At 39.3% G+C, this 122292-nt stretch overlaps 1 protein-coding gene across 1 annotated transcript; it reads left to right on the forward strand.

Annotated features, from left to right (window-relative positions):
• The first annotated feature begins 48220 nt into the window (after window positions 1-48220).
• LOC139723359 (uncharacterized) lies at window positions 48221-121354 on the forward strand. The gene is made up of 64 exons (XM_071634617.1): window positions 48221-48329; window positions 52349-52563; window positions 53754-53877; window positions 54321-54689; window positions 56813-56878; window positions 57632-57749; window positions 58566-58753; window positions 59264-59425; window positions 60751-60948; window positions 62287-62513; window positions 62757-62877; window positions 63536-63748; window positions 64199-64399; window positions 65367-65482; window positions 65951-66134; window positions 66622-66819; window positions 67966-68163; window positions 68827-69126; window positions 70535-70717; window positions 71486-71668; window positions 72884-73029; window positions 73692-73833; window positions 74695-74880; window positions 75401-75609; window positions 76206-76497; window positions 77240-77428; window positions 78113-78316; window positions 79018-79311; window positions 79786-79974; window positions 80288-80491; window positions 81374-81682; window positions 82152-82366; window positions 83625-83751; window positions 84096-84503; window positions 85494-85704; window positions 86738-86922; window positions 87316-87468; window positions 88018-88206; window positions 89563-89774; window positions 90337-90457; window positions 91665-91859; window positions 92629-92838; window positions 93592-93743; window positions 94977-95130; window positions 95716-95916; window positions 96604-96807; window positions 97626-97928; window positions 98602-98793; window positions 99401-99604; window positions 100232-100346; window positions 100951-101138; window positions 101817-102005; window positions 102859-103062; window positions 103553-103858; window positions 104417-104605; window positions 105804-106007; window positions 106798-107103; window positions 107468-107633; window positions 112970-113151; window positions 114183-114247; window positions 115162-115274; window positions 115796-116101; window positions 117183-117229; window positions 121107-121354. Exons 1-64 carry the CDS (start codon window positions 48221-48223, stop codon window positions 121352-121354), a joined length of 12501 nt encoding a protein of 4166 aa, XP_071490718.1.
• The last annotated feature ends 938 nt before the right edge of the window (window positions 121355-122292 follow it).

A 122292-nucleotide genomic window follows, 5' to 3' on the forward strand; every position in this document is an offset into this window, starting at 1 on the left:
ATCTTGGTTCAACCAAAAGGACAGTTTTTGAAACCCTATTTTGAATAATTTGCAACTTTTCAAAATCCTCTTTTTTTCGCAGAGTACCCCAGTCAACGCTGCAATAATCGAATTTACTTTGAATAATGGAATTGCAAAATACAATACCTATTGGTTTTATTTCCATATCATAATTATAGAAACACAGACATTTGTGTATCTACGTATGTGTGTAGTAAAAGTGTGTGTGCGTGTGTGTGTGTACACTGTACACAATACATTATATGCATGAACACCGTTCATATTAATATTTCTCTTTTTTTGTCAACGGTGTGTCAATTAGAGACTATTGGTCAACAGTCAATTCAAGATTATTAGGCGAAATGACAGATAATGTGAAGGATGTGGCAATGTTGAATTGCTGTACAAACACTAATAAATCATAATCACTGTGAGGACTGTTAACAATTCTAAGTTTAGTTTCTGACCCGGAAATGCAATCTAGAGATGACACATCCTCTCACACTCCTTCCTCTCACACACTCTCACACACACACGCAAACATTCACAAACGCTCACGCACATGCACACCAAGCCTTAATGGTAAAACATACTTCTGGTACGCCTGCAGAATTGTCGAATTTCGCTCCAGAATGGACACGTATGCCTAAGGTATTATGAGTGGAATAACGCTGGGATAACAAGATATTCGTCTGGTAACGATAAAAATGCGAAATATTAACCAAAAAAGGTTTGCCAGAGCTGCGGTCTCAGAACGGGAACAGGCTAACTCGAACTCGGGGACAATTCGGCCTCGCTTTGACGGCAGGGCCGAGTTGTTCCTCTGGATTGTACAGTGTTGTACTATGGGAGCGCTTTGCGTTCTGGCTGGTCGCAGTTATGGGCCGAGTTGATACAACGCGCGCATCAAAGAACCTCTGGCGCGCATACCAAATGAACGTGCGCCTATGTATAACATACAGCAATCACGAACTGCGTGTAAATTGTCTGAAATAGGGCCGAGTTGTTACTGAGACCGAGTTAGCATGGATCCTTCTCAAATAAAAGTCGGTATACCGACTTTTGTTTTTGATCTCAGAATACTCTAAAAACAACTCATCATCCCGGCGTCAGCCAGGTAAGTTTCTTGGTAGACTCTTTCGATCTATTGCAAGCAAAATATGAAATGGTGCAAGACGGGTTCTCAAGCCCTTCCCAAAACTATGTTTTCACTTTAAGACATTATCAGCTTTCTCTCTACTTCTCTATGTCTCTCTGTTCCTTGCTCTAGTTTACAAAATAATTATATAATTACCCGAGGTGTTTTTTTTACACAACAATGCAATTATCATTAATAGGAACTGTAACTTTACAGCATTCCTAACATAAATGTTTACATCCATTCACGCGTACATCCATTCACTGTCGTTTACATGATCACTACCTGCTGAAAATAAAATAAAAACTAACTGTAAAATCAAATGTAGATAATATACATTTGCGGATAAATATCAAGAGAGAAAAGAGAACGAGGTACAATACGGAAGCTACAATTTGATGAACATCACCCTCTTTCCGTTTCCATGGAGCAAAGATTGTAGAGCGAGCAGTCAACATCGTCAAATGCAGAGCAGCGTAATTATCGTCTCAGAAAAGCTGAGTAAACATCCATAATGACAGCAACATAATCCGAGAATGAGAAGTTTTATTAGTAGTAGGTGTGTGTGTGTGAGTGTGTGTGTGTGTGTGTATGTGTGTGTGTGTGTTAGTAGTAGGTGTGTGTGTGTGTGAGTGTGTGTGTGTGTATGTGTGTGTGTGTGTGTGTGCGTGTGTTTGTGTGTGTGTGTGCGTGTGTGTGTGTGTGTGTGTGTGTGTGTCGGTGAATAGGGTGAGGTTGTAGTAGTGTAACTTACTGTATGAACCCTATGGGTGCTTTGAGTGCCGTTTGGCACAGAAAACCCCACAGCGCTGTACATAATTGCCTCGAGTCCCTGGCACAGATAGGGTTAGACCCCTGTCAAACATATTAAAGACTTCTCATCCGACCATTTTTGGTCGGTGGTCAGTTGCCGACCGTTTTGAAAACCTGTTGGAAACTATATTATGACAAGTTCAAGTTCAAGTTCAAAGTTTATTTCATTTTTCAACAAAAAACATATGTTTCACTTCATTTTGTAACAGAAAATAAGGTAAGTAGAACATAGTGAAATAAAAAGAGTATAACAATTGAGGACCTAAAGTAATCATACATTGTATTGCAAGAAAGAAACATAAGTGATCAAAGCGAAATACATGTATACCGTTGTTTTAAATGCGAAAAATGGAGGGACCCACTAAAAAGACAGAGCTTGTAGTATGTGGGTCCCTCTGGAGAAGAACATCAACGAATAGATCCTAAATTGAACCGTCGTATATACAAACAGATAACAAAGTGGAAGAAGTCTGGAAGCCCACTAGAAATTAGATTAACAAATAAATACATTTACATAGACGCGAACTAACATAAAACAGGACTAGACAGCAAGACAACTACTAAAGAAAAGGTTGTAAAGGACAAAACGGGATGGACAAGACTGACGAACTGAAGACAAAATAGCAGACAAGAACGCAAACAAGAGACAGAAACAGTAACAGAACAACAGAAACAACATAAACATAAACAGCGATCTTCGGCAGAAGCATGCCGAGAGAAACAGAAGATAGTTGCTGGGGAAAGCGAAATTTTGACGCTTTGAAGAAAGACAAGAAAATAGAAAATAGAGGGATATATGAACCGAGGTAGCACACGGAGAGTCATCTACTAGACTCTATGGGTAAAAAAATGGCATAGATGACAACATTGCAAACCTCTTCGAGTAGGGGACAAAGTAAACAGGTTAGTATAAAAAAAAAGCCAAAAGGTTAATTCAGTATTGTAGAGTCATACGATTGCAATAAAAAAGACTTCAGTCTCCTCTTGAAAGAGTATATGGATGGAGCATCTTTTAAGTCATGATTCAAAGAATTCCAATAATTTGGGCCTACATAAATAAGTGAGTTTTTAGCAAAAATCGTTCTTAAAAGAGGTAAATGAAATTCACCAGATCGCCTAGTGGGATATTTGTGAAATGATTGATTTTTGAGGAACATAGAATCAAAAATAGATGGAAGCAAGTTATTACAATACTTGTACATAAATTGTCCTAAATTAAACAAAAACAAATCTGTCATTTTTAAGAGCTTGTTGGAGGCAAACAACATATTTGTATGAGAACATACAGAGGAATTACAGATAACACGAAGAGCTTTCTTTTGTAAAAGAAACACTTTGTCTAATAAATTCTGATGAGTGTTGCCCCAAACTAATACTCCATAATCATAATTAAGATGAGGCAATATTAACGACGAATATAACATAAGTAATGATTTTTGTGAAATATAAAATTTCAATCTATTTATTATACCTATATTACGTGATACTATATTACAAACATTATCAACATGTGATTTCCAGGAAAGTTTGTCATCCACAATGACACCCAAAAATTTGGTATGTGAGACTCTTTGTAGATGAGAGTCATCTAATACTATATTCATACTTAAACTGTCAACAGTGTTACTAAAAAGCATATATTTCGTTTTTTGAGCATTGAGTGATAGCCTATTGGCCCTGACCCAATTTGTCACTTTCTTCAACTCAATGTTGATTTTATGAACAAGAAAATTAATATCATTATGGGCAAAAAATACATTTGTGTCATCTGCAAAATGAATAAAAGAGAGGCTGTCGGATACGCGACAAAAATCATTGATATAAATAATGAACAATAACGGCCCTAAAAGACTTCCCTGTGGGACGCCGCATTTGACTTCTCTGACATCTGAATCATAGTTTTTAATTGTTACAAATTGTTTTCTATCAACTAAATAACTCCTGAACCACTCCAAGGTCTTCCCACGTATTCCATAATGCGATAACTTATAAAGTAAAATATCATGATTTATAGTGTCGAAGGCCTTGGAGAAGTCCAAGAAAATACTAACTAAATGAGAATGGTTATCAATTGCATGAACAACTCTATCAACAAAATGCAAAAGAGCATGCGTAGTACTATGTTTCTCGCGAAAACCAAACTGATAATTCGTAATAACCTCATGTGCCTTCAAAAAATTAATCATTCTCTTATAAATGAGTTTTTCTAAGACCTTGGACAATGACGATAATAATGAAATTGGGCGATAATTGCTGATTTCAAACTTATCACCTGCCTTAAATATTGGGATTACTTTAGCTAATTTCATTTTATCGGGAAACACACCGTTAAGAATTGACAAATTGAATATATGAGCAAGTGGATCAGCAACCGAGGAAAAAACACCCTTAAGTACAAAATTATCTATCTCATCATAACCAGAACTACGTTTATTTTCAAAAGAAGAAACTATATCAATAATTTCAAATCTGTTAGTTGGTGTGAAAAATATGGAATCAGAGTTACGATGACCTAAAAATTCAGGAAAATGAGTCTCTGTTGCAGGAATATTATGAGCATAATTTTCGCCTATTTTTGAAAAATAAGTATTAAAAGTATTTGCAATATAAAGGGGATCATTAATCAATTCATCATTTACTTTAACTCTATCAATGTCAGAGTTTTTACTCGGATCATTCATGGCCTGTTTTAAAACTTTCCAGGTATTTTTCATATCAAACTTATATCTCGATAATTGCTTAGAATAATATCTTTTCTTTTCAGAACGTAAAATCATTGTCAAAGTATTTTTGTATGATGTATATCTATTCTTCGATCGCTCAGTTTTTTCAATTTTGTACTTATAATACAAACGATTTTTCCTATTAATTGAACGAAGAATTGATCTTGAAATCCAAGGTAACCTGGGTGTTTTTTTATACTCGGTTCTATTTCTTTGTTTTGGAATTACATCATCTAAATGATGATTGAAAATTTCCATAAAATTATGAAAAGATATATTAACGTCATCGCTGCCAAATACTCCTGACCAGTCAGCATTCTCGAGAGCCGCATCAAAACTTGCTAACTTTTCAGGTGAAACTCTACGTCTGAACAAAAAAGATGAAACAGGTTTAGTATTAGCTGGTGTTTTAGGTGTAAAACAAGTCATTATTGGAAAATGATCGGTCATATCTGAAAGAATTATAAAAGAATCGGGGAGGGGTAAAATATTACAAAACAAGTTGTCAATGAGGGTGGCAGAGCGATCTGTAACACGTGTGGGTTTAGAAATAAGCGGAAGAAAAGACGAGGACAGAAGTGTATGGAGAAACTCACTAGAGATATTATCATGCTCAGACTTCAGCAAATCAATATTAAAATCGCCGAGTAAAAAGCAATCCTTATTTTTAAAAACGTGTGAATTAGCCAGATCTGAAAAATAATCTAAAAAATCATTAGAATTTGAATTAGGGGGTCTGTATATAACGCCTACCATAAGATTTCTACATCCTGGGATGAAAATTTCTATAAACAAAGATTCAACAATATTGTCCATTCTAGAGATATCTTCATGAATAATAGTATCATAGGAACGTGCTACATACAATGCAACCCCCCCCCCTCCATTCTTATCAGACCTATTGTTAACAAATAAATTATAACCCTCGATTGCGAAATAATTTTCTGCATTGGAAGCTAACCATGTCTCACTTAATCCGATAACGGATAGCGACTGACTTGCATCAGATTCTAATAAAAATTTTAAATCATCAAAATGTTTATATGACGACCAGTTCCCGGGCGCAACGCAGATGCGAACAACAATAACAACAACAACAACAACAATAACAACAGAAATAACTGATGATGAATAGCCAACTAGTCACGAAAATGTTGGCAACTGGTCGGCAACTTAATAATAAAGACCACTAGCAATCGGTTTCCATTTGGTTGTTGATATTTGTTTGGATTACATTCATACAATCATACAGGTTTGCAATGGTTTTCAATGACTTGTGTCCCTTGGCATTTTTTTTTTTTTTGGTAGACAAACAGTTGCAACTTGTTGTTGTCGCGTTGTTGTGTTTTTGTTGTTGTCGTTGTTGATGTTATTGTTGTTTTTGCAGGATGTTGGGGATCAGTCTTCCTATATTTGTGACCATGCCCTTTAGTTGTTGTTACAGTCTGGTCCACTACCACCTGATAAATGGTTGACTATCAGTCTTGCATTGGTTGGCATTGGGTTGGTACAAGTATGCCGACCAAAAATATCCATGCCAAGGAGTAGAAAGCATTAGAGTTCAGTATCAGTCTTGACACGGTTGTCTACCAGTCGGCGACCTATTGCCGAACTTCTCACTGAAATACGGGGGAAAAAAATCTTATGGGGACTAGTTTGGTAGGCAAAAACTTTTTCGACACAGCATCGAAAACCAAAAACCGGTCGCCGCCCGCTCACAACTATTTGCCGATTTCCAAAAATAAAGTAAGAATAAAGAAAGAAAGAAAGAAAGCAAAAACTTTTTTCGACACAGCATCGAAAACCAAAAACCGGTCGCCGCCCGCTCACAACTATTTGCCGATTTCCAAAAAATAAAGTAAGAATAAAGAAAGAAAGAAAGAAAGAAAGAAAGAAAGAAAGAAAGAAAGAATAAAAATCTGTTTACGACCACTGACAGCTGCCAACGGCAGACCAGTGATTTCACAGGTAGTCACTGGTTGTAGAATGGTTGGCGACCGGTCTTTGCTTATGTGTAATTGGAAGTTATTAAAACCACGTCTTCATTCTTATTTGACTGTGCACTATGAAAACACAGTGTTTATGACATATCTTGAAACTCGCTTGACGGGCATGACAGGAGTGCAGTCTGTCATGGAAACTGACTTTGCGCTAATATTGAAATTTGCCGACATTCGGGTAGTTGTCACTCTGCCATATTTCAAAAATGAGATCATTTCAAACTGCTTCGAAAGCACACACGCAACTGTCTGATTAATCTGTTAAAAGCTTGTCAAATCTTAAACAGTCGTCATCATATCCTGCAAGGAGACTTGAAAAATACCAGCTCAGCCCTTTTCTCCAAAATTTATCGAACTGAATAAAACTACAGTGAACTGTTGTTTGAGAGTATCAGTTGCAATTGTAAAAAGTCTAATACGAATATAGTATTCATTCAAATTAATTAAATTCTTGCATAAAGTTGTTTTAGTTGCAACTGATTCACAAATTGCCGTCCATGTAGTGTATTTGTTCAATCAGTTGAAAGTTTGTATTCGTTTTCAGACATCATTCGACTTCCTAATACTGATATCCCCAAAATGGCGTTTTAGAACTTAACTCCCTCAACAGGTTGCTCAATACAACTACGAGCAGGTACACTGTAATATGACGCGTCTTTGTAGGCACATACGCTAACAAACAAGTAAAGCGAGGGGAGAAGAGGTTGCTATGAATTTGATATGCAAAAAAAAAAAAAAAAAAAATGTTCCCGGCTACCGAACGACTCAGCTTGTTTCCTAGTCACAAGATGGCGCTATCTGATAAACGAAACATTCATTGTTATTCAATTCAATTCAATTCATGCTTTATTTCATTTTTCGAAAAGAACATAAACATTTCACTTTCTTTGGTAACAGAGAATAAGGTTGCATAGTCAAAACAAAGTAAATTGAGAAAAATATAATCGAGGAACCTTGGAATAAGAAATACGTTGTAATGAAAATTGACTGAAGGGATAAAGACGATATAATACGTAAGACATCGAAAAATGGAGGGACACACTAAAAAGACAATGCTTGTAGAATGTGGGCCCCTCAAGTACAGAACGTCAATAGAAATTGAACTGATGCAAAAAGGGGAAGAAAGACTGGGAATAAAGTAAAAAAGAAAAAAGTCTGGAAGCCCACTAGGAAGATAGAGTATCAAACAGACATACACACTCAGGCGAGTAAACATAAAACGAAACTGGGACGACGAAACTAATAAAGGGGGACTCATAGACAAGACAGAACGAGACAAGACTAATATAACAGGAAGACAATACAACGGACAGAAAGACAGAACACATCCAGTGATCCTCGACAGAATTCATTGAAAAAAATGATGGGATGCGTGAAAAGGATACCATTATATAGGAAAGTATAGAGAAATAGATGCAGAAATTATATAAATGAAATCAAACCTACTCTGTAGATGTCTCAGGACAAGAGAGACGAGAAAATACGGTATATCACTTGTAAGCCAAGTTCTTCGAAAAGGAATTGAAATAAGCCAACAGGCTAATTCAATTCTGTGGGATCATAAAACTGCAATAAAGAAAACTTTAATTTTCTTTTAAATGAATATATAGAGGGGGCATTTTTTATATCATTATTCAGGGAATTCCAGTAAGTTGGGCCAGTGTAAATAAGTGTGTTCTTAGCAAACATCGTTCGTAAAAGAGGTAAATGAAATTCATTGGAGCGTCGAGTGGGATACTCATGGAATGATTGATTTCTTTGAAACATAGAAGCAAAAATGGACGGGAGTGAGTCGTTGCTGTACATGTACATAAATTGCCCCAAATTATATAAAAACAAATCTTTAATTTTTAATAGCTTATTGGAGGAAAATAACAAATTTGAGTGGGAGGGTATGGAAGGATAACAGATGACACGGAGAGCTTTCTTTTGTAGAAGGAACACTCTATCCAGTAGATTCTGATGAGTGTTACCCCATACTGAAACACCATAATCAAGATAAGGCAATATCAATGAAGAATATAACATAAGTAATGATTTTTGTGGAATATACGAATTCATTCTATTTATAACGCCTATATTACGCGAGATTGTGTTGGATATATATTCAATATGTAACTTCCAGGAAAGTTTGTCGTCAACAATCATTCCAAGAAATTTAAAATGTGAAACTCTTTCTAACTGAATATCATTCAAAACTATAGCTGTACTCAGAGTATCAACAGTATTCACGTTCGTATGGTGCTGAGATTCAAATTAAACAACTGACAAAATGACAGTGTGTTAATTATGTTGTGTGATTATGTATAAAACTTTTTTTTCAAGCTGTTGGCAACCCTCAGAACTAAGAAGATCTGTCAGAAATGTAAACATAATATCATAAAGCTAGGCTATATTGTTAGTAAGCAGTCCTATAGTATACAAAATGAGTCCACAAAAAATTATAATCATTATTCTTTTTTCTTCTTATGAAATCGTTTGGTAAAGCAATATTGGGTGATTCTACGTACCATAGGAAATTAATTACCCATTAAACAGATAAAAACGATATCACCAGATGTTTAACTTTACTGATCAATTCATATTAAGTGAAAACGTTTTTGTTCTACGCGGCAGAAAAAGAAGCAATAAATGTTTGTTAACAATCATTCATCGTGATCAACAGATTTAAGTACCCTCTCAAGAGGGCTGTTAATGTTTGAGCTTTAAAGCCGGTCTGTACTAGCCATTATTTTGATGCCAGAACTTTTTTTTTGTAAAGAGCGCCATCTATCAAAACTTCCGGTGGCCGGGTTACATCCACAGAACTCTAGTTCTGTGGTTTCATCGTTATTTTAATGCTGTAGCTGATCGCCGCCTGCCGGTCAGCGCACGATCTCACAGCAGCTGTGCGCAGAGCCGAGAGGACACACACAAGCAGTCAGTGCATAATATGGTGGGGTACCGAGAGCCCAGCCCGGCCCGCCCGGCGCGGCCCGCCCGGCGCGGCCTCGATCTTTCGGCCGATCGCGAGGGAACGGGTTACTTGTCGCGAGAGAGATCCACGACAATCCACTCACTCAGCCCAATGACCTACTCGCTATGCACCAGCGCAGCTCCCATCTCCTCCCACTGGATCCAGCATTTACCAAGTCGTATCCGCGACATAATCGCAGATTGAAGTTCGACACAACGATCAGAATAAACGATCTGAGTGTTGAAGACAGTGTTTGAAAGCACTGAACAGATCGCGAAGTGATAAGTGACAACGTACGGTACGTCATGGTACTGTGGTACGTGGTATACATATACGTACGTATGCACTGGACTGCGCAAGATAGTGCGGGATCGAAGCGAGCCGCTGCGCTGCTAGGCCATCCCCTACGTTTACGGGAACCTGGTGATCTGTGTGTTAAGTCTATGGGGATATCAGAATTCAGTATGGAACGGGTTACTCGTAATTGCTGCACGCCGCTCGGCATTATGGGAGGAATGCTGGGAACCACAGAGAAAAATGAGCCTTATGATGGCGCTAGACATGTTTCTTTCCTGTGCAGACCCATTTTAAAGGTGCACGATCCCGGTGTTTTAGTCAAATGCGTACGCGGGCGCACGGCGCAAGTATCCTATAGAGACCTACGCTATCGACTCCTCTTTAGCGCTTACGCTTTGGCCCACTTCCCCGAGTCCGAAGAAGTCCGAACCACTGTAGTCAGTGGTCCGATCACAGTTCGGCTCATGATTCGGCTGAGGGGGATGACAGCTTTAGCAAACTTCATCTGTGATGTCATATTAACAAGCACATATGCACGCACCCTGGCATTACTACAGACTGCGCGATGCGCAGAGAAGACAACGAAGGCAACACCTACGCACTTTACTCTTGATGACAGCTCAACTTCGGTAATCTTCGTATCAATGCTAACGGTGTCCAGATCGGCAGTATCATCAACAGCGCCCTCTACACTACCGGGACTATGCCCCTTTAATAGACTGTGGCGTTCAGCGTTAAACCTTTATGTGCATTGAGTCCCGATTGGCATAGAAAACCCCGTAGCATTGCACGCACTGTCCTAAATCCCTGACACACAAAGGGATGCTGCATGCCCTGACGAAACCGGCAGCCAACCCACGATTACGCTGTCTGTAGATTTGAAAAAAAAAAAAATCGTCTTCAAAAGAAATGAGTAGAGGTCATGTGCAAGATTCCAAAGTTTGCATTTCATATTAAACGTTTCCTATTTGGTATTTTATACTTCACATTTCTGATTTCAAATCTCGTATTTCTCATTACATACGTCATAAATCAAATTACACATTTAACATTCCACCCTTGGCTTTAATTCTTCAGATTACATTATCATATAATTGCACCGTTAACATTCTATAGGTAAAGCAACAGCTGAGTAACATCGAACATGTGGGTTGGCGGCGTATTAAAAGGGCAATGAGTATAACGCGAACACCAATATTATAAAAATCCATACTAAACACTGAAGGGTGTTATGAGTACCACTCGAAAATAAAGCGTTTGTAATGTGCAATGTAGCGGATGTAGTTTGAATGGTAGACATGACAGTAAAATGGAGAAGAGAATTTTAAGGAGCCTGACGTTTTTATCCAGACTTTCCAAGATAATCTCAGTAAGACCCTACTTTAATTTGAAAGCGGGCCTTTCCTCATTTTGAAAGTTTTACTTCAAAATATACTGGAGTTTGTTGTTTAGGTTTTGATGTAAACCGTAGAAAGTTCGTCATTTCTATTTTTTTTTTCCAATTCGGTATTATTTCATTTGGGAAGGAGCTTTGATAACTGTTTTGTCTCCCACTGCGCATGTCTGTGTATGTCCGTCGATGTGTGTGTGCGTGCCACTGATGTGTGTGTAAAAGTGTGTCGGCAATATTGGGTCATTTATGCTTATGGATCCGTTGAATGGATAGGAATGAATGAGTACGTCATTGCGGACATAGTTTATCATTTTATATACTTCATTGTCAAGTCCTTGACGGCATGAATGATGTTGACCAGGAAACAGCGAAGACAACCACCTTTGAGCCTTTCCACTCTAAGAACTGTAAATCAAAATTCGCCTATCGCCGCTGAAGCCTACTCTGCCATAAACAATATCCCCATCCTCGGCAAATTCATTAATCATAATCTATTATATTTTATTTTGTGGGGACAAGGCTTAATGAGCGAAAGCAAAGGCCTGTGGAAGTTAAGCACACTCGACTTTTCGACTTCCGCAAATACGAGGTGCCCTCTCCGGGCGTCGCCAAAAGAGAGTAAATAGTGTTAAAAGAGCACCGCGCTGCCTAGGGCGGCCAGTCTACACGTTGGTTGCTTTTAGGTACTTAAAGGTCGCGAAGGCTGATTCGTCAAAGTAAAGACCAGCGCACTGTGATCCCCGCAAGAAGAAGAAAAGAAGATGAGGCAGAAGGGGGAAAATGCAGTCAAAGTCGTCTTACCGGTAGATTTGGATTTCATTTCGGACATAATACTGCAAACGTGACAATTCTGACTTCATGAGCTTTGAAATTGATACTTTCTGGTCTTTCTGGATGCCAAGCTTGGGATGAACGTCTTGCAGAGGGGGGACGCAATTGCACTTTTAGAACAATCGTTTGGGCCCAATGCCTAAACATCGAGTATTCACGACACTGTGAGGATCGGAAACATTTCGGCGATGAAGGCTTCCAATGTTCCAATGTGATCAGCTAAAACGACCTCGTCACCGACTGGGAAACAAAACTTTTGCGTATCGACGAAAAAACACTGTCATACAGATTTCAGTGAGGGGTTGTCGATTTTCTGAAGATTGGGAAACCTCTCGAAAGAGTGCATTTTCTATTCTTCCTCTGGTGAAGTGCAAACAGTTTCTCCTTCTTGCATTCCTACCGTTTCTCAAATGGAGCTTCACGGTCCATTTTAAAGTAAAAAATTAGACTTCTTGGTTATATGATTCTTGTGTGGAGTTGCTGATATCTAGGACTCAGCATGGCAAGTCCTACAATTAATTCGATCTTTGTGACACTACACACTAAAACAACCTCTTTTCAAGTCTTGAATGAGACTTCATTAACAGAAATAGTGGAAAGCAATAATACAATACCAGACTGGGCAGTGAAGACCATACAAGCCTTACTATGGGTAATGACTGGATTAAACTTCTTGGGCTACGCGCTGATCATGCTTGGCACGATGAAATACCGCTCGAACCTCAACCCAACCCAGATCATCATCCTGTCCCTCATCATGAGCCAGCTGGCGATCGACGTCGTCATCTCGATGACGATACCGTACGTCCTGAACGTTTGCGACTTCGAGACGGCGATGCAGATTAGGGGAAGAATTGCCGCCCTCACCGGCTGCAGTGCAAACGTTCTACTTCACATTGTTCTTCACTCCCTGGACATGTGCGTCAAGATTCGCTACCCGTTCGCTTACATAAGGAAAATGTCCGAACGTAGGGCTGTGGGTGTTGTACTGCTAACCTGGACTCTCAGTGCGGTCACCAGCGGCATTGCCATTTTAATGGTTTACGTCGAAGACGACATCAGTGATGCCCGGTGCGTCATTCAAGGAATTGTGGTTGTCTACGTAGTTCCCTTTGTTGTCTTTGTGACTTTCTTTGTTTCAGTCATCCTCATTGTAACTATGGTCGCCGCAGTGTTGATCGTTTGCACAGCACGGAAGCACGCCCTCCAGATCCACCAACAAGAAGTCTGCGTGTGGCACGAGCAAAGTCACGCGGACTCTCCATCCGCGTCCAGCGGCCAGGCCAGCGCCAGTCGCGGCAGCCACGCTAACCACAATCACCGTATGAGGCGCTTTATCGGTATTAGAACCATGTCCTCGAAGGCCATACTCGACTTCTTCATTTTCATCTGCACCTGCGTCATTGCCTGGATCCCACTAATCGTCATTCTTGATCTCGTGGTTCTAAGTGAGACGCACAATTTGAAGCATTTGAACGCTCTGACTATCGTCATTCTGATGGCATTCAATGCGTCCGCTATCGGTATATTGCTCTACACGATGCGTCAACCAGATTTTCTCAAGGCGAGAGCATTTGTTTGGAATCACTTCTCCGACTGCCTGAGCAGGTTTAAGAAAACTTGGAAACGAACATCCAATGAGGTCCAAACTGCAGTTCCCTAGATGCACTTGCTTCACGGGTCTTCAACAGAATAAGATATTCCCATCATTACAGAAGCCAATGAACGTGCTTCAAACTTCGGAGTATCAACATTCATGTTAGACAGAGACTGTAGAAAGATAGAAAAAAGGAAGAAGAAAGAGAGTGTGTATATGTGTGTGTGTGTGTGTGTGTCTGTCTGTCTGTCTGTCTGTCTATATTCTTTGAATTGTTGACTTCACTATTTAACAAGTTTTTAACCGGAAAAGACCACTGACTGCTACTACAATTTTTTGTCAAAGAAATCTGCGATTTGAATGGGGTATTTGAAATCTCAAGCAGAACAACGCTTACTCTTTCCTCAGGCAAATGCTCGGGCTTTAAAAAAAAAAAGATATCGTCGCGTATGGATCACGCCTTTTTTGGCTTGATGCAAAAACGAATTTTTAAGAAGGGTTCAAAATTCATCTTCCACCAATCGGAATTTGCTTGCAAAACTCCTAAAGGGTCTACCAAGCATGGCTGACGAGATTTGCCAGGATGATGCGTTGTTTCGGAGAATTCTAAGATCAAAAGTGTAGAATAATTTCGATCGAATTACACGACTTTTATTCCAGAAGAACCCCCCGTTTAACACTGTGGGTAGGTTGATTATACAATCATGACCATCGTTTGTGCCCTAACAACCGTTTTTCCAACAAGCTCCATGCTCCATGCTCCAGTCAAGTGCGGACGATCGATGAGCTCTCCTGTTGCCGCATTTGTCAATTCAAGATTCAAGATTCAAATTCATTTTTCATGTCCATCAAATAAACAGAGAAGTTATATACAATATATAAGCAGAAGATATTTGTAATAATTGTAAAAAAAGAACCCACCTGATTTAACAAAGTACATGTAGAAATGAGTAACAGATGAAGAAAACGCAATTGATCTTTTTTAGATATGTATGCATATAATACAAGTTGATTGTTAAAGGATGGGGATGGAAATGGAGGGTCCCACTGAGAAGGAAAGCTTGTACATTATGGGACCCTCAGAAAATACACAAAACAGCGAGTAATGGGTTAAGCTACAAACCGATATAAAACAAAATAAAACGGACCAATTTTTGATAATCGGTCTTTATAAAATACATAATAAGCACGATCGGGTATGCTCTGAGACTGTAGTATAGTATAGTATACCTCCGGCGATCCTTTTAACTATATATTTAACATTTTCGTCATTACCCAGATGATATTGTTATATTATGTCATTACAGCGTTATTTCACTCATTTCTTTACTATGCACATGGATTGTGTACATTCTAGAGCAAAATCGACAGTTTGCTGACGCTATGAAAACTATGTTTTCACAAGCTTTAACTAACGTAAAGTAGCACAAGAGGTAATTTGAATCAGTTTACAAAAGAGATATATTGTACTTCTATCGAGCTTTTATAAATATGATGATTTGACGTAACCAGTATTGCATTAAACAGTCGGTTTGTGAATTTTGTGTGATCATGGTTTCTGCTGTACATCCGTATCAAGGTTACAGTCTACCACCGGGGAGGCGCCAGTAATAAAGAACTCTGATTTGGAAGAAGGAGAAGGCGAGAGACGAAGAAAGTCGGTCCTATGGTTGGTAACAGCGAGAGAAATTGCGAGAGTATAGAGGAGAAATTCGTTAAGAACATTAAACGGAGTGGTAAGGAATAATATCTCGAGTATACTCAGTAGAGGTAAATCGAATTCATTGGCAGCTTATCGTCTAGATTGGTCCACAGTTTGAACCCCGCAAACTCGCAATATCCTCTACGGCACGATACCTTCTTAGCGAAGCGGATTTTTGACATACAGTACAGGTATTTCGAGCAATCTGGCTTATACAGTGTAGTATTATATGAGACTACTCTCTGTATTCGAGGCCACCATGATGTATGGTTATGTTAAATTCTGGTGTTGTGTAGGGCTATATTTAATGAGGTAGGATACCTTGGTACCTCTTCCAGTCACTCAATGTCATCCATTGTTCATTCGAAATGACAAAATACATCAATGTATTGAGGAATGCATAATTATGCTGTAAATTGACGATGTGGTATTAAGTGTAAATGACACTGTATACCTACGTGGATGATATACAAGTCATAAATGAAATTGGTATCTAAAACGGAGATTACGTCGCCAAACAGATTATAACGTCATTATAAAACAACATAGTCTTCGAAAATCTTTGCTTGTTTGCTTGTTTCTGTGTTTGTTTGTTTGTTTGTTTGTTTATCTGCTTGCTTGCCTGTGTGTGCGTGTATGTGTGTGAACAATACGAAAACAATTTAATTCATGTTGATTGCGCAGGCGAAAGATGAAAGAAAACCCGAGAGGGAGGAAAAAGACAAAGAAGAAAAATGAAACATGAAGACAGCAAAGAGGAAGAGAAAAGGATAAACCGTAACCCTCATCGTGGGGGATAGAATAAGATTATAAGGCACATCGATATACAACTGCATACAGTAACAATTGAGTTTCTCGATGGCTGTAGAAAGAAAAAGAGGGGATAAACACTGGCCGTATCGTTGCATATGTTTCAATCTTGCAACCCAATTGCAAAAAGAAGAAGAAGTACGGCCACTTTCATCAGTATTAAAGGACTGAGGACAGCCATGTTAGTAGACAGGTTTGGAGGTGCAACTTCGTTTATGGAATCCGATTTAGCATAGGCTGAAGCTATATGCCCTCGAATAAGTAGTAGTTGTAGTAGTAGTAGAAGTATGGTAGGTGTTCAACACACAGACCGGGTCCATATCAACCGACCGCGCACTATAATGGCATTGCGCGTACAGAAAGAAAATGTACGCATGGGGACTACGCGCAACGGTGTTCGATTCTTCACTGGGCTACGCTACCGAGTAAAATGAGGCGAAAACAAGTAAGTATTCCCTCTAAATTAACGAAATTTAGCAAAATCGAATAAGATTTATCGTGTAAATACATATAACTATGCCGGCAGTGGCCTACCTTTGCTGACTCGTTGTTAGATGTAGAGTATCCTTCCGTAATAAATTTGACGATTTTGACCGCAAAATTGTCACCGCCGCTTGTATGATCGTGCACACACGTTACACATACACATGACAGAATTATTTTGTCGCCCGCTACGACCGTACGAGTTGAAGCAGAAACGAGAAATGAATGTGAAAAAACAAACCGACTCATCTAATTTATTTCAATTATGATGAAAAGTTTCCTAATGAAAATCAATTCAAATTCATCAAACAGTCCTTCAAAAGTAATATCGAAGGATTCAAAATATATTCAAATATTATTGGGGAAAAATGACGGCTGGAAAAAAACAGCGGCCTGTCGAAAAAACGCATTTAAGTGCCCTTTACACGTATTGTCAGGGTGGTCGGTTGAAATGAGCAGGGCAACTGAGTGCGGAAAAAAAGGACACCCCACGCGTTCGAAGCCGCCATCTAGAGCGCGTACCTCAGATTGCATTTTCAGTGCGCGCTTGTGAATCCGGAGTATTTTCTCCACACGTGAGTAAAATTTCAGGCAAATTGTGAGATTTTTCACGTTTCTATTGATAGAAAAACGTTAGGTGGCCGGTATTATGAACACCCAACCATACATAGTAGTAGTAGTAGTAGTAGTAGTATAACATCTTGAAAGCACAATGCAATTTTCCAAATTATCCACACAAAAAATGCAAAAGGTGCGTTATTTCCGAGTGCCCCAAATCATATAACTCTATTCAAATTTGAAGATAAGGATTCCGAGATAGATGCTGTACCAATATTGCAAGATAACGAAATAAGAGAAATTCACAATGGGCGCGCGCATTATATAGGGAACATATACGGGAACACGGGAAATTCATCTTTCCCGTCGTCTGGGGCCCCCAAAAAGCCCGGGAACGGAACGGCCGGAACGGGGAAATTACAGAATACCGGTTTTGCGTCATATAAATTAGCGGGGAAATTACAGAATACCGGTTTTGCGTCATATAAATTAGCATATTGGTGCGTGTAAGAGCCGCCGGAGGCGGGGCCTTCGGCCCCGCCTCCGGCGGCTCTCCCTTAGAGATGAATTTCAGCCCGAAGGGCTGAAATTCATCTTTCCCGTCGTCTGGGGCCCCCAAAAAGCCCGGGAACGGAACGGCCGTCAAAAAGTAGGTTGACCACACAATTTTTATGAAAATTGCGTGGTTTCGGAGGAAAACTGCTCTAAATCAAGATAACTCGAGTAAATCGTCGATAAAGAAAATCGAGCCGATTTTGACGGAACTATTTTAAAGGTGATGACGTCATCACAGCTAGCAGCTCTTCTTCCTTTCACTCTTTTCGACACAAGTCATTCACGATCAATCACACTACACACTACTGTAGTTTGGCAAGGCAGCGCGTATACGCGTATTGTCAAGAGACAAGTGCGCACTCAACTGCTATACGTATTGTACACTGTACTAGTAAACATGCGCGCGTTCTGCAGACTCAATACGCGCTACCACTGCACACGTACGCATCATAAGCTGTTGTGTGTAGGTACGTACTGTTGTACGACTGCATAGAGTCAACATGGTGGGCTGTCAAGAGCACCCACACAGTGCGTAAGCTTTACTGTTAAAGCTAGCACCAGCCAGCAATTAGATAAGTGATTGTTTTCTAGTCTCACCTAAATTGCTATCGATTTCTAGGATACGGACTATCCTCAACTCCTAAAAACGTGAGTATTCATCGTAAATTCGGGTAAATTTTAACGGCTAGTCTAGACTAGCATCGTCAGGATCTAGAACTACATTATTCGGGGGACACCCCCGAAACCCCCGAGAACAACGTAAGATACCACACTTCTCACCGCACAGATCAAGGAAAACACACGTAAACAAATGCAATCGTCGACAGCCGAATCACGGGCCGTATCGCAGATCGGATTAATATTTCAGATGGTTGCTATCGGCAAGCGTGATTACGCTCTTTTCAGAGCGATTTGCGCTCTCCGTGATTGGCTGCCGGTATTCTGTAATTTACCCCGCGCATTATATAGGGAACACAGATATTACGCGTGCGCGTTGACGCTTTGCGTATGTAGTCATGCGCGCATTGTACATTACTTGTACAAAATTGTACAAAACGTGTCAGCATTCAGTTATATTGGTGGTAAAAACATACGAGGGAAGACAAAAAGAGGTCGAATACCGGCACAAGGGTCCTCTTCGTGGACTAATGCAGGTATGTTTGAATAGTGATTTCCTCCTGCTGCTGCTGCTGTGTTTATGTTCACCTGTTTTGTGTTGTTTTACTCGTGACAAGACGAAAGACAGGTTTGACGGTCATATACCATCAAAGAGCTATAGAAAGGTCTATACCGTCAAAGAGTATTATAGAGACCGTTATAATTACGGTCATTTACCGTCAAAGAGTTATCCGGATACCTGTATCCGGATAACTCTTTTGGCATAGGCCCTATAACAATCGGTTTCTATATTCTGTAAACCGTTTAAAACTACTTCTTTAGACTAAAACTTTTCTTGAGCAAATCGCATCAGATTTTGACCACACGGACGTTTTGATTAGTTCACCACGTGTCATTAATAATTATGCTTGTTGGTAGGGACATGGGAAGCTGTTCTAGGGCTATATCAGAGGACTGTCAATCACGAGGTCCTTGGTTCAAGTCCCTCTGCCGTTGCTCTTGTGCCCATAGGCAAGACACTTATTTCTCATTGCCTCGTCCTTCGGAGGGGACTAATACGTCAGTTGTCGGTCCCGTGGTTAGGGCCCTACAACATTGCTTACTATCATATAGCTTCCACGTAAAAGAAATCAACTCAATTCATTTTTATTCAATTCAACCACATACGATAGTGATATCCAAAATTGTATTGGTAGGATTTTGGCAGTGAAGTTTGTAAGGGGTTAATAACAGTACAAGTAGGTGCCTAACAATAACGGCAGTCAGACCGCAACACCCTGAAAAGCCTTCGCATTTATCGTACGCGTATGCATGGACCTCGCGGTCATGAATACGTAATGAGCTGGAAGACCACATTTTTAGAGTCCCTGTAAATCTAAACGACATTACCAATCTACATGATTTATACATCGATAAAAAGCTGAAAAGTTGTACTTTGATGACATCCGACCACTTGAAAGGTTGTGACATATAAAATATACTGAACAAGGAAATTATAAAACATAAAATTTGCATATTTTTCATTTTTCTTATGGGGTACATTAGAACAATGAAATAAACGTGGACCAAACTGGAAGAGGTATGAAATGAAAGAGGAAATATCATACTATGAAAAAATAATGACTTCATGTGGACTGATTCTTGGAACGGGTCAGGTGATCGAATAAATCATTGTAGTCCGGGAGCCAGCGGGGGTCAGCCTAGCTGAAAAGGTTACCAATTTTTATGTATACAGTAATTTAGTACATATGCCCCTAAGTATGGAAATGCACGTCTGGCTGGTCATCGGTGGTGGGTGTGGCCAGGAGGGCCAAAAAAAGGACCCCTCAAAATTAGGCTAGCCTAGCTGGAAAAGTAACCCCATGAAAACAACTGGAACTTGTTCGTTACACTAGCAGGATAAATGAATGACCATTGCCAGACGTTTTAAGTGGTGGGGGGTAGCCGCCAGACGCTCGTAAAGGCCCAACTCCAGCTAGGCTAGCCTAGCTGAAAAAGTAACCTCATGAAAACCACTGGAACTTGTTCGTTACACTTACAGGATAAATGAATGACCATTGCCAGACGTTTTAAGTGGTGGGGGTAGCCGCCAGACGCCCTTAAAGACCCAAATTTTTCCAGCTAGGCTAGCCTAGCTGAAAAAGTAACCTCATGAAACCAACTGGAACTTGTTCGTTACACTTACAGGATAAATGAATGACCATTGCCAGACGTTTTAAGTGGTGGGGGGTAGCCGCCAGACGCCCTTAAAGACCCAACTTTTTCCAGCTAGGCTAGCCTATAACTGAAAATATAACCTAGTGAAACCCACTGGAACTTGTTACACTTACAGGATAAATGCATGGCCGTTGCCAGACGTTTTAAGTGGTGGGGGTAGCCGCCAGATGCCTTCAAAGACCCAGTTTTATCAGCTAGACTAGCCTAGGCTGGAAAAGTAACCTCCTGAAACCCACTGGAACTTGTTCTATGTTTGTATCTCACCTGATAAACACTGTCGACATAGTATTCTGGTGTTCTTTCAATAACTTTCCACACTTTTGAGCTATATGACCACCAAATTCACTCCTCAGATCATCTAATGATTGCTGTCAAGTGTTAATATTGGTGAAGTCCGACTACGACAACAGTCAAAAAGTCAATGAACTAGGCCTATGCCATTTGAAAATCTCTGTAATCACAAAGTCGATACGTGGACGAGACATCACTTCGCTTTTGCCTTGTTAGATGGTGAATATTTGTAAGCTTCCGTTTCTAATTCATACAGCACCAGCATACATGTCTGAGAATAGCGGTAAAGAAGATTAGAGTCTTTGGCAACAAGTGCAAGATTAAATTCTATGCCTTATTTGCTAAACAATTAATGTGGTAGGAGGACAACGACCTGTTAGGCAATATGGCGGACCAATAGCTCTATATTATCAGTGTTATAAAATAAATGACAATGATGTAGTTCTGAAGCATACTTTTCATTAAATGCTTTTGCAATGACTCAATGTATACTTTTAATCGAACTAAGTATATATCCATGACTTGCTCATGAATTACGGCAGAACGATTCGGTGAGGAAAGTTTTCTGTCATGTCATTACGGAAGAAGTAAACGTGTCAATATTTTGCTATTTGTTTCATAATTATTTCTGAAGTGGTTAAATGTATTTTCCTAAAACATTTTTTTTTCTTTTATATAATACCTACGTTGCATCCAAATGCCTATTGAAAAAATGCGGGTCATGTATTCAAAGGTCAAAGATCATAGGTTAATGGAAGTAGGGCATACATTGTACAACATTTCACTAAGTTGTTGTTGTTGTTGTTTTTTTGTTGTTTTTTTTTTTGGGGGGGGGGGCATGATTCAAAGTGTCCTAAAACCTTGTATAATACATGTAGGCCCTATTTAGTTTTGTAGTCACGACTCTTGCTATGTATGATGCCAAACTCTTCCCGCTCATACAAATGCAGCCGTTTCAGGGAAATAATTATGATGATTGGTAATGCTGAAGTGGTTCATAACATTCCATTGATACTATGTATAGAACAGAAAGTGAATTTGACAATGGTATATGATATCCGCAATTTACTCTTTGACAGGTTCTATCATCCGATCAATACATTGTAGTGTATAAATTGAATATACAGTAGTCCCCTATTCAGTAACTACAGGTTAAGTTAGATAAGCTGCATTCATTTTCACGCGACCATGGCGTTATAGCCAAAGATGATTGAATTCTGTAAATCTCTGTGTGCCTGCACAGGATTGGAAAACGAAACAACTTTCTGTGTATAGAACAACGAAACAGAAACTGGTGCATGCATTATTCTCAGTCACTTTGTTATGCATAATGATGGTTTGCTCATTGCAGTTCCGGAATCTCAGCTCGAGGGACTCGAATTGATCCCAAATCAGTCGGCATGCGTGTATCACCCAAAACAATATCTGAACACAATTGTAACTGCAGTCCTCCATAGTCTGTATTGGTTGCCGATAAGGGCTGGTATCAAGTTTGATTTTCATATTATTTACAGTAACTTGTATTTAAATGCCCGTATACGGTATGCGTATCTCAGTTAACTCTTTAAACCATAGTTGTAATCTACGTGCCAAGAATCTCATGTTTTCAATAAGCGTGAACTCCAAGACATGTCGTGATAAGGACTTTAAGACAATTGGCATCGTCATTATAAAACGAATTCCCATTTTACAAGACACGTTTCAGATTTTAGATAGAAATATGGATTCGTTTGAATGCGTACAAACAGCTTCTTAAATCCTCTTACATTTTGTTTTTAAGATATGGTGTATACTTTAGAAGTGTAAGAAGCATGCTCTTGTTTTAGAGGCTTTCAGTACTGGTAAGAAGCATATGTTATTTTTTAAATATATTATGTGAATGAATAATTACGCATTCAAGAACGTTTTGAATAAAACGTATCCAGACAACTGCATATCATATTTTCACCTCTTCCTTCATGCAGATGTATACTCTTGCCGAGAAGGTTAACTGTTTGATAGATATAATGCTCACCTTATTGAAAAGGTAATTGGGTAAAATTTTTGGTTTCAGTATAATATTCAAACACAACTAAGTTAACTTTTACATCAACATTTTCACAACTCACAAATTCCACACGAACACAGTTTCATGATTCACAAGATCCAAGTTACACTAATCCTAGTTACTTTGCAGAGTGCAACAACAAAATAAGTTATATACTGAGCAAATAGGCTTACATCAGTTCGCACTATTCAAGGTTTAGAGTAGTTAAGGAACTAAATCGTACCCGATTATGTGATGCTCAGTGGCACCTTGAGATGATGGGCAATATTGTCCCTATAAAGGAGCAGGCATTGACACTGACTTGCTTCTTTAAAGGAGCAATTTTGCAGCAGTCATAGAGCAAATAAGCACCACATAGGTGCAACATCATACCAATAAGGCACAAGAATGCACCCTCAAGAGAGGGTACATTCTTGCATCCTTCGGGCGAAAAGTTGCACCTAAAGGTACGAGGTTGCGCCTTTTTCAAGGGGGCAAAGTTGCTTCCGAGGGTGTAACTTTCACCCTTTCTTGCGGGTACAAAGTAGCACCCACAGTTCCAAGATTGCACCCTCAAAACAAGGCACAATCTTTGAACTTTGGGTGTTTCCTTGCACCCTCACGAAAGGATGTAAAGTTGCACCAAGATGTAAAGGCTACACGGGGTGTAAAGGTGCGCCGAAAGGTAAAGGGTGCAAGATCGCACCCTCAAGAAAGGTGCAACTTAGCACCACTTAGTGTGGGTGGAAAGATGCACCCTCAAGAAGAGGTGCAATCTAGCACCACTTAGTGTGGGTGGAAAGATGTACCTAAGGGAACATTTTCGCACCCTCAATAAAGGGTTCAACTTTGCACCCTCTCTGCAGTATTATTTTATACACACGTGATTTCCTTGTTCCTGTGAGCTACGTTTAATATGAGCGTGACCCAGCATTAGACACGTGTCAAGCCTTTGCAGACACAGAATTTTTTCTTCATATTGTTTAAAGGTCATTTAAAACAAATCTAAATATATATTTATTTCTTTTAAGTTAAGAGGAGCAAATGTGGAGATCATGACCTGTGATACATGTTACGGGAAGTCTATATTTTTATGTGTACTCGTTTTTTTTTCAACTACAAGGAATTACCTATGAGCTAATTGGATAAAGAAGCTGAGCATTGGCTTTTTTTTCATCAGTTAATGTCAGTGCTGGTGTATTATTCTTGAAAAGTTGGCATCTAAATGTCCTCCAAACCAAGTACTTACTGTATAAAATTATATTCCTGTGAGTTACGTTTCTTATGAGCATGACAGATCTGTAGACACGTGTCATAGTGGTTACAAACACGAAGTTTCCTTTGCTTTCCTCGTTATCAAGAAGCGATTTTGAACAATTTCAGATGTTCTGGTTTTTTCAATTTCGTTACGAGAAGGCAATAATGATTTCATGTAAAACATGTTAAGGAAAGTTGATAGTTTGGTTATTTTATCAATACTCATCTTCGTCTTCTCAACAAGAAGATGATACACATGAGCTCATTTGCTAAAGAAGTTGAAGGATGTTTAATTGCTGGTAGCCACGTAGGGGCTTTTGTCATAACATTTTGCATCTTAATCCCTCGAAACCAAGTACATGCAGTATTAGTTTATAGATAACATAATATTTTTGTTGTTGCTGTGAGCTTATTCATATGAATTTTAGACATGTTTCTCATATGTTTCTGTCATATGCTTTACTGAAGAACAGCAAATGTTGAGTTTATTGGCAAGAGAGGTTGATCATTAGTTTACATTTAAGTTTATTGAAGTGCCGGAGCATAAACTTGTCTTGAAATATTAGCATCCAAAACCCTCCAAACCCAAAACGTGCAATACTAGATACGACAGGAATTCCTTGTTGTTGTGAGTTATGTTTCTTAAAAACACTGATTTTTTTCTGCTTTTGCAATGTACTATGTTCAAAAACACTCTTAAACAATTTTCAGATTTCGTTTCTTTCTTAAGAGAAGAAAACGGTGAGGTCATGTGAAGCATGTTCCTATAAGTTTTATTTCGTTAATAATTTTTCTTTACCCATCTCCTCAACCGTAAGGTGATACGGTACCTAAAAAGTCATAGGCCAAAGGTGTTGAGCTTTACTTCCCCTTTTTAAAGTAAATTTAAGAGCTGGGGCATTATTTTTAAAAAGCTGGCATTTTAAGCTATGTACACCGAGGACGAGTCTTACTGTATGGATTTCTTGTTGCAGTAGAATTGTATTTTTTTATGAGCTTCATGGAGTATTAGACAATTGTATAAAGTGTTTGCAAAAACTGTTAATGTATTCCCTTTTGCTAATGTCCAAAGAGTTCATTTGCCAAGTTTAATTGTCTTTTGTTTTAATCATCAGGGGTTTGTTTTATCATGGTCATAGAGGAAAGAAACTTAATTATAAAAAAAGCCTTCATATAAGAAGAGATACTGACAATTTCATCAAAAGTTGTGATTTTCAACATTTCCAAAATGCAATTGATTAATATTTCTCCCCAGGGCACAGAAAGAAAGTAGTTTTTGGTCTTTTTTTCACGTCAGTATGTTATAATACCCGCGGGTTTACGCCCATCCCACCAATTTCCATCCGGATATAACTGTATCCGGCCCTGTTTTTGTTTTTTTGTTTTTTTGTTGTTTTTTTTTTTTTACACTGCAAAGAAAATGAGAACACTGATGTTTGAGAAAAATCCCGACATGTTTGATTGGGGCAATTTTTTTTATGTCTATTATTTTTTCCAAATAAGTTTTTTGGTTATCACTGAGGACAAATACAGATACCCTATTTCTTCTACCAAAACCACAGCACTGTATATTCTCATATTTCTACAGTATTTCGTCTCAACACTTGCCCTATTGATATTTCAAAGCATGTTTCCCTGTGCGCTCAAGAAACTCCCCCATTAAAGGAGACCTCCGGGTGATTCTCAGATTTTTACATTTGTACAACTATGAATTAGTTATACTGAGGACAGAGTTTCAGAATTTGTGATAATTGGGATGAAGAATAAGAATATTTTCAAAAAATAGAACAAATTGCAATGAAAAAGGATGATGACATGGGAGAGTCACCATAAGAATGCATGAGGTGGGGGTCAAGGAAGCAGAACAAAAGAATAAGGCATGCATAGATTATAGACTGGTGAACTCGCAAGCAAGCGGTATTGTTATGGAATTACACTGCTATCATTTCTGAAATATGTGAACTTTATAGCTGGTAAAATTGGGTCTTTGAGAGCGTCTGGGGGCTACGCCTCACCACTTACAGCGTCTGGCAACGGTCATGCATGTATTCTGTAAGTGTAAGAACAAGTTCCAGTGGGTTTCATGGGGTTACTTTCCTAATTTTCAGCTAGACTAGCCTAGCTGGTAAGAGTTTGGTCTTTGGGGCGTCTGGCGGCTATTGTCTGGCAACAATCATTCAATTATCCTTTGAGTGTATCACAAGAACAAGTTCCAGTGGGTTTCACAAGGTTACTTGTTCAGCTAGGCAAGCCTAGCTGGAAAAAAGTTTGGTCTTTAAGGGCGTCTGGCGGCTACCCCCCACCACTTAAAACGTCTGGCAATGGTCATCCATTTATCCTGTAAGTGTAACGAACAAGTTCCAGTGGGTTACATTAGGTTACTTTTTCAGCTAGGCTAGCCTAGCTGGAAAAATTTGGGTCTTTAAGGGCGTCTGGCGGCTACCCCCCACCACTTAAAACGTCTGGCAATGGTCATTCATTTATCCTGTAAGTGTAACGAACAAGTTCCAGTGGGTTTCATGAGGTTACTTTTTCAGCTAGGCTAGCCTAGCTGGAAAAATTTGGGCCTTTAAGGGCGTCTGGCGGCTACCCCCCACCAGTGCCGTATATTAAGAGAGTCTGGCCAACTCGGTTTTTGGCTTATGTGTTTTGAAGCCTGTGATTGGTCAAAAGCTGGTCCCGTGATCTACAGGCGCCATGTCGTTACCAAAGTCAATAACGCGGGCGCGAGCAAAGCTCATACGCAGTGTCCATTGTTCATTACGCGCAGCTACGCGCTAATTTTGTTTGCCTTTGGGAAATCCCCAATATCAGTCACGGTGCAGTGGGGATAATGAATTGTCATTGCCGTTGTCTACTTTATTGAAGTAGAAGGTATATAATATATCATTTTAAAGTTATTTTGATATGTTTCTGCGAAAAACTGAAGATTTGTCATGCCTAAATTCCTGCCCAGCATGGCGTTGCTTGAACCACCTGACTCATGTGTAATGATGCACCGCTTTCCGACAGATCCAAAACGAAGGAAAAAAAAAAGTGAGAAATCAGTGTGCGACGGGAAAACTGTATGATATGTTTTTTTTTTTTTTTTTTTTGATTCCTCACGGTGTCTTTCAGACTATCCAAGTTTTGATTTACATTTGTATGCCACCGCCATAACGTACGAAGTGTAGCCTGAGGCATCTGTTTTGGTCGTCCGTCCGTCCTTCTGTCTGTCCTTCATTCCGTAATAATTTTTGGACACCGTTTGTAATGAAACTGTTTGACATAAGATGCATATGTGTGAGTGGACGAAGTTTTGCCTTTAGCTTATAAACTTTTGTGTGAAAGTGAAAGGTCAAAATCATGTACATAATGGTTAAATTCTTAAAACAATATTACTATTTCCCACATATCTACATGCAATTTTTGAAGGTGAGTACATGTATTTCCAGACAAAACTTACTGCGGCGACTATGATTCTCTTGTGATTTATTTATTTATTTATTCATTTATTGGGGGGGGGGGGGGTAGGGGTGGGGGTCATGGGACGGGCCAAAGGTCAAGGATCAATGTCAGGTAAAATGTTAAAATTCTAGTATCTATTGTTAGGATATTATTACCCAGTTCCTCCGTACCTTGGAGATTACCCAATGCAAAAACTTAAAACCAAACACGGTATTCGCATGCCATCATTACTACACAGTTACGCGTATATTTATAGGGAAAGATTTTGGCCGTGATGGTCAGAGGTCAAGTGAAAATAGTAAAATGACAAGATTTTCCACATATTTTTTAAAATAACCACTCAAGGTATTGCCATGAAGTATAGATAGGTCAACTGACGAGTAAAAAATGCTCAAATTCCTTAATACTTGCTCTCTTAAACAATAAAAGTCATCCATTCACACTTAGTTCAAGGAAAGTAAACACTCGACGTATATATTATATCTTATGACAAACATGCCATTTTTTCTGTCAATTATATGAAACTGACGTGTAACATTGTCAAGACGTACTCTACCGTATGTACAAAAAAAAATTACAACGGGACTCTCCGCATTGATATCTTTAAAGGACAAGTTCACCTTCATAAACATAAGGATTGAGAAAATGCAACAATATTAGTAGAACACATCAGTGAAAGTTTGTGGAAAATTGGACAATCGATGCAAAAGTTATGAATTTTTTAAATTTTTGTGTTGGAACCGCTGGATGAGGAGACTACTACAGCTTGTGAGTCATATGCGTACAACAGTATAAAGAAAATATAAAAGAAAATTCAACATATTTTCACTTTTTTCGCATAATAAAAGAGCAATTGACTTGCCTCTTTCTAAAGGCAGGGGAATAATATTACCCATAACATTTATCGGTAACGAGTCAAGGGAATGTGTACTTTTTTCAAAAGATGGAATTTTGTGAAATTCTCTTTATATTTTCCTTATATCGTTGTACGCATGTGACATCTAAGTTATTCATACACTGCAGTAGTCTTTTCATCCAGCGGGTACTGCACAAAAACTTCAAAAATTCATAACTTTTGAACGGATTGTCTGATTTTCCTCAAACTTTCACTGATGTGTTCTACTAATATTGCTACATTCTCTCAATCCTTATGTTTATGAAGGTGAACTTGTCCTTTAAAAATAGTCAATCAATCTAAATACAAATTCATGGTATGAAACTATAACTCATTGCCCACATTATTTACAGAAAACCCCATTCGATTTGCTTCAGTGGTCAAAGAAAAATTAGGGGTTTTGTAGAAGATGTCAGAAATCTCTTCCCTCCAAGTTCTGTATATTGTATTCTCACACAAGAGCATCGTAAGAATCAGACTCATGACATGCTTTACAACAATCCACTTTTCTCTGTGACCGCTTTACCAAATTGAGAGCTAAGATATTGTATTTTAAGACTCTGAAGTAGCATTTAAACAGTTTAATCCTATTGGGTGTTATCAATGCGAAAATCTGATTGTAATTTTTTTTTTTTTTTTTTTTTTTTTTGGGGGGGGGGGGGGGACATACTGTACACCTGCTAAGAGAACATGGCTGAGGTATACGCCGGTAGCCATTTGGACAATTTTATTTGTTTTTAAACTATATCTATATCAAATGATCCTGAACGTGTAGTTTATATTTGGTACGGATGTCACTGAGGATATCCCTAATCATCATATGTTATCCAGGTATTTGTGCTTTCGTTCAATTACAGGTCTTTTTAAAAACTATTTCTAAACAATTTGAGATCATTTTACATACCTTTAAGGTATATGAAATGATCTCAAATAATAAGCACTTGCCGATGACGTTTCATGTTGTACATTGTACATAGGCGTTTTCCTTTTGGATTACCTAGAAGGCCTTCATGTCTGTTCCATACATAACTATATGGTACTAAATAGGATGGTAATTGAGGGTTATTTACGTGCTAAACAGTAATAAGTTAATAACTGTGGAATTCGTCTATTGCCTGTGCACTGCTAGGATTGTAGATTTATTTATCATGTTGTACAATATTCTTGTTCCCTGGACAGCTTGCTAATACAATATAGCATACAGTCTAGTGAAAGTGTACGACACGGCATACTGTGAATTCTTCTTTTATTTTTACAGCAAAAAATATATATATTTATATTCAAGAATTATGTCCTTTAGACAGCTTCCCTATACCTGGGTGCTTGTGTCTGCAATGGTCTATTCAAATGTGTAAAATGATTGACGATTGTTGGCTTTGTTCAACATGGATGGAATGAAAGAATGTCCCTCCCCCCAACCTACACCCTTTCTCTCTCTGTGTCTCTCCCTCTCTCTCTCTATAATAAAAAAAAAAGTCAAGCAATACAGTGCCTTGCGCCTTTGGGACGCCTGCGCGTAACGCTAACCCCCAAGCGCACACGCTAAAACCCTTAAGCGCACTGTACGCTGGGTAACGACATGGCGTCCAATTTATGAGTTGGCCAGACTCTCTTAATATACGGCACTGCCCCCCACCACTTAAAACGTCTGGCAATGGTCATTCATTTATCCTGTAAGTGTAACGAACAAGTTCCAGTGGTTTTCATGAGGTTACTTTTTCAGCTAGGCTAGCCTAGCTGGAGTTGGGCCTTTAAGAGCGTCTGGCGGCTACCCCCCACCACTTAAAACGTCTGGCAATGGTCATTCATTTATCCTGTAAGTGTAACGAACAAGTTCCAGTTGTTTTCATGGGGTTACTTTTCCAGCTAGGCTAGCCTAATTTTGGGGGGTCCTTTTTGTGGCCCTCCTGGCCACACCCACCACCAATGACCAGCCAGACGTGCATTTCCATACTCAGGGGCATATGTACTAAATTGCTATACACATAAAAATTGGTAACCTTTTCAGCTAGGCTGACCCCCGCTGGCTCCCGGACTATTGCGTTGTACAATTAATTTTTGACGAGATTTCAGATTGCCGCGAATACGCGGAGTGGAGAGTTGAACGGCGCGGAAGGACAGTAAACGTGTACTGTACATACAGTAATACTCTGTGTGTAGATGAAAGTGTAGGACCCTATGTGTGTGTGTGGGCGCGCACACAATGTATGTATACGCGCTCGGGCTCAGGCAGGCAACTGCAACTAAGATCTCCACGTAAACAACAAGAACAATTCAACACTCCACTCTGATCGACAGCTCAACTTTTGGCTTGGATTTTGTTTACTCAACTAGATACAGTAACTGTTGCATTAATGAATAGCTTTTGATCAATAATGAAAGATGTAACACTTACTTTGCACACATAGTTCTTTGGGGCTCTCTATTGTGTATTACAATAATTATTCCATATCAATCCACTGTATAACTAATGATACCCTGAGAGCGCATGATCATGCATGTATCTCAAATTGCCACACCACGATTTTTACTCGACGAGACTTTCAATTTTTATAGTTTTCTAAGCGAGGGACCAATTCAGTTCTTACTGTGCTATTATAACAAGAATCTCTAGAACGTTGGATATCAGTACTGAGGTGATTCAATCTTGGAACTGGTCGGGTGATCAATAAATAGAAAGCTTGGTCATAATCTGTCTGAGGATCGTTTTAAAAATGTCAGTAGGATGCAGTGATAAGAATGATGGTATCATAAGTTCATTTTATATGATGTAAGCATTAAAAGGTGTGATTTATATCAAATATTCACAAATCATGTCAATCAGGCACGGAGAGTAGATGTTAATGTTGTCCCTTAGTGAATCTCGTCGACCATGCATTTCGTCTCTGAATATCTCGCAGAATCTCGGGAGCCGAGAAGGACATGCGCAAAAACCTGCGCGTACGATAAATTTTTGATTTGAGATCATTAACAGCCGCGTTGCGGTCTGACTGATAAAAGGAATGAAAACCACGAAAACTTTATTGCTTGTATGACCAAGCGTTGTGTGTCCGGACAGGTTGTGGGACCAGACGCGTATTGTAAGTGCGTGTAAGTGCGTCTGGAATGAAAATGACGCAGTGAAAGTCTCACAAGATGTTACGAGTTATAATATACACACATTATGTTTATAGATCGAATGTTCATTTGCGTCGATCGTACGGCGAGAATGTAAACACCGTGCACGCTCGCTCCCCATATATTGCCTGTACAAAATCAACGCATGCACAACTCTCTTTGATACATTCGTACATGGGGTCACTTTGAAGGGGAAAATCCAACGATTTAGCAGGTTAATTCTCACGCCGTTTTTAGAGTATGTTGTCTAGTATGTGAGGAGTCTATTATCAAGTCTTTGAGGTAAGGAAGGGTGCATATTCTATGTAAAATAGGTAAGTTTTCACGCGCGAACTTAAGTGTCCGGAAACCCAACCCCCCATCATATAGGTGGTATCAATGGCGGTGATGTTGCTGTTTGCTTTTAGTTTGTTCATTAACTTTGTCTAAACGAAAACACAGATACCCAAACAAACGAAAGTATTTTCTCACGTAGAATGGCCGAACTCGAAGTCGCCTTGGAAAAAAATTCCAACACTTCAGCAGTCCTCGGTGGCGAGGACGAATCGGTGATCGGTCTCGCCTGGATGCCCTCCGTCCCTCTCCCGCTGCTGATGGCCGGGTCTGTCTCCGCCCTCGTTTGCCTCGTCCTGCTCCTCAGTTTGCTCCAGTTCATACGGTTTGTGAAATTTTCTGTTTTAATTATCTATAAAACATGTATGTCTCTTTCAAGGATCTCCCCCTCTGATAATCTCGCGTTCTCCAGGCTCGTTTCTTTTGCTGTAATTTCCCCTCTTAAAATCATACAGACACACACACTTAAACACGCACACAGGCGCTCAAACAACAAAACAACAGCTGCAAGAGTAACAACAAACCTTATGCACAGAAACGGCCAGGAAGCCGGCAGACAGGCAAACAATATTTATTTAAAAAAGGTAAGAAATGTATGAATAAAATACTTGTGAAGGACAGAGTATGGATTTAGCATGGAGGGTCAATCAACAATTTTTAAAACTCACATAGACATCATAAGACATGTACAACGAATTTTCGTGGCGTGAGAGAAAATACAATGCAATTAAGATATTATTGCTTTTATTTTGTTATTGTCTTTTAAAATGGATAATAGGTATGAAAAGGGAATCTCGTAATCATCATAACAGCTTTATGAAATTATTACAAAATATTTCGGTCTGGTCCCTCTCTGTGTTGTTGTTTTATTTTCTTTGACTCTAAAGAGAAAAACGGTCAGGTATTCAGAAGGCGATGAGCTTCGATGACGTCACCAGTGTCAATCGTGCTTTAGACTCTTACCATCCCCGGGAATCGTATTCATCACAGAGGTACGTACGTACTCCTAGCGATCTTTTGATCTGCGACACGAACGCTGAGAGGACGCAGCCTCTCTGGTGGGATAATAAAGACAGCTGTCTCGCTCATGTGCAGAATACTTCTTTTTTTTCTAATTAGCGTTCTCCTAGCGTTCGCTTAGCAGACCTAAAGCTCGCTATTTAAGTACTAGCAAGCTACACAAAACGTAGATCTGTGACGCGAACACTAAGACGACGCAGCCTCCCGGGTTGCACAAAGCTGCAGCAGCTAGCAGCTGTCTCGCTATGTGCAAACCACGATTTTTTCCCTTTAATAACGTCGTTATAGCGTTCACGTCACAGATCTAAAGCTCGTCATCGACGTTTGTGACGGTGGCAAAAAAGAATAGCTTCTTCTTCTGGTGTCGTTTTCATGAAGTTTGGCAATTGCCTGTTTGTCAAAATTGCAGCTTATTTCCTAATTCTTCGTCTTTTTCTGCTTCTTCTTCATCCTGTCCTTCTTCTTCCTATTCGTCTTCCTCCTCCCCTCTTCTTTTTCACCATGACTATCTTTCTCTTCTTCTCCTTCTTCTTCCTCTTCTTCCAACCATCTTCTCTTTCTTCTTGTCACGTTGATTATTCCTGCTTTCCTTTTAACAATATAACATGCATGTATAGTTTAAGTAATTGTTCGTAGCTGATAAATCGTTTTTTAGATCATATAGAGAAGTTGATACTTGCCTCGTAACAGAGGACAGAAATGACGTTGTTAATGGCAGAAATACTCCTTCGCCCCGTAGTGACACTTACCATTGTACGTCCAAGTGTGTGTGCTGTAAAGACTTTTAATTTCCCCAGATGAGCAGTATACGTCGTGAGTTCGTTACAATAACAAGTGTCGTTGAATTGAGGTAATTAGTAGAAATTTTCTCTGCCATCGTTATTGCCATGGCGATCGAGACGGATGCAATAGCGCCCTCTCTGTTGTTACCTAGCAACCAAGCATATGAGCCCTCGGTTGTTGACATTTCTTTCTCAGCTGCCCATTTCAATGTCAGAGGCAAAGATCAACTGTTACAGACGGGCTAATGTTCGCCCGTCTAGCTTGTCGATAGGGCGATTAGACGTTGCCTGGATACTTGATAACACAATATTATTTGTTATGATGCCGTTATTTTGAGTTGGAGATTCAGGCATAGTGCTTTCTGGGGTCTGGCCAATGTCAAATGAAGTTTCTGTCTTGTATATAAATATATATAAGAGGTGTTTCGAGGATGTGCAAATCATTGTTGTTGTTGTTGTTGTTTTGTCTGTTTAGGTTGGAGCATTGTATGCGTACACCTTCGTATACAAATTTAAAAACAAAAACAAAAATAGTCCTCTGAAGCAGTAAACTCGCACACACCTCCTGACCATTTACTTGCTTGTATATATTTTCAGACTGAGTTTACGTAACTGTGCAATTCTTCTTGTTGTGGTTTTTAAAAGAAAAAGAAAATAAGAGAGGAAAAAATGGGACCTTATAAAAAGCAATTTGCCCCAGACAATACTGACGTTAATCAGACCATGACAAATCTTAAACAAATCAAACATTATTATTAGAATTACGTGTACAAAATAATGTCTCCACGAGGGAGCTCATAATAAATGTCTCCGCGAAGGAGTTCATAATAACTGTAATTCTCCTTCATTTTGCCAGTCATTTGGTCTATCTCATCTTCTGTCAACCAGATGATTCATGCACAAATTTACTTGTCCATGCGTTGCTATCTATGCACATTTAGACAATTATTCATAGTAGTTTGTCCTGATACATGTAATATAGCAAGGCATGTCATAGGAGGCAAACAAGTGGCGACACTTTTCTCTGTACTTTATGGAAATATAATTTAAACAAAATGATGGTTACCCTTTAATCCTTCAATTACCGATGTGCCACCAAAGTACTATTAATCTAAACTCATAAGAATTTTAATCCTCTATATATTCATTACTACCAAGCACATGGCAAGATCAGTGGTCTGCTCTATATTTGCGACATGGTACAAAGGAGCTTGATTGCAATTTTCACTTTTTTCACTGTAACAGTTGTCATGAGTATCAATTGCTCAAGAGCTGTCCAACCTATCAGAACAAATCAAGATTTACGGAAGACAATGTTATCAAATCATGAGTTCAAGACTTGAACTCATGATTTGATAACATTGTTGTCCGTAGAGGGATACGTGAAACAAAGAGACAGCGATAGTAAGAAAAGATAGAGGAAAACAGAAGTAGAGTACGATTTTTTACTGCAGTTCGTCTCTAATGGCATGTGCATTTTAGTTTTCATAGTAATCCATCTTGACACCGCATTTTCTTCTTGGTTTGCACACAGCGAGTACCTCACTATCGATCCACTCAATCCACATATCGATCCCAAGTCGTGTCGTCTGCCAAGTCCTGCTCATATCAGACGGAGCGAGAATCAAAAGCCTACCACTGCAGACCAGCGCGCCATCTACGGTACACATCTTTCAGGTCAGTCGCCGCCAGAGGCACCACCGCCGCCACCACCACCGCCACCATCAAAACACCCAACGAATATGGGCTCGGCCGCCATCAAACCATGGAAGCGAGCGAAGGCGCCAGACGAGAGGTACCCTGTCGTTCTCCCGCCGCCGTCTCCATCAAGGAGTATACCTGGTGTTGTAAACGAGCCGGGGTCACCGTCTAAATCTAGGAGAAAGTTCCATTCGCCGCAAGATATCTCGGCTAGACCGTCGACGAGCGCCCCCATGGTTCTCAAGGGGCTATGGGCAAAGGTCGAGCGTCTTTTGCGGCTTGGCTTTGCTGCAGACGCCAATACCTGCCGCATCGAGTAAGTCGCATGTCTGTGAAGGGGTCGGGACTGTTGCGTGTACGCGAGTCACTTTCAATCTCCCATGTTTTAGTTTGTTTGCTATTATTTGAATAGGGTTAAACAGCGGTTTGTTTGGGTTTTTTCAGTGACAACATTCACAACAACAACAATAACAATGACGAAATAATACTAATAAAGGTGACGATAATGATAAAGTAACAAAAATCATAATGATTATTCATGATAATGCTTACATAATAATCAGTACCATCATCAAATCATCATCACAATCATCATCATGATCGTAGAATGTTTGATAAGTAGACTACTAGTAATAATGATTCGGTTAGTCTGTGTTCTATTTTTCATGCCAAGTCTTTCGGTATGAGACGAAATCGTTTAGATGTTGCAAAAGTCTCCAGGGGTGCACCGCGTTGATAGAAATTGTATATTGTCGACTGCCCAAACGCAAACTATTCAGAAGTTTCCTCGTTATAAGATCACATCAGGCAATACGCTATGAAGACTTTTTAACTTGTCTAGATATAAAGTCAAGAAAGTATAATCAATATGTTCAAGCTTATTAATGTGTAATGTCATACGACGTATCAACGTACTTCCACCAAAAACTACACATTTTAAATCATGCTGTTGCAGAACAACGAGAACGAAATGAAATTATTTCGCCACGATGCATTTCAAGCAATAGCATCATATTTGTATTTGAGCTTCATAACTCTTAAAGCTACTGAAAAACAAAGAAAAAGATTGAAATATTTGTAATAAATCTGGTGATATCCTTAGAAATACATTTTGTTATGTAACAATCATTATTGTAAAGATAATCAAGGATTTTTTTTTCCTTATGTGATGATGACTTTATTTCAATGTGATGTGAAAATGGCGTTTATCTGTTTATGTATTCAAACTTGTCATTTCCTCGCGTTATTAGCACGCTCTACAAATTCATGAAGACTGAATTCAGTTTAACGTGATATTCTGTGATGTGTTACGGGTCTCATGTGCTTTTAACAGTCCAGCCCTGCATAACAACAACTCTGCACTGCGGCCAAGCTCGTCCGACTCCGCCGTTCTTCTCGCCAAACTACCGCCGGGCATTCCCATGAATTGTGACCCCAGTTCGGTGGACAGTTTTGGCGTTCAAACCCAGAGCACGACAACTCAAACGGATACGCCCTCTTCGGTGTCTGCAAGAAAAATAACATGCCGCCTTTGCCGTGAGAGACGGGCTTCCATGAACAGAAAATGTTCACCTCTGTGTAGCAGGTATAATGCATTGCTGTTTAACTTGTTGTTGGGATGATGAAATTTTCGAGCTGTTGCTGAAACTGTGTTTATACAAACATAATTTATGTGCGCAATCTTTTAAGATACGAAATCCATAGATCCCTTTCCAATGATTCAGAGCCCCCCCCCCCCCCCCCCCACACACACACACACACACACTCAAACTCTCTTCTTGGTTCTGGAATGTATATCATTGTTCCAGATCCTCACTGTATAATAGATAAAACAAAATCAACTTACGTTGCAATCTCCCTCTCCATCTCTCATTCCCTATCTATCTATCTATCTACCTATCTATCTATCTATCTATCTATCTATCTATCTTTCTATCTATCTATCTATCTATCTATCTTTCTATCTTTCTATCTATCTATCTATCTATCTATCTTTCTATCTATCTTTCTATCTATCTATCTATCTATCTATCTTTCTATCTATCTATCTATCTATCTATTTATCTGTCTGCCTTTCCTCTTTTTTCACTGTGCAGTTCTTCGTCACTACTGAAGAAATTATATCTCAAAGATTTGATCCCCACATCTGGTGCCGACTCAAGGACCCAGTCGAACAAATCCAAAGCAAGCCCAGGGCGCCCTCGTTTGTCGATAGATGACGATGACGTAGAAAAGAAGCTGTGTCTCTCGGTTGACGAGAGAATCAGGCGATATCGACTCTGCTATTCTTCGAGCTCGAGGCGAGTTGTCGATTACCGTCTTTCCCTGGACTTTGTAAGGCCAAAGTGTCGGTAACGTTAGGCTGGCTCTGAACTTCGGATCCTTTCCTTTACGAATACGATTCACTAAAACCGTACAGGGGATTAGACTAGTAGCAGTCATCACATAATTACAGCCACCAAGTTAGGTCACGATAATGCAGAAATGTACAATGAATATCTACACTTAACCCATACAAGATGGCCACTATCACGAGGAAGGCAAAAAGGGGGCTATCGGTTGATTCTCGTTCAGTTGCTTGCTTCTTTTCTTCCATGTTTGAATGTTTATTTTATTCTTTTCTGATTGACAATGTTTACTGTCATTACCCGCGGCTAATCGTATTAGATCAGGAAGATTGATTCTACTATTAAATCCGACTAATATACAAAGAAATAATATTTTCATCTTATTTGCTGAATCGCATTGTACACTATTCTCCATTTCTTCAATTTCGGCCGCTTAAAGTCATTTTAAATCTTGTTGTTTTTTTCTTCCTTTGATTACAGTGATGAAGATGAGGACGATGATTGCAAGAATATGGAGTGATAACATCTACTACTCGCTAATATTCCGTTGACATCAGGTTAAACCAAAGTAGGCAGGAATGGAAAAGGCTATCCCGCACAGTACCGTCAAATATCTCACAATTGCACCCTCTTCTCTTATTTGGCACTTGGGGGTTTGATCTGCATCACTCTCCATCGGTGTGAACACATCTTTATTTTTCTATCCTCTTTCATTCTATCCCGATCAATCTCCGTGGTGACGTTCATTATCCTGTGTGATAATCAGATGATTAAGGGATGTTAACTACGAAAGACTCCCTCCCCTTTCCTCTTGAGCTGCACACCGACTGTCAATCGGTATGATTTCACACTATGCTTCACATCGTCTTGTGTACAAAAGTATTTAATCCACCCTCCCCTCCCCCACCTATCCCCGCCTCCGTTGCCAAAGTATCGTTTAAGTGTAATACTGACATTAGCACTGTCCTTCAGAAAACGTATCGAAAGATAAGACGATTAAGATTGTTTCAAGTGTTGTGTAGGTCCTATTTATATACATTCATCATATTTATGCTTCTCTGTGCATTTTTGCTCCGTTATGAAGATCCGGTGTTTCAAGTATGTGCCGCCGTTAGAATTTCCATCTTCCTTCACAGCTCTTAGCTCCTTTATCTCATGAAATTGACTGGTGATCGATTGTAAAATTTAGCACATAAAAATAGCCTCCCTTCGAGTCACTCTGCGGGTGCAAATAATCCTATCTTAAATGCAGATTATTTAAGCGCCCCACCAAAATTGACAACTTAAGCAAGACTGACTTCGACAGTGTTCGATCACAGAAATGAATCTCTCTACTTCCGTGATTCCGAAGAGAAATAGGTAATGACGAACTTCGCACAAGGGCGTTCCATATTGTCAACCTCGTGATACCACGGACTTTGGTCAGGGTTGTTGTGATAATGAATAATAACGGTGGCCCTAAATTGCCGACAACCAATTAAGTCAACCCCATAATTTTTCTGTCAACGGTAAGAGTTATCGCGTGTTTATTCTTTGTGATTAATTCGCGTCAAACATATCATCGCACCCCTGGATATTGGAAGGTCAATACTTTAATCAGAGTTCGATATACTAGCGTAATGGTTGGCCCGGGGCCCTGGACCACAACAATTCGTGTCGCGACACGTGCTACTAATCTTTCAAAATGCATATTTTTTGGTGGCCCGATCGGGCAACTCAGATTCAAATCAGACTACCCTTCCCCTTTCATTCATTGTCACTACTTTTCGAGATTTTTTTTTCCGGTCTATCAACGTTTCAAACATAATGATTTCAGTGACCTGAACGGGTTGTCAAAGAAAAGCAAGTTAATGTCGAATCCAGATTGAATCATGTTTACGTGTGATTTTACCATTCACAGAAGAATTTATGTGTGATTAAAATGGAAAAAGAACAAAATCATGACAAGGAATTCTGACATGAAGCTAGAATGCGCTGAGTGTGATTCAGTTTACCTACTTATGTTTCAGTAAATAATAAATAAAGAGATAATAGTTTGATTGCAGTCACTTCGTTATCTTCCCTTGATTGCCTTCTTCCCACCATGAATGGTTGCTCATAGACTTGCTTGCATTTCTAGAAAGATCGGTGCTGTTGATTAACACCACCTGTGGTGTATGAGTGTTGACTTGGCTCTCTGAAGTACGTTCAAGGTAAATCAAATCTATGCAAAAATCGATATCTTTTCATGCATGCTAGCAAAGTTCACAGTGTTGTATGCGCGCTCTTTTTTATGATCTCAATTAAAGTGATCCATCTTTTATAAACATTTAATCAAAAAGAAAATCACAAGGATTATATTTCCACGATTGTGTGTTATACTCTGTTATTATGATGGTGCCGTATACCTTCAGATTTTGTTTACTTGATTTTATTCTGCGTACATGTTGGTACGTGCATACACTGAGAGTATTGGGCAAGTTCTCACTATAAAATCAAAAAGCTTATACACGCGCACACAAGAACACACGCAAAATGTATCCAGATACACACACAAATATACACTCTGACACACACACACACTCAGATACTGTATACTAACACTAGTTAAACATGACTGTCACGAAGTGAAGAAATTTCTCGTCGAAAGATTTCTGGCTAGGGAACAACAACATCAAACACAAACAAACAAAATGATAAACAAGACCTCTTGAAGATGTGTGATGTAAGTAGGTTCGTTGAATGATACGTGGCCGAGCGTTTCGTTTTTCTCTTTCACTTGAACTTGTGTGTGTGGTGCATGTATTTATGGGTGTGTATTTGTTTGTGTCTTTTTGCTTTCGCTATTTATTACTATTCTGCCCTACTTTGGCAAAAGGAAGCAAGTGTCATCGAGTACAAATGCTACAAATGAAGAAAATATGTTTTTGGGTAGGCCCTTCAACATGAAAATTTGTGATGAGAAATACTGTTGGTATTCGTGCAAGTCATAATGGTGATGCATTCAAGACATTTCGAAGAATGTTGATATTCCCATAGAAACTCACTTTTATGTAACTTGCTTCCTTTTTCCAAAGTATTATAGATTTGTGGCAAAAATGAAAAAAAATGGCAAAAGGAAGCATGTGACAATCATATCATGCGTATATTACTTGCTTCCTTTTGCCAAAGTATTATAGACTTGTAGCAAACATAAACAAAGTGGCAAAAAGAAGCGAGTGACAATCATATCATAAGGATGTCACTTGCTTCCTTTTGCCGAAGTATTTTAGATTGTGTGCATATAGATAATTTGGCAAAAGGGAGCAAGTGACAATCATATCATATGAGGTTGTAACTTGCTTCCTTTTGCCAAAGTATTTCAGATTTTTAGCAAACATGAACAATCAGGCAAAAGGAAGCAAGTGACAATCATATATCATGGGGATGCAATTTTCTTGCTTTCTTTTGCCATTTTTTTTTTCATGCTATTTTGTGCATTTGCTTCCTTTTGCCACCCGAATATCTCAGAAATGGGCCAAAATTGTAACTTTTGGATTTTTCAGTTAGATAGAGCATGCCTCAAATATGCCAAATCAATGAAAAAGTCAATATCCATTAAATGTCACTCGCTTCCTTTTGCCATAGGAGGGCAGTATTAGCATCTTTCCTTTTATTGTTTTTCATTATATTTTTTTTTTTTAATTTTCAATCTATATTATATATATTTTTTTAATTTCTTGCTTTTGATACCTTTGGCACTGTTTTTGCGAAAGTCCGCCTTGAAAGACGCAAACCAATGCGTCGTGCACAGGACTTCGACCATGGAAAATTCTCTTCGGTTTGGAAAGATAGCAAAGGAATGATTCCGCATGAACATACGGAAAGATCTGAGATGTTGTTTAACACGGTATATCTCTTCGTAAACACGTATATCTCTCAGAGTCATCAATCGCGAATTTTTGTCGGCCCACGAACGCCAAACAATGGAGAGGGTATCAGGGATCCCGTACATGAGCCATGTTTGCCGTCGGGATTTCCGAGAGATCGAGGTTATCCCTCCCAATTGTGAAATGTCCTGTTTCGTTTTATATACCACACCGCTTCAAAATTACACTGGTGTAAGAATCACGAACAATGAGCCCCTATATGTAATGTGTCCTCTTATTAACCCATAGACCATACATAAAGTAACTTTAGGATCGTGCCTTTAGAATTGTGTCGGATGATGCTGGTTGTAAATCGACTATGACAGCACTGCTGATATTGGTTATTGTGGCAACACTAATTATCATAATGATGACAATGATATTAAATGATAATGACAATAATATTTTATGTTGATATCAAAGTAATGGCAGTACCAATAGTAAAGGGCCTTTGAAATTGACAACGATTATACCAATGTAAAAAAGACACTGCTAAACACTAATATGTATATGCCTTATTTACAGTGTTTTCATAGTCCATTGTCATGATTGTATTCGATGATATTCAAGTTCAAGAGAAAAGGAAAATATTGTTATAATAGTGCTGTCAATATCAAAAGATCGATCTATTGGAAAAAGTCATCAAGCTAGCAGAAAGTTTGCTATAGATGATTTTCTCTGAGATTCTAATCTAGTTATAAAAATATTTATATTCTTATCGTTTCTAATACCAAAGATATTACCATCATCGAATGTGATATCTAATGGTTTGTATATAAAAAGTTATATATCAAGTTTATCATCAAATTTGATATTAAATAATCATGATGGCATTTGACAAGAGCTATAGTATCATGATATGATAATAATAAAGCATGGAATGCCGTGTGAGAGTAAGAGTAAAATAATGGTTTGTGCATGAGCCACAGAGAATGAGTGAAAATGACCAAGTGAAAATCATGTGGGATTTCTATGTCCAAACTGACAATGCCGTCCAGCATAGACGTCCGGTATCGTCATCGTAGAAAAGGGTCGGAAGATGTGCGTCGATGTCGCTTTATTGGGAGACAGCAGAGTAACCGAGACGGAAAAGGAAAAGATTTTAAAAAGTATTACATGACCTGGATATTTCGCCGTTTCTGGATTTTGAGAAGGAAGATGCAGGTCCTTGTTGTAGTCGGAGCACTCGGGACAAAATTAAAGCAGCTCGCAGGGTTTCCTGGCAAGCTGGCCTTCGTCATTACTGCCTTATTTTGTAAGTGATATCCCATTTAGCGGCTTTACCAGCCTGACCATCTATCTCTGAGGTGATAAATGTCATTAAGTTACAGACGTTACGGTAGTTGTGGTCTGCGATGGAAGACTTTGAAAGCAAATACAGATAAAGAACAGTTTCGTTTTTTTTTCCCTTTAACACCAACGTCAGAATAAAAGAAAAATAAATCTTTTCAATTGTGTACTCGTTGCATACGAATGAATAATTTTGAAGACACTCGAAATTATCAAGCGTATTTTCATTAGATTCTCTGATCATTTCCAGCTTCAACGTCAAATATTACGAGTTGATAAAAATCAATATGTCACTTTTTGCGTTTGATAAGCTCTTACAGCGCAGTTAGCAAAGTAGATAAATAAATAAGTAAATGAATATATATATATATGAATATAAATAAATAAATAAATTAACTAATTGAATATTAATAAAAATGAAGTAGCCCAAGAATGTTGGATTGGTTTGTATACCGGCTTGATTCGCCTGCTGTGACTGATTAACTATAGCCATCGACATGACTGATCATTCGTATCATGAGGTAACAGATTAAGCCTATCCCTTACCTTGTTTCTCCTCCTTCATTTTCTGTATTGTAGATGAACAAGTCTTCGATTAGTCACACCTACTTCAGTGTTGACAATTTGTTTTTTCTTTTTCGTTTTAATACCTGCATCATAGTACATTGCATATATTTGAGTATGTTCTTAGCGTTGGTTAGAGGCATATAATAGAGAATCTGCAATTTGTTGTACAGAATTATCTCAAACACGTACGGAGGTACGGGTTGGGCGCTCTTATCGCATCATACAAGATGTTTAAAGCCAGTTCAAAGTTCCACAAGTTTGTACCATTCATTGTTTGTGTCCATTCGGATGCCCGTGGTAACCATCTTTTGGACACAGCCACTATTATACTGCGATACTGGCCAGTGACTTGGCACTTTTGTCTCGCCATAATGATTAAAGAACAACTTCTGTATAAATATGAAAGGTAAATGATGAACGTTGGTGTCGCTTGGTTTCCCATTCCGGATAAAATACCTGTCAGAAAGTATTCAAAGTCTTGAATATCAAGATGTAACAAATCACACTGATATCTGTGAAATATAGTTACCATAATCATGCATTATGAACTGCTCTGAAATTGCATGATCTAACCCCTGCCTGTCAGCAGTTAGTAGGCACCAACCTGCGTGCATGCTATGTGGAACGTTTTCCAATTACCTGGTAGCAAATCTTCTGTAAAGAATGTTGTGCTTCTCAATTTCCTTTGCATTTTCCATAAATGACTTCCAAAAAAAGCCGTCAAAATCATCATAAAATTCGTTTGAGGTTTTAACGCCCCATTTTACAGTTTTGTGGTTTTTCACAGTAGTTTCAGTCCGAGCTTCATTTAAAAATGAAATGAAGGTTTAACTTATTGGTATCTTTGAATTATCAGAACAAAGCCAGATATATAAAATTGATGTTGCTTATGAAACAAGGGACTGCATACTACAAACTCTGCTTTTTTATAGCAGTCCCCTCCATTTCTAGCAATTTTGTTCCTTCTTCTACCATAATGATATAACATTTATTTGTATCTCTGTTGATAATATACCTGTGTCTTTATTACATGTGTTTATGCTCCTCGCATTGCTGTATCTGTAAATGCGAACATTTCATTGTATTCCTAATCATTCGTTTGTTGGAAATGAAAGAAATCAACTTGAACAACTTGAACTTGAACATAGGGTCCTAAGAATATGTTGGTTTCTATATGAATTGATTGCAATGATGTTTCAATAGTACCGACTGATATAAACTATAACGAGGTGAGTGATATCAGTCGTATCAAAATTTAGACTTTCCTTTATGATGATATACAAGAAACTTGATTATGAAATGGAAAAGGACAAATAATTTTTTATTTCACGAATAAGTGAGTGACAAACGGTGAGAGCGTGAACGGTTTACCATTGCATCTGCCTATAGACTGCCGATATGTGCACTTTTCCACCACACTATTGCACTTTATATTCATGAACGTATAGATCCCAACTCTTACAAAGGGCTGCCCATTGTAAGACACGAGACTAACCTCAGTACATCTAATTTTTTTTTTTAAAGCAACTTTTGATCAGTGCAGTGGAGGATGTGGAGAAAAGCAAGTCGCCTTCCTTTTTTTCGGAATGGCTAATCTGTGGTCTTCGTGCGGGCTAATTCAAACACCAAACAATACGAACGGTATCTAGTGGTGTGTAACCTCTGCTCCTTCCCGCAAGGGGAACCTGATAACAATTTGTCCAAGGAGGTATCAGGAACAGCATGGTCTCTTATATCTTGTCCTGATCTCTATCTTATTCTCGGTCATCCTTTAATAGCTGGGAGCGCCAGTCCAGAATCAGTTTGCACAGTCAGTACTTCTCTGACGTCATCCATTAAGAAAAAAGAAAAGAGAAGACTACTCAGTATTCAGCATGGTCAAGATTCATAGAAAAACAAATAGACAAGCAATTAACAGACAGACAGAGAATGAAAACAAAATTATATATATATATATATATATATATATATATATATATATATATGTATATATAATATGATCATCATGCTAAGAATCATAAGATAATATGATTATTATATGGCAGCATTATGATATAAGAATTTATTTATGTGTGCGTATGCGGATGTATACATTTACGCAATGCAAATAGACATATGAATATGATATATATGTATAATGATTCTGTTTGTGATCATCATGCTAAGAATTATAAGACAATATGATTATCATATGGCAGCATTATGATATAAGAATTTATTTATATATTTTTTTGGACATATGATGTTATTCTGATGATGATTTGAGGTTAGATTGGATATTTGTATTGAATTGAATGATTGATTTGTGTATATAAAGGAAATGATTTAGAAGATTGGTAATATGTGAAATTGCATTATATATTATATGACACATCAGGTTATTCATATAATAATCGTTCTGTTGGTAGGTCCTGACGAAGGCCCAATGACGGGCCGAAAGCTTGACAAATAAAAGGGAGACGAAGATCGAGAGCAACGTCCCGCCTCAGTCCAATTTCTTTCAATTATATAATATATTATATTATATATATATATATATATATATATATATAATTTGTATATATTTATATATATATTATCCTCTTACCGAGGAGGATGTTCAGCTATGAGGACAGTGTAACTTATATACAAAAACAAAAAAAAAAATCTTTGACTGATCTAATTTAATGTACATTTCAGTAAACGTAGGCCTACACGTAGTACAATGTACTGTACAAGATGATTCCCACAAAATTTTACGTGCATGTAAAAATATATATAACTTTAATATGTATGTTCATTACCATGTTAAGTGAACTGTTTTATAGATATTATAGAGCAACCAATCTATTATTTGAAGAAATGTATTTCTGTTAGTGATAGTGCTACCCGTGCATACTGCAATATACACAGTACACACACGCACAAACACGCACGTGCACAAATGCAAACGCACACATATCATTTAAACATATTTCATCAAGGACTGCTGTTTTGTTTTGTTTTGTTTTGTTGTTATGGCTGTTGCCAGAGATGACAGGTGTGATGAAGTAATAACTCGACAATCTATCTTTTCAATTTCAAGTACGCAACTACAATGACCATGATGAAAATGCTAATAGTAACATCGACCCTTGCACGGGCAATATTGCTTTTCTTACGACTTAAAGGGATCGTATAATTTTGGTTGAGACTTAAATTCAGGTTTTTATCATTTTCTTTTATGAGATAGTGAGAAACATCTTATAAAACATGAAAGAACATGTAGTTTCATGAGGATTTCAACGTTTATTTGATGAAAATCAATTTTGAAATGGCTGAGATATCCAAAACAGAACGATCCTAATAAAGTGTGGGACACTCTATTATTATGATCTTGGTTTTTTTTTTTTACTTTGTTTTATGATGTTTAAGCTATTCCAAACCCGATTTTCGTCATATAAACTTTGAATTCCTCTTAAATAGGTATGTTCTGTTCTGTACTATGTCAAATGTCTTTTCTTGGAAACTTGCACACACACAAAAAGTTAAAGCCCAATTTTCATCTCCACCAATACTCTAGAAAGACAAACACTCAAATCGATCCAAACGTTATCATGTCACATCGGATGAAATGGCCCTAAAAATGATAATAAATAAAAGCACAACAAAAGCAAACAAGAATCGAAGAAGGACGAATTAGATGCTTGTTTTGTATTTTGGTAAAAACAGCATCATGAGGAAAAGTTTCCGCTAATTATAAACATGTATTATAAGCATATATATTCATGCTTAGATTGTTATGATGTGTTTATCTTTCTATTCTCTAGTAGCTGTTTGTTACATTCTGATAACACTTTATAGAATATCACATGTTACTATCTTTGCTGCAGAGTCATTATCTGTGCTCCTTTTGTAGTTCTAGTATTGGGAGCTACAGTAGTTTTTGCAATCTTCCTCAGCTATCTTTTGCCCTGAGATCACAAGTCAGAGTTAAGCACGTCAACCTTACCCTTTTTTGGGCGTCGCAGTGTTTACGCTGAGATTAAGATGGTTATCAGTTATTTCGTGCAACTGCGTTACATACATAATTCTACCTTTGTAAAAAGAAATCAACCAAACACTGTTCACACTGGAAGATATTCGCGAGTGTAGACAATCAACATATAATTTTTGGCATTCGGGGGAAGACATAAACATGATAACTTATAATCGGTGAGAGAATTGTTTGTAGTTTTCTTCTTTATTTTCTCTCAATCTCTCAATTTCTTCACAAATCATCTAAAAACTCACTTATTTCATTAAAAGGGCTTTTGAACATGTGTGTGTGCAGAAGATGCACGACATGAATGTACATGTATTACTATTATTATCATCACAGCTTGATATGATCAGATAGCATTAATACAATTTCACCTAACCCTCATGAAGTTTTTCATGTAGTGTTGATATGAAACACTATGCGCAGAAAAATCGCAATTACCTAAGAGGACGGTATATCAACATTGCGCAATCACGACGGTGTAACCTTACAGGCCTACAGTCTGAACTCAGCGATGCCTCTTGCAGTGATATGTCAATAATTAATTGATGATTATCTTCGAACCGTTATGCAAAGAGAAGTTCTGAAGAGGACGCCAAAACCCAAGCGAGATTTCAGATACACCACGGGCTACCAGCCTGACAGCAACAACCGGGTGTGGACCGCGAGCAGCGAGGGTGATTTGATCTCAGGACCATCATCAAATCAACGCCCTCCTCAATCAAGAGAAGATGGCTATTTAGTTATTGATTCTGCTCGGGCCGTGCGTTGTTTTTTATTCTCCTGGGACGTATCATAGCCAGAGAAGAAAAGATATAACCTCAATTATCATCCCTGGCCCTGAAAATATACCCCCAAATAGAGAGCACCACCATTGTGGAGAAAAGTTTTGGCCCCTTGGGCGTGGCTTTCTGCACTCTTCTACCAACATGGGGAACGGATCGATAACCCCTCTTCTGGCATTCCTATTGGCCGTCACCTTGACATCAGCAAATGGTGAGAACTTACTCTATATCCTCTCGAAAGCGAGATTGTTGTAAATTTCAAGAGACATTGTATTTACCTCCGGAAATTACAGAGTTAAGAGTGGGGTACTGGTAGCATTCATTTTTTCTTCTTTTTTTTTTCGTTGAAGACGAGAAGCCATGTCCATTTTCTTTGATTCTTTTGATTTGCTAGTGTAACCTTCTTTGTTCCTTTCAGCTATGTCCATAAACCTAAAACACTCGCTATAGTAATGTAAAACAGCGCTCACATTATGTTAAGTCATTCGTCAAGACATTGAATTATCAACTGTTTAGGCTAATCGTATCAAATTCAAATATCTCACTTTAGAGAGAGATGAGAACATAGCCAGTTGGTAGCCAATGATGATACCACGCCATTTCAATTTCTCTGTTTTGCGATGTATATTGTAGAACGGCTTGAACAGGGGCATTGCTTTTTCTATTATGTCTTGCAATATACACAATGAAGAAAACGTAGCTTTAAGTTCGTATGAATCAAACGAAACAATAACAGGTGTTTATAGGATGAATCGATCTTGAGATACGTGCATGGGCTCTGTAAAATCATACATTTAACATAAGACAGAAGAGATATAAAGAGGGAAAAAAAGGCAGTGTGAATCATTTACAGAGTCGATTCCCGTTATACGAGGATAAATCATTCTTTTTAATAACTACTAATGTAAAACCCTAATTATTTCAACTATTCTCCCCACCGATCAAAAACTCATTTTAGCTCCGAATGTCCCTGTGATTTCTTTACTGCTTTCTTTGCTAGACATTAGACCCCGTTGTTCATTAATAAAAAAAAGATAAAAGTATTGTACATCAAAAGTCAGTCAACTACTGTAATTGCCTGTCAAAACAAGGATTGATCAGACATAAATTTTGTAATTAGGAAGAAACATTTCCGACCTTTTTTTTAGTTTATTGCAGGAGAAGTATAACTGTTGTTATTGTTTGTTAAAGAGTTGAGCTTAAGAGTTGAATAGAGATACTGGGGATTTGAATATTGAGGCCTCATTAACGCTATCTGAAATACAAATCAAGACAATATTTGCCTGGCTAAAAGACGGACAATATTGTTTAGAAACAGAAGAATCACAACGGAAGAAATTCAAGTAACATTGTTATGCCAAACTTTGAAACTTGGTACGATTACATGATGATAGCAAGACCAATTTATGCAAGAAAACATGCTATCGTTATCTTGCTGAGTAAACTATATAGTGATTTTGGGTCCCTTCAAAGTTCAGACAACATGTCAGAGCGTGAACAGAACTTTGCTCTGCTCTCAAGGTTAGAAATATGCGGGATAACGATAAATGCGGGCACCTGACCGATAAGTAGGGCCTATTCAAATTTTCACGTCACTTGCTTCATTCTCAAGGAACAAAATAAAGAGATGAGAATAATTGCACTGTTAATCTGATTGAAATGTTTGCAGTTATAACAAACATTAGAATGTCAAATGATTGTTACAACAATCAGTTGTTTTAACAATCATATTACATGTAATATCACGAAATTATCATAGACTCCCCCTTTTAGTTGAGTTTCTTACTGAATATTTTTTTTAACCCTTTGACTGTCTAAATTGAAGAAATTGGCGCCTCTTGACAATCAGGTACTTTTATTTTTTTTTACCACCCAACAAAATCACGAGGTATCGGGTAATGGGTTTGCCTCCTTACTACCAAAATTGAAAAGCAAACAATTCAAATTTGGTTAATGCCATAAATTAGCACCTAAAGACAGTTAAGAATTGTTTATGCTCATATCTACCAATCAGTATTAAGGATTAAGCATTACGCCATTCTCGTTTATGTGTGTTTGTCTAGTACGCTATTAAGAATAGGAAAGTTCAAATTCTGGGGGGTAACAAGGAAGGATCTGCACGTTTCGATTCCTCTATCTTCTAATTGACAAATATGAAAACGGTGATAAAGAAGTTCTTGACCTAGCGATGGGCATTCTCGATCTTGGTTACTGATCTTTTATTCTTTTTGTTAATCTTTGCTCTTCCATTACGCCGAGCTTTAATACTTTTCGTTATCATCTTGGTCAGGCGTGATGGGTTTAAGGTTCCACTAGACTTCAGTATCGCTCCATTATCATCATGGGGTGAAGACGTAATTCGAGGAGATTACATCAGCATTTGCCCAATGCTGTTCAAACTATCAAATTATCTCCTCGTTACGTATGAAGAAAATAACAAATCTAATGCAAACTTCAACTACCGTTTAGACCTCAAACAGTTTCATTCATCTGTTCTTTATCGGCGACAATATAATTAGATTTAAAGGGGAAGGCTTGTAACTGATCAGTGGGAATCAGTGGAAATGCTGGGAGATGATTGTTCCAATCCTTATGGGATTCATTCAAGAGTTCATTGTATATCTATTGTTGTGTGAAAATGATTTGCTTCAGAACGGTCTCATATTCAAGTAATGTGCAGATTAATGCCCCGTCACTGACCAGGGACGCTAACCTGGAAGCATTAAACTGCACATTACTTGAATATGAGACCATTCTGAAGCAAATCATTTTCACACAACAATAGATATACAATGAACTCTTGAATGAATCCCATAAGGATTGGAACAATCATCTCCCAGCATTTCCACTGATTCCCACTGATCAGTTACTAGCCTTCCCCTTTAAGAAGAGAAATTACTATGTGAAAGGTACACGGAAAATTGAAGAAATAGTTTTAAGAATGGGGTAAGGAGTTCTGTTCTGTAAATGGCGTATGTTTTATAAAGCACAAAATTATCAGTAGTGATTTAGAATTACAGAAGAATGTTTAGCAGTAACCATGGTAACACAGTCTTATCCTTTTATCTTGTATGCCTCACTCGATCCTTCGTTAGAAATTCACACAGAACGTTGTAAGACTCCATGTGCCAAGTCAAACCAACGTGTGTTAGTTGAAGTGTACTTATCATTTATGGCTGAATTATTTCTGTTTAAAGTTTTCCTCATCTGTGACGTGGTCAGTTCAAATTCACCAATGACATGCAATAAAGATACCACCTAACGATTTTTATTTGACAATAAGAAATTCTTGGGGAACAGCAGTTGAAATGATAATAAGGTGATTTTTGTCATTATGGTCTCCAGTGGAACTTGAAATGATGAGAACGTTTCTGTTGGGATCTATATGATCGTCACAACTTTAAAGAGAGAGAGAGAGAGACGTTATAAAGCAGGACCAACAAGTAAACACAATTATTTTAACAGCTATGCGTATAGCGAGGTTTGGTATAGCGATAGCGACCACACCAGTAGTTACACTATCGACTGTATTCTGGTATTATTCCAAAAGAATTTAACACACCCAACGACGTGATTCAAGCGATGTTAGACGTTTGGAACGCTACTCACCGATTTGACATCCAACACCGATACCTTGAGATGTGCATTAACCTTAAGATCACAGGAATATCCTTGCTAATTATGCAGTGCAATTGAAAATGCACTTGCGCACTGAGATATGAATTGTTGATGTTGATTATAAGAGATTTTCATTGCTTGTCAAGATTTTTTCATAGTAAGAAAAAAGAAAGATATTCATATCTGGACTAATAGTAATGTCCATTCCGTGCATCTAAGCTTATCATTGAGTTAAAAAAAATGAGATCTAATTTGCTGTATCTCGATTTCTTACAATCCGTTTCTATTTTCAGGCTTTGATATATGCGACACGGCCAGTCATCCGATGAATTTTTCGTTCGGCGAAGTAACATCCCCAGAGTTCCCCGACAAATACGGGGTCGACGAGGACTGCACCGTAACCCTGACGGCACCTGGAGATCAGCCTCTTCGGCTACGGTTCGACGAGTTCGATCTTGTGGATGGCGACGACCGACTCGTTGTCACAGACGAGCACGGTTACATGACGGTATATTATTATACGAATGTCCCAGTAGCAGCTCACAACTTCCCCTTTATATTTTGACAAAATGTCTTTATAATTTTTGAAGAGTTTATGCAGAAAATAGCTCTTTATATCGTTGTTAGAGATAAGTCGTTGTTCTGTCGCTGTTATGTCGTTGTCGGTGTTAGTGAAAATTCTAGTGGGGGAGAGCGTCTGTTTGTTTGATTGATTTGGTGGTTGGTTAGATGGTTGGTTGGTTCGTTGGATGGTTGGTTTGGGTGGTTGGTTGGTAGGTTGGTTGGTTAATTGGTTGGTTGGTAAGTTGATTTTGTTGAGATTCTTTATAGAAAAATGGCAAGTTGCGTACATGTAATCCCTGTATTAAAATCAACGACTTAAGAATGACAGGTTTCCGTTTGGATTTGATCAAAATTGCATGCTTGGTCAGCTTTTTTATCTGTGAGAAATCTTAACCCGCTGAAGACGAGCCCCGAGTCTACTCAAGCAGATGTCTATGGGAAATGCGTGTCATAGCAAAGTCAGCTCGTCATCAACGGGTTAAGATAAAGGAAAGAGCAATTGCAAAAATGGAATTTCACGGTTTAGATTCAAAGATGATGATCCTGTGGGAATAAAATGCCATCGATAGAAATGGATCACCCTTGGTAAGGGAGGTTATCATCGTAAGAAAAATTGAGATAACTATATCTTAAGTTCGTTTATCTATATTTCATGTATTCTCTTTGAACTGAATTGAACTGAAGTAAATTACTACACCAAAATTATACCCAGGTAATATATTCTATGGTGCCGTTCATGAAAGCGTTTTGATGATGCATCACAAAAACAATAATTATCAACAATCCTCTTCCATTTAATAGTGGTTGCTAACTACTGCGAATTAATCGAATAAGGATCTTACAAACAGGGACGAAATAAACTTACCTCCTTCAGATAACCAAAACGATTCTTCGTTGCGGGGAAATATAACTGAAAGTAATTTTAATGAAAGTTTTCGCGTGTCATATCACCAATAGTATTCTCTACTTCCCTTAAAGCGTATACAATGTATGTGTTTACATACATCATAATAAACATAAAGTGTCAATGTAAACAGATGGTAAAGAAACTTAACAACAAAGCATGTTTATACCTTTCAATTCCAGCCATTGAAGCATGTTGTTCTTTTGTTTTGTATGTGTTACTGTTTTTAGATTCTTCAAGGATCGTCCATTCCCAAACATTTCCTCGGTTTCAGCTTCACACTAAATTTTACGTCAGACAGCATCGAAAACAATGGGACAGGATTCAGCATATCATATGATGAATACTCAAGAGGTAAAAGAACATAAATTTTACCTGGCAGTTCCAGGTATTCTGCAATTTTTCTCGGTGTTTTTTTTTTCTTCAAAATGATTCATTCCATTTTCATGAGTGTTACAATCGGAACTGAAAACACTTTGCTTTGTACAATATAAACACATTGGCATTAAGCCAGCATATCCTGAATTGTTGCAATTGTTTGCATTTTCTTCTATTTTATAAACAAAATAAACTAGACGATTTGACTTTATATATCTGAAGAAAGGGTTAAATAAAGGTATTGTTAATTTGCTGAAGGAAAATAGATATATTACTGTCTTTGTACTTTACGTGAAGGCAAAATTAATTGAATTTGAACTTTGCTTTGAAAGGGGCAACCTTTCCGTATATTATCAACATTTCTGTTTTTGTTGTTGAAAAGACTAAGGACATGTTTTTCCCCTTGTTCACTCCGTCAGACGTTGTCGAAGTTAAAGAGCTGAAGAAAGATATCCGACTTAAGGAAGGAAAAGCACTCCATCTATATTCTAACGACTACCCAATGCTTTACGACGACTACTCGCACTATTTATGGAACATTACGTCACCCACCGATGAAGTCGTCATAACGGTAGTCGACATGGCGACAGAGGCGAATCGCGATTGGCTCGGTATAACTGCCGTTTACTCCAATGGCCAGTCAGAGCAGTTGTTGGTCACATCTGGGACGCCGATCGATCCAGTCGAACAACGGCAAGTCACTGGCTTTGAGTACGTCATAATCGAATTTCGTTCGGATTTCTCAACAAGTGGGCGTGGCTTCCATATCATCCTTGAACCTGACAGTTGTAAGTTTAAGCATTATTTTCTAGACAAAATGAAGAAGAAGCAAAGAATATATTTTTTTTTTATATTCATTTACCATGTTTTCCGCGGGTGACCCCCCAAAAAATGGAAGTGTATCGTATAATGGGCTAAATAATTCGTATTTGCTCTACGCAATACTTCGTGTTGCAAGTAATTCGGATATACTCTTCCAAAGAAAGGGAAAGGAATCTCGTGAAGGGCAATTTGACAGAAGGAATTGTATTGCTATTGATCATGTGAATACTCTGTCGACCTTTCACCCTTGTTTCAATTGTGCAGATACGATTATTATATCAAAACTTCAAGCTATATTATCTTAATGATTTCAAGCCGAATACAGCCAGCGATCCACCGTTACTCCTCTGTCTTATCAGATGGAGAAGGTCATTTTCAAGAGAACGAAATCAAAAGCTTATTGTAACGATATGCTTTGTAATATTCCTTTGAGGGGTATGTTATGCTGCATTTTTTCTGTGTCTTCTTCTTTGTTTGTTCTTATAGTTATGATTTATTTTATCCTTTCCTGTTTGTACTAGCACCAAATTTATCTGTTTTGGTCCATTTATGGTAGGACAAAGAAAGATCTATATAAACATTATTGGACGTATTTTACGGTTAGGCCCGAATTAACGAAGATTGTGCAATCTTTGCCCATGGTTTAAACCATGCCTGACCAAGTGTCGCATGGCCTATAAATTTCGTTACGAAATAGGCTGTGCAACACTTGGCGCCCCATACAAAACTATGGTCTTTGTCCGTGGTTTAAAATCATAGACAAAGATTGTACCACCTCCGTGAATTCGGGCCAGTATGTTTAGATACCAGATGAATAATCAGTAGTTCACTTCAATGCATTACACTTACCCATGATTAGCCAAGTGCATTTTCTTACAAGGGGGCTTAGCGCAGTCTTGTAGTCTAAAACATAGCGACCGATTACTAGTAATCATGCATCACTTGTACATGATAACTTAAAGAACGTACAGGGTAGTAGTTCCTTAACGTTCGTTTCAGTGTAAGAGGCTATGGTGCATGGCTCGTGGTTGCATTTCAACCATTATACTCTGCGCATTTATTTCACACATCATTTTTCGTATTCATCACGTTACAAAAACTTCAAATACCCCTGAATCTCATTAATCGCCACACCATGAATTGTTAACTGGAACGCATTGATCAATTGTGATCCTGCACCTCAAAACAAACAAAAAGTCGCCAGACATGAAATTTTAGTTAAGACCATATTCTGAAAGAACAGACGTTAAGCTTTAAAATGATGTATAACTCAGATCAAATGGACTCTCCTAACCTATCTAAATATTGGAAAGAAATCACAAACTCAGGAAAAGTGTGAACTGAGAAAAGAGGCTCTGAAGTACAGTGTCTATTCAAGCGCTTAATCTTGACCAAACCGTGCTGGCTGTGCGATGAATGGGACAAAAAACAGGAAGTAAACCACCAGAGTAACAACAATGAAGTGATTATCAGATTAATCTGAAATTAAATTTGCCTTATTAACACATTCTGTCCATAATTAATGCTAACTTTCAAAGCAGTAGCACTATCCTTTCAAAAGTTATTAGAGTTGAAAGTGAAGAGTGTGGACAAGAATTTTCAGAAATGAAAAGGCGATTCTTAAGACACACTCAATCACACTATTCTACTAAAAATGTTCGAGATAAACTGCTAAAAAGACACACATTCCTGCCTGTTTTATGATATTACATTTTAGTATAATGTTAAAGAAGACCCGCTCTTTCAGAAAATATGAAAAAGTCAAGTTAGGCTAGGTTGACCCATTTCACTTATTTTCAGTCCTCACGCAAAATCAGTGTGTGCGACTTTATGTTCGTTTTGAGGTGCACGGTCACAATTACACCCACTGAGATCTCGTAAAATTGATCATTGGCAACTCCGTAATAGTACATGTACGTGCAGACATTTATGATTAGGGAGACCAGCGAAAAAGATTTGATATTCATTACGTAATCAGTGAATGATGACGGATCACCTTCTGTATTTCATATCCTTATTTTGCATGTAGGGAAATACCTTTCTCCTCGAATAGTGTTTAACGCACTGTTCTTGTTTTCACTTTTAACAGTTGTTCAGGGCGGAACAATTCCAGAGCCCTCGACGTGCGCTGAAAACATCACTCTAAGTGACACAGGTAAGACATAGACTATCACAAATACTTCCACCCCGAACTCTACGACTGCATAATTTTCGCCTTCAAATCCATACCCCATCACTGTAAAATTACGATGTAATGTTAGCGTATGAAAAAAAAAAACAGTTTCCAAATGCTTTTCGTTGATATAAGAATAAAACCATTTGTGATGTTTAAAATGTGACAATGTTTCTTTGTTCACTTTTGGTTTAAAAGGGAAGTCCAAGCGAATTTCATAACTTCATAAAATCATGTAGTACGTAAATCGACAGCTCCATCTTTAGATTTGTAGAATTAATTGTGATCCTTAGAAACCATTACTATGAAAAACCCAAATAAATTACACTGAACAAGGTATCGGTTTTACCATAAGAATGCATGAAAGGGGCCTCACCATATCAATGTATGAGTAGGGGGCTCACATATTTCAGAAATGTTTCAATGCAGTTCCATTACACTACCGCTCGCTTAAAAAAAGTCACCTGTGTAGAATTTATACGTGCTTATCTTTTTTTTTATTCTGCTTCCTTGAAGCTGCCACCGATGCTTTCTTATGGTGAAGCCGCTATGTCATCATTCTTGTTCATTGTGATTCCTGTCATAGATTTTGAAAACATTCTTATTCCTTAGTCAAATCACTATAAATTCTGAAACCTTATGCCAAGTCTAACCAATTTGTGGTAATATTGTTCAAATGTAAGAGTCTGAAAATCAGCCGGAGTTCTCATTCAATTTGTCTTTGTCTGTTCGTAGATGTGGTGATTATGCAACCTCCGAACACAGCAGATCAGTCCTGCATGTGGCAGATTTTTGGGACCTATCCCAACCGACGGCTTCAAGTGACCGTGCGGGACTTTTCCGTTCAAGACGGGTAAGCTGTTGTATACCATTACAAAATGTCGGCAATTTATGAGAACAGAATTCAATTATAGTTGGTCAGCACACTGCAAACAATATCAATTGATTTCCATTTCTTTATTTCATCATCTTCTTTAAAGAGGATTATTTTGGGAGATTTCTCTGAGGAACCAAATGAAAGTTAATGCTCGTAAACTCAGCTAAAACTGAAACGTTTTTTATTATAGAAATGAAACAAACTAACTTTTAAGTGTATATGTGAGTGAGTGTGGTGTGTGTGTGTGTGTATGTTTGCGTTTGTCTGTAATCATGTAATGTCTGTATCATGTAATGAAATGGAAACCTACGAAATATAACAAATAAAGGCGAAAACGGAGAAACAATCACGTGATAAAACAAGAACAGTGGACAATACTACGCTGAAACAGACGGTGCAACAAGAGAATCAATCTAAATCTGTATCGTGTTTCGTACCACCTTTATTGTAAATCTCCACGGCTATTACAAAACACACGCCTATCTTTATTGTTGGGATAAAGCGAGATCTACTATAGGTCAAACCCCTTTAGCATAAATGTTGAGATCAAACGTAAACCAGAAAATCAAACTTAAGTCTCTATAATCTTATACTCCACTCTGATTGGCTGATAACGGACTAATGTTTGATTGCGTCTTTCTATGTATAAAACAGGGCCCTGGTATGTGCGCACGCACGCACGCAGAGTCTAGACTGGTGATTAAGGCAGCAATTTTACAAACATTCTGAGTGTTGCTGGGAAGATCAATTACTACACGGATATAAAGTATTTTCTTGTCTTCGCTTATTTAGGGTTGACTTCATGGAAATTTCAACCGGTCTTGATCACTCGGACTGGCGGAATTATCGCCGTCGCTGGACCGGAGATGTGTCGTATGAGCGGGTGTTCATTCCAGAAGGGGGCGACCTCACCGTTGTCTTTGTTTCGGGAAGTGCAACTTTTGACCGGCAATTTTATCTTACAGTTGGCTACGTTCAAGGTTAGATCTACATTAACACCGACGTTTTCAGTCAGATGATTATGAAATACTGCATTGGTACCACCTGCTTTTTTTCTTCTCCTTTTTTATCAAGTTTTGATAGAGTAGCAAGCATGTACAAATTTCTTTGTCTATCCATCAACAGCGAATGCATTAGTGCAAGCTAGTCGTGGAGTAATTAATTAAAGTAATTTTGACTTGTGCATGTTTTCTTCTGGCAAACAAGCATGTCTTGGAAAAGAATCACATTTCCTTTGAGCAGAAGTAAAAAGGTCAACTTTACCAGTCTTTTCAATGATCTGACAAAATAATTGTATGGTTCATCAAACAGTTCATTATTTATTCATTTATTTTTTTCTGATTGAATAGCTACATAATTTCAAAATTCTTACAGAATAATTCCACATCTCAATATAAAAGTCAGTGTGTAAGGGTTTTACTTACTAAGTTTAGTCGTTTTTGTTTTTCTACTTTCCGTGTTTAATCTTTATGACTTAATCACATTTTCAGATGGTCCCACCTGTGGAGGAGAGATCGATATTACAGACAGCCAGTCATCCAACCTCACAATTGGTAATTTCCCTATGGATGTCAACGGAACATACTGCCAATGGCTCGTCAAGACACCGTTTCTCACTAATATCAACGTCATGGTCAACAACATGATGGCTGGTGAGTAGCCAGAAGCGTGAGGTCTTTAACCCAAGACGGTGTAACATTGATCGCGATGCTTATGATACGCATTATCGCAATGCAGTCCTCAGTGGCTTTCCATAGATACACAGTATTTCCAATACAAGAGTGGTATCATAACAAAGATCAACATTCTCTATGGTCAGTACAGAAAAGCATGGGCTCTTCAGCCCATGAGGTATTGGTGTAGCTCATTCTGTTCGGGTAATCATAGGTTAAAAGGCCTCACAGTATTTTTGTCCCTCATTCCTTTCAATAGAATGATAATCAGCGTTTCCCATCGACATTATTACATGGTAACACAATAATAATCTCTAAAAAGTATATGCTGGTTTGGTATAGTTCCCGATCGCGTGTCTCTCGCTTAAACATGAAATATATAAAAACTATTACTTTGAAAGATGAATGAACAAAGATACTCGAGTTGTTATTAGATTTATGTTTTAACAATGATCTTAAACACAGGACTGTGTGCAATGGAAAAGCACTTTTTTCTGGCTTTAATATAATGAAATCTCTTTTGTGAAAATACTCACAAAGTCAAATTTCTGTACGATAATATGGCATAATGAAGAGTCTTAGATCGTTTGCTTTTAGATTTAATGATAATTTTATATCCTTGAAGTGGTTTCATGACTTTTGCTCGTTGCGATACTTGCTCTCATGAAAGATCAGCATGCTAAGCCAAACATGAATACTACCAACTAATCATCACATTACACGGAACCTAAATCCCTATTACAACCTTAATCCTAATCATCACGTTAAACTGAACCTAAATCCCAATCTCAACCTTAATTCTAAGTCCTTGGAGAAATTAAGACAGGAGCTTTTGTCACAGGAGTATTGTCACCCCATGATATAAGTCTTTCAGAGTCTAGGCTGCATTCCATGAAATTGTGAATTAGCAAAGTATTACCCAAGCAACAAAAAAAAATAGAACAGTAAGGCATGAATTATGTTTTGAACATTCGGAGGAAAAAATGGTCATCAATATCCTTAATAAAGTGCACTCCCTTTTATATCGAACACGGTTATAACGAAGCTCCAGTTACAACGAAATAAAAATTTCAGGCTCCAATATCATCCGTTCTATTTCTATTGTTAATTTGTTAAGTTATAACAAAATTTGGATGTAACAAAGGAAAACTACCTGTCCCGAAGACTTCGTTAAAGCGGAAGTCCGCTGTATCGTCGTTAGGAATAATTCATTATACCCTACAATCTGATGTAAGTCTTTCAGATTATAAAAGACAAAACTCTGAACGTGCTGCTGTTTCCTATGACTTATTTGCTCGTCACAGAAGCCAACTACGACTTCCTCGAGATTGGGTACGGGTCTAATCCTACTGTTATCGGATCCAGGCAGAAGCTCCTGATGGGCAACGGGGAAATGATGAGCAAGACGTACTCCACCTTTAACGGAGACCTGTGGGTGGTCTTCTCTGCAGAGGATTTGCAGGACAGCGACGACATCAATGTCCATTTAACCTTCGACGATAGTGAGCAATGTTATACTATTATGTATATCAATCAAAGATATGCATACGATATTTACGTCAATACAATTAAATAAATGTACAAGTACATGGCTAAATGAATAAAGAAAATAAAGGGCATGTAATTCAAATACCTTTTTTTATTTCCATCAAAGCGAAAACAATCTCGGGTGAAATGTATTTATAAAATCAAACACTTCAGGATGTGTTTTAAGCATAGAAAAAAAATATCTAGGTATACTCCGTAAACGATAGAAAATCACATGGTAGTTTTCTCGCCTGTTCTGCAGTCCTTTAGCAAAGCAGCTTTTAAAGTCCTATAATCAGTCACTTAGTTGGAGTACCTCTTACCATCTTTAGTATCGTGACTCTCAAAAGAGCATCTGGTCTTCTCATTCTCATTTACAGCGTCCATATCAACATTTTTTTAAACCATTGTGCAAATTCTGACATTGATCATTCCAAGGAGGTTTAGGAGTTTGAGTTCCAACTGGTTGTAATTATTCAAACAGCTGTCAGTTTACTATTGATGTACAAAAGAATTTCACAGGTGCATTTGTGCCTCTGATGATCGGTGTTCGACACCGCGCCGTCTTGCCGAGCAATCTGAAGATTCATTTTGAACGTTAACATAATGTTAGTCATATTTTGCTTATTTATCTATCAAATGAAATGAAATTTCACTTAATGATAAAGCATGTAAAACAAAAGTTGACCCCGTCCTGGAATTTTGCAAAAGTGTAAATCAGAGCTGTATCATGTGAAAATGTTTAAAACTGTACCATCGTGGAAAGCCGATTTTATCACTTTTCCACGTAATTCCACAAACAGAACTATAGCATGGAATAATCTTCAAGTATAATTCTTTATTGATAGATATATCAGATTAGTGCCTGGGTATGCCCCGTCGAGTAATTTTCATCTTTATTTCAGCATATTTTGCGCAATTTCTATTCGGGCATCCTCGTGTCTGTACCGCCTACCTTTTATAAGAAGGGATAGCGAAAAGTAATTACCATCACAAAGACGTATCTTCCTTAGAAAGTGGCTGGTGATTATGCAATGAGACACGAGTCAATTGTCTTCCTATCTGAGTGGCAGATCCTGTTTGGCACATGCTTAAAATATTTTTGAGCGGCGGCATCGAACATCTAGCAAAGGAAATAAGACGGTTGTGACTCAGTTCTCTCGAACCTCCTTGATCATTCTAACATGGCCTTACAATAATTATGTACATGGTGATGTAGCAGGAACACTTTTTGACAGCATAACAACGTTTGAAAATTGTCCCCAGTCAACCTCTCACCCCTTCGGCCTGTTTTGTTATTTGTGCCCGGGTAGATGCCTGCCAGATTAAGACCATCTTGGACCAGTCAGGGGAGATCGACTCCCCGATGCTGCCGAACGGCATGTACCCGCATGATGCCGACTGTCAGTGGATCATCCAGGTGCGAGGCGGGTTCCAAGTCCGTCTCCATTTCCTGGAGTTCGACCTCGAGAACGGTCACGACCAGCTGATTATAGGAGGCACGCAGCCAAACGATGACGATGTGTACTCTCCGTATCTCGTAAGTGCATCTCCTTTGGAATTGTGTGTCTACTCGTCCTGCCTACCTGCATTGGAAATTCTGTCATATTACACACTGCGCGTTCATCTATTATGTCACTCTAATGAATTGCAACTGTCCGTTGCCCGGATCAAAGTGACACTAAATTTGCATATTGCATATTACACACAGACGACTCTTCTTTCGTTTCTATTTATCAGTTTGCTTGATTGATTGCTTGTTGTTGCTGTTTTTATGAAATAGGTGCTAACAGGATCCGGAATGCCAGAAGACGTGGTGAGCCGATACAACGGCCTGAATATCCGCTTCAAGACGGACAGTTCTGTAGCCAGCACTGGCTTTAAGATGACCTTCCAGGAATTCTGTAAGTACTTCGTGCCACGTCATGAGCTTTAACCTTTCCTGAGCCAGCTAGTCAAATAGACACAAATGTCACACACAAACCTACATGTACATGTGTATACTGAAATTTAATGTGGCACAAAGAGGGTTTAAGGAATGTTCAACGGAAAATAAAGCCTCAGGATAAAGGCACGACAGAAGATGGACTAATAACTATGAACAACTAGAAATACTCATAGAGCTGGTCGTCGGAGGGCTCTTGTTTGTAAATGCCATCTCATTAGATTCAAGTCACTCAGTGCTTTCCATTGTTAGATAACCACTGACAACAGGTAAACTGCACTTACGGAATAATCACATTAACAATGTCTGTCTTTGGTGTTCCAAAGTTGCTAGATCTCCCTATATCTATCTATTGTATCTATCTATCTATCTATCTATCTATCTATTCATTTATATACAGATTTATTTATTTATATATGTGTTTATTTATTTATCTATCTATCATATTTTTATATATCTATCTATCTATCTATCTATCGATCGATCGTTTATCTATTGTATCTATCTATATCTATCTATGATCTATTTACCTATCTATCTACCTATTTATCTATCAATCTCTGAGTGTCATTCTCTTTCATATTTGATTGTGTTTTGTTCGTCATTTCAATTATTAGTTGATTGCCCTGAAGGCTACGAATACGATAGCACCAACACAACTTGCTACAAGTTCTCCAACACACCGAAAAGCTGGTACGAGGCTCGCTACGATTGCGACAATGTGGAGGATGGTGACCTTGTCGTGATCGGTGACGACGAAGAGAATTCCTACATCTTGGAAAGGATTCAAGAACTGCAGGAGGGCGACGAAACAGAAACGTGGTGGATTGGTGAGATATTAATCGTGATTACGTAAAATAAAGATTCTTGTCGTTGTTGTAGTTTTAAAGGCACCTTTTGACAATAAAAATCGTAAAAGCTCATGCACTGTAACAAAGTAAAATACAAGGAATGCATTTCAATATTCAACCAAGAGAAAACAAACAGAAAACCAAAATAATTATAACAAAGAGAATATAAGATACAGTATGTCGTTTAAAGGTGATCGTTTGTCTTTACGATCCCGGAAAGCCTGCTTCCAAAGCACTGTGCAAAGAAGAAGAAAATGAAGGGATCTTGGGAAAACAAAAGTATGTAAAGATTTCATGATACAGATGGATTTTATCAAAAGAAAAATATTAGGTAACATGTAAATTTATAAGTCGTTTACGAGCGCTAGTTTTTGGTAAGCATTTACTATTTTGTTCATTCAGCACTGAGTGATGCCAATTTGTTTTCAGGATTTTATGACGAGGCAATCCCCGGGTCATGGGTCTGGGTGGACTGCGCCGAGAGCACGCTGTTTGGCAGGTTCAACTGGAAAATCGGGGCGCCCGATGGCGGCTTAGAGCACTGCGCATACACCTCTTCCGACAATGGTCGCTATGACGACTCCCTGTGCTCAAGGAACATGAGCTACATATGCGAGATCACCCGCAAAAGTGAGTAGGTTTGTCCCAATCGAAGTGAAACGCATGGAAAGCGTGCATACACAAACATCATTGCACCATTCAGCGCCACTTTGTTTTAGTCTCATCAGGCCATTTGAAACATACAAAATATTCACTGGCAGTCCTTGCATGCGTTGTATAATCATTTTGGTAACGGGAGAACTAAATACATACCGGATTGTACACGCGCACAAAGTTTCAATTGGCGAATAGAATCAAGCCTTCCGTATTCTGGTTTGTTCGACGTCGATGGTTACCCCTTTTGTGTGTGTACATGTAACCACTGTTAGATTATTGAATTAAAGTGTGAATTTGCAGACGAGCACGAATATGTGTAATGCCTGTGAATGTCATACTTAGGTCTAGTTAGGCCTTGTGGTATGAAAAGCAAAATGTGCATGTGGTAAATAAGTTATGCACAATGCCCGCGCGGCTTTATGAAAAACTGACCGTTATACTACTCCCACAGATCAGAAGTTTGGATATAATTTGGACACGTGAGGAATATTTTCTTCTGACTTTCGTTGTTTTGGCTGTTGATCAACGTGATTTCTCTTTTATTCTTTCTAATACCTCCTTGGGTGACATCTGCATGTTTTTTGAAGAGCATGATTTTAATAATGTTTTCAGTCCAACATACGAAAGTGAAGCAGAGTAGCAGTTTGTCATATAATATATATAACAGTGCAGAGTTGAACAATGTGCTTGTGGAAAGTTGACATTATTAACAATTGACCCAAACTATTTTTATACGTTGCCGTTATACATGACTATAATTCGCAAAGTTTTTGCAGAATCGAGCTGAAATTGTATAACTGAAATTATATAATTGAAATTATGAACCTATGCGGTTCCACTTTTATATATAGAGTCGTCAAATTTTAAGCAGAGCTTGTATGGAAATTAAAAAAAAAAAGTTACAAAGATCGTGGGTATCTTTTTTTTTCTCTGCCATCAGCTTACGTCGACTCTGACTGTTACCCAAGCTCCTTCCGCGTTGAGTCCATAGGGTTCGGTGAGGTTGGCCTGGCTTTTACCACCTCACAATATCTATGTGATGTTGCTGGTTATCAGGTGAGTTTTGTTGATGTACATTCTAAAGCTAAATACGCATATCCAAATGCCTTAAGTGGTTATGTACTTTAACATAATTTATGTACGTATAAAGTATAATTTTGTAATTGTGTATTATACAAACGCATATCATTTTTGAAAATAGGTAAAATAAGTGAAGTTGTTTAATTAAATTATTTGCTGCACCAGCTACAGATTATCTCTTTGGTTTTTTTTTTTTTTTTTCATACATAAAGGGTCTATCGTTCGTCTAACTTAACTTTCTCTGGAATGAAATTAAATGAGGTTTACGTGAAATGTTAATAACCAAATGTCATTAAAGTTTCTTTATCACCTATCTTTTTATCTATGAATCTATGTATCTATCTATTAATTAATGTATCTATCAAACTAATTACTTATCTGTCTGTCTATGTATCTATCTATCTCTTTATCTACGTGTTTCTATCTATCTATCTCTCTGCTCAGATCCGATATAATAATACCGACGCAGACTACACGTACATCGATCTGGTCGGTGCAGAGACCGATACGGCCTCAGTGATGGGGCTCCAGCCTGGCACCACGTACCACTTCGAGCTCACGACCTGTACGGTCACCTACGGCTGCTACTCTTACCGCACTGCGCTCTCCGTTCTGGCAAGCACTACCGGTAAGGGCTATGTTGTTTCGAGGTGAATGTGTGTCGATAAGAATCAACATTATACAAACAGAAAAACACGCTTAAAAGTGGGTAAGGAAAAACACGTGTTGCCAAGGATTGGTCGGCGTGGAAATTATTGTAATCACGTGTTGATTGTTTGCAATCGTGACATCTGTCAATAGCATGTATTTATCAGCTATTTGTAGGAATCATGGAATTACAATTTGATCTGAGTTTGACATGAAAGTGACTTGACCATTCTTTGAAATACGTTTTAGTACAATAAAGAGATTTCGAGTCCAATGTCAAACGCGAAAAAGATGTGCGCACATACACATACCCCATCTCGCGAAACTGTTCTCAATGCCACGGTAAGACCGTTTTTTTTTTCTTTTTCTTAATCGTTCCACATGATTTGTGAAAACATTCACTCAACCCTTTATCCTTTGGTCCCACCACCCCTCCCCCCCCCCCCCCCCACCCCACCCTTACCCAGCATGCCAGCCTGGCTACACGTACGCCTACGACGGCAGTTGTTACGGGGTCTTTGACGAAACCCTCACGTGGAGTGAGGCGAGACGGGAGTGCGTCGGCGACGGCGGCGAAGAGGAGAACGCCGACCTCGTGAACATTGAGACCATGGCGGAAAACGACTTTTTGCAGCCGCTCCTCAATAGTGGAGCGTACTGGGTTGGTAAGTGAAGTTCACATCATTTGAATCTTTTTCTTGAGCGTCACTCTACAAATTAAAGGCATAATTTACCATTTGCAGATGAAACAAAAACCCAGCAGTAGTGCTTTTAAATAGTTCTGGCCTTCCTCTCCCTCATGCACTTGTACCTGCCTGTTCATCTTCTTTTCCTCCCCTGAGAACAGTTTCTTAATAATCGTTTCGTCACGAGGAAAGGGTTGCCATCTCATCAAAGATGACAGTGTATGTTTATAATGCTTATCCCTGAAGCAGGGACATATCGTGGAGGAGAAAATGCAACAAATTTCTGTGTTTTTTAAAATGATTTATTAAATTTGTTTTGTAACTCTTGGCTTTCCTTAGAAAGTGCTGTTACACCATAATTTCTATGTAACGGTATTTTCGTTTGTACACTGTATACATGAAGAAAAAGTGCAGAAGTATTTGAAATTGAAATTAACAATTGAAGGTTGCATGTCAGTGGTTTTTGGACGCGATTTGAATAATTGCATGTCTATCGAGAGTTAGATGTCATAATCATTAAATCTTTAGTGCAGAATGGCATGAACGTAATTTGCTTGCCATCGAGAGAGCAAAACTTGGAGCAGATGACTACAGATGATCGTTTTATCTGGTCGTAACTGCCAATCCTAAATGCATTTCTGCATGATTACAGTCATGATGTTACCCGTTGATGATAATAATGCCATAGAGAGACAACATAATTCTGCAAGAAAAAAAAGGAGGTAAGCGTAGGATAACCTTATAAAATAAAAAGTGACTGCATGGTAATTTCGTATTTGAAATGCGAAATGTGAACCGAGGTATAGCTAATGTTTTTAGGCTTATCACATTTACCTTGGCACAATGATTTTTTTTAATTAATGCTTGACGCAATACGGAGTTAAGAGTTATGATGCTGATTTTGTTTTATTTCTGAATCAGTATATCATATCGAGTGTGTCTTTTATTTAGTTTTTGTCTTTCTTTTCTTTTTCCTACCTTCCTCTCATTCTTTCTTCGTTTCTTTCTTTCTTTCTCTCTTCTTTTTTTTAACATTCGTACTGCCTTCTTAACACCCGCTGCGAAGTTCCTCCAACCTCATCTTCAAAGTTCAAAGTTCAAAGTTCAAATTTATTTCTATCACAGGGATGTACGATGTCGAGGAGGAGGGCGAGTTCCGATGGACCGGCCAGTGTGTGCTGCCGCCGTTCAGGAACTGGAACGAGACTAACCACCCCAAGAACGACGACCTAGACTGTGTTACCATGGATCCCACTGGGTCCTGGTCTGATGCCGACTGCTCAATGCCGGTGTCGGGGTACATCTGCGAACAAAGGGATAGAGGTTCGTGCGCCTTTCTGTCAAATAAGGCAGCCAGCATTGGTAGCCTTGTCGTGAAACTCCACTCCACTTTTGCTTACAGTTTCAGGGATGCTGTATACAGTGATGTTTTAAAGAAATTCGAAATATTAATTTTCATGTGCTGAATTTTTTTCAGAGCTTTGTGTTGGACCTGTACAATTAAAAGAATCTCCTTGTTTAACCTTGTAGGACAATCATTATTGCATTACATTGACGATAATTGTTTGTTGTTGATTTTTTTGTCCAAACATACTGGCAATGAAATAAAGAGGATGTTATGCATTTCTATGTACCGATACGAATGACACAAGTCTTACTCTGAGGTACGTTTGACGCCCATCAACTAGTAAATCCTGTGAGTTGTTCAAAAAATATACGGCAATTTTTATCTCTAAAATGATTTATCATAGCAACACGTGTATTCTTTCTATACAATTTGACAAATTTTATGTATGATCACGATGACTTAGAAATGTTTCCCATTCAATTGTTTATTTAGATTTTTTTAAAAAAAGATAACGGATGACCGCGCATTAATCAGGAGAAGCCTTTACGGAACAGTATTTTAGATATTGTATCATGAATCATTAGAACCCTGAAACCAGAAGAGACTTATTTCCTGTACTTTACAATTTTCGAAATTAGACCCACTGGTTCCTGCACCGACCGACCTGCTACCGGGTTCCTTCAGCGGCTCCCCCACCGACTCGAGCGTACTTCTGACCTGGGTACCAGTCGACGCTTCCTGCGATATTCTGGAATATCATATCAACGTGTCTGATTGGAGCGGGCTAGTACAAGATGTGACCGTTTCAGGGGGTGCGTCGTCCGATCAGTTGATCACTGGTCTTGACCTCGGAACCACTTACGTTTTCACCCTCGAACCCGTGACTTTTACCTTTGGCACCACCTTGGGAGCCGTGCTGACATCAGCCAAGACTACCGGTATGTAAACCAAAGAGTATGGAAGCTACGCTAAGAGGGCTTACTCCCGCGATTTCGCGTAGTACGCTCATGGGCGAAATACGGACGCCATTGCGCCATTAAAAGTAACAGACAGATAGAGGGCGTATATTTACGTGATCATAATCAGTGCCGTATCACTGGGCCCTCGTATTTCTGTCTCCCATTCATCCCCCCCCCCTTTTTTTTTTTTAGGGGGCATACAGGGGAAGAGATGTACTTAGGATCTCGTTTTGTCATACAGAAGTATCATTCCTGTCTAATCCCGAAATGCATTTGAAGAAATGTCATTTATTTTCCAATCTGCAGTCCCACAAAGTTTGAGCTCAGTAGCACAAACTATGTTTCGGGAGGGAGAGAGAAATAGATAGACGGCGTTTGTCATCTCAAACACAAACTTTGAGGCACTACAGATTGAAAGTAATGACATTACTTCAAATTTGTTTTAATGCATCGACAGAAAATATACTTCTTGTGATATTTTGAGGTCTGAAACACAATTCTACCGCTGTGTGCCTCCTTAAAATGAAGAAAATGAAAGGAAGGTACAGTTCGCTCCATAGGCTCACGTGTTAAGAAGCTCGCGGTATTATTACTAAAATGGCCGCCGTTGGGCTCCATGGGGGCACCATGGCGTACTATACCCGTTTGCGTGCGAAATCGCGAGAGTACGCCCTCTTAGCGTTAGCTTCTATACCCTTCGATGTAAACTACTATAGTTCAGCTTACTCTACTCTGCTTTTCACACGCGCACAAGATATGATCCAGGATCTGATTATATGTGTGTACCAAGGTTTTAAGGCCTGCACATGATATCATGGTATGGTCTACCCAACAATAATGATGAAGTTCGATATCAGTATCTCTTATCTTTGTTATTGAACTATTGATTTATGTATGATGTAGAGTCTAAAAGGGATTTGTAAGCGTGTATGTTTGTGCGTGTATGTGTTAATTTCCATCACCATAAGCGATAGTGTGTCTGCTAATAGAATCTTGGAAATCCGAGAGTCATTGTAGAAAAAAGACTCTTCTTTGTTACTCCTTTGTTACTCCTTGAGACCATAAGATGATCATTGATATTTCTGTTCAGCATGGCCTTGTGCACTCCAGTGCTATGGCTGTATACATTTTGTATTCCTGTTTGATGTACCATTGTCAAAGAACTTTTATTCCTAAAGAAACATAAAATGTTGTTAATGAATCGACTTGAAATGAGCTGAGATAATGTAGTGTATCTGTTTACAATTTTACAGTGTGTATCCTCAAATCATGATCATGATTTCTGCTGTCCCAAGCAATTATGCCGCGTGGGTTATGCCTAGTAAGTGGCTGGCAGGGAGTCTAAATCTGCTCCTGCGAATAATCACATATTTAAAACTATCTTCAGGTTGCCCTGACTTGTACGAGGGTGGACCCGACGGAGTCTGCTACAGGATGGGCCTAGTTCCTGTCACTCAGGAAGAAGCCGTGCAAGCCTGTGCAGAGAATCCTGGCTCCCACCTGGCGGCTATCAACACCCTAGAAGAGTTCAATTACTTCCAGCAAAGGATGACTGAACCTGCGTGGATAGGTGAATAAACCTTTAGATGTTGAAATCTATTGTCTATCCTTGCAGACCCATTCAGTGATCAACGTTTGTGCGTGTGTGCTGATCGCTAAAGTGTATACAAGGTTGTGTTTGTGACATGCGTTTGCGTGTAATGCGCACATCAACTGTAGCTCCATTATTACGAGTCTGTTTACGTCAATCCCTACACTGTTTTTTTTTTTTTTGTCCTCATACATTTTTTTTCTTAATTTGTCTGTTTTTGTTACATGATGTAGACTCAATTGTCATTCCTGCTGTGAATATTATGATTAGATATCATAAATCTATCTAAAAAAAAAAATACTGGTACTGTGCTAGTGTTCCGTTCGCATTTTTTTTTCAAAAATGAGTAGATGTCCTTGTTTTCCCATCCTCCTTCCCCTGATATTGTGTGTACTCATAGCTGTCCCTCAATCTATTCCTCACGCACGTTATTTATGTCTTCTTTTTTTCCTCCAACATCCCACAATTCTCCCTTAAAGTGAACATTCAGAGAAAAATACCACTTGGCACAATTTTATATGCTTTGTTTACGCCAGAACATTGGAAAGGACAAAAATGTACAGGATGTAATACTTTTGCTTATTCCACAACTTTTATTCTTTCCACTATGTAATGTGACATTTTTCGAGGAAGTCAACAATAAAGTGCTAACCATGGAGCTACAAAAATAATAGCTCCATTATCCATAGTTACACTCTGGTGGAAGCATCGTTTCAAATGCACACGTGTGAACGCGTCCATTTGCAGGATACTCGGATATTGAAGAGGAAGGAACTTTCGTGTGGGCCGATTGTTGGCCATCATCGGGCAACTCGTGGGATACCCCCCAAAACAACAACGACAGCAATGACTGTGTTGTCATCGATGGAAGTGAAACTGTGGCCAAAGATTGCTCAGAAGAACATCTTTTCATCTGCGAAGCCGTAGAAGGTAATAATTCCCATGAGGTGTGTATGTGTAATTAATTTTGCTGTGATTGTGGGATGGGATCATTCTGCCAAAAGACTTATAAGTATTCTAAACAGGAAACGTAGACCATTAAGATCAAGAACGCTGTGTTCGGGTGCTCCAAAGCGAAGCCAACCAGACCAAACCGTCCCTAAACGCACCATGCCAGAGTGGGAGGGTTGGTGCGTTCTACCGCGGCTCTGTTGTATCTCATGAGCTACTTTTGGACATGAGATATTTTTTGGACTTAGTTGCACGTTTTGTAGTAACAGGGTCATGCACCTGGCGCACATATACAGGTGTCCCAAACAAAAGAAATCAACTTTTTGCATTGTGACGTAGTGTGTGTTACGCGCATTATTCCCATGCCAACTTTTGGCAGTCTACGTTATATGATACGCTTTTGGAGCACATCGGGAAGTTGTTCACTTTGGCACGGTATGGTTCGGTACCATATACTTTGGGAGCGCTCGAATGCTCTTCTGGGGCTGGTGTTAGTAGGCCTACTGTACCGTACGCTTTGGAAGAGCACTCGAACGCACCCACTGGCACACTAAGTTTACCCCATCCAGGACACCATATTGGTCAATAAACAGCTGTAGAGTCGTCAGCAGCAAGAGACGCTGCTTGGGAGGGCCCATGTAAAGTACATCAAATTGTGCATTTTCACCGATTTTGTATGGGGTCCTTATGTCACTCGGTAAACATTGTAAATTTAATTCAAACGATTTTGTTTTTGTTTTTTTAGTTTGTACTGTATCGTGGAACCTGTGTGCAAAGGTTCCCGATAATATTTCACTCAATTTTCGTCTGTGAACCGTCGAAATACAGGGAATCAAATGCATTTCTTTCTTTCTCTGTTATTATTTCTGTCTCTCTTTTTTCTTTCGCTCTCTCTTTCTTTACCCTTCTATTTTATTTTTATCAGAATATGACCTACTATAATATAACACAGTGCAGCTAATGAAAATTTGATGCAGATCTTAATCTCTTAGAAGTGCGCTCTCTCTCTCTCTCTCCCTCTCTCCCTCCCCCTCCTGCTTTATCCTTCTCCTTTCTTTTTACGAGAAAGTGAGCCATAGCACTAAAGAGCTAACATAAACTTGAGTGACTTCTTTGATTGTTAGAAGTAGCGTTTCTTATCCCAATGTATCTTGTTTAAAAAAGTGTCTTTTTCTACTTTTTTACCATTTCCAGAATTTGACCCCATCCCTACCAATTTCACCGCCACGCCCATCAGCTCCGAAGAGGTTCTTCTGTCGTGGAATGCCCCCGAGGACGTTTGCTGGGTGACGGGTTACATCATCCGTTACAACGATGACGGTACACGCTCAGAAGTGCAGGCGAGTGTTTGTCTTTTTTACACCTTCTTATTCAGTATGGTATCATCTTGAATGCTGTCGTAATGATAACAAAAAACAAAAAAGGTGAAGTTACCATCTATGAATCCAATGAGAAATTCTAATGAAACGCGACCACATTTTGAAATACAAAACAATGTAGTTACGTTTAACCTCGAGGATAAGCTTACTTCCTGAATAAGCTCTACGGGAAGCCAAGTGTCGCACGGGCGATTTCGTTACGAAATCGGTCGACGAAACAAATATTTCGTTTGAACACAACTTTACAAGCATTGAAATTATGTGTCTGCATTATTCATATCTGCATTCATACCTGCACGCACATGTGGTTTTACTTATCCTTTTTTTTCGGTGTATTCGACGTGTGTGTTTTCTTTATAATGAATTCATGACAGCACCAAAGCATTTTAAATGGATTTCGAAATATTGAACGCATTCGTATTTTGTTCAATAACCATCATCATCTTTTTTCGTTTCTTCTTCTGCTCCTTCTATTTTTTTCATCCTCGTTTTTCGTCATTCTATTGTTTCTTGTTTGATTCTTCTATTTCATTTCCTTCTGCTCCTCTTCCTTCACTTTTCTACTTTCCTTTTTTTTTCTTTTGCACCTGTATTGTATTCATTCCTTCCACTTCTCCTTACAGGTGGAAGGGGGAGAAGAAACTTCCGTGCGCGTTATGAACCTGGAACCCTCCACGCAGTACTTCTTCACTATCGCTCCCGTAGTCCCGTACCAGGACTACCCGCAATCATTTCCAATCAGCGCAACCACACTGGAGGGACCACGTAGGTTAAATCTTTGAGTGTTTCCACCATCCTCACTTGATTGTGTTATCCCACGTTTGTCTTAACCCAACCATAGGTAACCAGTCCTTCGTATGTTTCGATATTTTTTTGGATAGAGTCTTTACAATTGTGTTTGCTTGGCTGTTTTTCTATCAAGATACATGGTGCCGATGAATAGTGAATTACGTTCTATCAATGTCATAACACCAAACTCTGCAACTGATTGACAATTGTCAATCAGTTGCAATGAAAACATCTCGACGGAAGAACTTCATGAATTTGATATTTTCTCCTATAATTTTTTCAAGATGATACTACAATTATCTGGCCAAAAGTGCATCCTTCAACTGTTTTGTTTAGCCTTATCAATCTATGGTAGCTCAAAGCATGAATTTAGGTCAAGAAGTAACTGGAATCTTTTACATGCTTGCCTGTTCTTGTTTTTTTTTTTCTTTTACAAATGCAACTCTACGCAAATACACTCTTTCCTCGATCACATTGCGTAGCGCAACGTGAAAACTGAATTGCCGCTTGATTAGTCTGTGCAACGCTTTAATAAATGCCAGTGCATTATGCTTTGGTGATGACAACTTTGACATTGGTTTAGAATAATCAGTTTAACGCCCTAGTGCCAAATAAAGTCGCTGTAGCACAGATCTGAACTTACGGTACGATGCAATATAATTCATAGATACAATGTAGGGGCATTTATTTTATGGTGAATTTTTATCTTATCAACAGTGTCACTAAAATGAGTTTTAAATAAACAAACTAATTTTCAATTTATATATATCATATGGTAAGCTCATATATCACTGAATATGAGAACTTAGACTATGCTCACATTTCTCCCTGAAACAGCCTGTCCAACCGGCTACGTACAGGGCTTTGAAGGCTTCTGCTACAAGTTTGCCACCGAAATAAAGAGCTGGACCGACGCGCGCGCCGACTGCCGCGCGGAAACGAACTCAGACCTGGTCGAGATCCAGAGTGCCGAGAAGAACGAGTACATCACGAACATGACGGCGTCTGCGCCTCACTGGATCGGTGCGTTTGACTCTTGACAAAACAAAAATGCTGCACTGTCTTATAATACGTTACCCTACAAAGCTGCCTATACATGATCTTTAATACATGAACAAAAAAGTGAAGTAAATGTAAATTAAAAACAAGCAAAAAAGGACAAAATTTGTTTGTACCTCCTTCAGTCTACTTTTCATATTTTCAATCAGACCTTGTCACATTTTACATTATCTAAGCTCTGAGGAAAGAAAAAAAATGAGGAGTCCACGCAAAGCAGAGCTTGTACTTGAACAACTCATACAATCAGCTCAAATAACGTACAAAAGAAAAAGACATAAAGTCATTTTCAAGAAGACATCCACAAAAGGACAGACAGAACAAAAAGAATAAACAAAATATGTAATTCAGTAATGGAAATAAATGAAATCAAATCAAATGAAATAAATGCTGTAGACGTATTCTGTTGTCTGCAGTCAACGAACGAGTTGACGGGAAAGTTTTAAGACATGACAAGTATAACGTGTCATTTCTGTTTGTGGACCAGGACTGTACGATGCCGCGAATGAGGGTGACTGGCGATGGGGCTCAGACTGCATGACGCCGACCTTTGTCTCCTGGGCCTCCGGAGAGCCGGGGAATGGTCTAATCCCGCAGGAGGACTGCGCCGCCATCAACGGTATCTCGGGCGAGTGGTCCGACCTCAGCTGCGACATGATTCTCAGCTACGTCTGCGAAATCAGGCCAAGAGGTAGAGTACGGCATTAATCTGAATGCATTTCGTTTCATATTATTCCTTCTACTGAAATAAAACAAAAGTACAATCATTTGAAATAATAATATAAAATAATTATGATATGCACACAATGCTTCATAATCACGCCACTGAAGTAAGCTAAATACTGAATGATGTTGATTTCGCTTTGAAAGAATAGAAAATGAACCCAAAAACAAAGCACGAGAAAATGCTCAGAGACAGGAATAAAGGAGGAAGGAGGAGGAAGAAATAAAAGCAATTTTAGACACAGCTGTAATATTTTCTCTTTCTTCTTCCCGGCGATCTTTCACTGTTTTCTTTTCTAGTTTCGTTTATTGTTTCCCCTCACTTTCTCACTCTCTTTTTGTCTATCTATCGATCTATTCTTTTTATCATCTATCTATATGTAATTATATCTTTCTATTTTCTTACAAATCATACTTATCTATCAATCTACATGTGTCTGTTTATCCATCCATCTATCTATTTGTCGATCCATCTATCCATCCGTCTATCTATCTACCTATCTTTTCTCAGTTTACCCATCTAGATCTTTACTTTTGATTCTCTCTTCTTGTACATGCGTGCAGACCAGCAGCCTAACGCTGTTTCACCGTCCGGCTTCAGCACCGACTCCCGGTCGCCGTCCACGGTCACCGTGAGCTGGACTCCCAACTCTCGCCAGTGCGACATCCTGTCCTACACCGTGGGCTGGCTCGGCCAGGACGGCGTGCGAGGGGTGCAGGCGGTTCCCGGCGGCGAAAGCGACATCTACCTCATCACGGATCTCATGCCCGACACTATGTACTCGGTATTCATCGACACGATCACCTTTAGTTTCGGCAGTCTTGGTAATTCGGCTGGATCAGAGGTCAGAACCGTGGCAGGTAAGAAGATAACCCAATAAACAATACAACAGAAAAAGAGCATAACAACAATCATTTGTCACTTAAGGAATGGTACAGTTTTGATTGCATGAGACAGGGGATTCAGAGTTAAACTTTTTTGGGGACGTGATTAGAAGCCATTTATGAAATATCAAAATATCTGCAATTCTAAGAGGAAGTTTATTGGATGATAATCGGTTTTGAAAAGGCCGAGATATCAAAATGCAAGCTAAAAGTGGTCTTAACAGCTGCGTAATGAAAGGTGGTTCCCTCCTTTTACCGGGACCTTCTTTCTGTCGGATATCTCAGCCATTTCAAAACCAATTTTCATCATAATGGATTTCGAATTCCTCTTAGAATTGTATGCTCTTTATTTTTTTTTCATAAGAGGTTTCTCTTTATCTCAGAAAAAAAGTTGGAAATTTGAAACCAAACCTTTAGCATCCCTTTAATGCTAGAGTGATATCACAGCAATGGTGAGTCTGTGGAAGTAGATTATAGGGTTTTAGTTAAAAGCTCAGCAAAATCAGGTCTCTCTCCAGCCCTCGAAGTTTGAACTATTTAAAACTTTGCATGATTACCCGAACATCGCTGACTACAGTTGAGCCCGCAGTTGTTGAGTCTCTGCGAAATGGCATCATAATTATGACCCGACCTGTCTCTCTCCATTTCATTCTTTCTTATTAATTTTCATCTTTCTCCCCTCCTCATCTATCATCTCCTATTTCTTCTTTCTCCGCAGCCTGCGCTGACGGCTTCGAGCTCGGCAACAACAGTCGCTGCTACTCTTTCCGCAACGACCTCACCGTGGACTTCAACGGCGCCCGTCAGATCTGCCAACGGAATCCCGGCGCAGATCTGGCCGTCATCGAGACTGCAGAGGAGCACGAGTTCATCACCAGCCGCGCTGGCCCGGGAGACTGGTGGGTCGGTGAGTATTCAATTTTCCCCGCCACCCCCCCCCCCCCCCCCCCCCCTCCAAAAAAAAAAATGGAGATTAAGTCTTTCAGGCAGCACTCTTTCATGCAATATATCGTACTATCATCCACACAATTGTTAATGGTATCTATATTTTAAAGTGCGCTCCTGTGTCATAATTATGTACATATTACGCATATTTTTCATCCCCGTTTTTTGCGCCCATCTCTCTCTGTAGGTCCAGGCCAACTTGTCTGAACTTAGTCGCAGCTTGCAATTTTTTTTTTTATCTATCCATATTTTCTTTATCTATTTTTTTTGCTTTGTTTGGTAAACAAACTTTAACAGCTTAAATCTGACTACAGCCATGACAGCTGTTGAAGATTTTCTATTCTTTACCTCGGAGGCTGTCCTAATAAGTGATTAGGAAAATGAAAACATTTAATGAAAAAAAAAGAGTATCTAAACACGAACAATTTGCTAATGATTTCTCGTTCGACTTTTCAAAAGTCTGGGTGCTGTAGGCTACTTTCTGAAGATCCTCACGCATCACAAACACTCAAACATTTATCCTCCAAGACCTCTGCATTATGGTAGGCGTATCAATGTTGTATGGCCCATTCTACAAAACGACGATTTTGGAACCATGTCCATTCGGGATTCGAACCCATGATCTGCCATTCCTTGTTCCCAATAGGGCTGTACGACAAGGCTGAAGAAGGGGAGTTCCGCTGGGTGGATTGCACGGACATGAACCTATGGCAGACGTCCAACTGGGCCGCTGGACAGCCGGACGACGAAGACGGAAGCCAGGACTGCGGGATGATGGTGTCCACTGGACAGTGGCTGGACTGGCCCTGTGAACGTCCAAACATGTTCATCTGCGAGCTTGACCCATTGGGTAAAACAAGAGAGCCTACCTACTTCAAGCATTATATTCAATATTTAATCTCGTGTGGCAGAGGATTAAATCACCGTGTAGGGTTATTTTTTTGGAACAGTGGGTTGGGTCTCATGGCTCTAGATCAAGGGAGTCAATGGGTTCAATGTCTTCACATGGGGTACATCTGTAGACAAGAAAAGTGTCACCTATGATGCCTCATTTAACTTCAGTGTGATCAAAAAATGACAAGAAACTAATAAATGAATGAATGATCTAGGGCAATTAAAGAATAGGAAAAATAGCGTAATTATACGTAAACACTTTATTGCCTGAAAGCTAATTACATAGAAGTGCAGTGGTAACACTAGAATGTAACACTGGATGAGTGAGATTTACTTAAAAAATGAAGGTAAAGATGACGACAACGACGACGACGACGACGATGATGATGATGTGGTGGTGACGGTGATGATGATGGTAATGATAATTATGATTTGCATTTTTTCTACAGTTAATTTTTATGAAAGCAAATTGATGAAGAGTGTCATGATTTCGTCAATTGGCATGGATTAAATCAGATGCGTAATTACATCATTTGACATTAAACAAAAAAATGAAATTGTCTTTTCCTCGCCGTGACTAAATTGTTGATCATAAGGCGTGTGCTGATAGTGGATACCACTTACCCCATTATTTAAATAAAAATCTCTTTATAACAGCCAATCCCGGAGACCCCACCCCGACCGACTTCGCAGCCACGACCCTTTCCATTGTCAGCATACGACTGACATGGATGCCGTCCGACTACAACTGCGATGTGATTGGCTACAGCATCCGCGTCACTCAGGGACTGGACTCAACCACCGTCCTCGTGGAAGGGGGCGACTCCGACGCGTACACGTTCAACAATCTCATGCGCGACACTGAGTACAGGTTCCGAATCGCCATTGTGACTGATCTTGGAACGGGGCTCTACAGCGACGCCATCACAGCCAGGACAGACAACGAGACTGGTACACGCACAGATTCACAAATTTCTACAAACTGTACAACAGTCATCACATTGGGTTATTGATCGAGTTCTATCGGAAAACAAGAGAAAAAGACGAGTAACTTTTGCATAAGAACCAGCTTCTACGTCGTTGACTTGCAAATGAAGTGTTCCACCCTACTGCCATTTCATCAACGACAGTGATGATAATAACGTGAAGTTGACAGGTTGCGCTCAAAAAAAAAAAAAAAAGTGTAGTTAGGCATGTTAGGAGAGACAAGTTATGTTGCAAAATCGAAATAGATACATCCAAACATTTAAGTAATAAGTGCACTATCCTAATTTTTGATGCCTCAGACGAGAGAAGCATACGATATGAACTTTGCAGGGGAGGGCATTTCCGATTTCATATCATTTTTCCATGTTCCAGACCTCATCTTTTAACATTCTGCCCTGCTTTCTATTTTATTTGTTTTCTTTCTTTTTGATATTACAGACGTGTGCCCAGATGGTTACGAGCGGGGCTACCTGAACCGCTGCTATCGCTTCGTTCAGGACGTGCTCACATGGCAGCAGGCCCGACTCGAGTGCAGCAAGGATCCCGGTGGAGAACTGGTGCTCATTAACAACCAGGTCGAGCAGGACTACATCAAGAACAGGACTGTGGAGGGCGACTGGTGGATTGGTATGTCCATTGTTGCGTTACAATGAGATGATGCACTGGACTCACAAACTGAAGTTCGTGGGTTCGAGTCCCTTGACGGATTTCCCTTACCCCCCCCCCCCCCTTCCCAGTTTTGCTCTAGGGCCCCGTTGCATAAAACTATGGTAACTTTCCAAGTAATGATAAATCCGCAATGAATTGTAACTACCATCATAGCAACACTTCCACTTGAAGGTGACCGACAAAAGAAATGACAAATGTTTCAATTCCATTTCAAATCTGACATCCGAAAAGACAGATTGATTAATCACCTACTACCTTTGGCTACCTATAGGGCTCCACGACCAGTCCACTGAGGGGACCTTCCGCTGGACCGACTGCAGCCAGATGACCCCCTGGCAGACCTCCAACTGGGCACCGGACGAGCCGGACGTCGGGGCCACTGACCAGAACTGCGTCCAGATGATCAGCAGCGGTCAGTGGATGGACTGGCCCTGTGCACGCCCGAACCAGTTCATCTGCGAAATCTTCGCGAAGGGTAAGCACGTAATCTTTGCTATCCTCCAAAATGGGCCTCTTAAAATATTCATTTTTCCTTTTCATTTTTAGTATTCCTGGCACTGCCTGGGTTGAAAAAAAAAATCCCGCCGATTTAAAACTTTTCAGTATCTATAAAAACGCATTGCAGATAGTCTTTGTCGAATTTCAGCCGCCTATTAGCAAGTAACAATCTGAAATACTGATTACATCCTGAACAATATAGCGTGTTAAATCTCTCCTGACAATTTCACTAATTGGGGGAAAATGTCATTCACTGCTCTGATTGTCATCCCCGCACCGGACTCGTAGTCACGGTTATGTGTATTCATTGCGTCGTGATTCTGATCAATAGAACATTTCCCCTACTAATTCTTCATTCTCGGGTTTTTTATTACCTCTTTTCTCATCATTTATCACTCTTGATTTGACCTTTCTTCCAATCTGCAAACGTCTGTTATCATTATTTTTTTTTGTAGAATTGCGAAGATTTTTATCAGAGCGTTCTCACCGGTTGATTTTTCTGTTTGATGGTTGTTGTTTTTTTTTTTTGTATGTTGCAGTCTATGTCCACAAATGTTGAGGATATATAAAACAACCAGCCAACGTCCCAAGGCATGAAATACTGACTTCCGTTTTCTTTTTTTCATTTTTTGGCTACACAGTTGTGCCCTTTCGAAACCATGATGTAAAAGACGAATCCATCTCGTTTTAACGGATTACAAATAGACGCATTTAAAACATGAGTAAATCAATTACAGAGTGATACACTCCAGATACCGTTAATTCTTTTTGTCGAGAATTGAGGTGCGTTATGTTATTTTTTTTTATTCGTAAATGTGTGCTAATGTGGATGTGAATGTTTATTGTTTTGTGTTCTCAGACTTCTTCCCCATCGAGGTGTTTCCCGCCAATTTCAGCGCAGAGCCAGTCTCCGACAACAGCATCCTCCTCAGTTGGGCGCCCTCACAGTTCAACTGTGACGTGTACGCCTACCAGATCCGCTACTCGGACCTTGCCGAGCTCAATTCCGAGGGGGAGCGAATCGTTTCGGGCGGGAACGCCGACTCCACCGTCATCGACAACCTGCGGGCCAGCACTCCATACCGTTTCGAGATCCGTCCCCTCGTGATCGTCGACAGGGAATACGACTACGGGCCGCCCGTCGACGCCAGTACACTGGAATACCCAGGTGACGTTAGGATATTATTTTGCGTTCTAAAAAAAAAATCCTTATTGAAAGCAAGAGAATATTAATCAGAGGGGTGAAAGTTAAGGTGTGAATTGTCTTCAGTCTGTCTCCCCCATAATTAAATTGCAGATCAGCAGTTGGGATTTTACAGATTTCATTGGTGGAGGGAGACAGATTGAAGAAAATTGACACCTCAAGATCCTTATTGGCACCATTTCTGTGGGATTTTAGCTCCTTTCTACGATACTACTTGGTAAACAGACAGGGAGAAAACTCATTTAAGAAACTATGCTGTTACATTACGTTATGTTCCATGGATACTTGGATCCAGTTATTTATTTTTCAAAAAAAAATAACTGTAGAACAGACGATTTCCATTAGAGTAAAATGTCTGTTACACACAATCAAAATCCACGACACGCCATGTGCACACGATATTAACATCGGGATAACCTCTGTTCTCCAACAGGATGCCAGGAGACCGTCGTCATAACAACGGCACCAGGCAACATCTCCTCCCCGTACTTCCCCAATGACTATCCTCCAAACCTGGAGTGTCGCTACGACATCATGTTGGAGACTCGCGTCGAGCTCACATTCCAGCTCCTCTTCTTTGTCCCCGATCCCAACGATTTCCTCCGAATCTCGGAGATGGGGGAGAGCGGAGAATATGAAGAAACGCTGGTATGTACCCCTTTTGTTTGATGATGTTGTTGTTGTTGTTATTGTCGTGTATATGTTGTTGTTGTTGATCATGATGATGATGATGTTGTTATTGTTGATGATGATGATGATGTTGATGTTGTGATGTTGTGTTGTGGTATTGGTGTTTCTTGTTGCTGCTGCTGCTGACGCTGTTGTTGCTGTTGTTTTGTAGTTGTAGTAAGTTGTTGATGATGATGTTGTTATTGTTGTTGATGATGATGTTGTGTTGTGTTTTGGTATTGATGTTTCTCGTTGTTGCTGCTGCTGTTGTTGTGTAGTTGTATTTGTTGATGATGATGTTGTCATGTTGTAATTGTTGATGATGTTGATGGTGATGTTGTTGTGTTGTGGTATTGGTGTTTCTTGTTGTTGCTGCTGCTGTTGTTGTTGTGTAGTTGTGTAGTTGTTGATGATGATAATGTTGTTATTGTTGTTGTTGTTGTTGCCTCGTACCTATGAGGATACGGAAGTAAAGTATTAAAGACGGATGTGGATGGAGTGAAGATGGAGTGGGAAGGTTAGTCCGGCTTAGATATCTCAGATAATTCCCGTAACGAATTGTGCACAGCTTTATCACTGATATCTGTGTAAAGTAGGCCTACACACACAGCCAAGAATCTCGGCTGGAGACGAGAGTCACTGATTAGCCCATGCTTTCATGTACACTGTACATATTCGCTGGCACGTGGCGGACGGACGCTGTTCGTGGTTTTCGAAATAATGTACCCTGGTGGGCAGCGAATGAATATCAATTCAGTCAGACTACCCATGTCTCCCCACGCTATGCCTCTTTAAAATGATGTGTTTCCCTAACGTTTTACATGATGGGTGTGATTGCGTTCATCGGCGAATGACGCAACTAGTCAGTTTAAGGTATAATGAGCGCGTGTTATATATCAAATTATTCTCTGTTGTTCTGCTGTTGTTTTCGTCTTTTGATGCTCTTCAAATTCATCGAGAGCGTATGTTTATATCATTCATCGTGTTCATCGCGGATCACGTATGTTTATATCAATCATCGCGGATCACGTCCTCTCCTAAATTTGACAATGTGAAGACAAGGCCTTTCTTGTCTCAGCCTTGTATCAAAAGGTTTATGAAGGATAGCAGTAGGAAATGCACTCTGCTGGCAAGGAGCACGGTTGATCAGCAGTTAGCAGCCGTGATATAAACATATCACAACTTTCCCAATGTTTGTACAAGATCTTGAGGTAAATCGTTCTCGTTCCTTCGACAGACACTGAACGGCCTCACACTGCCCAAGAACTACATCAGCACCTCCAACGCGGTGAGAGTGGAGTTCGTTACGGACGCGAGTAGGGAAAGCCGGGGCTTCCTCTTCACCTACAGCGAATACGACGTGGGTAAGTCCATGAAGCAGTATGCGAAACTTCACTTCAGTGCTCGCAGAGTTCGTTTGGGAGACCATAGAATCAATATCAATGAAGATTATCGTAAAAATGAGAGGAAATAAATATGGAATTGCATTGAATTGCATTGAATTGCATCGTATTCCATTGTATTGCATTGCATTGTGGAAATCAATCATATAAAGATACTCGTTACAGTATAATGAGAAACGGCTGGATAGCGCTGCTAAGTCACATGATAATTCCTGTTTTCAGATGTCTTGTAAGTGGCTAAAATTCTGCTCCTCTTGTTTTTAACATAGTCGCGTGCCGATCTCTTTCTTTGTTTGTTTGCACAGAGATTCCCGTGGAACGTATGTGCACCAACACCTATGACCTCAAATCTGGTTTGCCTCTTCTCTTGGAATCCCCGGGCTACCCGAGCGGCTACGACGACTACCAGGACTGCAGCTGGGTCTTCACCTCCACGACCCCGCCGTCGACGAACAACGTCGGCATAGCGGCCAACGACATCATCCAGCTGGACTTCCGCGACATCGCTCTCGAGAACGGCTACGACTACTTGGTGGTCGGCCAGGGCTCCGACCCGTCGGACCCGAGCTCGGTTTTGTACCGATTCACCGGATCCACTCAGGAGTCGCTCACCATCACCGACGAGGCGATCTGGCTGAGGCTGGAGACCGACTCGTCGACTGTCGACAACGCGGCGAAGGGTTTCGCGCTCTCTCTAAGCGAGAGGAACAGCGGTTAGTACTTTGACTCCCCCTTCTCACCCACGACACGTGTCTCCTCATGATGCACAATACCTGCCGTTGCAAAAGTAACACTCTACCTAATTTCAGTGCAGTGGAATCTCAGTATGAAGAGATGCGTGATGCCCCCTCCCCCTAAAAAAAATGATAATATGGCAAGTATAACGCCATAGCAGTTGCCAACACTTCTACACATTAATAAAGGTTTGTCCCTCTTTGATCAGAGAAAAGAGCTTGCTATATCAGGTATCGTATTGTATCATTGCTCCAAATGCCGAGTGTCCACTGTACTGTTCTTTTTAGAGCAATGTCTAGCACTTCCATGTTACATAACATCTTATGCTTGGTATGAAAGCCATTAGTATGAAGCCTTTTGCTCCTTTCGGTAATTGAATATCAAAATCGTTCTGTTTGCAAATTAAGATATAGCTCATGTATTGTAATCATATGACAGATGTATTGTATAATTGATGCAAATGATGATAACTGTTGAAATTAGTATACTACTGTTATTTTGTACTACGCTGATGAAATTGCAGAAAATTGATATATTTGAAAAAAAAATGGCATACAGAGAATAAATCAAATCAAATCAAATCAAATCAAAAGTACATTGACCTTGCCCCACGTTACCATGTAAGGGTGGAAGATACGTTGAGGCATTCACGTTTTCACATATTGCTCTGGGTATGTTAGTCCTTGGATTTGAAACATGCACTCCTTAGAATGTACGTCGAGTGTGTCAACTACGAAATATTCCACTTGTAATGCATGGCACCACTGCTGTTTTTCTTCAGTCGTAATCAGTTGTATGCTAAGATATCGAAACAGTTCACAAAAGGCATGAAATGCCTCTTCCCCTGCACAGAACAGTCTTTGATTGTCACTTTTACGTCCCTCATCTTACCATAGATGATAAGCACACAAAGGGAAGCATACGGATTAATACTACTAGTATATTATGTTTGTCTTTGTATACGCCAGAGGACGTTCCTGCTGATAAACCGCCTGGTAACAACTCGCCCTTGAACATAACTTGCGGGGGAAATGTCGCCGTCCCGGTCGATGGGGTCCAGGTCATTGAGTCCCCGAACTTCCCCCAGGACTACCCGCACAGACTCGATTGTACTTGGTACCTCACCACTGACCAGGCCCGTATCCGGCTGTCCATCAGGGATTTCATGACGGAATACTTGTGAGTTTAGCTCCCAAGCCCCGTCAATCAGACATGGGTTGTTGTTGTTGGGTGGGGTTTTTTTTGGCAGATTGATGATGGTTGCTATGACCACGAACTGATCTTGGATGATGACCATGATGATGAAGATGAAGATGTTGATGGTGATGATGATGGTAATGATGACAATGATGATGGTGGATGATGATGATGATGGTGTTGGTGATCGTGGTGATGGTGGTGGTGATGATGATGATGAGGAGGAGGAGGAGGCGAGGTAGGAGGAGGAAAAGAAGGAGGAGGAGGAGGAGTAGGAGGATTATAATGAGGATACCATGGTGCTGCCGGTGTTGATGATGACGATTATGAAGATATGATTCTTTGGATGTTAACAGCGGCGATGCTGCTGCTGCTGCTGCTGCTGCTGCTGTTGATGATGATGGTGATGGTGAAGATGGTGATAGTGATGATGGTGATGATGATGATGATGATGATAATGATGATATTAGAATATATTGAAGGAGAAGAAAAATATGCAATGAAAATTATTTCAATCATCAGACCTCATCTTTATGATGGCAATGATTGTAATCAAGATGATTGCAATGATAGAGGACGATGATCGTGACGGCGATGGCAAAATCCTAACTCCTGAGATTACGTTCACTCTTATAATATTTTTTGCGTCTCCGGACTTGAATTCGAAAGTAGACTTTCACGCTCTATGAAAGCGAAATTTTATATTTAAATCAATTCCTTGTGAGACACTTCATTAATACGGATATTGTGATTTTCAAAGCTTTGTAATCGTTATCATCATTGACAATTCCCAATTTCAAAGCAGTTAGAACAACTTGCCTAAACTCGAGTAACACAGGTCTCCGTGCATTTAGATTTGGTCTGGTTTTTTTCACCTTTTTTTCTTTTGTGGTTCTGTTGTATTTGCTGTTGTTGTTGTTGTTGTTGTTGTTGTTGTTGTTGTTGTTGTTGTTTCTGTTGTTGTTTTTGTTGTGGAGAGGGCTCCTCTAATTCATAAATCTACTGACTCGCACAGTTATGACGTCCTAGAGATTGGCTACGGAAGTGACCCTACGGACAGCAGCACAAAGTTCGCCGAATTCTCCGGCACCGTCCAGCCGGCGTCATTCATGATCAAGGACTCTGCTGCGTGGATCCATTTCACCTCCGATTATGCCAATGCGTCCAGTGGATTTTCCATTTTTGCAGAGCAAGATCACGGTTTGTGTTTGCTTTTTTGTGCTTTCCTTCTGTATACTCGGTTTTTTTTTTTAATAATACGAGAAATATATATTCTTTCTCGACGTCTTTGCCTCTGACGGTTATATACATATATATATATATATATATATATATTATACATATACATATAAAGATACACACACATATATATATATATATATATATATATATATATATATATATAGAGAGAGAGAGAGAGAGAGAGAGAGAGAGAGAGATTTCATTTGTGAGTATGTATACCTGTTATAGTTATATGATTACATATTCATTTATGTATTTATCAATTTATTTATTCATTTATTCATTTATCATATATATTCTTATCTGTGTTTAATTTCGTTTAAAATCCATATTTATTCGTGTTTCGTGTAGATTGTGAGGAGACTATTAGGCTCGTCCAGGGAACAACGACCATTACCTCGCCTAACTATCCGCAGAATTATGGTAACGAGGAGTACTGCCTTTGGACTGTCTTCGGCCAACAATTGTTGCCAATAAGAGCCGTCATCACTGACTTTATGACGGGTGAGCATTTGTCATTGTATTAGAAACTGGTATTATACTCCGTGATATTGTGAAAAAAAAAAGTGATTTCATTTCTTTTATCCTCTGAACTAATACATGATATTCCGCAGCAGACGTACAAAAAGACCACAAAAAACAGACCTTCATGTTGTTACGTCAGGGTTTTCAAATCTGTCGACAAGATAGAGTAAAGCGTATGTTACTTACACCACATTTCTTGCCTGCGAGTGATAAATATACACGCATCTAAATGGCATTGCCATGTCCATGGAACAGTAAAGGAGAGATAACATCGTTTGATGCCAATTCAACATCATTATTACCAGTCACTATCTGTGTTTAAAAAAAATGTCACCCTCACCATTGATATTATCATATTCTTTATTAGTATTATCACCGTTATTATCACTATCATTATTATTATCACTACCATTACCATTATTGTTAATGTCAGTGTACCACTATTGTCATTACCACTTGTAGTGGCATGACGTTCTCATTTTCTGTTATAACATTATCATCACTTTTTTTTCTTGACGGCTTCTTCAGAGGGTCCCTACGATACTTTGGAGTTCGGTCCGGGATCAGGCGACAATGCCGTCGACCTCACCACCAGGGTGGGTCAGTTGTCCGGTCCGGCCAACGAATCCTTCACGACCAACTCCGCCACGATGTGGCTGGCTTTCACTTCTGACGTCAGCACCAACATGCCCGGCTTCAGCATTACTTTCTACGATGGTTCGTATCAATCAAAACCAAATGATGCACCACGCCGTCATCTGTAAAAACAAACAAACAAACAAACAAAAAACAAAACAACACAAAACAATAACAGAAAGCAAAACCAATAAGAATGTGTAAATACAAAATAAACAAATAAATGAATAGATATATAAACTACAAATTGGTAATAATTGTATATATAAATAAATTCTGAGAAGGAAAAAGTTTGAACTTCGAATTTAATGGTAGAAAACAAAATGTAAATTTAGCATTTCCATTAAGAACTTTTTTGCACAGTTTATAAATGTTGGTGATCTCATAAAATTCAGCGTTTACCATAAACGTTTCATATCTTGTCACCTTTCTCTCATTCGTGTGAGCTCAGAGCTGACTTGTCATCAGGGCCCCATTTCATAAAAGATGTTAGGATGGCAACTCTTGCTAGAATGACAACTTCTCATAGCAACAGCCAATCAGGAAACTGGATTATTGTCGTTACCATGACAATTGCCATTCCAGCAAGAGTTGCTATCATATCAACTTTTTTAATGAAACGGGGCCCAGGTTTACTATCTTATGAAGATATGAATGTATAAGTGTATATTCCCCACTTTCCTGTTGTATGTCATTGATCTCATAGAAATCAGAGGTTATCATCAAAGTTTTATATCTTATCACTTTTCTTCTCATTCATGTGAGCTCAGAGCTGACCTGTCATCGGATTTATTATCATTATTATTATTAATATATATCATTTATGTGTTTGTTTGTTTGCTTGTTGTTGTTTTTTAAAGAATATCAAATCACCAGTTTTGCTGGATGAGCTAACACCATCAGGTCAGGGTGGGACATCGGTCATATTCAGTGATAGTTTTAGTCATATTTGTGTTTGAATTCAGTGCATTTTTGTGTAATAATGTATTATTTGATAATGTTTGTAACTGTTTTGATATAGCTGATTCTGTGTGCATGCACTGGCCGGGGAGGAAGGTCTCGAGCCTCGGTGATTAAGTTTGCCTTTTCCTCCCCTGGCAACCAGCGGCATGCACCTGGAATCACCACAATTTTTATATCATGTAATACGATTTTCTGTTTGTATTTTATGTCCGCTTGTATTGTACATGTATGCTGAATTGCCGAATAAATAATAATAATAATGATAATGGTAATAATGAAAATAATAACAATAATAATAATAATAAAAATGATAACAATATTAACAGCAATGAAAATAATAATCATAATAATAATAATAATAATAAGAAGAAGAAGAATAAGAATAAGAATAAGAATAATGATAATAATTTGCTATGTAAGAAAGATGTGAAAGTATTTTCCCCATTTTTCCATCCTTCTGTCTCTTTAATACAGACATGTGCTCTAATGAGGTACTGACGGACTTGTCCGGTACCATCACCTCACCCGGTTACGGCTTCCAGTATCCGAACCACGCCCTCTGCAACTGGGTCATCCAGGTTACCGAGGGATACAACATCCGCCTGACCTTCTCCGGATTCGACCTCGAAACCGGCCGTGACACGCTCGGCATTGTGGGAAGCCGCGCTGAGCCACTCGGAACATTGGTGAGGATTGCATCATATCTTCTTGTTGTTGTCGTCGTGGTCTTCATCGTCTTCATCGTTGTTGTTGATGTTTTTGTTGCTGTTATTCAACCTTAACATCATTCGTAGTGGCTTTTTATGAAAATAGTTGGAATTTACGATTTTCAAGTGCATTGAGATTTTCGGAGATGGCAAGATAATCGCTCCTTAAACATTCATGTTGAAATTGGCTTAAATGGCTTCCAAAGAAGCGCAACCAAAATAATATGACACATTAAGAAATTTTTATCCTACAATGTACTAAAAGATATGCAAATTCCGAGTAAAACTGCACTTTCAGTAAAGGCCGCTCAAATTCTTACAGTGGAATTCATTCCTTAGACCAGATTCAAGATGCTTAACAAAGTCTCGTACAGCAAAGGGTACATTTAGATATAATTTCTGACTGCACTTAGTATCGAAAGCCTTCAAATTTGAATTCTACCGATCTCGGGGGAATTTTATAATTCTTAACGGCACAAAGAAGAATGAGTGGTAGTAAGTGCAGTTTCATTCTCACTTTTTATGCATTGACTATATTCAGGTTTTGACCGGTTCGGACATTCCCGATGACGTTATCAGTACGGGGAATACCCTTGCCATAAGGTTTTCAGCCGACTCAGCTGGTGTTGCGACCGGGTTCTCTTTCACCTACGAACAATTCTGTAAGTCCATGTTATTACCCAGAAGGATCACCAATAGTGTCTCTGCTTCCATTTCAGCTGGAGAATCAAGTTTGTTCATATTGATTTTAGTTGGGATCTATTTAACGTATGTACAAAAAAAGAGACTGTAAATCAGTTCTCTCTACGACAGCATATCCTTTGATAATATTGCACAACTTTATAAATTCTAAAGACCGCCGCATACTACACGGCTTTTATTCGCACGACTGACAGACTATGGATCGGACATAAATCACACTAGCCTCAGCATAAACACCCTTGTGTATTTCAGATCTGAAGTCGGTCAGTCGTGCGACTTAAGGTCGTATATTGTGCGGTGGCCTTTAGTTAGTGTGCTTAATTCTCCGTTTGAAAAATCCTTTCAAACACATTCTTCGTTTAAAGGGGGCAGATTCTTGACAAATATTACTTTCGGTGATTAGTCGATTCATTGCCAGTCGGGCATCCATGGCATTCGTGTCTGACTTAAGGCTAATAAGACTGGGACTGTTACACCTAGTGACCTGTCTCAAACTTGCCATACGGTTCAGTTTGGAGGAATTACCAATAAGTAAATGCTAAAAAAAAAAAAAAAAAAAAATCGGCAAACAATCGATAAGTGCTAGGCACATGAAGGATTAGTGGCCCTGATTTCACAAATGTATGGCTTATACTGTTGTGCGTTGGACACAATGTTTTCACTCTTAAAACATGTATATATATATATATATATATATATATATATATATATATATATATATTCTGGGGAACATTGGATTTCTTCATGCTATATTTAACATGATAAGAAATCAAACATTTCATCGTGCCTGAAATTTCATTTTCAACCTCAACACAAAGATCGAGTATGCACATAGTGAGCTAGGCCATAAACTGAGATGTACGAGCCACTTGTATATTCTATTGCTTTCAAAAAGAGATTGAAGTATATCTATCATCATTCATACCTTCAGTCCACTGCAACTGACGGCTATCATTAGACACGCTTGTCTACAATATTTCCAAATCCAAGGTCTATGACCTTCACAGTATACAGCGTTGTAGGTGATGAGGGGCAAGCTGTAGACGTGTGCGAAGAACAATGTGTAGCGGCAATCACACTGTCCACACTTTTCTTCTTTCTACATCCATCCCCTCCGTCCCTCCCCCCCCCCCCCCCCCCTACACACACATTCACACATTCATGCAGACGACTGTCCCGAAGGCTACATCGAAGCGGACGCAAATGGACCCACCTGCTACAAGTTTGGAAGCGCCCCCCTCACTTGGCAGGCTGCGAGAGAGGACTGCCGCTCCACGCCGGGTGCCGATCTCGCCGTCATCACGAGCGCACTTGAGAACCGCTACATCCGGGATGTCTCCGGCGGCGACCAATGGTGGATCGGTGAGTTTGATATCTGCCATGCGCAGTCGACGTTTCTTTTTCTTTTTGGTCTGGCCAGGGTCCTGTCGATTGTGACATCATGAATAACAATTTACATAGGGTTTAGTATAGACAGTTGATAGACCGATCCGACGTCACATAAAAATCCGCAATTTTTAACTGCGGTGTCCCATGCGCGCATGCGTTTGACGAATGCATGATTTAATCATATGCAGCGACCGGCTCACCCCGCCGCAATATGATAATGCATTCAGCATACGCTTGCGCAATGGAGACACAGCAGTAAAAGGCGGGTGTTCTGCCAGATCGGAGCGGTCCGTACTCCTTAACATAACAGACAGCGTGAATAAGCCAGTTCGGAGATAGTTCATGTGAACATGCATTGGTACAAAAGACCTTTCTCATTTTTAGTTGGTTAGGTACCTCACTCCTTTTCAAACTAAAAGTTACGTAGGGCATGAAAAAGTTGCGCAATGTAACAATTTATGGAATCCATCAATCATGTTCAAGCAAAGGATGAACCTGGTAACGACTGGTTCGTCAATTTACACTTGGGAGACCATCCATCTCATTATTTTTGCATTGAATGTAACATTGTCACATACCACTTTTGCTGCCAGGTTGGTGTGCTGGCAAGCTCATCTCGGTCAATCTAAAAACTTAAAATTCTTAAAATCTTTAAGAATCCCGAAATGGCGCACTATCACGCCTTGTTGAGATTGCCATCATAGCTTGATTCTCGTTTTGCTGTTGATGCTGCTCTATACAGGCCTTTATGATGCCGCGTCAGAGGGTATCTTCTACTACGTCGAGTGCGACACTCCGACCAACAACTGGGCCATCTATAACTGGGGCGATGACCAGCCGAGCAGGGTCCCTGGGAACCTAGAGGACTGCGTGTACATCGACGGCGCCGACAGTTACTACTACGATGACCGCTGCGACCTCGCCAAGCCATACATTTGCGAGACGCTTAAAGGTCCGCTCAGGCATACTTTTCAACTTCAAGTCTCTCTTTCTCTCTTTCTCTCTTTCTCCCTGTCTTACATTCATGGACAATAATGACACATTTTCCCAATATTGTATACCTTGAATGGGACTGCATACATTGCATTATAATATATATCACGACTCGGAGACCACGTACGTCGAAAATGTTCTATACGAAAAATGTATTTCTATCACATCTTACAACCTCGCTGTGTTGTAATTTCGTTATCTTCACTGTTCCCAGCCCTAAACTCTCACTAAAATCTTTCTGTCATTTCATTATACACATATTATTTACCTTTAAGAATTGTTCTTGCACGGGTTCGTGAAGGTTATCAAAAAAAAAAAGATAATAATAACAATGCATTCATGTACAAATTTGTGAGCAGGTACAGAGTCTGATCTATAAAACTTACCGTAAAGATGTTTAATGAAAGCTGAGGTATAATTTCCTAAATACCTGTCTTTCTAAGTAATCAAATTAGCAAGGAAACCCATGACTTTACTTGTCGGTATACATACATTTCTGCAAAATCGATTACAGTGGTATTTTGTACAAAATAATACGTCGTCGGTCAAAACGGTCTGCTGGGTCAAAAAGCAATGATAACGACAAGTCGTCTTTCCAAGTGCTTGCCTCCACAGATTACGTTGATCTAGCTGCAGGTTCCTGCAACTAATCCCCCCCCCCCCCCACCAGACGTTATCTCACGGAGCCCCACTTCCTGTTCTATTTTGCCAGTTGAGGATGTCATCCCGGATGCCTTCAACCCAACCGATTTCGATGTGGAGGCAGTAAGCTCCGACACGCTACGTGTTTCATGGAACCCCAGCTCTTACTATTGTGACATCACAGGATATAGAGTCACACTCGAGACAGAAAACATGGGCAGGGTAAGTAGCCTACCTTATGCCTAGAGTACCACTCTCACTCTCGAGATTTAAGAGCGATCCACCGGTGAGATCGCCCTATATGGTAACTTGGGGTATCATGCAATGAGAAGACTGGCCTGTCTCGGATAGGGAATACCCGTAATAGATTGTGTACAGCCTTATCATTGATCTCTAAGCATGTGTCAATACAAACGAAGTCGAGCAGCTCGACCGAAGTCGAAACATACGCTTCATATTCGCTAACAGGCAGTTCCATGACAGCAGGCCTGTACTATAGTCGTAAATGGTTTTCGAGCGTTCCGCGAGTGAAAATCGGTTCAATCGGGTCACCCTTCTTTCAGCACGGTATAGGGTCTTCAAAGTAGACCAAAAGACTGTGGAGGCTCAAAGGTGTAAAAATAAATATTTTTGATAAATTCAAGACACTTGCTTCTTGCAAAACGGTGCCTATTATTATGATTGACCAAGTTTGCTGGAAAGGGAAATTAATTTTGCAGAACAGTCTTTATAAAAACGGCATCTGACATCTTCAGGTTATGGGGATGGTTCATTTTAATCAAAATCGTACCAATGTTGGTTATAAACAAGACTGCTAGAAAGTGGGTAAATGAGGAATACCAAGCACTAAAGCAAAGTGGTGACTTACTTAACTAAAGGAGATTTTCATCTTTAAAACGACATTAGTCTGCAAAGACTAGCACAAAGTCGTCGGGCATAATTAGTACTGTAATAGCAGTACGACGAACATGTAACATTAGAAAAATAAACCACGTTCTAATTTTTTATTTTAGGGAAACTTGTTTTTGTTTTTGGTTTTTTTTTTTTTGTTAAGTCTAACCAAAGCAGTTCAAGAACGGGCCCATGAAATCAGCTCTTTAATGACAAAGATGACAAAGAAAAGCAAAGTAGTAAAAACGGAATCTCTGAAGTACATAGTCGAAAGAAACTAGATATCAAGCAGTTATTGGACATGGTTTATGGGAATGCAATGATTTCTTCCGAGAAGTTGCTCTCAGTAACCCAACCCCTCGTCCAGATTGATACTGAGCTAAGTCAAGTCATATGCGGGGGGGGGGGGGGGTCACCACTCCTTGTTCAATGAGTTATTGGCTGTTTGATTTATGGCATTTTGTGTTTTTGTAGTTTTTTTTTTTTTTTTTACCTGAGTCTCCCTCACCATCATCTTTGCCATAATTATTCTATTGTTTTCTGTCTTTCTTTGCGTTTTATCAGATCATTGCTTTCCCAGGCTACGACAGGTCAAGTATAAATGCGGACTCCCTATCCTCATCCACAAGCTACCTAGTCTCTTTGAATGCCGAAACTTTCACCTTCGGTAGTCTCCCGGATGTTGGTTCAATCAATGCTACAACACTGCCTGAAGGAGGTATGTCGCTGCGCTCAATCCCTATTAAATCGTCATAAATTGTTTGTTTTGCTTTGTTATATTTCATTTGATGAAGTACTAGTTGCTGAGTATTCTTGTTTTATCAACTCAAGGTAATAATTTGCAACGATCAGAATAGGATTGCATCTACTTAACCAGTGTACGAAGTTGATGTTAAGTGAAAACCTGATGTTTATGTTGATGTATGTATGAATCATACAGATAATACCATACTTTCCGAAATGCTGTTTCTGCAACCCCCCCCCCCCTTTTTAATAGCTGTGATCCCCATTTACGTCATGTAGTGAAAGTAAATGTACACGTAAGTAACACGTAGAGGAAATACCCCCCCCCCCCCCATACCAGAGAGATGTAATATCCAGGTTCTTTTGTTTCTTTGGTAATTGATGGCAGTTACTGATAATGGAAAATTGCAATAGTCGCTGGCGTTGTAGCAACTGGGTAACACGCACATTCAGACTGAACATTGAACAACCGTGTTCATAGAGCTTAATGATCATTGCAAGAATCCTGGACAGTGTCCAATATACACTGAAACTTTTACGTCACCTCCCCTTGGTCCAGTCACAAACTGCCCGCCCAACTACGAGCAGGGCCCCGACTTCACCTGTTGGAGGTTCGGCGTGGCGCCGCAGACGTGGTTCGACGCTCGTCTATTGTGCCAAGCAGACGACCCCGATTCAGATCTAGCCGTGATCGATACTCGTGAAGAATTGGACTTCGTCAACTCGTCCCGCGTTCTAGAACAAGCAACCTACTGGATAGGTGGGTATCGATCATGCTAGATTCTTCCGAAACCCAATGTAGATTTATCTGTTACACCTCAGAGTACTGGGGCAGTAGACTGAAACACAATCATGAGTCTATATTACAGGACAGGTTACTCAAATATGCTGCTGTACAAAATGATCCAAACTTATTTCAATCCGTGCGACGTACATTGTTCATTGGTGTTATTGTAACTAATAGATTATATTAATTTCTGGTCAGTTTCCTCCTGTTTGCGTTTGGTATAGAACATGTTTACACTTCTGGTCAATCATGACCCTGCATGGACGCCATTGAAGCTAAATGACTGGCTACGAAAACCATTTTAAAAGTTCAAAAAGTCAGTTCTCTCGAAAGAGGAATCATAAGAATGACAAGGGTTTATTCAAAGGTCAATGATTTTGTTTGCAGGAGGAACTCATAATCAACCAATAGATTACCGACTCAACCGCAGTCACGAAACTCTGTCAATGTGATTTTCCAACTCTAATTGTTGTGTCTTACAATTATTAGATTTGCTTAAAAGTCTAGAACTGGTCGCTTGCTGACCCTTGCATTCTCTCAGGCAGAAGACAGACAACTCAAAGGGGAAATTATTACTCCCCGAAGTATCCCCCGTCGTATCAGAAACATGGAGAATATGTACATTCAATTTCTCGTGTGTGTTTCAAATTGCGTCCCCAGGAATGAGCGACCTCGGCCAGGAGCGCTTGTTCCGCTGGGTGGATTGCCAGTCGCTCAGCCTCTGGCAGACCTTGAACTGGGCCCCTGGTCAGCCGCAAGATCTCCGTGGTACGAGCGACTGCGTCCAGATGAACTCCGCCGGCGAGTGGGACGATGTCTCGTGCGACACCACCATGTCATATGCCTGCAAAATACAACGAAAAGGTACGACGTTATTTTATGAAATTTTGTTGTTGTTTAGTTTCATTAGTGTGTATTTTTTGTTCGATTTGATTTGTTGTTTTCCATATTTCTCAAAACGACAAAATTGTTCGCGACAGTATGACCCTGTATGACAAAGTAATATGACGTAACGTTAGAGAAAAAATGTAATTTTGATACAATAACTATTTAATCATAATGTATCCGTATCATCTAGCAACAAAACCAGCGAAAGCAAAAGATAAATGCAAGAACCTGTGTGAAACCGGACTTGTATAGCTCTAGGATCCGAGTTCAATTCAATTCAGATCTATTCAATTCAATTCAATTCAGTTTAATTCATTGATTACTTCTAATTTTCTATGTTATCGACTTATCGACTTTCCGTGTTCCAGTAAATCATCTCCTTGTCGCCTGTTTGTTTGCTTATGTCTGAATAATTATTTGTTTTCTGTTACAGGTTACATGGGGCATCTTTTTATGAAAGCATTGAAGAGTGCACTCATATATTCTTAAGAAATAGATTGTTCTTTCTTTTTCCGTTAAAAATCTATTGGTAACACTGAATCAAACCAAACATGACTTCGATATCTACCCAACTTTTTGTCAATGTACATGTACCTTCTCAATGGATTTGAATAAAAAAAGCCCCCAAGGATTTGATTTCCTCTATCATTTGAGTTAATCATTTTAGTAAATTTTGTAGAATTGATATTTTTATAGAGCTTGGTAAATGTCTCAGTCATTGTTTTATAATCCTAGCTTAATGACGCCATTTAGTTTGCTCATCCTTGTTTCGTTTTATGTTTGTGTATTCGAAGGCTTCACGGACGAGGATCAATACCCGACTCAGTTCACCGCTCAGGCTACCTCGGCCCTAACCATCTCGGCCAGCTGGGTGCCCAGCATGTCGATCTGCAACCTGCTGGGTTACTACCTGATCGCCTCCGACGGGGGCATCACCGACGACGTTGTTGTCGATGTCCCGGGCTCGATCCGGGTCCAGGGAACGATCACGGGTCTCCGACCCGACACACTTTACGTGGTCTCCATTGCTCCTTACACAGCCCAAGGAATGCTTCCACCAATCTACCAAACTTTGGTGTTGACCTTCAACGAGTCTAGTAAGTGTCTTTACTCAATTCTCAGTACCCTTTTTGTACTCTGCATTTAATAGTCATATTAACCCATCAAGCCCCAGGATATTTTTGCTCCAAAAATCATCATCTTTTCCTATTACATTGGCAACTCTGAATTTAACTACGTATGTTTGCTTCAGCCCTAAAGGAAAAGATGGAACCGGTTAAAAATGTTAAATCTACTCAAAATGAAAAAAAAAAACAATCTTAATTTTCATCGCATTCCCAGAAAAAAAAAATCACCTTACTGCTGTTATTATTGTGTTATTATTGTGTGTTGTAATATTGACAATTTATTTGAACTTTGTTGAATGTTTCGTTTGTGGTGTACTTTTTTACTTTGCAAGAATTCATGGCAGCTGTATTGTCGGCTTGCAACATGCAATTGACCTTGAACTTTACCTTCATTGTGAGCCCGTCGGAAATGCATGAGCATTAAAACGATGTAATATTGATATTCTGAACTTTGTTTAGTGTTCTGTTTGTGGTGCACTTCTTTACTTTGCAAGAATTCATGACGGCTTTTGTCGTTGAATTTTTTGATAAAACCTGAATTTGAACTTAAACTTTGCATACCTTCATTGTGAGCCTCTGATGTGAGAAACGCATGAGCATGAATGCCATTTTGGAGATTGAAATCCCTTGCTTCTACCCCCAGCCATCTGTCCGCCCGGCTACGAGCTCGGCTACGACTACGGGTGCTACCGCTTCGTGACCGAGGCAAGGAACTGGGATGACGCGAGGCAGGAGTGCATGACCGCCCCCAACGGTGATCTGGCCATTGTCGACACGGAAGACGAGATGAACTACTTCGTCGAGCACGGCTTCGGCGGCTACGACTGGTGGATCGGTGAGTAGAGAGTAGAAAAAAGAATTATAAGAAGGGGGAATGAAAAGCTCACAGGCCTGATGTCTTTTGGTGGTCGGTGGTCTTCTGCGAACTCTCCGAGGAGAGTTCGTGTTATCCTTGAAAGCATTAGAGGGGTCTTTAGGTTTCTTAGTTATCTTATATCATATCTTATGTAGTATGCAATTACTTTCCGTTTTGTCTTTCTTTTTTCCTTGATTGAAATCAACCAATCAATGTGATTGTTTAACGCATGTTTTATGAAACTCAGCGTTGTTCAGTAATAGGGAAAGTACGATGACGGCGATATTATTGTCCACACTTAGACAATACACATTGAAGACTCACAGCACACGACTAAGAGGATCGCGATTCGTGTCTGGCGCAAGGCTCCTCACTCTGGGGGCCTTTAACATTCGCACTGTAATTCATCATTGCTGTAACCACATTATACTGAAATACGTACAGTACATGGCCTCTGCAAATCGCCGATCACATTTTCATGTCATTTGAAGACCCGATTATGCACGTACAGTCTTTTTCTAAGACAGAGTAGATAACATTGTGAAAGATTTTTATCATCTATATCTCTCCCCTATGTGATTGACAGGTTTGTACGACAAGGCAGATGAAGGGTCATACCGCTGGGTGGACTGCTCGGACCTATCCCTTTGGGGGCAAGCTCAGTGGGACGTCGGTCAGCCGTCTGACGTGGACGGCAGCGAGAACTGCGGCCAGCTGCAGGACAATGCTAAATTCAACGACAGGGCGTGTGAGAGGGCGCTACCCTTCGTTTGTGAGATCATCGTGAAAGGTAGGATCCAAAACTTACGCTGGTCACACCCATCTTAATACTGAGTGAGATATGCCCCCCTAATATAGACTTTGGGATTAACCGATTCGAGTGACAACAGATCACGAGACACAAGCTTACATACAATTCTAAAAAGATAAAACAATCGAAAAGATAAGCCCCGATTTCCGTCTCTTTCCATATAAGCATGCGTCCCGTTTAGTGAACGCATAACTGATAAGTATGCAAGCTCTTCCCTTTATCATTTTTAACACGTTCCGCGTAGGTCGGATTTGATCTTACTGTTAGATTCATGTCCGATGAATTGCACGATGGATCGGATAAACCATTTACGAATTGTGGGGGGTTGTTTGCAATGATTTCTGTTTTCATACGTGAAGAAGTTCCTGTTTGCTTCAAACTTTTCCATTGTCACATATCAACTGAATTTCAACAAAACCTTCATACTATTTTTTTACCTTCTATTTTTTCCACCATGTTGGTAAACTTTTTTTTCTGCAGAAACATACTACTTGGGAAATCATATGTGGATTCAAGCGCTCGAAGATCTGTCGATGTGCTGTGTATTATCGTAGTGCCTACTTTCAGAATTATGTTAACGATTTTCTGTCAATGCTTGGCTCACAGATTTCACGCCGGAAGACATATACCCATCCCTGTTCATTGGAACGGCTACCAGCCCAACGTCCATACTGTTGGCATGGAGACCATCGGACTACAATTGTGACGTCAGCGGTTACAGGTAGATGAAAGTCATCGAGTTTATGCATGATTGACCGGGGAAAAAGACATGATTAAGAAAATAAATAATAGTATGAAACCCTTTACTTCTTAATTACATTGCTTATGATGATTGTAACTATGAATTGATAATGATATTCAGATATCATATGAGTATAAATATGTTTTGATATTGTGCTAAGATCTTTCATGTGGTAACTGTGTATTATTGCCGATGTTTTGGTAGAAAGTGTACCACGTAATTGATTTTAAGAAGATGAAAAGTTAGGATGGATACCATCTGTCCGTTTACATTCGTTCAATCATGTATAATTTCATTCCATTATTTTCATAGTTTTTTTTTTCAGTGCCAAGATAATTGCAATGCTCCTCACATGCGTGGTTTGCTAAAGGCATTATAGATCATAAATGGTTTGTGATTGATGCTTATTGCAATTCGCAGTAGAGGGGACCTACAGATTTCGAACCCGTAGTTAATAATTTATTGTTTGCAGACAATCCTTGCTTCCACAAGGCGACATGGTCACACAAAATTAATCATAACAGTAGGCCTATGTGAACTGTTTCATGTTTTCGATTTTTTTTTTCGTGGTCGTCTTCGTTAGCATCACGTATAACGACGACGGTCTCAAGATTATCGACGTCCCGGGAGGTGAAACCAACCGGCAGCTGATCACGGGCCTTCAGCCCGACACGCAGTACCAGTTCACCCTGCGGACGCTCACTCTGTCGGCACCCAGCAACGTCACCAGCCCTGTCTTGACCGCCACTGTCACCACGCAACCTCCTGAAAGTAAGGAGCATAAAAATTAAGATGGGGGAGGGCTTTGGTTAAAAAAAAGAATAATGTTAAGACTGGGTGGACGTGGGAATTCATGTATGTCGACGGAATCAAAACATATCGATGACCGTAGTTGTTGTCGTTGTTGTGCTGCTGCTGCTGCTGCTGTGTTGTTGATGTTGCTGTTGTTGTTGCTGATGTTGTTGATGATGTTGTTGTTGTTGTTGTTGCTGCTGCTGCTGCTGCTGCTGCTGCAGCTGCTGCTGTTGCTGTACCACAAGGGCTTTCCTACCCAGGCTTTTTTAAAACGATAATTCCAGCCGCAGTGGTTCCATTTGGCGCAATAACTAAAAACAACAACAACAACAACAACTTCCGTCCGTCAACATTTTTTTTTTGCTTTCCTATTTTTAGACTGCGTATCTTACCGTTTGTAGTCAACTAAGATTCAGTTACCATAAGATCCTACTACTTCTGCTACTTTTACAACTACTACAACTACTACTTCTATTACTTCTGCTGCTGCTGCTGCTGCTACTACTACTACTACTACCACCACCACCACTACTACCACTAGTAGTAATTCAGCATCAGAGTCTTATATTATCTTCTTTTATCCATTATGGTCGAAGAAAAAAAGAAAGGTGAAGGAGAAATAAATACTAACATAACCATTACTCTCTGTTGTAGATCCGTGTGAAGATGGTTGGTTTGTCGGCTTCGACGATCACTGCTACAAGGTCGGCTACACGCTGGAGACTTGGGATATGGCTCGCAACGACTGCATGTCGGTCTCGAATGGCGACCTAGTCATCATCGAAACGGAGGAAGAAAACGACTACATCCTCAACGCGACCGGGGGCAATGACTTCTGGATAGGTAGGTCATCTTGTTTTACTTATTTCCTTATACAATACAACCCCGGTTACAATCCCTTCCCTTCATTCTATAACATTTGCATTGCGTGTAGGCTTAGCTAATCATCATATCAAATTGACAGTTGTTTTATGTCAATTTTCGTGATCAATCTTCTTTTTAAGCATAATGTTTCTTTTTTCAGCATCATTTAAAGTTAGATACAATCGTATGTTATAACTCCTGATTAACTCTGTGTTATTTTTTTGTTTTTTTGCTGAAAAAGAAGAATAATTTGAAAATAAATAAAGTGAATTGAATTGAATTGAATGAAATAATTTCGATCTCACCCTTTGTATAAATTGTGAACGTTGGAGCGTATTTCCATTATTATCTTAGTGACTAATTGAGGTAGCATCATTTACGAAATTGTTATTCTGCCACCGCGATAACTGTAAAGTCTGTAATGTAATTATCACGTAAGCGTTGTGTATATTACACTATTCTATTATCCTTTATATGAAAATGAAATTATTCCAATTGAATTGAATGTATAAAATGTGTCGATTTTTCCAAATTTTTGTCAAATTGCTCTTCATCGACGTATAGAAGCACCAATTATTCACTCTTTTTTTGGTAGCTTGGATAAAGAAAAAAAAAATCGAAGGCCTACATACTCGGGTTGGACTCGAACCAACGAACTCATGATGATTAGAAAAAAGTCGTACGTACTCGATTCTTGATCTCGATACAAGAATATCATTTGATGTTACCGTCGTTCTATTACTCTTTCCATGTAATGCATTTGTTTCATTTTGTCTGTATTCATTTATTAATTTTTGGTGTTATTATTGTTGTGGAACATTTCCAACGTAAGGACTGTACGACAAGGCTAGAGAAGGAACATGGCGCTGGGTGGACTGCGTCGCCGACACGACGTTCGTGGAGACGAACTGGGCCGCTGGCCAGCCCAACGACTTGAACGGCAAACAGGACTGCGGTCAGGTTGTCAACTCAGGCATGTTCAACGACTGGGAGTGTGCTCGCACCATGATGTACATCTGCGAGGTCTGGGAAAAGGGTAAGTAAATGCTACTAGTTCCTATTTAATTTTTTCATCCTCCTATCGTAATCATTTGACGCGCATTGCATTAAAAAAAATCGTCATTAGATTACAATTACAAATATACAGACATTCCAAGGTTACGAAATTCGATATTAATTGGTATCCCTCTTCATGTTCCTGAAAAGAAGGATCGTAGTGGATAAGGTATCTTTATTTTACCTATGAACATAAGTCGTTGGGTTATTCATTTTACGTAACCACTAAGAAAAACACTTAGTCACTTAAGTGTTTTAGAACAAGTTAAAGTGACTTGAGGACTTGAATCACGGGCCCTACGGTTGAGAATTATTCCACTTAGCCACAGCGGCTCATCAAGGGGGAGGCAGCTGGTCACAAGTGCCATGGTAAGGCTCGAACCATTGACTCTCATTCATTAAGACCATTATACCTTCCATTCAGCGCAATGATAACCGAATCACATTCATTGTTCTGGTGAATCTTTCAGGCTACAATCCAAGACAGGCCAACCCACAACTGTTCCGTGGTACAGCCGACGACCCGAACACGGTGACCCTCACCTGGCAACCGTCCGCGCGTTACAGTTGTGACGTCGTCGCCTACCGTGTCACCTTCCAGGATCAGCGCCTCGACGAGCCGACCGTCATTGACGTAGAGGGCGCCGATTCGTCAACGTTGACCATCGGCGAATTGGAAGACGGGACCATGTACAATTTCTCCCTTTCAGCGGTCCTGTCGTCAGGTCCCGTGCAGAGTGCCCAGACAACTACTGTCACTACCCCGCCTTTGGAAGGTAAGAGAGGGAGAGCATGGGGAAAGTAATACATAAACATTGCTACATAGAAAGAAATAGATAGACAGGAAGATAGATAATTATATGGATATGTTAATGGAAATAGAAAGACAGCTTGGTACATACAAATATAGGAGGATAGATAGAGATAGATAAATAGATAGATAGGTAGAGAGATAGACAGTTACGAAAATACAATGATGGAGATTGAAAGATAGCTGGATATATAAAAAGAGATACATACACGCCTAGCTAAAATAGATGAAAAGATAAACAGATAGATGAATAGATAGACGGATAGATAGATAGATCGATAGATGAATAAATAGACAATTACATGAATACAATGATGGAGATAGAAAGATAGCTGGATACATAAAAGGATAGATGGATAGATAGCCAAATAGATGAAAAGATAGGTAGATAAATAGATAAGTAGATAGGTAGATGAATAGATAAATAAATAGATGAATGAATAGATAGATCAATCAATCAATCAATCAATCAGCAATCTCCTTAGCATCGTCGACCTAAGTGTATCTAATTCTTTTCGAACAGAGCTGTGTGAGCCTGGTTGGGCGCCTGGCTACAACTACGGCTGCTACAAGGTGGTCACGGAGAGTCGCTCTTGGGACGACGCCCGCGCCGACTGCCAGGCGATCACCGATGGTGACCTGGTTGTCATGGAGACTGAGGAAGAGTACAACTACATCCTGAGCAACGTTGTACAGGGCGATTACTGGATAGGTATATTAAGTTCTCTGGATGAATCAACAAAAGGAAGGATATCATAAATTGCTACGTGACCCACTATGATCTGAGCAATATTTAGCGATCCTGAGGATTACTTATAGTTTGCCTTAATCTACCGATATGAATTATATTTTTGTACAAATTGATGGAAGTCTGAGAGGGTCTAGGGCAATTACCCCCTGGGCAATTACCCCGCACCCTTCCCCTGGCCCTAATCCTAATCCTAATCCTGAATCTATTCCTATCCCTAACTCAAACTCCTAACCCTAACCCTAACCCTAACCCTAACCCTAACCCTAACCCTAATCGTTACTCTAAGCTTACCCACTAACCAGTATTTAGCCGGGGGGTAATTGCCCTCTGGGGGTAATTGCCCGGATACGGTCTGAGAAAATGCGCAATCACCACAATGAAAGGACTTAAAATACACTTCTGCATGATTACAAAAGCAAAAATCAATGACGTAAATTTAAATAATTGCCCTGATTTTCATCAAAGAGAAAACGTAAAGAAGTTTGAACATCCATTATAGTCGTTTAAAAGTCAGTATAAACGCGAACGCTTTAGAATAGCCGATGTATTTAGTTTTCCAAAAGAGGAAGGATGCATATATTTTGGCTATTAAAGTCACCTAAATGCTGCATCGTATTTCCTTTCAACATCACGCTTAGTTCACAATGTCTCAGGCCTACAGCCAATTGTTTGGATGCATTCAAAGCCTTTCAGTAGACTAGAGCTCACCGGAAAACAAAAAGGCTACTTGTACAAGCTTGTAACTTGGCGAGAGAAGCGTGACTCGATTAGATCGATTAATGCATTCGCTTCCATCCGGCGGGGTACATGCGAAAACCACGACTAAAGCAGCCTGCCACAATACAATAAATTGCTATCAAAGCGTACGCTCCTCGGTAACGTTCGAGTCTAGTTGAGATTCTTCGGGTGTGTGCATACTTATATAAAGATTAGTGATAAAGCTCTACACAATTCGTTAAGGGGGACTCTTGAATATATCCGAATAGGACCAACCTTACCATAACACGAATCCCTACGCTGCCGTGCATTTAACTCGTCACATTTGGGAGCCGACTATGACGTAGGCTACATACAAACGCACGACATGTCATGATATCAGTATCACGGCCGGCAAGAGGCTAATGATTGATAAGATCCCACTTTATTAATGTCATCACAGGATTGTACGACAAGGGAACGGAGGACAGCTTCCGCTGGGTGGATTGCCAGAACCCCGCAATTTGGGTCAGGAATTACTGGGCCGTGGGCCAGCCCAACGATCTGCAGGGGACCCAGGACTGCGTCTCCATGAGCAACGCCGGCACCTGGTACGACTGGGAGTGCTCCCGCGAGAGCCAGTACATCTGTGAAGTCACACCAAAGGGTGAGTTAACCCTGCCACTGCCGAGAGGGCGAACTGGTTTGTGCGTAATGTGAGTTGTCTGTTGAAGTGACTGTCCTTCCAAGGGAATAGCTGGCATCCATTATAAGTTCACTTTTCGAAGGGTGTGACTAAAGCTTGGACGGCTTTCACCAGCATGGTGAGTGAGGCAGGTCACATTATCCTGCTTTCTTAATCATGAAACCCAAGAAGCCTACCATTTTGCAGCATGGTGTACGACTTGGATGGGAATTGACAAGCTTAATATCATGGAGATAACCACCTCCCTGTTGCCTTGAAGTGTAGCGTTTTATGTGGATATGATAGAAGCGCGTGTATAGGTGTCTACCACATCCCTGAAAGGGCTCACCTCGCTGGGGAGTCTACTTGGAGGGTATCCATGAATAAAAATAACCCAGTCAGATATTTGTTATGGATACCCCTGAGCCTAGTGTGTTTCCATTATGCAAAAGTCACAATTGAACTCCACTGCGGAAAGGTAGTGAAACTGAATTTTCCTTGTCTGTAGCATAGCATTGTCAACACCTTGGCACTGTTTCATAAGACTACTTACAGTAGATCACACATTAGGCATTATTATTGAAGTTGCTAAGGCAGCTGCAGCTACAGTCAGATGGAAGTATATTAGATTTGAATCATAACCACAGTGGCATAAATTATGGCAACTTACAATTAATGCAAAGCTTTTTTTTTTTATAAAACAAGCGCTGTCGCACAGTGACGACTCTGTTTGATTTGTTCCCACCCGTGCACGTACACGTTTCATCTCCAGACTGGGAGCGTCTCGACCAAAACCCAACTCTCCTGCGCGGTGACGCGGTCGACCCGCATACCGTCGAGCTCCAGTGGCGACCATCGGACGCCAACTGCGAGGTCATCGGCTACCGGATCTACGTCACCATCGCCGAGGCAGAGGAAGGCGAGGGTGACAGCTTCGACGTCGAAGGTGGCGAGACCGACTCTGCCATCGTCAAGAACCTGGAATCCAACACCGTTTACGTGTTCAACATCGCGGCCGTCACCTCTGCGGAAGAGCTGCCGACTGCCAGCGGCTCGGCGCGCATCGACACACCGGCCAGTGAGTATTAATACTCATTTTCATTTTCAATTAAACTGTAATACCTACAGAGTTTGAAATGAAAAAATGATACAGATACACATTGTGCAGCATTTAATTAGACAAGGAAAATATCGTGTCTTTTAGATCATTTAACCCATATGTTCGCAAATGACAGATGTTGTAAATGTATCCAAAAAAGAAAAGATAGAACGAACAGTCTCTCTTCACTCACAGTTTCTGCTTGTCAATAGACTGTATGTATGAGTATGCGGATCCTGTATGCATCTGTGAGTTGTGATATCAACGAAAATAAACACAAAGGAAACAAACCAAAAACGAAACAAAAACAAAGCAAAAATCAAAACTAATGTTCTACCGATAGGCGGAGAGTGTGGCAACACGGAATTCCTCCAGGAGTCCGGTTTCATCATCTCCCCCAACTACCCCGATCCGTACTCCAACAACCAGGACTGCCTCTACACCATCACCCTGCCGGAGACATCCCAGATGGTGAAGCTCACCGTGGAAACAATGGACCTGGAAGAGAGGTCGGTGATATCCTCTTGTTCCTCTTTTTACTTTTCTGGGCACCGTTGTATGAAAGATGTCAGCCCTGACAAGTTGTCAGTCTCTAACAATCATCACAGTAACCAAGGGCGTACCGAGGGGGGGGGGGGGGTGTTTTGGGTGTTCAAACACCCCCCTTTTCCAAAAGGGGGGTGTTTAAGGTGTTCAAACACCCCCCTTGGGCAAAAGGGAGGTGTTTGAGCTATTCAACACCCCTCTTCAGCAATGCTTAGATGTTGACAAAATAATGAAACAAAAGCTGTCTTTACCGCTTTTATTTATTTATTTAACACCAAATCAAACAAGATAAAAACAAAACATGATTTCCATGAATTCCATGTTTTGTAACGCAGAAATATAAAAATTTTCGGCTCGCTCGCTGCGCCCGCTCGCCAAAATTTATCCAAAAAAAATTAAAATAAGAAGAACAAAACGTAATGATGACGTGGAAATATAAAAATTTCGGTTCACTCACTCGTAGTAATTCAGAGTATTTTTCCAAGTCCTTAGTTTGTTGGCATAAAGGTTATCTATGAAGCCGTCACTATATCTTGATTAGAATTGTAAGATTTAATAACCAAAAAATGACAAGAATTCCATGTTTTGTAAGGTGAAATACAAAAATTGTCGGCTCGCTCGCCAAAATTTATCAAAATTTATCAGATTTTATATCACCCTCAAAAAAAAAACCCTTTTAAGTGCTCGAAAAAGCATATCAGGTGGACTTTATTTAAGTCCCTACCGGGATGGGATTGGGGTTGAACACTGTTAGTATACATCGTTATCTATAAGACCGTCACTATATCTTGATTAGAATTGTCATTCGAAGATTTGATAACCAAAAATGACAAGAATTCCATGTTTTGCAAGCTGAAATACAAAAATTTTCGGCTCGCTCGCTGCACTCGCTCGCCAAAATTCTTCAATATCTATTACATTTAAAACACCCTCAAAAGACCCCTTCTATATAAGTGCTTGAAAAAGCACATCATGTGGAGTTTTTTTAAGTCCCTACCGGGATGGGGTTGGACACTGTTGGTACAAATCGTTATCTATAAGGCCGTCACTATGATTAGAATTATAATTCGAAGATTTAATAACCAAAAATGACAAGAATTCCATGTTATGTATAAAGCTGAAATATAAAAATTTTCGGCTCGCTTGCTGCGCTCGCTCGCCAAAATATATCAAAATTTAGGGTTGCCTATACATTTAAATCACCCTCAAAAGACCCATCTTAAGTGCTTCAAAAAGCATTTATCATGAGGACTTTTTTTAAGTCCCTATACCGGGATGGGGTTGGGGTTGAACACTTTTTCAGAAATTAGGGGCGCAATTTTCGCGCTTGCCACGGGCGCCGTTTTCCCTAGATACGCCACTGACTACCAAGTACAGTCAGTATAGTAGCCTACTGGAAGCAGCAAGCTCTGGAAGCTCTGGGAGTAGCAAGTTACTTGCTACTCAATGTAATTAGTAATAGCACATGGACTTGGTAATCTTTAGTAATAGTAGATATGAATTTTTTCAATGACTGAAAGTTAAAACTGAAAGATAACTGAGTGTGAGTCTACAAATTGTGGTTGGATGACTTTATTGCGCCTAAAATTCATTAGATATCTAGGTCTAGGAACAGTGGCGTAACTACGGGGGCATGGGGGGGGGGGGGGCACGTGCCCCCCCCCCCCCCCCATCCGCTGATTAAAAAAAAAGGAAAAAAAGAAAAAAGAAAGAAAAAAAAACCTACGAAAATGGTAATTCAAGGGTTAGTAAACTGCTTTTGAAATCGACATGAAAGGATGATCAAGAAAAAAAAGATATTTTTCTAAGATTTCTTTTAACCATATAATTAAAGAGGTATAACATTGTTCAAAAAGCCCGGAGACGACAAAAGATTGTGATTCAGCGTGATTCCTGGTTGGCATTTTGAATACAAGCAGGATGTGCGCTGTGTACTCAGAATATCGGAATGGCAAAAAGAGTCGCTGCAATGTTGCGCAATGTTTGATAGGTTGTACACATTTGCTATCAAAGCTTGATCATTGATTTTGCAGTGTTGCTTTACGTACTAGTCTATATCAAAATGCCTTGCATTGCCAATAATAAGACTTGACCTTGGCTATTTCCTAACTTTTCCATCTATATGAAACACACACACTCACAAACACAAACAAATTAGGGGATGCTCTATATAAAGTGCAGATTTTGGACATCCTTCTCCCGCTTGGTCACTTCGACGCCCCCTCGCTGGTCATACCTCCCCCAATCATGAACATAAACCGACACCCTTGACTACCAGTGGCGGATCCAGGGGGCGCACCGGGCGCCCCCTCCCTCCAATGCGAAAAAAATATACATGTAGCTACAAACGACAGTTTTTGGACGGTAAAATGACAAAATTTTCAAGCTCGCTCGCTTCGCTCGCTCGCATGTATCCGTTATATGCCATTCTCCTGATGTTACTGCCAGTAATTGCCAGCAGTTGCGCCCGGTGCGCCCCCCCCCCCCCCGAATTTCCAAAGCGAAAAAAAAATATAGCTATAAACGGCAGTTTGGGGACTGTAAAATGTCAAAATTTTCAAGCTCGCTCGCTTCGCTCGCTCGCATTTAATCGTTATGCAATCCTCCTGATGTTGCTGTCAGTAATTGCCAGCAGTTGCGCCCGTTGCGCCCCCTCCCCTTAATTTCCAAAGCGAAAAAACATAGCTACAAACGGCAGTTTTGGGACTGTAAAATGTCAAAATTTTCAAGCTCGCTTGCTTCGCTCGCTCGCATTTAATCGTTATGCAATTCTCCTGATGTTGCTGTCAGTAATTGCCAGCAGTTGCGCCCGGTGCGCCCCCTCCCCTTAATTTCTAAAGTGAATAAAAAAAGCTACAAACGGCAGTTTGGGGACTGTAAAATGTCAATATTTTCAAGCTCGCTCGCTTCGCTCGCTCGCATTTAATCGTTATACCATTCTCCTGATGTTGCTGTCAGTAATTGCCAGCAGTTGCGCCCCCTCCCCTTAATTTCTAAGGCGAAAAAATATAGCTACAAACGGCAGTTTTGGGACTGTAAAATGTCACAATTTTCAAGCTCGCTCGCTTCGCTCGCTCACATTTAATTGTTATGCAATTCTCCTGATGTTGCTGTCAGTAATTACCAGCAGTTGCGCCCGGTGCGCCCCCTCCCCTTAATTTCTAAAGCGAAAAAGTATAGCTGCCAACGGCAGTTTGGGGACTTAAAATGTCAATATTTTCAAGCTCGCTCGCTTCGCTCGCTCGCATTTAATCGTTATACCATTCTCCTGATGTTGCTGCCAGTAATTGCCAGCAGTTGCGCCCGGTGCGCCCCCTCCCCTTAATTTCTAAAGCGAAAAAATATAGCTACAAACGGCAGTTTGGGGACTGTAAAATGTCAAAATTTTCAAGCTCGCTCGCTTCGCTCGCTTGCATTTTATCGTTATGCAATTCTCCTGATGTTGCTGTCAGTAATTGCCAGCAGTTGTGCCCGGTGCGCCCCCTCCCCTTCATTTCTAAGGCGAAAAAATATAGCTACAAACGGCAGTTTTGGGACTGTAAAATGTCAAAATTTTCAAGCTCGCTCGCTTCGCTCGCTCACATTTAATTGTTATGCAATTCTCCTGATGTTGCTGTCAGTAATTACCAGCAGTTGCGCCCGGTGCGCCCCCTCCCCTTAATTTCTAAAGCGAAAAAGTATAGCTGCCAACGGCAGTTTGGGGACTTAAAATGTCAACATTTTCAAGCTCGCTCGCTTCGCTCGCTCGCATTTAATCGTTATGCCATTCTCCTGATGTTGCTGTCAGTAATTGCCAGCAGTTGCGCCCGGTGCTCCCCCTCCCCTTAATTTGTAAAGCGAAAAAATATAGCTACAAACGGCAGTTTGGGGACTGTAAAATGTCAAAATTTTCAAGCTCGTTCGCTTCGCTCGCTCGCATTTTATCGTTATGCAATTCTCCTGATGTTGCTGTCAGTAATTACCAGCAGTTGCGCCCGGTGCGCCCCCTCCCCTTAATTTCTAAAGCGAAAAAGTATAGCTGTTAACGGCAGTTTGGGGACTTAAAATGTCAACATTTTCAAGCTCGCTCGCTTCGCTCGCTCGCATTTAATCGTTATGCCATTCTCCTGATATTACTGCCAGCAACTGCCAGCAGTTGCACCCGGTGCAACCCCCTTAATTTCCAAAGCAAATACATATACATATAGCTACAAACGGCAGTTTGGGGACTGTAAAATGTCAAAATTTTCAAGCTCGCTCGCTCCGCTCGCTCGCATTTAATTGTACACTTATGCAATTCTGATGTTGCTTCCATGAGGTGCCCCCCCCCCAATGTCTTGACCCACGATACGCCACTGAACACCCCCCTCTAAAAAATCCTGGGTACGCCTATGACAGTAACAGTTAGTGATCATAGCTTGTCAGCCAATCAGAACCAAGGGTTTAACTGAAATTGTTAAAGACTGACAACTTGTCAGGCATGACAACTTTCATGAAACGGTGCTCAGATTGGCAATCGATCATGTAAGCAGCATCCCTTTGCACCTCTTTTCCCTTTCTGATTTATTGCCTCTTTCCTTCTTTCTTCTCTTTCTTCTTTTACACTGTATTCTTATCTTCCGTTGGTTTCAGATGTGCATGAAGCCTTCCCTACCATTATGTGGCTTGGAAATGTGTGACCTTTCAGAGAGAAACACGACTGTACATGAATAAGACGTATAAGTATGGCTCTTATGGTTATCTGCAGTCATCAATTACTGGGTTGATACCAAGATAAAAATAAAGGCAGCCATCTAGAAGTGCGTTTCATTTTTTTTTTGATTCCCCAACTCTCTTCTGTATGCTTGTCTGCCTGCTTGTATATAGTATGTATTTTTGTTTGTTGGTATTTTTGTTGTTTTTATGAATGTGTGTTTATAGGTATAGAATCATGTCTTAAAATCTCTTTTCGTAATAGCAATGGATATCATGATATTATCACAATGTATTTTCTTTAATATTAACAACAGTCATTTTTTATGTTGTGTTCAACAGGATATTGAATGATTTTGTCCAAGATATAAAAACCATCTTATACATTTTAAAGAGTTTAGGCTCGTCTTACCAAGTGCGAAATCAGTACATGATTTCTTTATTTTTCCATTTCCTTGTTCGGTCATGAAAAGCATTATACTATACAACTTTCTGTGTTCGTGTGTTTTACTGTATAAGACAACTACTAGGATTCATACTAGTAAAAGTTAATTGCTCAGAAGTAAAAGACTTTTGTACCTTATCAAAACAATATCTTTAAAGTCGCCAAACAATTTTCAAATTTCAGCCAAGACTTCTTGGTCGTTGGGTCTGGTCCGAACGCTGACGAGAACGTCCTCGCGTGGTTGACCGGGTCGGAGGTCCCCGCCGAGCCGCTGATGTCCACGTCGAACCAGATGTGGCTGAGGTTCTTCTCCGACGAGTCGGAGACTGCCTCGGGCTTCTCGCTGTCCTACGAAGCCGTAGAAGGTGAGGGCTTTGTGTCTCTTTTCAGGAGAATCAGAGTTTGAAAGTGGTCACAATTATGAGCAGTTATCATAATACATCAGCATGAAAAGATCAGACCGAGTGTGAACGATCGAGAGAGAGAAAGGGAGTTACAGGTAGAAAAAAAAATAGCTAATATAAGCTACACCCTGTAAGTATCAGACAGAGTAAGAGTGAGAGAAAGAAAGTGAGAGAGAAAGAGGAGAGGAAATGATTCGACTAATTCATCTTTACCGTTAGGCAGTCTAAAACAGTGAGTTTCTATTCACATCAACGTCATTATCTGTGTGCATTGCTTCTGTGAAGATAGGCAGGTGAAAGTGATTTTGCTCAGTTTGTTGTGTCATATCTATGATGTATTATATTGTATCTCATGTCATATTACACACGTTCATAATATGAAATAAAAAAAAAATATATATATATATACAGTCAAACCTGTATATAGTGACCGCTAAACAATATTCCTCCGAGAGAAAAGCCATGTTAACGACCCTGTCTATATAGCGGCCACCTGTCAACCACAACCATTTTTTTTGTATCCCTTAGATGGCCGCTATAGACAGGGTTGACTGTACACATAGATTATATTAATATGTTGAATATATCATATGCAATTATATGATTTACAGGATATTTTCAATCAACACTTCAAGAATATTCCTTCCTATGTCACAAGTGAGATATCACTGGTTTTGTTTTGCTCTATCTGATGATGATGCTGAAGAATCGCGCTTAGCCCAATTTGCAATGAAACTCATTACATATATCATTTCATTTCAATTTACTTTCATAATTCTCAATGAAAATGAATGACAAGGAATGAAATAAAATGACACATGATTTCCAGCTTCGATGTATAATAAAATACTATTAACATATAACCCAACTGTCAATATACCAACGCTAAAATTCCAGTAAAAATGCTGGAGAAATATATGTGTGTGTTTATTTTTTCTCATTTTGTCCATGTTTTTTTTTTCCCTTTTGCCCCCATTGGCGTCACCACACAGTTAACAATGAGGGCGAGCTGATTGGCGCTGTTACGATCATCCTGTATGATACTACAGTAGAAACGGTGAGTGTGATGAGGTAATGCTTTACTCGTATGTGTATCATTTCCTACGCATGCGCTGTAGCCTTATGATATTGTCATTCATTACTTGAAGGTATACCCTTTTCTATTGCATCTGCTACCACCTGTCATATCACCTGAACTGTGCGTGGACGTATGCTAAAACGTTTCGGTCTTGTCTTCTGCGAATTACAGTACTAAGCGTGGATTGTTTCTCGGGAAATTTCTATTCATTTGCAGCCAGTATCTGGTCAACTTATCTCGTATTTAGATTTTTTTTTTCTTTTGGCATAATACATGATATTATATAGTTCGTTCATTTCTTTTTTTATTTCAGTTAGGTTTGTTCTATGAATTATATAGTTAGTCTGTTAGATACTGAATTGCACGATTCAAGTGCAGTATGTCATGAAAAAGAATAGTCGAATACTCAACACACACATGTATATTATGGAGAAGAAGTCCAAGGATGTTTCCTTAATAGTGGACGAGCTCTACGTACAGTTAGTAAATAAACGCCAAATATTGCAAAGTTTGCGGACTTTGTGTTTTTGACAGCTATTAGATATTGTTACGCTCTTTAAATTTTAACGATGGTGATGATGATTTTCTTTTCAAAAGTGAAAAATGATGGTGATGATGATGATGATGCTGATGATAATGATGATGATAATGATAATGATAATGAGGAGGAGGAGGAGGAGGAGGATGTTGAAGATGATGATGCTTATGTTTGTGGTGATGATAATGATGATGGTGTTGAAGACGACGATGATGATGTTAATGTTGGTGAGGATGATGACGATGATGATTAGAAGCAGGAGGAGGAGAAGAGTTAGATTCTTACTTGAAAAATGTCAAAGATTGATGACATGTTTTGTTTTGTTTTTTCTTTTTTGTATTGCGTTCTGTTACAGCTGACAATAGATGATTATCTGCGGTTCACCCAGAGCGTCGCTACCCAGCTGAACGTATTCTGTGCACTCAGCGAGGAGAATTGTCTCGTTAATATGGGCAGCACAGAGTTTTCGTAAGTGACGGCGCCCTCAATGCCTTGAAAAAGCCCAGTTGTGACGTAAAGGTCACACACCTGTGAATAAAATTATCTTTTCTGAACAGGTTTTCTTTCATTATACAATATGAAGACGATAGCTTTCATCACAGTTTCATGAATTAGTATTGATTTCTTGCAGAGATTCAAGGACAACTAAAGAACATTTGAAATGTCTCCTTGTACAGCCAGTATTTCTGCGATGAAAATTTGTTTAAATGCCCTGTTGTTCTTTGAGTTTCATCTTGAAAATATTTATTTTATCCATTATTGGTAGTCAACAATAATCTGACCATTATCAATGATTCTATCATCTCATTTGTCTGTATGTATATGCTTGTAACGTGTATATATCTATATTTTTGCATAAATATTGATATCATAATTATATTAGTGTGTGCGTGAATGGGTATAATATTTACATTTGCATACATGTACAGTATCCGGTATATTACTTTATATTCACAGCTGCTTTCTTCTCTTATCTTTTTTCTCTCAAGGCCATCAAATGTCATGATCACCAGCATCGTCCAGCAGGGCTCCGACGTCGCCGTCACCTTCTGGATCAGCGACCCCAACGACCCGACGGGCACCAGCGCGGCCCTGGACGCCGGCCAGCTGGAGCTCTTCCTCGTCGAATACGAGAGCCAGATCGAGGAGGACAACGGGCCCAGCTTCGACTACTCCGTGCAGGGTCCCGAGACGTCCGCCATCCAGGAGCCCTGGGTCATCGTCGTCGTCACGCTCCTCGCCTTCTGCTTCCTTCTCCTCTGCGTCGTCCTCATCAGAGACTGCCTGAAAAAAGAGTAGGTGTTTATGATATTAATCGTTATCAAGAGTTTCAGCGCAAATAGGGTTTAACTTCTTTTTTTACACGATATAATGTAATTCCATCATCAGACGGAGCAACATGAAACGTTTCCATCGATCGCAAATATCTCAATTTAACAAGAATGGAGTTAGATCTTTTTGCGATCAAACTCTTTACTATATGTTGATATGATATGTTGTTATATAAAACGTATTCATATGTATTTATGCAGTCACTTCTTTGGTCATTCAAAATCATCATACATAAACGTAGCCGCCAAGAGAAAAAAGGACATAACGGCCGGTGAATAGTAGGCCTACAAGAGAAAATCCACGTGTTCATTATGAACACCAGCTGCGCTCTGAACGCAGTCTACATGGTTTTACTCTATGCCAACTCTATCGTTTCAAAAATTGACAGTGATATGCCTTCCTTCCACGATAAAAAAGGCACTGTATCGACTCTTCAGTACTCTGCGTGAAAAAGGCCATAATGTCAGAAATTAGATTTCCCATGAACGTTCGTTGTGTTTTATCAATTCGATTCTATATATTCACTTCAAGTCAAATATCTATGTCTAATTTCGTAGAAATTCTTTCAAATATTTCATGGACACTTTTGGATCTCGAGAAGTGTTGTATGTGTGTCAATGTATACACTGACGCTTATGAAACACTTTAATGAATATACGTTAGATTTCATCATATATTACATATTTCATATTCTGTATTTCATATGTTAGATTTGTAAGATTTTATTCCAAACTTGATTTCTGATTCTCTCTCTCTTTCTCTTCCTCTTCCTCTCTCTCTCTGTCTCTCTCTCTCTCTAATGTACTATCGCTCTGCATCACTGAAGACAAAGTCCCAGAGTTATAAAACTTCAAAAAGGCTAGATGCCTCTGCCAGTTCTCAATGATGACTGCCCCTTCTATAATCTATCACTTCAAATTCAAATTCAAATCTGTGTTGTTTCGTAAATCTGCAATTACATCAGAACCTTGAATTTAGGAATACTGTTCCATTGAAAAAACAAAACACTCAATAATCTTTTCTGTGTTGTCGCATATTTCACAGTTCAAAAAAGTCTGGATCAATGGATACGCTTGAAATGGTGACGCACGGTATGTATTTTTGAATCAAACTTCCTATATGGAAATGATGCTGATAAAAAAATGATATTAATGATTATAATTATAATGATGATAATAAAAGCAATAGTGCTTATAGTAATGATGGCAATTAATATTGTTATCATTATCATTATTGTTCTAATTATTATCATTATTATTATTATTATTATTATTATTATCAAAATAATAATAATCATTATCATTATCATTATTATCATTATCATCATCATCATCAATATTATCATAATAATGATGATAATAGTAGTAGTAGTAGTAGTAGTAGTAGTAGAAGTAGTAGTAGTAGTAGTTGTAGTAGTAGTAGTAGTAGTTAGTAGTAGTATTACATGTATTATCATTAGTAGTGGTAGTATTCAAAATCATGAAATTCTTTCGTCGAGAATATGTTTTCATTGCAACTGATTGACAAATTGCCCTACATCGACGTAAATCAGTCAATCAGTTGTAGTAGTAGTAGTAATGATAATGATGATAATAATAATGGGCTGAAACATGGATTATCTAATGATAAGCGGTTTACACGCGACAGTAAACTTAATGTCAGAGGGATATGTTTCTTCTTGTACAGTTGTAGTGATTATTTTGTGTTGCTTTTTTTCCGTGTTGCGGGTTTACTACACTTGTTCTTACTTGCAGTAGTCCGCTCAAACAGATTGACGAAATGTAAAATCTTCGTGTTTTTTATCATTTTTTGTGCTTGTCTATTTTGCACTTTCAAAATGTAACATTACGAACATGCAGTAGAAACGTACACCACTGATCACCATAATCTATGAAAAGGTAATATACGTACATACCCACTGGTAAGTAAAGAATTGCAGTGAAGCGCTTTCATAAAAGATTGCGAAATCTTGCTTCGTATTCGTTTGTGTGTGGATTTCTTTGTTATGTAGTGACACTTTTATGTTTATTTTCTTTTAAATGTCATTTGCATATGTGGAATGCAAAAGACGACAAAAAAAAAAAATGCAAGTCATTGAAAAAAAAAAATATGTGTGTAAAAGTGCAATGTCAACACAACCACCACAAGAGAGAGAAGTGTTCCACTACAAAAAAAGGCCAATTTCGTCATTTTCCATTTTGCTTCCCTTTTTTCATTGTTCCCACACGTGCTGCGCAATTTGATCAAACTTCACATCAAACAACAGACACCACGGACGGGACCAATAACCACGAAGAAAGGTGAGCAAATTGCATCCAGTCACAAACACCAGTCATGGTGATTAACATGAAGGGTCTGAATTCATAGAGGTAGTTTGATTCACATGCATGATTCATATCTAGTTCGTAGACTAAATTTTGCGAGAACAGGAACTGGGCCCCATTTCATGATAGCAACTCTTGCTGGAATGACAATGGAATTAATTGATTTATTCATGTATTTATTCATTTATTTATTTATCTATCTATCTATCTATCTGTTTATTTATCTATTTATCTATTTATGTTTTCTTTCAAAGCAGGGGTGTCCCGTATAGAGCCACAAAGGCCTGCTTTACAAGGGAGCCCTGTATCAAGTGCAAAAATTACAAAATAGAATACGGACTTACAAATAATATCGAGTAACATAAACATGTATAGAAATGGAAAATAAATGATGCTATCGTATCAACTTTTATGAAATGGGGCCCTGGTCCCTTGTCCCAGGCATGCGCACGTCATTGTGCGTTCACTGTTGGATGTTTTTTTAACAATCATACGCTAAGTGTAAAGTACAATTACGGTATAATCGAATTCTGCAAAACCCACGGACAAGAGTTAAAATACCTTTGCGAATTTCGGCCACAAGTCTTTCTTCTCATGCGTGTTGCTTAGTGACGGAGGTTGCTATGGATGTGGTGTTTTGGTATTATCACACCGTATACCCTGGCTCCTGTTGTGTTCATGGCAATTCTGACAAATAGAAAATAATGGAGCGGGTTTTTGTATTATGGAAGGTGGAAACAACAAAGGGGAACTTTAAGAGGACAATGTTGTGCTTAAGTTCCATTCCATTTTTTTTTTTTTGGGGGGGGGGGGAGAGGAAGGGGTACCAATGTGACGACTTTACCAATGTAAGGTAGGGAAATTTTACCTTTAAGAAAAAAAAAAATATAATGATTTGCTGCACTCCACATTTTCAAAGCTGCCTTTGATTCTTATCATGTCAGGAAGTTTTAAAACATTCTGCATATTGGCTAATAAAAGTTTAAAGATATCAACTTCACTGACTTTGCATGGCGTTGGCACATTTTGGCGCTTAAGGAAACATATGAAGGGTTTCCATGGCAACACGAGCTAACACCCACTTTCAATAAAGTTTTTTTTTTTTTTTTGTCAATTTCATGGCAATCACTCATGCTTACATATCATTTTCTTCGTGTAACATAAACCGGAAGCCGAGCGCCATCAGCTAAGTTTCCCTTGTAGTTAAAAACGAACTGCCCAAAACAGTTTTTTTTTTTAAAGCCTCGGATTTTTCACTTTTGTTTTGAAGCGACACTTCCAGCTTCTTCAAATCATAAATAATATCATCATACTTGGGTGAATACATTTGTGGGTTTTTCCTCTGTTACTTTGTTTGTTTATTTCCGTTGGCATTCTTGTTGCTGTTTTCGATGTTTCAATCCTGCTTTAAAAATGTAAATCTAACAAAATGACACAAGATTTTGAAATCAAAATGCATGGATTGGTACCTTGCTGTGTGATATCTTGTGCTTGTGCTTTTTTTTTTACCACATGAAAACGATCTCTTTGTCCGTGAATGTCTGGCGTTTGTCGCCTTGACAGGTATTCAAGTCCTGTTACCTGGTTTTGTTTCTCTTTCTTCCATCCTTCATCTTATCTCCATTTATCTTTCTATCCGCTTTTTGTGGTATCTTGAGTTACGTCTTTCTCTCCCTCTCTTTCTGTATATCTCTCTTCCTTTTGCTCTCTCATAATACGCTTCTTTCTAAAACTTCTCCATGCCTTTGCTATCTTTATAACGTTATTTGTTTTTTCCTTAATATTTCATAATTCAACCGTTTTCCATTCTCGTGTTGCTACCATCACATTCGTCTTCTTTTCTTTTATTTCTTTTTTTTTTCTTTTTTTATCACCTTCCTCATTCTGCCTGTGAATCTTCCCTTCACAAACCTTCCGATAAACCTTCCTGTGCTTCATATGTTTGAAAGCTCTACCTTTTCTTTTATCTCTTTTTGCGATACTTTCTTCCTTTATTATTATTATCATTATTATTATTATTATTATTATTATTATTATTATTATTATTATTATTTATTGTTATTATTATTATTATTATTATTATTATTTATTATTATTATTATTATTATTATTATTATTATCTATTATTATTATTATTATTATTATTATTATTATTATTATTTCCCCCTTTTACATTCCTGCTTAAAAAATAATGATAATTGTTTGTCTCATGCCGCTATTCTTCGCCCTCACTTCGTTGCTACAACACCTGCATCCTGTTGCTTTTCTCTCCGTTCTCATCCTCCAACTGCCTCTTCATATCTCTCCATCTATCTGTTTATTTATCTATCTATATCTATCTATCAATCTATCTATCTATCTATCTATCTATTTATCTATCTATATCTATCTTTCTATCTATCTATCTATCTATCTATCTATTTGTCTATCTATTTATATCTATCTATATCTATCTATCTATCTATCTATATCTATCTATCTATCTATCTATCCATCTATCTATCTATCTATCTATCTATCTATCTCTATCTATCTATCTATCTATATCTATCTATCTATATCTATCTATCTATCTATATCTATCTATCTATCTATCTATATCTATATATCTATCTATCTATTTATCTATCTCTCTCACTTTGCTTCGCTGTGTGTATTCCTTCGCAACTATCGTGCAGACGAGAAAGCCAATACAATGAAAATGTGTACTTCCAGTCTTCAGCAACCGCTCTAGAGAATGGGGAAGCGAAGACCAAAGCCGCGCCTTCTCCCACGCCCTCAACGTCACGGGATGATGTCCCCTCAACCTCCTCCTCAGCTGCAGAGGCCGAGGAATCATCGGATCCCGTTTATGCAGTGTCCAATAAATCCAAGGTGGAGAAGCAGGATTAGGCCGGCGTTGTTTTTGGAGAGTCAAGAGTATTTGTGACAAAATGTCATGTATTCTTACATAAGATTAACTTGTCAACATTTTTGATTTGAGAATGCGTGAGATTACAAAAATACTATGCAGTGTACATGAGATATATACAGTTGGAAAAAAATGTTGAACAAGAATGAAGAAGTGCTTGATGAATGTATGATTTTCTAGAAAAGATGATGTAACGAACATGCAGGAGGGATTGTCGCTGCATTATTACTGACAAAGTAATTGACTTTCACAGCTGCTGTTAAAGGTAATTTTTGCCATAACACAGATTTAAAAAACATGTGAATAGAAAAACAGTTACATAAAAAATTCCGGCAGAAAGGTGCATGTTCACGCATGTATTGTGTACTTCCATATCCTTTGTCATATGTTAGTTCAAAATGATTACATGGCCATGGTATACAACATTCAATTAACTGCATAGTGTTTTTCTTACGCAATTACAAAATAAACAGAAATATTTTGACCAAAAATTTATAAAGGAGAAAAACGAAATATCACTGTACAAAAGACAATGTATATTCTCGCATATACAAAAAAGAAATGTCTTAATTTAACTTTTGTTTTTCCACAGACATACGACAGAAATTGAAAACCAGCAGTGAAACAGAATTGCAACCATTGTACCAGTGCCTTAAGTCACAGTTAATATGTCATAGTATACTTCCTCTGTATATCATATCAAGGCGCATTTCTAGTACGCACTCGGATAAATGTAAAGCGTGAAGGCAGTTGTGTCGTTGCTGTTTTCTCCCAAGTACAAGTTTGAATTAATTTATGCAAGTGTGTTTATTATCATTCTTGTGTATGATTGTATTGCAAGTTATGGTGGAACAGATAATGTTACGGTAACGTGGATGTCATAAATTAAACAAGAGCTGTTAATCCAGACTGGTCTCAC

The sequence above is a fragment of the Diadema antillarum genome, unplaced genomic scaffold (genome assembly GCF_040938485.1).
Source record: "Diadema antillarum isolate AM-2024a unplaced genomic scaffold, OU_Dant_1.0 scf00000187, whole genome shotgun sequence".
NCBI lineage: Eukaryota > Metazoa > Echinodermata > Echinoidea > Diadematoida > Diadematidae > Diadema > Diadema antillarum.

What these genes read in the sequence shown, in the direction of transcription:
- LOC139723359 (XM_071634617.1), top strand. Translation starts at nt 48,221, where the DNA reads ATGCAAAGAGAAGTTCTGAAGAGGACGCCAAAACCCAAGCGAGATTTC. An exon ending in CATCCTTGAACCTGACAGTT is followed by an intron (nt 54,690 to 56,812) that starts GTAAGTTTAAGC and finishes CACTTTTAACAG; the next exon opens with TTGTTCAGGGCGGAACAATT. An exon ending in AACAGAAACGTGGTGGATTG is followed by an intron (nt 63,749 to 64,198) that starts GTGAGATATTAA and finishes ATTTGTTTTCAG; the next exon opens with GATTTTATGACGAGGCAATC.